The 144,179-nt window shown below is 39.9% G+C and overlaps 5 protein-coding genes across 14 annotated transcripts; 2 read left to right on the top strand and 3 right to left on the bottom strand.

The window, feature by feature from the left end:
- Positions 1 to 19,509: 19,509 nt before the first annotated feature.
- ENC1 (ectodermal-neural cortex 1) lies at positions 19,510 to 32,754 on the bottom strand. 2 transcript variants are annotated; one of them, XM_032676236.1, is made up of 3 exons: positions 32,550 to 32,754; positions 26,129 to 27,941; positions 19,510 to 22,607 (listed from the first exon to the last, which is right to left on the bottom strand). In XM_032676236.1, exon 2 carries the CDS (start codon positions 27,927 to 27,929, stop codon positions 26,160 to 26,162), a length of 1,770 nt encoding a protein of 589 aa, XP_032532127.1. In that variant the 5' UTR covers positions 27,930 to 27,941; positions 32,550 to 32,754; the 3' UTR covers positions 19,510 to 22,607; positions 26,129 to 26,159. The 2 variants fall into 2 exon arrangements, with proteins under 2 accessions (XP_032532127.1, XP_032532129.1); XM_032676238.1 differs by lacking the exon at positions 32,550 to 32,754 and adding an exon at positions 32,305 to 32,377.
- A 29,133-nt stretch (positions 32,755 to 61,887) lies between these two features.
- HEXB (hexosaminidase subunit beta) lies at positions 61,888 to 79,131 on the top strand. 3 transcript variants are annotated; one of them, XM_032674791.1, is made up of 14 exons: positions 61,888 to 62,242; positions 62,332 to 62,489; positions 65,754 to 65,819; positions 66,498 to 66,544; positions 66,756 to 66,866; positions 69,241 to 69,342; positions 70,932 to 71,061; positions 72,813 to 72,993; positions 73,931 to 74,017; positions 74,582 to 74,654; positions 75,316 to 75,490; positions 76,294 to 76,384; positions 76,564 to 76,668; positions 78,958 to 79,131. In XM_032674791.1, exons 1-14 carry the CDS (start codon positions 61,950 to 61,952, stop codon positions 79,019 to 79,021), a joined length of 1,683 nt encoding a protein of 560 aa, XP_032530682.1. In that variant the 5' UTR covers positions 61,888 to 61,949; the 3' UTR covers positions 79,022 to 79,131. The 3 variants fall into 3 exon arrangements, with proteins under 3 accessions (XP_032530682.1, XP_032530684.1, XP_032530683.1); XM_032674793.1 differs by lacking the exons at positions 61,888 to 62,242; positions 62,332 to 62,489; positions 65,754 to 65,819; positions 66,498 to 66,544; positions 66,756 to 66,866 and adding an exon at positions 66,999 to 67,017; XM_032674792.1 differs by lacking the exons at positions 61,888 to 62,242; positions 62,332 to 62,489; positions 65,754 to 65,819; positions 66,498 to 66,544; positions 66,756 to 66,866 and adding an exon at positions 67,058 to 68,583.
- A 342-nt stretch (positions 79,132 to 79,473) lies between these two features.
- Positions 79,474 to 97,879, bottom strand: GFM2 (GTP dependent ribosome recycling factor mitochondrial 2). Of its 6 annotated transcripts, none has more exons than XM_032674786.1 (22): positions 97,641 to 97,879; positions 96,491 to 96,589; positions 96,138 to 96,227; positions 95,524 to 95,608; positions 95,133 to 95,178; positions 94,090 to 94,187; positions 92,933 to 93,058; positions 92,459 to 92,547; positions 90,165 to 90,253; positions 89,859 to 89,919; positions 89,601 to 89,786; positions 87,259 to 87,339; positions 86,360 to 86,508; positions 85,713 to 85,853; positions 85,531 to 85,630; positions 84,777 to 84,966; positions 83,501 to 83,577; positions 82,881 to 83,019; positions 82,549 to 82,734; positions 81,088 to 81,203; positions 80,641 to 80,823; positions 79,474 to 80,197 (listed from the first exon to the last, which is right to left on the bottom strand). In XM_032674786.1, the coding sequence occupies exons 3-22, from the start codon at positions 96,198 to 96,200 to the stop codon at positions 80,069 to 80,071; spliced, it is 2,334 nt and encodes a 777-aa protein (XP_032530677.1). In that variant the 5' UTR covers positions 96,201 to 96,227; positions 96,491 to 96,589; positions 97,641 to 97,879; the 3' UTR covers positions 79,474 to 80,068. The 6 variants fall into 6 exon arrangements, with proteins under 6 accessions (XP_032530677.1, XP_032530676.1, XP_032530680.1 ...); XM_032674785.1 differs by lacking the exon at positions 97,641 to 97,879 and adding an exon at positions 96,990 to 97,128; XM_032674789.1 differs by lacking the exon at positions 97,641 to 97,879 and adding an exon at positions 96,990 to 97,128 and having other exon boundaries at positions 95,524 to 95,605.
- On the top strand, positions 97,189 to 102,416 carry NSA2 (NSA2 ribosome biogenesis factor). Its single transcript, XM_032674794.1, has 6 exons — positions 97,189 to 97,416; positions 97,663 to 97,850; positions 98,892 to 99,042; positions 99,378 to 99,557; positions 100,597 to 100,789; positions 102,145 to 102,416. The coding sequence occupies exons 1-6, from the start codon at positions 97,414 to 97,416 to the stop codon at positions 102,210 to 102,212; spliced, it is 783 nt and encodes a 260-aa protein (XP_032530685.1). The 5' UTR covers positions 97,189 to 97,413; the 3' UTR covers positions 102,213 to 102,416.
- A 1,432-nt stretch (positions 102,417 to 103,848) lies between these two features.
- FAM169A (family with sequence similarity 169 member A) lies at positions 103,849 to 143,088 on the bottom strand. Of its 2 annotated transcripts, none has more exons than XM_032676076.1 (13): positions 142,879 to 143,088; positions 128,493 to 128,630; positions 127,032 to 127,131; positions 125,912 to 125,997; positions 124,341 to 124,512; positions 122,211 to 122,390; positions 120,701 to 120,829; positions 117,167 to 117,282; positions 114,908 to 114,962; positions 114,398 to 114,536; positions 111,725 to 111,890; positions 110,683 to 110,889; positions 103,849 to 109,921 (listed from the first exon to the last, which is right to left on the bottom strand). In XM_032676076.1, the coding sequence occupies exons 2-13, from the start codon at positions 128,625 to 128,627 to the stop codon at positions 109,388 to 109,390; spliced, it is 2,019 nt and encodes a 672-aa protein (XP_032531967.1). In that variant the 5' UTR covers positions 128,628 to 128,630; positions 142,879 to 143,088; the 3' UTR covers positions 103,849 to 109,387. The 2 variants fall into 2 exon arrangements, with proteins under 2 accessions (XP_032531967.1, XP_032531966.1); XM_032676075.1 differs by having other exon boundaries at positions 117,167 to 117,285; positions 142,879 to 143,087.
- Between the last annotated feature and the right edge of the window lie 1,091 nt (positions 143,089 to 144,179).

The following is a 144,179-nucleotide window of genomic DNA, read 5'->3' as shown; positions in this document are numbered from 1 at the left end:
TTCTCTCCACTAGTAGAGTGGCTGCACACTGGTGCTGTTGAACAAAATTGGAGTTTCACCCTCAGTCCCTCAAAGTCAACATATCTTGAAGTTATCTTCAAAATGACCCTTAGGCAATTTATAACATTTTGGAAGCCTGCAAAATAGAAATTAATAGAACAGTGAGGAGAAAAGATGATTGATTTTAGCATAATTAAACAAGTCATTCTTAGAAAGAAAGGAAAAGATAGAATGGCTAAAAGAAAATAGTGGCGTTTATAAAGGAGAACACAGCAGAGTGGGAGAGAAGCTTCTCTGTGACCAATGGATTGATTGGCCTCATCCAGATAAAACACATGAGGAATCTGCATCCCTATTCTTCTCCCTGGAAAGGACTGGTTAGGTGAGACATAGCAGTGAGTCACTCTTGGGTAGAAGAGCAATTCCTGAGCTACATGACTGCGTGGAATTCCTTGTGTAGCACTAGCTGCACAGCCCTGGATGTCCCAAATCTTCCCACTCACATATGGCTGCGAGTTGCTTTTACAATATCAGTGATCTGTATATATGAGAGCAAAACTCTCAGAGAGAATTAGATTCAGGAGGCTTGAAACTTCACAGGAATCTGAAAGACCTGGCATTTAGGTCTTCATGACCCACTAGAGCCAGTTAAAAGGTCATAAATAAAAGGTTATTGACCTGTAGATTTTCTTGAGACTCAGAGGGCATCATGACTTCAGCCTTTGAGTTCTTCTAACAACACAAGGATCGTAAAGGGTTTGCAGGTCACTGACCCACAGCATATGAAATCAGCAAAATAGGTGGTAGATTTACTCTGCATTTTATATGATTGTAATTGAGTTTAAATAAATTACTGAGCAAATATCACAAACTGAGAAAGCTTATGAAGAGCAAAAGTAATTCTCACTTTAAGAAACACTAAATGACAATCTGCAGCCTAAATTATATAGCCAGTCAAGCTAAGGATCATAAGGTCCTCTCTGATCTCACAGTTCATGAATCTCTGTTGTTTTCCTATAGCAAAGCTAAGTCTTTTTCTGTCCAATTTTAGTTTTTCTTGTATTCCTTCAATGATATTTCTCATGACCTTCCCCAAATCTATGCAGTTACCATTTCTTCAAACACATATATCCATGCAACAAACCATATTTTATATATTACCCACAAGAAGGGGTTGTTCTTGGTATGTTGCCAAGAAAGCTTGAGAACACAAGCCTCTCTATCACTTTGATCATGAAAGACAAGTGGCTCCAGTTACTTGAAACTTTATTTGACAGGATGGAAGTAAGATAGGAAGTGAAATGTTAAACTGCACCATAAATATCAGTGCTTGAGAAACATATAAACAAAACAGAACAGAAGAAATGGTTTTTCAAAAGGCAGCACGAGGAGGGAAAGTCTCTGGTATACATTTTATCAAATATCCCTTTAAAAGCATTGCTCTCTTGCAAGTGCAGGTCTTGATTGTTGCTGTGTTCAGAGCACCCTCACTAATTCTAGAGAGTCACTCATTGGTAACAGCAGATTGCTGGTGTTTAACAGTGCTAATCAGCAAAATGCTGCTGCAGCTTTATGAGCACCTTTTCACCCACATTCTTCCCTCACTGCGACTAAATCCTTGAAGTCAATAGAATTAGTCCTGATCCAGGCTGGTGGAAACGAGAGCAGAATATGCACCTTGTCCCTTTAAGTGATAATCCTTGTAATAGTCTTCTCCTAACAGAAGAGCAAAAGGCACTGCCTGAAGAAGTTACTGCAACTTTCAGCTAGACTGAATATTTTACACACAAAGGAAAGTCTGAGAAATTACATCAGAAGTGGATGTTTCTTTTAGTTTGGTTTTCCGGACATTACTGAGCAACCATGTTTTGGCTTCAGGCCAAAAGCATATTATATAGATGAAAGACCTGGCTTATCTAGCCAGCCTGATTACTATTAGGATAGGACTGAGAAAGAACAAATTTTTGAAATGGAAATAGTTGCCATATTTTAAAGGATTCAAAGAGCTGAGGAATTCTCTGTGCTTTCCTTTGTATGGAGTATATGTTTAAAGACCATTGGCAGCCAATATACTAAATGAGACAGCAGCAGGCACTGTGGTGACTGTCCTTTTTATGATATTCTCAAAGTCAGCTGGATAATAGCCCCAGAACTACCCATCTTTCCTCTAGTCAAGAGAAGATATATCTGAACCAGTAACCATTACTATGGACCACATCGCATGAGATGCAACACAACACAGCTGCCATAGGCATTTTCTGCACTCTGCTCGTATTCCGGAGGATAATCCTGTGTAGAAGGACAGCAAGCCAGTAGTCACCAATTTTTTCCCACAGAGACTTCCCGTTCATGGGAGTTTTCATCTCACAGTACCACTTGAAAAATGCAAACTAGTTTATCCATTTTTCATCAAGGGGCACACAATTTCTCACTACCTCACCCTTACTATGGAGAAGGAGCAGGCGTGGGAACCTGCAGACCAGCTGATGCAGAGTAATCTGTTATCTTCTATGACTTCTTCACATACCCATGAGAACTCTCATGCAGTTCTGGAATACTGACACCAGCCTACTGGGAAATCCATTTTCAGCTCACATATGGGAAACAAGAATTCAGTCAATTCTAACCAGAGATCTGTGAGCCCAGAGACTAAGCCACCAACCTTCCTGCTATTGTTTTATCTAAGAAAATCACTTTCAGCTGTTAGTCTTTTTTCTTCCTCTAGTGAAAACCTGATCATAATTCCTTTGAGACCAAAGTGCACATCAGTATTTGCAGTATGAAGTCTAGAATAATATATTAGAAACTCCAAGAGCTGTTGTAGAAATCTGTGATACAAAATCAGTGATAGACACTGTTGCCAAAATCTGGCTGGTTCACCAAATAAGAGGCTGATGCATTTCCCTGATCTGTTTACAGTCTATGTGGTTCTGAGAAGATTTTGGACAGGCAAGGAAAATAGAATATTCCCATCACGTTCTTGTGAGGAGAATAAAAGAACTGGAAATGCATCAATAGGCATCACAATGAGCATTTAAGAATCAACAACCCTAGCCTGATGTCTGTAGTTCCTCCACACCAGTATAACGGAGAGCCCCAAAAATGTATCTCCACTTGATCTTTCCACTGTTTCTTATGCTCTGACATCTGACAACACTTCTTGTTTGTTTCTTTCTCATGCTGGACATCTCACTCGGGGCATAGGAATTTTCATTGGCAAATCTGCATGCACCAGACAGACCTCATTGTGTAAGGTGAGAAATACTGATATATGTTATTACAACGGTAAGAAATTACATCTTGCTTTTATTGTATTTAATAATAGCTAGAGATACTGTAACCATTAATCCTAGCAGGCCTGGATGTTTTCTGTTTGTGTTGTTCTCCACTACCTACAATGAAATACCTCCACTCTGTTCCCTTTCCAGTTCAGCAATTGATCCTCTCACTTCCTTCTATAACTTGGCCATTACTAAAAGCTGAAAGCCTTCGCCTCCACAGTTCATTATTTACTAACCGTTTTCAAATTGCATCCAAAAGCAGAGCCAACTGACATACACTCCGAAACAACAGAGACAGAAAGAGCAGGAGAGCATTCCCCTGAAGAAAGAGCCACAGGATTTCATTGTGTTCTTCCATAGCTGTTCCAGTTAAACACTTTCCTGACACTCCCTTAGTTCTTCTCAATGCCAGGCTTGTAGAGTTGGGAATTTGGGTACTACTGCTGCTGATGCAGTGTTTGGGTTAAACCCAGGCATCAGTGCTGCTTAGTAACTCCTGAAGAGGTAAAGGTTCATCCTAGTGTATTGTGGTGGTGACTGGAGCAATAGGGGTATTTTCAGACAGATTAATCCAACAACACTAGAATATAACTATTTAAACTGTTCTCTGAATTGAAGTAACTGGTCAAACCTGTTCTAAGAACAGCTTCTGGCTTTAAGAGTAAGCAACGCAGTGAAGCTGCTGCTGGAGGGGATCAGACATTTCAAATGGAAGTATTTTACACAAGTTTGGACTTTCTCCAGGAAACTATAAATGATTTTTGGGACAGAGTAAAGTCCTTCAGCTATCTCCCTCGGTCATCATCATTCTTAGTTTGCAGCACGCAATACATTTTTTCCCCACCTTAGCAAAACATATCACTGTAGGCAGATTGCATATTCCCACCAGGTACTTAAACATAAGCTGTTAATGACTTGTGAATTCCTTATGCAGTCAGGCAGAGAAGACTTGTTTCACACTAAGCAGGTAAGCAAAATTTAAACCCAATTCCGAAAAGGAGGGGCATTGAGAGAAGTTAAATTAGCATAATTTTATATACCTAAGCAGGGAAGAGAAAGCATGGGAAGAAAACAGCAATACATTGACAGCCTTCAGTGCTTACTTGGAAGACTTATTTTCAAGAAACAACCAGATGTGGAATTTATTGTCATGGTCTAGTTGACAACGTGGTGATCAGTCAAAGGCTGGACTCAATGATCTCAGAGGTCTTTTCCAATCTAAATCATTCTGTGACTCTGTAAGACAAGAAAACCAGCTCAAACTAGGAGTCCTAGAAAGAGGTTGTCAGTTAGGAAGTTCTTGGAACTACTTATAAACCTTGACCTAGGACATCCATTTAATATAACAAGGTTCTTGGCCAATTTCTGACTTGTTCAGTTGGTCTGCCAAGACACACTGCAAGACTTTAATCGCATAACAAAATATCAGCCATGAGAATACCACTTTAAATTTCATAAGCCATCATGTGAATCCAATTTCACCCTGCATTTCCAGTTCAAACAACAGAACAACATGGATATGTGGATTTAAACAAGTCCTCTCTTTATGTAATAGCAAATTCTGTTGGAGTAGAGGGATGATGCAAATGAAAGGTTTTTGTAATACTTTACCAGAACCTCACTTCACTGGAACAGGGAGCAAACTGCTATTTGCAATCAACCTGGTTCCAGTAATTAAAGGCATCTTCTAAGTCTCCTCCTTAGTGGCAAGAGACTCTATTTACTGGATAATTAAAGACTGTTTCTTAAGCCCTTTCAGAATAGACATTAAAAAAAAAGAGTGAGAAGGCAAGGCTGAAATTATTGGTTAGGCTCTAAGCAAAAGCAAAGATTTACCTTTATCTACTAGCTCATGTGTGCCTCTGTTTTGAAATATCTTGTTTCCTTTGATAGAGCTGAGGGTGAGAAGGACACAACTGAACTTAGCAAAGTCCCATGCCCTAGCTGGAGTGAGCAGTGGACTGTAGTGCTGGCACAACTGGGCTGCATGTGCTGGCTGCATGGCAGGTCACTCCATTATCAATGCTACAGGAGACCCTGAGCATACTCCAGGTACTGTACGAGAGGTGAAAGGACAGTAAGGGATTCATTAGTACAGTTGGAATATTAGCATAACTTTATAACAGTCAGACTGATCAAGGAAAAAGTATTTATATGGTATATTTAGATGTCAAGATTATTTCACTTAGAACAAATTTTCCTGTGTTTCATTCTAGCCACTCTGCTCATTAGTTGTCAGAGTAAGGGTGGTCCAGAAATCTGGATTCTATTTAACGCTCTGGAAAATCAGGATTTGTTTCTGTCCCACACCACAAACTTCTTTTGTAACCCCTTGTTATCACAGTGTAAGACAGAAAAAAAATACAGCTTGCATGGTTACACCCCTGTGACTCCCTCTTCTGAAGTGATTGCTCAGGAAAACCACCTATACAAGATTCTCTATCCCTGTTTGCCAATGCACAGCACAGAGCCTTCCCCTATGGACTTGTAATACCAAATGTACTAGGAACCATCTGGTTTCTGGCATCCATGTCAGGGGGCACAAAATCAGTATATCAGCTAGGAGTGCATGTTTGGACTGTTCTTAAATCCTAATGTTAAACTGCAAAATCAGTCTTTCCAAAGAAAGATTTTAAAAGCATTTTGCTAATGCATCTAACCAGTTATGGTAAGTTCTTGTAGATTCAGTGCTGAATTGTCTGCTGGATATTGTTCAGTCAGGCAGAACTGAGTCTTCTTCCTGCTCCAAGCCAACAAGTAGTATCGTGCACAGGTCAGTAGAGTCCTAGCACAAATTGCTACTGCTTCAGCTAATACAGCTTGGCCCTCTACCAGGCTTACTTCATCAGATTTAGAATAATGTTATCTATTCCCACACAACTTTCTGTCAGTCCAGGCCACGAACAGAAAATTGTAGGGCCTTGTGAATTATTTCCAGTTTGTTGTTAAAAAAATTCTCCAGCACTCCTCTTCATATACGTAGTATTCTGAACATTTGCAGTAGTTTACTGCATAATATAATATTTAATTTGATAATAATTCTCTACCTCACAGCTGGATTTGAAGGATTTATTCAAGTCCAATGCAGATGTCTATTCTGTCCTGTGCAGCTTCTTATACTATCCTTGTCAGCATACAATCAGCACCCACAGGTGCTGCAAAGGAGACCTGGATATGAGGGAAAGGGGTGCTTTCTAGGTGTACACCTGTAATTCTGTATGCACATGCTAATAAGCTTTGGTTTAGAGAAGTTGATGAAATGTGAGCATAAAGGCAATTTATTGGGTCTTTGATTCAAAGAAGTTAATTTTAGAGTTTTCTAAAAATCCTGTTCTTATTCCTTCTTGCATACCAGTTTTTCCTTCCCACAAAAGTCTCGTTTCCTCCCCAGGTGGTCCTAACCTTTCTGTGGAAGGGCTGGGTAAGCGATGCAGGCTCCAGTCAGGTACCTGCGGTGCTAGGTGACTTGACAGAACACCACACTGCAAGAGTCACATACCACAATGCAACTCCAAGAAGAAAGCCTTCAACTACTGTAATAGTTTAGCAGATAGGCATGAAACCAGATTAAAATTCTGATACAAAAGCATCTTAACTGCATGCATTGTGTACCAAATCAGCTGCCTTTTTTCCAAATGATTAAATCTTGCTGAGTATTTTCAAATAGAGGCTGCATAAAAGACCTCAAGAGACAAAGGCAGTTGCATGGCAGTGCTCCCTATGCTGATTGTGTACACAGTCCTGAATTCAGCTGAAAACTATACTCTTGGTCTTCAGAGGACTGTGTCTTGTTCCTGCCTCTTGCTATCTCACAGTTATTTGCTTTTCCAGCCCAAGTAGTCTCCCATCTCTGCTGGCTTGAACTTCTCCCTGTCATCTGTACAGTTGTCACTTTTAGGAAGTTTCTTTCTCCACCAGCTAAGTTAGCTTTTGAAAAGCTCTACATCAGCTTACTCTGCCCTTCCATATATCTCCCCTAAGTAATTCTGCTTATTTAATCCTCCCTTTGATTTCCTTCCTCATCCATAGGAGGGAAATGTGACAGATAAGTAAATCTGCATCTGTCGTCACTTCGCCCCTGGCAAGAAGAAGAACCAACAACCAAGGTTTTTCCCTCAGCTGAGCAAACAAGAACCCATGGGCTACACAATTGCCAGTAAACTAAACCATTTACCTGTTGTGCTTAATTAGTCTAGGCATACTTTCTTCTGGCGTAAATTTACATTCTCCTAAATATTACTGCCTTATAGACATTACTGATTGATTAGCAGGTTCTGTTCTTGTAACGGAATGTTTTTACCTCTTCACTGCATACTTTTCAACAGGAGTGATATGTCTCAATTCACTGATCAAAAACTGATCACAACCTGCAAAGGGCAACCACTGTTGTGATTAAAGTCAGCAAAGTGCAATGCCATGCAGCTTGCTCCATTTGTGTAAGTCACTCCAATGCCCAGCATCAACCAAGAGGTGAAAGTTGCTGACAAAAGCCAGCTTTCATGAACATTTCCTCAACCCACTACTTTCTTGGCCCTTTCTTTCTCCCCTGGGAAACAAGCAGTTTTTTTGCTTTGCTCCCAAATTCTCCAAAAGAGTATGTTTCCCAGCAGTGTCTAACAAAGTCCCTTTGGAGAACATCACAGTGCCTCATCACCTTTCAGTGATAAAAGAGTTATGAAATCCCATCCTTCCATTATTCACAGGGCAGAGCATAGAAAGGTCACAGAGCATCCTCTCTGCACAAGCCTGTAATGTCCTCAGAGCAGTCACATACAGCCTGATCTTCTCCTTGCTGACAGTTGGTACAGTCATGCAGTAACAACAACTTTTAGCCCAGGTTTTTCAATACTTCATCATGAACTGGACTCAAAACATGAGTCTATTCAAAGCACACCTTCAGCATTTAGGAAGAACAGGTATGAGGCATCAGGTAGAGAAAAATTTCCTGTCATGGAAAAAGGGGGAAATTTATGAAGGTTATTTCAGAAATTGCCTCCAAAACATAAAGAAATCCAAAGAAAAGGAAAAGGTTTCTTTCAGCTTTTGTGAAAGCTTTTTAAGCTGTGCATCTAACTAGTTGTATAGCCTTGGGAGGGTCTCTTAAACCACACTCACCTATCACAATGTTTCTCAAGTAACTCTATCTCCCCAGAAACAGGCAAAAACACCTGAGGTGTAACATTGTCAGCAACTAACATTTAAAGACAATTATATGACACAAACAAGATAATTTAATTAAATTATATAGAGTTATGATTGCCTCCAGATGGGAGAGACAACTTCTTATTCTTCAGAGACTATATGGTAGAATAGTTGGTTGCTTTCACCCATTTAATCTTCATAACCAAAATCAAAGTTTTCACTTGACTCTATCAGATGTACACGTAAGACTTCTAGCAATAACAATTAGACCTTGAATCTCACTGGCTTTGCACTCAGGAACAAGTCCTGATTGGAGAACACGGATTTATATAACAGTATACTTTCACAGGAGTGTGCAGACATTCCTCTAGATTTAAAAATGTATGAATTTTGCATAGAAATAGTAGTGTTATTGGGTTTTGTGTTTCTCAACCTAATTAATACCAAGTTTTGAATTAATTTGGTTTGATATTGTTTCACTGAAGACAGAGAGATTCCAGCTCCTGAACACTTCTAGCAGGGCTTTTTTAACAAAAGGCACCCTGTTGGGAAGGCTGCAGAGAGGTTGTGTTTGATCAGAGGAGAGCAGTATTGAATGTGCACCGACCAGGTAGACCTAGCAACTCTCTACATCTCATGAATCCTTTTGTAGTTAAGGCCTATATAACTATCATCACAGTTTTTTAATGCAAAGACAAAAAAGTGAACATCTATTTTAAGCATTTTCTTGAATAGTGAATATCTTGAAGAGATAACATTCAACTTTTGACTGAAAATAATTAATTTGTAAACTGGAGGGGGGACAAAAACAAAGTTGTAGCTGCAATGCATAGAAAAGGGAAGGAAAGATAAATCTGAGTGTTGAATTCTCAAAGACTGTTCACTAGAAAATTCTCCCTGTTCTGAAGATCTTCTTGCCCACATAGACCTGTTTGAGAGAATGTTTGTGAACAATGGACACAGTCAAGGCAACCTCCACCTTTTTTTTTTTCAGGAGTAGTGTTGGAAGTGTCAAGACAAAACATAAGCAACTAATTCTCTCTTTCTGATCTATAATGCAGGTTAATTAATACCTTTTTTAATTTACTAGTACACCAGCAGTTAATCATTTGCTAGACTGTCCTGCCTTCACAGCATACTCTTTTTACAGCTTTGGTATGATGATTTAGGTAATAACATGTGGAGGCTGAGCAGTACTTTCTTCTTTCAGATCCTTACAGAAATATAAGGTATTTGGCTACAACTATCAAGTCAAATAAAAACAATCTTTTGATCTTAGAAATCCCAAGAGCACCACTGTTTTCACTGTCCAGCTGCACAACAATGTGCACGTGATTTTTTGAAAGTGAGCCCAAAGTAGAGGTATGGACATCTGAAACACAACAGGAAGGTTGAGGCCTGAAATAATTATTTTCATAAGGGCTGATGCCTGTCTTGATGATTTGCATTTCATCTCTATACACTGAGCGGTGAACAAACCATGTCTTCTACTCTCTGTGTCCAACACAATACACTATTTACTCACTTGCTAACAAACATATGCCTCCTAAAAAGCCTCTCATACATCATTTTAGAATTTTCAGCAACAACTTCCCTGCCTAAAAGTGCCAAAAAAATGCACTATTAGCAAGATTTGCACTTTGCTGGCTATAGGCCTATATAACAGCTCCTGCTCCATTTCATGAACCCATTTCCTACTAATTTCTTTGTGAGCACTACATTACCAAAAAGATTCAGAATCAAGATCTTAGCTACTGGCACAAAGTGTTACTTACTGGATAAGAACAGGAAATATTTTCTTGCCAAACCTCACATATTTTAATGTGTTTGCCAGTCAACCACCTGCCCCAGAGACAACCTACCTTGTCCGTTGGAAAGACGTAGTCTGTCTATAAAATAACACTGATTTTTAGGTGTTTGCCTTATTATAAAAAGACTGATCCTTACTTTAATATATTATGAAAGTACATATTACATGGTGGAGCAGCAGACTGTTATTTCTGAAACTCATGTATGTATATGGCCAATATATTCAGGGTTCCTAAAGTAAAAGTCCTTGTGAAAGTATTATAGAATCATTAAGGTTTGAAAAGACCTCTAAGATCATTAAGTCCAACATGGACTTTGTAATTTGATAGATACTGCCTGTTCCACGGGAGACTCTAAATTCAGTAGGTATATGATAATACATTATTCTTAATTTAGTACCAAATCTTGGTTGTATGGGTCAGAGCCAGCCTCTACTGGCTTATGTGAATCATACACATGGACTGTAAACTGCACTAAAACCTCCCTTCTACTATAATGCCATTTCAGCAGATAATTTAAAAAAAAAAAAAAAGAAACATTTGTCTATTTTTAAATCATAGCTAAATTGAAGAGATGCAGACAATGACCTGATGGGAAAGCATGGAGATGTATTCAGACTCCAGAGCAGGGCCCAGTGACAGCACAAGAGGCAACAGGCAGAAACTGATAAATAACAAATTCCACATAAACAAAAATGTTTTACTGTAAGGGTGGTGAACACTGGCACAGGTTGTCCAGAAAGGTTATAACATCTCCATACTTGGCGATACGCAACCCTGACTGGACATGGCCCTGACCAACCCACTGCGGCTGACAGTGCTGGAAGCCAGGGCAGAGGTTGGACTGCACCATCTCCAAAGGCCCCTTCCAATCTCAGCCCATCTGAGATATGGTGACTGTGTGATGCTTGAACAGGCTGGATAGGCAGTCATTTTCAGCTCTTCATACCAATAAATTATTATATGCACCATTTCCCAGGCCCTGCATGCATGCAGGTCATGGGTTGAGATCATCTGTCTCTTGCTGCAGGCTCAGGTGAAAAATGAGGTGGAGGCAGAGCATTTCCCTGAGCCATGGCTGAGGCACACATAGTAACTCTGAGGCTGGTCACAGACTAGTCTGGGAAAGGCAGTACTCAAGGAAACCCTCTCATATCCAGGAAAGCAAAGAGAAGCTCCTCAGGTAGGTTAGTTATGCCACGCATGCCTGCTGCAGGGTTTCTTGCAACTGCTCTGACACATTTTATAAGGTGATTAATCCATCCAGGATGCTGAGCTAGAGTAACAACTAGCCTGATTGTAGCCCTGGTCCATGCACCTGATCCCTAGATATACTCAGTGCTAAAAGCATATTCGTTGAGCATGTCTCCATCAGAGGTGCTGCTGGTGTTCAACAGCCCCAGAGGATGGGTGGATCATTAGTTCTTGTGGCCATAAGAACAGAAAGATATAAATTTAAGATTTTTGCATCTAATTCTTCACAAGCATTATGAATCCTCAGACTGGGCTGTCAAGATCACTAAGTAGCTAGTCTCTTCCTATTTTTGCAGAGAACAAAAAAGAAATGTCATTTTCCTCTCTGCCAATACAGTTCTTTGCAACTTGCTGGAAAGTATTTTATACATTTTTTAAAATGCAAACATTACCGTTTAGACAGTGGAAAATTCAGTGAACACTTATATTTCTTCTTTTTATCCTACAGAGAAACTAATACAGCATAATGAGAAAAGAACGCTAAATAAATTCTAACAATGACAATTTAAAACTATTAAAGTTGCATTGTTTATATGTGTGGTATTAGGATTTTCAAGTCATCTTAGTTGATTTCTGCCTATCGTGTTGTTCAAGCACCCTTAAGAGAAAGTAAACTGTTTGTCCATGAACCAATACTTTTGATGGCTTCAGTAAAAGTTACAATTTTGGCCCTTTATTTCAGTACTCTGCAGTGCTCCATCATGAAATTGCTTCCTTTCAGCATGTGCCTCAATCCTGCAAGTGATGCATGCTAACATTATGGTCTCTGAATGAATCCACTGAACTCAACAGAAGTACTCAGGCTGTGTGAAATTAAGCACAGAGACATGCTTGCAGGATAAAGGTTGTATCTGAGATGACGGGGGGAAAGCTAAGGCATTTTACAGGTCAGTTTTTAACCACATTAGCTCAACAAACATAGGGAAAAAATAGGTTTTGCCTGTTTTAGAGATCAAAATTAATCCACTGTTTGCCATTCCAACCAAGTTAAAAAATTACTGTTACACCTTTTAATTTAAATATTTGTGTTATGAGGCTTCATTGTACAATTGTCTAAACAGCCAGCTAGTTTGCCTCTGAATTTACAAAGCCTGTAGCACAGTCTTTAATGGTTTGGAGGGGTTTTTTACCACAAATATTTTTCTCCTCCTTGTAACTTTGAAATTAATTAAAGCAGGAGAAAGAAATTGCTTGTTCTTCCAAGGACCACAGTAGCTGCAAAGAGTGAGCAAATGTGCCTTAGCTTATTGGCAGCTCCATCTGTAGTTAACTGTAGCTGAGCCTTGGTGTAGTGAAAGGATCCAGAGCCACATCCTCAGTTTCTGGGGCTGCAAACAGTTCTGAGCCATCTGTCCACCAGAGCAAGCAATTACAGTAAGGTCATTTCTCCCCATTTTCTGCCTGTGATCTCTGGCAAGAAACTCCAAGCAGAAGCTCGACGTGACTCTCCATGAGAAAGAGACGAGGTAAGTATGCCCTACCCTTTCCTGAAAGCAAGATGGACTGTACATGTCCCCAGGCTTTTGAGCAATAAGTTCATATTTTTCATAGCATCAGATAAAATAACTTTTAAATAGAACCCAAATGCACTGCAAGAGGTTAACAAAGCAGAGTTGTTTGGCCACAAATACCGTGTTTTCTTGGAGGAAGACTGTGAGACAGAAAAACGTCTAGTTTTTTCCTGCAGCCTTGACCAAATCCAGTAACTGTGGGCACTGAAGAAATCCCACAAAATCTCCTCTGGTCTCTGAGGAAACTCTTCCTCAAGCCTTGGAGACTTTGCATTAGGTCTGCTCCAACTAGAAAAAAGCTCCTATGTTTCTCGAGGTGCCAAACTCACCACTTGTGTTATCAGTGGCTCCATTCCTGCACATGACCAGAGCATCTCCCACAAGTAGCTGCTTTTAAGCCATGCAGATTTCCCTTCATCCCACAGTGCCCAGCTCATTGCAGTGCTGTAGCCAGGACACAAGCAGGTGGGTTTCCTGACCATTGCCAAGTCATTTTGCTTTGAAAAAAAAGTTCCACTTTTGTATAGAAAATCAAGCAAACCCAATGTCCATCACAAGAAGACTGGCAGAAAAATCCATCAGGTGAGGAAAGACAGACTTCTCTACTCTGTGACCAAAGAGGTAGTATGTTCACTTGGGTGGGAGGTGGGGAGAAGGGAAATATTTCTACAATCTCAAATCGATTTGCTGAAAATGCAAAGTAGCCAATAAATCCAGACATAAAATACCCCCGGTAACAGGAAGAGTGTTGGGACACCCACAAGCAAGGCAAGGCTGTCCCTTGTGACAATAATGCCATTTGCAGGATCAAAGATGAAAAGCATGTTTCTGCTAGAAGAGCACATATGTCAGCACTGATGACTAACCCTTTCACAGTTAACAAAGCCCTAGCTAACACAAAACATCAAGTCTTACCTTACGACATGAGTATTTTCCAGGGTTTTGCCAAGTTAACCAGAAAGAGATAAACACAGGAGTGTGCCACTCAGGGTTGCAATCAGCTAATAGCCACAACTTGTGTGAGAAGGGGCTAAAGCTCATCTGTACAGGACAAAGGCATATACTCTGCAGGATTATCAGGCCATGGTATATAGCTCCTGGACCATATTCAGCAGCAATAGGTAAGCAAATGCCTTTAAAAGTTTTTCACTTTCTTTCTTCCTAACTCTGCAAGATTCACTGCTCCCCTTCTAACTGTAAGGGCTGGGGCAACAGGCCTAGACAGATATGGATGGCAAGAGCAAAGATGGGCTGAGGGAAAGTAAGGGGTACGTTGGCATGAAAGTGAAAGCTGGACCACTATCCTGTGGTCCAGGATAGTGGTCCAGGTTGGTGGAGGGACACCTCCACCAACCCATTGATCTCCTCTCACACAGCTGCTTCCCAAACCTCAAGCCAGGTCACTCCAGCCAGCCCCTTTATAGAGATCCCCAGGCTTTAAAACTCTTCCCAGTATTTGTAAGACAAGATGTTTCTGTTCTTGGAGTGGAAAAGAAAGCCTTTTGCCTGTAAGATAAAAAAATCCAATATGCATCTTTCCTTTGTTCAGTACCTCTCCATACTGGGAGGGATGCCAAGGAGCAGGAAAGCATTTTGAATCTGTGTAAATACTCTGCTACCAGCAGTTCCCTAAATCTGTCTGCTTCCTATCAGCACTCTTTAGCTGAAGAGTAACCAATTGCCTAAAAACTTATTGTCCCTCACTGCTATGTAAAAAGCCAATTTCCTTGTGTTTACCTTAGGCAAGTCCTTCCCCCATCCTTTAGACCTAGTTCTGTCAGACTTGGGAGACAATATCTCTGTAAATAGTTTAACCCATTCTCAAGCCAATTAACAAAATGAATGAGACAACAAGTTTTCACAGCCAGTCTCACAAAGCAGCCTGACATCTTGTTGACTGGCGCAGTGTGAGCAGTGCCTCCAGGAGAAAGTGTTGGGAGACCTGAGAAGGCTCTGCTGGGACTCCTGTTGCATCCTTCAACAAATCCCCCATGTCCCAGCTTCCTAGATTGAAGCTGGGACTAAATATTTTTGCTCCCTAATGAACCTGTTGTTGGGATGAAATGTGACAAGGCATGTTGAAATCTCCTGGAAAGAGCTGCAGGTTTGTAAAGTCTTAGTTTGTATTTGTGACTCTGGCTCATATAACTATATAATTGCAATTAAGTAACACAGTCAACCATAAACTTTACCTCTGAATCAGAGCACAGACTATGACCCACAAATTCCAGAGTGATTACAAAATATCTACTGAACTTCATCTAATACCAAGCGTTAAGTAATTTACTAAATGTCTGATAACATAAGAGAAGGATTAGGAGGGGTCCTGGCAGAAACTCCTGTGGCTTTGCCTGCTTCACAGCTTCCCATTGCTTCAGAGATAAAGATTATGGTTTCTAGGGTAACTAGACACACACACACAAGAAAAGGACACATTGTCTAGTTTGGTTTCCTGAGACTGTCAGAGTAGTGTCAGGCCAGCATTGCCTACACATGATTACGAAAGAGATTTTTAATATATTTAACCACTCATTTTAATTCACACCTTATGTACAGTTTTTTGTTTTAAGGGCAATTCTTATATTTCAATGTACAGTTTCTAACAAATAGTGACACTTTAAAAGTCATAGACTGTAATTAAAGTCACATAGAGGACAGATGGTCCCGTTGCTCATGTGCGTGTGTTACCACCAAGGGACTTTGTATTTGGCTTCATGCCACACATACACATAAATGTAAAAATTTGAATAAACATAATTTTCCTGTGATATTTATGTTTCTGTATGGTTTATGAGCATACACACATGCAGATGATAGACCAGATTACCGTTTCAAGCACAGCCTTTCACGCTGTGGAACGGAGTAAATTATGCAGGTGAAAGAGGTGTAAGGGCCAAAAGTGAGGCCATGCTGGTAAAGCTAGGGACTAGTGATCTTTTATAACAAAAGTGACTTGTCTCATTCAGTGTTTGCCAACCAGGGTTATGAGCACACATAAGCATTCCCATGTGCATACTTGTGCTGTGTCTCTGACAGAGCCCTGCTCCGTCTTCTTTTTTTGAAACCAGAAGACACCATGCAGCTGCTGCAAAGCCCACAGGACGCTGCCACCTCCTGTCTTCAGGCACACCAAACATTGTTCACTTAACTGTGGACACTCCTGCCCTTTTCTCTCCACACTTCCAAAGCTTCATGCCATTGCATCTGAAGCAGCAGCATGACTCCACCTCTTTGGGACCCATTTTCCCACTTACCAATGTCCAGGTTACTCAGAGACAGCATTTCTTCCTCCATCTTCAACAGTATTTAGGTGATTGATGCTGGGTCAGACAATATCCCCCCAGTTATCAAGGACCTAAACACAATGTTACTCATATGTCCCAGCTGGAACAATGGCAAATATATCAAACTGTACTCAGGAGTGTTCCCAGGTACAGAACAAACTGTCAGTTCTGCTAAATCATTTGAGCAGCCCTAACATGGTTTTGGCCTATGCAAACGTGAGCTCCTCTGGAGTGTTCCTAAGCAGAATTCAAAGGCCAGAGCACTCCAGAAGCCACCCCAAGCAGCTTGCATGCACTCACCCTGTCTTGTCATGACAAGGGGCTGCTCAAAGAGACCAGGGTTGTTTCATGCCAGCTGGCCTCCCTGCCAGAGACTGTTTCTGGGCATGTTCAATTCACTAGCATAGACAGACCCTTTGAGACGTTCCTAGGTCAAGACTGATCACCCCAGTATGCTTGATGAAGCCATACTCAGTGCTTAATGAACTGATTCCTTTCTAATCATTCAAGGCATTTAGTTTTTATACTTACCATGAATAGAGCCAGTGCCTTGCAGATGCATTTTTCAGATTATCAGTTGTTTTAAATCTAATTGTATTTATCCTTTTTACATTCTTACCATAAATATCAGACCTTCCGTATGAGAAGACTTCAAAGACTTCCAAGCAAAGGTGTTTGAATCCATGACCAGATAGAAAAACTAACCCAGTGCCCTAAAATGACACCAGTGAGTCACTCTGGAGCAGTTTGTTCATGCCCAGTGCTGCTGTAAGCATCCCAGGCCCTGGTGAAATCCAAATCAAAAACCCAACCCAGGTTACTGTCTAGAAAAGAGCTTGTAATAAGCAAAGAAACTGATTTAACCTTCCCACAGGGGAAGGCTGATTTCTTCCATAATCCTTCATATTTAGAGATTCTCTAAGTGCCCCTCCCTCCCAGACAAAACTGGTGGCAAACATCTCAAACACAAGTCATCCAAGCAGTGCCAAGGCCTGAAAGTCACTTACTGCCCCAATTCCTTTGGGCAAATAAACACCACAAAGAAAACTGTGATTTTCATGGGTGTCATAGGTTGAGATTGGCCCCCCTGAGAGGCTGGGGGGGCTCAGAGGTGATTGGGTGCCAGGACTGTTCCCTGGAGAGCCAATCACCGTCCATGTTGTTTGCTTCTGTTCAAAATCATATATCACGGCACCGGAAGCTGTTGGCAGTTCTGTCTTGGTTGTTCTGCTCATAGTGTCTGCTGTGTGTAGGTAGAGAAGGCCAGGGGGTGGCTGGGCTCCTTCTCTTCCCCTCTGTGGGGGAGAGGGGAGCCCTGCGACCCCCCAACTCAACCTTTGGCTAGAGTTAGAGTCAGCATTTGGAGTGTGTGTTGTGAAGGAAGAGATTCACAGCACCTGAGGTAAGAGGAGAGAGGCAGGCTTTGCAGCCAAGCCTTCTTCCCCCTCCTTTTCTGCAGTGAAGCTGTAGAGGGGGGCTTTTTCTTTCCCTCCACTGTAAGTGGAGGAGAGGCTCAACTTGAAGCTGAGCCAAGAGACTGGGCCATGGAGGTAGGCCCAGCACTCGGGGGAAGAGTCCCAGGCAAAACTGGAGACGAGCCAAGAGCTCGGGAGCTGCCTGCCGAAGCTGACCGGGAGCAGTTGAGAACTGATGTAGAGGAACGAAGATTCCGGGATGTGGACGCTTGATAAGCTACACTGCAGCTGCCTACGAACCAAGGTGAGACACCGAGAGGGAGAAATCACCAGCAGCAGAAGAGCAAGGACTCAAAGCTATCTTCTCGGACTTCATGAGATGGAGGAGAGACTACAACAAACAACTAGAACTTGGTGAGGGGGGAGCATTCAGGAGCCCAGAACACTCCCACAGCAAAAGACTGTGTTACGTATCAGCCTTAAAGGCTGATATGGACTAAAGTTAAAGGAGGGGCTTGAAAGGACTGACCGATAGTAATGTAATATATATATATATATATATATATAGATAGATAGATAGATAGATAGTTGCCTTTAGTTTGTATAGTATTTATTTGTGTAAATAAATGTACAGACTTCCCCCTTTCCCTACAGAAGCCTCTGGTCTGAAAGTTTCTCTCCGGTGTTAGGATAAATTGTGGGAAGTGGTGGGGAGAAGCTTAAAAATTGGATTTTAGATTTCTAATGTGGCTCAAACTGCCACAAGGGGGCAGTTGAAGGAATTTTAATAGATTAGATTCAAGATTAGAAGATGTCGGAAAATTTAATTCTTGTAGAAAGCACTATTTCCTGCTACCACCTTGCATTTCTCTCTCTGTTAAACAAGCACTACAATGTCATTTCCAGGGTCAGGAATTCAGGTGCTCCATTACACAAGTCATGTTGTACAGGCTGGTGATAGCAACCAAAGCATCAGCATCCTCAGATCACTGTGCTATGACCTGTGGACACCCCTTTCTCCTTTACTTCCTCTTTAGAGCTGTAGAGGCAATGGGATGAGATGGCAGGTAGAGAAACAACACAAGCAAGGAAGAACAGCCCTGTTCCTTTCCCCCAAAGCAACAGATGCACACTTGAGGAAAATCCTCTTCTAGGCAGGACAGCAGGTCAGTACTTAGCAGACCAGAGCAGAACTGAACCTCCAGGATGTCTGCATAAATGTCCCTGCATGACATTATTTTATATCTGGACAAAGTGTTCAGCAATGCTGTAAGGCCAGACATGTGCTAATTCAATGTAGAAAATCACTAGGATTAAAAACAAACAAAACAAAACCACACACAGACACACACACAAAAAAAAGCCCCACCACCCTGCATAAAAACATAAGATGAAAAGTTCAAAGAGCTTGGCTGTATGTGTGCATTATACAGAACTACTAGAATGTCTTATACACAGCCAGCATTTTCTATCTTAAGAATAATTAGGAAGGATTCAAGATGCCTAATTCAGCTTCCAAGTGGTATCAGGCACTAACTAAACTGTACTGCAAGCACCAACAAACTTGCATTTCCTGTTCTTAAACGTTTTGAGGCTCTCAGAGTTTTAACTGCTGAACTTTGAGATAAAGATCATAGTAACAGCAGCAGGACAGAACAAAGGGAAGGAAAGCACAACTGAAGCAGAAGCCTAAACCAAACCATTTAATTGCATGTTGTCGATGTGCTTTTCTTAAGAGGACATAAAAAGGACATTATAAGGGATTCAGAGCATTTAGGGGTGAGAAAGAGACAACACTTGAAATAAACATTCTATGGAGAGGAAATCTCTAATAATTTATTGACCTTCAGTTTCACATTGTGAAAAAAACGTGAGTTGTACAAAATCTTAAGATGTAGTAGCAAACAACAGATAATTTTATTTCTTCACTTGCACAGTTTTCTTTTAGCACATGAACCACATCTTCAATGGCCAGGAATGGGAACATTATTCTGTTCTAATCACTCTTATTCCGACAAGTGTCAGACGTATAGAAAAGGGGCTGCATAATTATACCAGAAGAGGAAGGCTGTCCTTTGTTAAATGTTTCTATAGCAACCAGCCTGCAAAATAAGAGGAACCTTCCCATCTTATGCCAGGGGTTTTGTGTGCACTCCCCTGTGACCTGCATTTGCTTCCAAGTGTGTGGTGTTTTACAGGACTGGAATGGTCAAGCAGTTAGCCAGGATTCCCACATCAATTCAAAGAGCAAGAGCCTAGTGTATTCCCTGCAGAGCTAGAGGCCCACCCTGACTTCAGCTTCCTTCAGCCTACACACAGGAATTAACTGAGGACTTGAAAGCAGACCACAACTTTGGAAACAGCTGCAGAAAATTCATCCCACTTTTGGAAGTTCCATGGCACTACAAAACACATTTCATAAGCTAAATAGATAGATGAAGGGCAGCTTCACCTCTGGACTCTAATCAGCTTGACAGAGAATACAGGTCTCAAAGCTATATGCCCTTATTCAAACAAGGAAGCCCCTGGGGACCTGGTTCTTTACTTCCTTGTACCTCATGTAGCTGCTAGTGCCTGGGGAGCGGACATGCAAAGCACAGGAAGTCTGATTTTATGGCTCCCTTCGCACTCCTGACAGTGATCCACAAGATGAAAGGCAACAAAAATTCAAGGCTGTTTGCTTCAACATGGCAACCTGTGCAAGTACAGGGATATAGAAAGGAATCCTACTCTATCTAAGATGTTTTCCTATTGCTTAAAGGCCATCTAAGGGGGGTGGAGAGGTTGTGGGTTTAAACACTTTTTTAATCTATCATCTCAAGGAATCAGTCTAACCAGCAGAACTAGAATTTTATCACATCTAGCTGGACCTCACCTTTTTTAAAATCTGCTAATGCCTTCACTAACTAATCAATGTTCTGTCAGCATTCACAGAACTCCAAATACTTTATTTCTGAAACGTAAGTCTACTCCAAACAGCAAATCAAATGCAAGGCAACACAGAGAAACTTCCAGTGACCAATGTAAACACTTTCAGATGACAAAGCTTTCACAAACACAGCAACATCACTGTCACGGAGAAAAAGGCAAGCATCACCAGTGTGACTATTTTTGTTTTGCATGCACGCATGCAGCTGTTTACTTATACCACAGCACACACCAACCATGTTACTGAATGTGCCAGTTAAGTTAGGCTTCAAAAACATTCAAGAAAAAAAACACAATACAATACATGCTTCATTAGAGGATCTGGCAAAGAAAGTGCCTGTGAAACACAAGCTTCTGAAATTCCAAAGAAAAAGAGTAGCTTCATCTCTGTCTAAAGACCAGAATGATAAGAAACAATTTTATTTAAAAATCAGAGTTTGGTTTCTCAGGATTGCATCTGACACTTCTGAGCAACTGACTAATGACACACTAGGATAAGGAAAATAAAAAGCAGCAGAGTTTGAGGGCCTTTTTTTTTTTTTTCAAGATTAAGAGGTTTGAAATTCATCTTCTATCCCCATAAGAATTTTTCTAGAGCACTTGCATCTATGACATCTGGCCACTCAGATATCATCTGAAATCCAGATGGATGAGGCAATTCAGTCAGTGCAAAACTGCTGCTCTTTCTTCTTTTTTTTAAGACTTCATCACTAACCTATCTTGAGGTTTTTTTGTTTTTATTCTTGAATCACCATTCTCCACTCCTTCAGGACAATGTGACTATATTGTAACCCTTCTCCAACCCAATAAATAAATAAATAAGTTTGGACAATGACTTCATCTGGGCTTGGTATCCAGAAGCTCTTCCACAGTATTTGCGTTGCAATCGGGAAGCTGCACAAAGAGAGAGCTGCAAGAGACTTTGGCTATTCCCAGATTAGAAATTGAAAGGCATGACCAACAAATGAAATGTTGCAAGGACACCATCTACAAGACACACCACATGCAACCTGGGGAGCTGGTGGCCTGAGAAAGTGACTTCCATGGCTTCTTCCCTTAGTACATGTGTAATTCAAGACCCTGTCTTTTAATCCTTCCATTTCCAACTGGGAAGCCACTCCTTCCTCCCACCTCCAACTGTTACCCAACAGTTTTCTTCCTTCGTGCAGCAGCGCAAGTCAGCAATCACAATATGTGCAAAACATACAATTCACACAAGCCCTTGCAACATGAAGACAATTGCAGGCATTGTTTCAGCATGCAAGCACTGAACAATAAATAACTATATCTACAAGTAACATAATTGGAATAGGACAGTTTGAACTACTCATAAATACAAGGAGGAACGGGAACAAGGAGTATCGGAGGGATGTTTTGTTCCCCACTGTTGCAAAAACATTTCACCATTGGACTGTTCCTTACAAAGCAGGTCACTTACTGCACACAGGACAATGCAACACAGGGTCTAGAAGATGCTGTAGGCACTGCCCACAGACAAGCACTCTCCAGTCAGCAGAGTTCAGCAGCAATACTGCTATATCTTCATTCACAGCAGCATCACGCTGTTTCAGACCTGGCCTGCTTCCCCTGCAGCTGGCACTTCAAACCACCACAAAGAGAGGTGATGACCATTTCAAATTTCACATAAAAACAGTGGAGTCCGTGGAAATTGAGTGCTGCGCGATGCACAGCTCAGAGATGTTCTGTCTCTTCTTTTTTGCCTTTGAAGGACTGATTAATATTGGCGTTAATCCACAATTACTAACACAAGGACCAGAGCACAGGTTTGTCCATTCATATTTAAACCATGTGTTGAAGCACTGAAGACAGGTGGGTTTTTTCTCCCATTCCTTCATGTCAAGGTTGTACACTTTACAAGGTGCAGAGGATTTTCTTCAAATGCAAGAGATGCCAAACGATTCTTCATTAAAACCACTTCTCCAGATTTGAGGTTCCAGTTTTCTTCTCCAAATAAAGAAGCAAACTAAAAGCATGGGAAGAGGTGGGGGGAAAGAAGAGAGAAATGACTTAAAGGGTTTTGCTCCAACAATGTACAACAAAGTTTTTGTTACATGTCAAAGAAAATCTAAAAGTGAGGCTTAGGATACAATCCAGTTGATGGGCTTCCCTGCCCACCCCCAACCTCGATGTTCCTTTGCAATACCCAACTACTGGTCAAGAACATAGTTCTTTAGGGTCAGATTCGGACTTTATTATTCTACTAGCCTTACTCTGCAAACCATTCTGTTGACCCCAGGAAGACTGTTTTATTCTTTGGGTATAAATTCAGACATTTGAAACCTAAATCAAACTGGCTAAATACAGTTCAATACAATGGGCTCTGCATTCTACACACTCCAACATTTTTATGTTCTCCCAAAATCTTAAAAGTTTCTGGATTTGTTTTAAGCAAACATAATGTTTTCAAACTTCTCTTCTACAATATCCACATGAGTACATATTGCAAACAGGTTTTTTTCTATCTCTGGGCCAAAACAAACCTGGCTGGAGTAAAGCAGAAGGGAAGGTGAAGATGTCTCACCCCAATACCTCCATTCACCTTAACAAATTCTGAACTGAATTTATTCACAATATAGAAAGGGCCATACAATTCCCTTACTTAAAATGTATCTACTATTCATTAGAGCAGAATTCTGCCTCATTTCTTTTTACATAGCAATGCACCATGCATCAATAAGCCCATCCTAGAGTACTTTATAAACTTGATTATTCAATGAGAAATTCAGCCTTTGGATGCTGAGACTGTGCTTTGCTTTTTCACTGTGAAGCTGTATTGAAATGCCAGCTTCTAAACCATCATCAGTACATCACAGTAATTTCTGACAGCACTGCTAGAATTTTAGGGGGCAAATCCTACTTCATTACAATGGAAATGAGCTCCACTGCACTCACAGATCCTTTGAACACACCACATTTCTCTCAGGCTCTGATGTCTAAGAACAACAGAGCACACTCACAGGAAATAACACAGCCTACATAACAGCCCAGAGCATCCAGCGTTTTTGCAACTGTGGGCTATTTTTTACATCTAAAAAAAGTCTCCACACTTAGCAATGATTAGTCTTTTCTAGAAATTCTTCAGCATAGCATGCAACTCTTCCCACTGAAAGAGACTATCAATACTGAAGTCAAAACAGTGTTCCTTGTCCTAAAATGAACTTTGAAATATTATAAACGATTCCAAAACAGAGAGGAAAAAAAACCTACTCAAAACTCCCAAGATTGAGGAACTAGAGAAAGTACACTGAAGTCTTCCTAAAAGCTGTCAGATTGGGGTCACACAGCACCATGAAAACAGAGAGTAATCAGTAGTAATTTCCTTTCTGTCCCTCCCACCCACTGACAAAGCAGCAGGAGCCAGTAGGAAAAAAAAAACCTACTTGGTGGATGGCACACAGCATTGGAGAGATTTCAGTCACTGGCTACATTCGGACAGTTATCTCCTGTGCTAGTTAAGGCAGTTATCTTGTGTGTTAGTGAAGCTAAAATAATGGCTTTTAACAAGGTACTGCAGAGTAAAGGAAAGCTTTTTGCACCGTTATATCCTAAGAACTCTTTTTCAAAATAAAACACTCCCTCTCATGTACTGTAAACTTCAGAACAATTAAGTCAGTCTCAGAAGAGTAAGTCAATATTTTTCTTGGCACAGACCTGAGTCCAGGCATTCAATACTGCTGCTCTGATAACACTGAGCACTGCATAAAATCAGTAATAATACAAAGTATCTGAAGACATCCAGACATTATTCCCAGCTAGGGAGGAAGCTGCCACACAGAAATCAGGGCTCCCATTTGCTGGCTTTCAGGGGGCAATTACTGCCAGCACCCAGGACCTGGTAAGTCTCAAGGGTTTGCCCTGCTTTCCCAAGAGAAGTCTGGGAAAAACAAAGCAAGTTCTGGAGAGGAGAGAAGAGAGGGTAGTGTTTTCAAGACAAATAACGACTTGAGACAAAAGCATCTGGTGGCACAACACAGCTCTAGATTTCCAAGCTGAGCTGCTGCTTTGCATAGGCCCAACCTTGTATGCTTTACTGAGTCAAAGCTCCCAGTCAACTGAAACACAACTACAAGATGAATCTTCAGTGTACCATAGAGAAAGCAATTTCATGACTATCCTACATTTCTTGGTATATACTTCTATCTATACTGCTTTAAAGACTTCAGGGGTTTGCATTTACTGTAAGAGTCAGGTAAATGTCTACTGCTGCAAAAAATACCAAAAAAACCCCAAACCCCAATTATCTGTCCCAAGCAGAAGACCTTAGAGAAGTCTTTATAAGCAAGCTCTTCTTCCTGTCTTCTGAAGAACTTCTGTAAGTCTGAACTTTTAGGTAAAACAGAGGCATATGCACAGCTTGTTCAATTACTGCAACCGTATTTATTTGCCTTTTCCTTCTAACACGCCTGCCTTCATCAGTACAATATACACTGTTCAAATCCAAAATGAAATTACCATTCATGGGGCATTGATTATTTAGGATCAAGCACACACTATATTTGTTTGACTGGTGGTAACTGATTTTGTACTAAAGCCTCGGTGGAAGAGCGAGGGATAAAAGAAACACAACACAAATGGGAGTTTGCCAGATTTGTTGCAAAATACACAAATTAAAATCTGAAATTTTTCTCCCCTCCTCCTAAAAATAAGAAATGCATAACAACCAACCAAGCAAGACCAAATTCAGACTTGCTTGTGAGAAGATACAATGCTGAAGTTGCATCTGGTAAGAGCTTGGCCCATTATGTATAATTAAATTGTTTGGGAACAGTGTGCACTATAGACTGGTAATTATTTCAGCCAGCATTAATTATAAGTCTTCCTGACACTATATCTAGTTCAACATATATGACCATAAGTATTTTGAAAAAATCTCTATTTTAAAGGATAACAATGGAACAATTGCAACCTTAGTCCATGCAGATGCAACCATGCTGCCCAGGTGAGATGGAAAATTAGTCCTGAACTGCCTGTAAAACACCTCATAAAACAGCAACTTTCCCCAAAGCCTGTCTGCCTGGAAATTTAAGTGAATTCACTATCAGGCTTCAGATTAATATTCACAGTATCTTTTTTGGGTACTATTGCTAGGTACAGAGTGACTTAGCCTTAGACTTAGAGGAAAAAAAGTACTGAAACTTTGTTTAGTATGCATGCATCATTTAAAAGCACAGCAAGAGTCAGTTTCCAAAAGATTATCTGCATTTCCCCACAAGTTGAAAATGTTATTTTTGCTCAGTCTTTTACACCTAAATCATGCAGGAAAAGGCCTCGCAAAAAAAGTGGGTGCAAGATACGTGGCAAACTACTTTCAGCATCTGGCTTTGTCACAGACATGGTGTCTGGCTTACAACAGCCCATGAATGTACGTCTTAGTTGCTCCAGCTGTAAAACTGGATTGAACATACCCACCTCTTCTCCGAGCTGCTGCTGAAAAACTTTGTGAAAAGCATTATTACAGTGAAATTCAAAAGTGCTATTTCTCACCTGATATTCTGTAATTGCAACATATACACAATTAGGAGGGGAGGTGCTTCCATGTGCTGACAAATGCCGTGGGAATTAGTGAATAGGGCACAGTTGTTATGCTGTTCCATACATCTAACGTGGGATCGTAGCAGTCCAATGTTTTGCACCTCTGAATGCCAAAGTAGCCTCCAACCACATACAATTTGTTTCCAGATGCCACTGCATGGCAGCTCATTCGCTTAGCTGTCACATCTCCCACCTTAGTCCATTGGTATGCCTCACTGTTGAATTTGTAAGCAGAGCATGCAGAGAATTCAGTATCTCCACCCATTATAAAAATTTGGTTACCCAGAACAGCTGCAGCTGTGTAGCGCCAGGGCTGAGGGCAGGTGGCTGGTACTGTCCATCTGTTTTCACACTGATCATAGCACTGAACTTTGGGCAACTTGTCATGGCTAACGCTGGTACCTCCAAAAGCAAACAGCTTCAGCTTTGCACTGACTACAGCTGCATTGCTTACTCCCTCTCGCAGTGGGGCAACCATGGTCCATTTGTTGGTCACAGGGTCATATTGTTCTACTTGCTTTAAGGATACTGAAGGGGAAGCTGGAAGGCAACCAGTTGCTGCAGTGTGTCCTCCTACTACATACAAACAGTGCTTAAGTTCAGCAGAGCCATGCCCAAACCTAGCTACCAGCATGGGAGCAGCCTTCGACCACTCCTCATGAAGGGTGTCATACACCCACACATCTTTGGAGACTCCATTTTCTGATCCTCGTCCCCCAGTGATATACACTTTGCAGCCTATGGCACAAGCACTGAACTCTTTCCGTGGACTTGGTATGTCAGCCTTTGGAATGATCTCTTTTGCCTTTTGATCCACTAGATACAGCTTGTCACACATAAAAGTTTGGCCACCCAAAAGAAAAAGTGAATGGCCTGTTTTACGGGGTCTGGCACACAAGCTAGTGACCACTCCATCATTCTGTAAGATCTTTAACTTGCATCTTATTGATTCTTCTACAATCTCCTTGCTTTTCCGTTGCTTGGTGATAAGTTCTTCCATGGCCACATTCTCCATAAGGTATATGGCTGGCAAGAGGGCCAGTCTCACTGTCTGCAATAGCTCCGGCAGGTAACAGTGACGCTTACTCAGGTCATAGTTGACCCAGTTGATAGCTGATTCATATACCAGTCTTTCGTCTTCAGTCTCTAATTCTTCACTGGAAAGGAGCTGCACTACCATGTCTTTTGGCAGCTGGAGGAAGTCTTCACTTTTACTGATACTCTGGAAGTTGCTAAGGCACATCCTCCAAGAGAGCTCATACAGCTTGGTACACTGGTGAGCATCCGACAGCAGCAGCATACCAAGACAGTTGGTGGGGTGAAGGTTTTTCTCCAGAAATTCTGCACAAGCATCCCGAATGTCCTGAAACTCCAGCATGTCGCCAGCCTCCAGCAGTGACTCTGCATTCTCCTCATTGATGATAACCCTGGAGGAATACGCATAGTCCAGAAGAAGCTCCAAGACTTCTGGGTGAATCGAATTATGAAAGTTGACTTCACTGTCCTGGCTCTCTTTCAGTCCTCCGCTGAACATTGCTTCAAAATAGCGGCTACAAGCAGCTAGAACTGCTCTATGGCAGGGGAATGATTTGTTCCCAGCATGGAGAAGTACATCTGTAAAGAGACGCTGCTGGCGCAGAAGGTTCAGGTGAGTAAGGACACTATCAGCATAGGATGACTTGTGGAACAAGTATATGTTTATGGAGCCAGTACTGGCCCTAGACTTGCGATTTTCATGCATGCTGACTGACATTTTCTTTCAGACCTACAAAGAAAGGAAAAAACCATAAGATAAATAAGCGTTAAATTCATCATTACTTTTACATATCAAAGAGTGTATCTATTATTCACTATAAGATGGGGGAGAAAAAGCCTTAATTTATAGCTGAGTGGACAGAGAATTACATCTACCTTTGGCATGTGTTTATTTTTTTGTAAGACGAGATTCATAAATGACATAGTCTAAATTTGTTGCCTAAGAGCAGGTTTATCTTGGGAAACCTGATCTCCAACTTTCATAGTGAGCAAGTCAGAGAAAGAAAAGGAACCAGGACTGATTTTCTCACCCTTCCCCAACCTAGACCAGCTGATTCATTACATACATACACATGCACATGCTTGCAACATTCTCCTGTACTGAATCATAGCAGGAAGAGCTACCAGACAGAATACCTAAGGAATGTCAAAAGCTGCAAAGGGAACAAAAACCTACTAATCCCATTAGGAAGCTTCCCTTTGGTATAATCATTCCATATGCAACAGCACAAAATGGGGAAAAAAAACTCAACCCAACTCTAAAAGAAAAACCTAGTATCAATCACAAATTTAGACTTGCATAATCATAAAAAAATATGACAAGTAAATTTTACATATTCCATCCTGAACTCTGCCAGTGGCTGCCTGCTATAGTGATACAGCATTCATAGGCAGAGTCAGCAGAAAAACGTGTTTTGACTACCAGGTGAAGTCACTGAGACGCTGCCTCTGAAGCCACCTGGAGAGTTCAGGTACTCAGCACACAAGCCATTAGTTCATTCTGAGGTTTGGAGGAGGCATAAAACCGAAGACATATCCTATCCTGCTCTATTCGTAACAAACGCAATGCTGTTCACTTCCTATTTAGAGGTGAACGTTACCTGTCATGATATGCAGGTCTGTGTATGATTATGACAGCAAGTTTCCAGATTTAACTAAAAATCAAGCCAAAGGGAGGAATACTGGCAGCAATGTAAAGCTAGTGGCCAAAAAGCCACAAGGCAAATAATAGGAGATGAAGCACACAGAGCCAAGTGCAAGCTGTGGCTGTGACCACTACTGTAATAATCTCACCTCTCTCTTCAAATTGTGGAAAAAGCTCAGAGAGAGACAAGAACCAAACTCGACTAATTACTATTATATTTGCATGCCCCTTTTACTGCACCTTCAAATAAAGAACTGGGCAAAAGTCTACCTGGAAAGCGCGCAATGCCCAAAGTCATTGCATGACCTGGGGCCACTTGTGAAGGTTTTTAATGTGGATATACTTCGCTCTCACACGGACATTTTTATATTCCTGAGCATCTTTAAGCAGCACAAAATAGTAAAATTCCATTCCCACATTTCATGCTTCTAGGTGATACAAGAGCTTTACAAGCGTCAAAGCATTTTTAATACATATATTTTTCTAGATTCATATGACCAGAAACATCAATAAAATCAAAACCACATGTGATTAATTTGGGCAGCAGACTCCATTTCAGAACAAGCAATCTGTGTATATGGAACATATAACACCTGCAGATTAACTGTAGCATAGCCCATACCATCCTCCTTGCTATCTCTGCTAATGTGCAGAACAATTGATTCGTCATATTGAACAGCAAGTTTGCGATACACCTTTTCCTTCAGTTACAGCAAAAAAAAAAAAAAAAAAAGCCCCTAAAACCAACATAAATTAAGGAATAAAGATATACCTTACTGTAAAACTACCATAGCCCACCTCCTTTAATCTGAAACACAACTTGTCTGATGAAACTTAACTGGGATTGAAAAGAACAAGCAAGAGTGAGCAATCCAAAATCCTCCACAACAGAAAGGAATCACATCAGAGCCACAAGGCAGAGTATCTGTCTTACTCTACCACGCAAAAGTCTAGAAAGGCATTTTACCAATGCTCCCTAGACAAACCTATCAAATGCACTAACACTAAACACAGAACAACTCAAGGCAGGTGGTATATCTTCATAAAACAAACCCTTTTACTAGGAAAATTAAATTACTTTTAATGCAATTCTATTGTCTGGCAAAAAAAAAAATCAAAACACTTAGATGGCATTCAAGGATCCTGAGCACCAATCTCAGACTAATATTACCCACTTAATCTATAGCCAAAAATATGATACTGACTATATACTGGTTAAAATCTGCTGGAACTGAAGGATTACAGAAAGGGTCATGGCCTGAAATACTAGTATACAAACACTTTGAAGACACAGATAGGAAGGTGAACCTTTTAATGTCAACTTTTTGAAACTTTTCCAGGCACTTTACTATTTTAAATGTTATTATGATGCAATGCAAAGCATTCACTGGATCTCTCTAGATGGGTTTTTCTCACACTGACAATCTACTCCTGCAAGGTTTCCTCACCAGGGAGCAGGATGGGAGCTAAACACCCCACTGATCAGGGACAACAGAGAAACCAGGATCTGAAGATGCTCATTGCCCCCCACACTCTATTCCAATTAAGTGAATGTGTAGACACCACAGTCTAGGCATGTGAGCATCTCAGTGAAAACACAAGTCGTCTTCTTTCCCCCACATATTGGGGGAATTCAGAGTATACTGAAAACTTTCTTTCATCATGCACACAGGGTTCAGAAATAGGGCAGGTAAAGTTCACATCAGAAGCAGTAAATATAGGCATTCATATCTTTCACCAGGCTGTGTACTCCTGTGAGTACCACTTGTTAAGCACCATTCAGAATGAACCCATAACCACAACAAAAAAGAGGTAAACATAAAAAAAACCCCACCCCAGAGTTCTACAGACCATACACACACAGGAGAAACAGACCACTGTGTGCTACTCAAGCCCACCCACGGCCATAGAAACAAATACTGCTGTAAAAAAATAATTTAAAAATATATATATGAACCACTCTCTAACAGCTACTGAATAAGGCACCCAGCGTTTCACCCCACTAAAATAGAAGACTTGGTCTCTCAGTGAGAAGCACTTGCAGATTTCATATATGCTGGTCTTGAACTGTTCTGTAAGACTGCCTTTATCATCACAATGTCATCTATTCGGAGGAATTCAAAGTATTCCAATTCACATTTAAGATAAGCTAACATATTTCCCCAAACAGAACAAAGATACATATCTATATATATATCTTTTTCCTCCACTGTGGTGCTGATATGACTTCACACATGGACTAGTCAAACAAACGCCCTTACAAGCGATTATCATCATTCACTAACAGGCAGTGTTTCTGTAAATGTCCTTTTGCAGTTTCTGGCAATTAGCTAAGTCCAGAATCTTATAAGAACATTAAAACGTATAAATGACATCTCCAATTTCTCTATTTTGTGTTGGAAATTATGCAAGCCTCAAATAGTTCAGCAGAGGTAATTTACCTTGTGAGCAAATGTTCATCTTGAATAATATGAGTCAGTTCCCTTCAGGCACTTTTTTCCTTAGAAATAATAATATTTGTATGTAAAAGACAAGAAGTGGTCAGGAAATTACAGATATAGATTTTTATCTAGGAACAGAGGTTGAACCAAGACTTTGATTTATAATTACACTTCAACAGGCTACTTGTCACAGCAGCCCAGTAGTAAACACTACTTTAAGACTAAACAACAAGCTCCTTGTCCTACTTAACAGCTCTACAGCACGCAGGTCGCAGCCTAAATCAAATGAAAAATTAAGTATTTTCAAATTACTGACACCTCCCTGATGCAGGCTCATTTTAATATGACCCTACAGTTACATAGTGGTTTTTCTTTAGAATCAGTGAAACTGCTGAAAGAGAGGAAATCTGCTAATCATCCCATCCATGTAACTAACACCGCTTTCAATTGCTAAATCTTCACCGATACTTATCAGTTTTGCAGAGCCAAATCGTGACCTGCCGAAAGTCTTCAAACTCAGTGGCTTCCTAGAACCTGCAGCGAGACAGAAAGCAGAACACGCTGCTTCTGCTAGGAATGCACTACAGCTCACCACATGCAGACAAAGAAAGGCAAATCTAAATTCCCCCCAGTTCGCTCCATCAGAACGCCTAAACCACTCTGTCTCTGAAAAGAAACTTGTAGGGTTTCTTCCCAACCTGATAAAAAAAATAATCAGTGCGAGAAGTTAGAACGCATTTAGTTTCCTTTATAGAGCAATAACCACGTGCAAAAGTTTCTGTGCCGGCGCAGGGAGAGCAGCGCCGCAGCCAGCTCAGGGAGCAGCGAGGCGCTCGCTAATTCCCTTGTCCTGCCTCACGCCCGCTGAGGGATGCTCCGGATCTCCCGGGGACCCAAGCAGGAAGGTGGAGCCCACCGGGGAGGCTACCAGTCTTCTCAACAGGACCCGACACTTTCCGAGGGCAGCCGCATACCGGAGACAGCAACTCCCGCGGATGCCCACCCACCGGCTGCCCAGTGCCCCACTGCCTACGAACGGGGCGATGGTGCCTGGCGTTCCGGTCGGGGCGGAGAAGGGCCGGGCTCCGGCTCTGCCGGAGGCCGGCATGGCAGCCCGGCTCCAGCCGGAGCAGCACGGCCGGCAGCGCAGCGGCAGCGCCGGCCCCGAGCACGCGTTGGTTCTGCCCCTCCCCAGCGCCGCGCTGCCCACCCGCCTCCCCTGCGCTGCACTCGGTCGGCGGGCACCACTTACAGCGGCGGCTCCCGGGCGAGCGCGGAGGTCCCTGGGCGGCGCAGCGCCGCGCATGGGACGGGAGCGTGGCTGTGCCGGCTCGGCGGGACCGCGGAGGGCAAGCGGCAGGGCCGGGAGCCGCGGAGCGCCGGGCGGAGCTGGTGCCGCTGGCGGGAGGCGGGACGCGACAGGAGGGCGGGAGGTAGGGAAGAGGGACGGAAGGAAGCGAAGAAGGGGCTGCTGCTCCTGCTGGCACAGCTGGCCGCAGCTCTGCCCCGGCGGCGGAGCGGAGAAGCGGTATATGGGCTGGGGGCGGGGGGAGCGTTTATGCAAAGGGTGTGAGTGACAGGCAGGGGAGGGACGGCAGGACGAGGGCAGCGCAGGAGTTGTCCCGGCTAGCGGCGAAGGATGGTGCAGCCGTGCACGGGGCTCCAGGACGGCCTTCCCACCCTAAGCCGTCCCTGTCCCGGCCGGGGCGGCGAGGAGGCTGCGCGGAGCCGATCTGACCAGCCGGGCGCTGTGCGAGCTCCGCGGTCTCGGCGCCGGCACTGCGCGGGGCGGGCAGGGGAGCAGCGCTCGGGGGAAACGGGGGGGGCAGACACTGGAATGGCTGCGCAGGGTGCGGAGACTCGCGCGGACGGGAGGACTCGGAGCGCTGCGGATGCCGCCAGGTCCTCGTGGCGTGTCTTTGGGAAACCCCTCCTAAGCGTCCTGGGGAGCGGCCGGCAGGGCGCGGAGGACCCTGGGCATCGCAGTCGCCAAGCGCCGCTCCCGGCTCTGCTCCTCCCCGCGGTGCCGCGGAGCTGCCGCCGCCGCGCTGTCGTGAGGCCGTCACGAAGCTTCTGTTCCGCAGATGCCCACTGGAGAGCTACCGCAACACAAAGCGAAGTCTGGCTTTAATTATTTCCCAATTAACAAAGTACGTGAAAAACGCACTTGTGCAAAAGGCCAATTTCAATACTAAACATATTCTAGACATAACAACAGTGTTTACATAATTGTATTGTGGGGCTCTGTACAAGAAAAACACAAGTTATCATACTAAACATTGCACATATTGCTAGTTTATTATTTGCTATTTGTTAATACCACTTAAAGAAAGGGTATTAGTTTTAAGAGGCTTTAAGGAAAATAAGAACAATTACTCCCACCAGCAGGAAACTCCTTGTTGAATACAATAGTTTGGAGAACTTGTTCTTTCCTCATAATGAAATGTCACCCAAACTTCTCTTGTTAAAAAAAAAAACAAAAACAAAAACAAACAACAAACAACCAAACAAAACACCAAAAAACCCCCAATAAAAACAAAAACAAAAAAGCTCTGCAAGCAATTTGCTAACATGCAGGAAGTTATTTATATTCCTGTTGCTGGACTCTAGAGTCTGCAGATAAGTGCACACTTAGTGTACAGCAGGACACATCTGTAATTCTAGACAGCCTACAGGCATATGCAAGCTTGGAGTGCATGGCTGAACAGGGAGCAGATGAAAGAGTAATTTGTTTCATAGATTATTTCTTTTTACGATATTTTTTTATTATGACATGAAGTATTGCAGATTGCATGGTCTAAAAATGCCACACACCTGTATGTAATAAAGTATGTTTCAAAGTTGTTTAGGTGTGAAAAGCTGTTGTAAACAACCTTGCACAAGGGGTATTCACGGACACCACTGCTCACTTGAATCATGTATCTCTAGAGGATTTCGGATTAGACTGTGAATATTCAACCTGTGTTGCACATTGTATTGTCCATGTTATGAGTCTACGTTTTTCCTTTCATTAACCATAAAATGCCTTGATCCTATTTTCCCATATTTTCCCCCAACTAAACCTGCAGAGATTCCACCCAAATCCTGTCCATTATGGTGAATCTTTCATAATCTGGTGTCAGGAAGTCAGATTATCTCATTTTATGCAACTAAAAACACAGGGATGCATTACTTCATACAGTGTCAGGGCAAACTTAAAACAGGCAGAGTTATCACCATGAGTGAAAAACCGAAATAGTAGAATAATGTTATCTAATCTATTGCTTAGCAACATCTGAACTATGGCTATAAGGAATGGTCAGTGAAAAATGAGATCCACAAAGAGGACAACATACATGATGCCCACAGCATGCAGATTTGGGCAATACTCCACATGAACAAAATGGGGCAATAATCCTGTAAGCAGGTGTCCGGATGAAGTACTGATCTTCCTTGTCCTCCATGAAATGAGGAACCTGTTGAAGTTAATCAGGGCAGAATGATTGGATGAAGCTACAAGTCATCTGTTGGGGAAAAATGTACACAGCCAGACAGACCCTTCTGTGTGTGTAACTCAGTGCATATGCACTGTGTAAAGCAGTGGGAATGGTGAGAGCAAGAGAGGGAAGAAAAAGTAACTCCATAGTCTGTGCTAACAAACCACAACAGTTGTTCTCCTCTTTGTGCTCAAGTGACAAAGAGAACCCAAAGTGTCTCTCCTGCTTTCTGCACAGGAGGTAGAACTAGATAGCTTTGGCTGAATACAGCTTAAAGCACATTTAGAATAAGAATGCTTCTGTGGCTACCATGGAAAAAACACTCAAGAAATTAACTTGGTCCAACGTAAATCTTTGGCCTGGTTTATGTTGGTCTGAGAACTAAGTCAGATCGCAGTTAAACACTTTTCTAGTTAAGCCAGTTTTGTAGATGGGCCAATCTGTATTTTGACAATGCTGAAAACAAAGCTGGTCTAGCCTATCTCAGGACATAGTTTAACATGCCCGCTGAACTAGTTGAAACATGTTTCTCCTAGTATTTGTATGCCAAGATAGATAGGATCTTTGGAGTGTTGCTAAATATCATGATTTTATCACAAATCACAAGATAATTGGCCCTTTTCTCAAAGCCTCAGCTTCTAGAGTCATGTGAAATTGATAATCTCTTGGGGTTGGTTTTGTTGCTTGTTTGTTTTTAATAAAAAGTCTGAAAGAATGACTGTGGAATTAAAGTATAGCCTTGAAAACCAAAAAGCATATAAACCTCCAAATAGTTTAATTTTAATCTCTAGAATTGTAAGTGCCACATATGACTCTGAAAACATTGGGGTAGCAAAAACTTCTTTGTTCAGTTGAAATCCAGCTTGCTATGCAGGGAGCACTGCTGTTTAAAATAAATGAGTTTCACCTCGCACTTTATTTAAATTGGTTTGGCTTCTGTGTTGAGACAAGTTCTTTGAACCCTGAATGTATAGCAAACTTTATAATATGGCTTTATGGACACTTAAGTGTTTTGCAGGCATACCTGTTCAGCTAAAACATCTTCCAGATTACCCCAACAGCACCAGCAACAGTTCTAGGCTGGCAGAGCTGTACCAGTAAAATAATCCATTTACCAGTGCAGGTTATTTCATCTGGGAGATGGAAATATGTATTTTGTTTTGTTTTGTTAGTATCAGCTGAATCTACACTAGCAGGGTTTGCCAATACAGCTATCTTGGCAAGCCTTTTAAGTGCAAACAAGCAGTATGTGCCCAAAGCACAGTCTGAGATCTCGTTTTTAATGCTATTAAACAGCTGTGTCTTGGGCTTTTGCCTTGTTAGACTCTTTTTAACCACATTATTTTGTTCAACTGCTAAATAAACAGCATGGGGTTAAATGTATTAGTGTAATTTATCTTCTTTCCTTCCTAATTTACACTTTGAATGAATTAATTAGAATGATCTAATTAACAATGTACCATAGCAGTACCAGTGCCAGAGCTCTCCCAGGGGGATGGGGCTGGGAACACCCCTCAGTGACCCACACCTGCCTTTCTTATCATTTGCCTTTGATGGGTTTCTCCAGGCTGGTCTGCAAACAGAGATTTGGATGGATACAGCACAATGTGTTATAATGCTTGTTTAGTACCAGAAATGTACTAAAACTGTTTGGTGGGAGGTCAATATTCAGTATTTCTCAGCAACAACTACACCAGTTTGTCCATTAGTTCTGGGGGTGAGAAATCCCTCTTTGCCCTGTTCACCTTTTCTCACCTCTGTGTGTGTTCATTTTTCAAAAGGGCCAGACAGGCTGCCCCTTAGATGTCATTCCTTCATGGCCTGACAGCTCAGACTGAAATACATGCTGCTGTCTAAACCACAGCACTAAGGGGCAAATATTGGTGTATGTGACATGTAACTGCTCCTCTCCAAAATATCAGTGTGATAAATGGTTGTGAGGTGTGAGTCCCTTGTCACTTTTAAAGTATTTGAACACTAGCCCATTTGAAGTCATCATCTTACATAAAAGAGATAGGAAAAGTCAGGCCTCAGTTTCCATTTAAAGGTGAATATGTTTTGCACGAAAGATTTTCAGAAGGGTCAATTTGTCTCGAAATAATGCTATAAATGCTCCAGACATTTATATATGTCTGGAGTCAGAAAGATTTTCACTTGAGGCTTCTTGATCCTTAGGAGAAACTCTTGTAAAGCCTGACTATTGCATCTAGTCCAGATTCCACTGTTCCAGCAGTATGTACTTACAAAGAAAAGTAGTATTGAGAAAAAAAATATGTTTCAGATTGTAAGGAGAAGCCATCTGCTTCTCTTTTGTATGTAATTCCTCTGTCCATCTTACCATTTTCCATTTTGTCTTACCCTCTAATTACTGCTCAAAAAGTCTCTGCTACCTGACATTATTTTTTACCTATTCGATATTGCCTGTTCTCCCTCTTAGCAAGAAAATGATTCCTGGTCGTGGAAGACAACGATGATGAACCACTTTTGAGCAGGTTTGATTAGCAAGGGGTCCCAGTTATTACTGATAGGCAAGCCACTTTCCAAAGATTTGTGGATCAGCACACGACTGGGAGTACCACTGCAAAGAGTGAGTGACTGGTGCCATTTCTGCCATCACTTACGGTGACATTCAGCAAAAGTCTTAGCACCTCATTCATATGTTCGTTGTCAGGAGATTTCAGTTTCCTGTGTATAACTTTTCTGGCTATTTCCATCCCTTAACAGTGACTCCACACAGGGTCAGTGTTTTGCCTCTTTACAGGAGCTATCTCCAGACAGTGCAAGGTCTGAGCCTTGCAGCAGCTTCTCTTCTCTCTTGCTAAGTAGCAGTGGCCCCCAGTGGTGACAGCTAAGCTGGCTTCTTATTTCAGGTTTTACCACTCAGCACTGAAAAGCCTCCATGCTGTAACAGAAGGTTGGCATAAGGACTTGTGTGAGTTTCCCACATCTTCCACTTCTGCGGGGACCATGGGCCAGTCTCTCCTGACCCCCACCCTGAACTGACCAATGCCAATGAGGCTTTGAGACTAGAGCTATGCCTTATATCGTTCATTAAAATGATATAAGAAGGAACTAGGTAATTTTAATGATATAAGAAGGAACTAGGTAATTTTAATGAAACAGCATGTCATCTAGGAAGACCCCTAAATGATGGAGACATTTTGCTTGTCTTCATCTTTTATGTTAGTATTAAAAGCAGAAATATAAAAATGTATTCATGCAAACAATTGCATTGTAAGGACAGTAGTGCACATCTAAATAGCTATTCTTACATTCATGGCTAGCATTACACAGTTAAACACAAGGTATTTGAGGACTTTCAATACCTAAGGAGTTTTTAAGGACTTTATTGAATGTATTTAAGAGCAAAGATTTCTGACATTAGATGGGAATATGTACCCTTTTTGGATGTGCAACACTGAATCACTGAAGTCTGCAAACACAGACATGTATGTATCAAAAAAAAAAATACCCTGGGGACTTGTTTCACTGTTCCACTCACTTAGATGCTATTTTGCCCTCAAGTCAGAATGGAACAAGCTTTTCACTTTTTCAGCCTGCTGAAGAACTCAAGCCATACATAGACAGATGCCAGAAAAAAAGAAGGCAATGCATAGGGGCTGAAATGCCCTTACTCTGTCACATACTTAGCAGAGAGTTTATCAGATTTCTTCAGGTAAATAAGAGCAAACATGAGAGAAAAACTTTCTGCTCCTTCTGTTTTTCAGCACCCAGGAGATCTTGAGTTAATTTGTCCTTACGGATATATATAGAATGATCAGGACCTTAGGTATAAGTCCAGGTTGCTCACCTGTCAAAAGTCTATGTCTCAATGCTACTATCATTCACTGTCTTAAAAGGAGAATCAACAAAGCTCTTCTGGTCATGCTTTCCATTATCATATAGGTAGTGGATTAGTTTTCAAATTACAGGCTTTGAGTGGGAAGTGGTCCACAGAACCAAAAGAACTCTAAAGTGTATATTGTTTCCAATTTAAAAAGGTTGATGATAAGAATACATTAGAAATTTGGAACCTTAACATGGTTTGTTGGAGATCGCTGCTTTAAGGAGAAAGAGAGTACAGAATTGTCTGATTTTTATGGGTTTAGGACAGATCCAGACAAGTATTTTAAAGCAAGCTTGTTTGTGTAAGTATGACTTTATTAATTTTCCTGCTCAGCAATTCACCACAAACATCTGGAACAGCATTATTGGTAGTTTTGAGGCCATATAAATTCTGGATGTTCTTAAACAGCATTTTTACAGATACTTCAGATCACTTAAGAAAGGAACACTTTTGAAGGCTCTTGGCAGAAGATGAGAAGGTTAAAACAGACTCAGTTACCTAGTCTTAATCTGTGAAGTTTGATAGTTATGAAGACTAAGTAATCTGATTCCAAACTTATTAACAAAATTAAATGTGTCCTATGGAGTTGGTATTTCTGTGGTTTAGATCAAACTTTTGAACGTGTTGCCTACAGCAGGGGTTGTTTCCCAGGCATTATGTGCACAAGTAGCCTCAGTATCCTCATCAGTCTGTGTCTGTTTAATGAGAAGGACTTAAAAGGACACATTTGCTTGTTTTAAAAGACTTGTTTATGTGCTCTCTCAAAGCCTTTATTTGAGACTTTATTCTTCTTGTGTACAAAGGAAACCAGTGAATTGGATCCTGCCACAGAGCCCATGTTATTATACAAAGGTTTAAAATCCTTCATGGTGTTGGTTTGAATTTTATCTTTTTTTTATGAGCAAGCCTTTGTAGAAGACTAATTCACCGTTGGTGCAGTGTGATGCACTTAGGTCTGCAGGAAAATCTTTTTTTTTTTAAATGAAAACGAGCTTTTGAGTGAAGAAATGTCACATTTTAGTAAAGAAAGCCTTGCAAGTTACACATTCAACAGTGTGAGGAAACCAGATTTCTTAGGTGAACTGTATTCCAAAGAGGCCTATTTCTTCTCTGCCTTAAATGTTAATTTGAATGGTCTAGTTAAGCCCAAGTTAAGTCAAAGGGCTTAAACTTGGAAGAATGTGTAGACTGGGCAAAGCTTCAGAAGTTTCTTAATACAGTCAGTGTGGCATTTACTCTGGTTATTGATTTGTGTCTTCAAAGCTCTGCTTTATTTTAGGCTAATGGAGTTTAATTATATATTTGATTGCTGCTGAAGGGAGTAGAAAGGAAACTGTTGATTCTTTATTTGAGCTAAACATTTTCTGGCAGCTTTCCCAACCTCCAGGGCATGTCTGAACATGTTTTTACTTTCCTACCTGAAGAAGTAGCCGCTTGGCATGTCAACATTTGTATATTTTGGCTTAAAGAAAAGACAGTAGTTTGGAAATACAAAAGACAACTTCTGTCCTTTGTAACAAGTTGGGTGTGTTAAGATGTAAAAGAGGTAATACGTTATATTAGAATTTGAATTGCATAGTTAGAAGGTGGCTGACTGATCATTTGGGCTTTCCTAAAGAAAGCTAAGTTTTTAGTTAACAGGCAATTTCCTTTTTAGAATCTACTTTCATCTGTATTTGAACTTACAATTTTGTTCAAATAGAATAACAAAGCCTGGTGACTCATCACATCCAAATAATTGATTGGAAGAATCATCAGATTTTCCTTAAAGGAATAATGCAAATTCAGCTGTGGAAGCAATCCTATCCTGTGATGGCTAAAATAATAGAAGATTCCCACTAGTACATTCTCTAGACATGTTTGAAATTCATTCCTTATTTTGAGAAATTGCACATATCATAAGTATTCTGGATAGAAAAATATTTGGAAGGCTTTGTCATATCACAGTAAACAGATGGGAGGAGAGGCTGACAGCCTTACGACAGTGGCCCACACACAGCAGTTGTCAAGTAGAGATAGACGGCTTTTGTAGTCCAAAAGTAATAGTTCACCAAAATATCTAGGAGGTAACTCTAAGTGTTCAGTAACTTGTGTGACCTGCCCATACACTCACAGCACAAATGTACATACATACATACGCAGAGCCTATGGCATGCACAAGCCCAGCCAGAACTTGTGTCTATACACGTGTACTCACATTTTCTCATCTAGAAACATGAAAATTAAATTTATGGATGACCAACAATGTGAAATTTCATCAGATTTGGAAATCTGACATCAAATATATGTCAAGCAAATTTTACATGTTCGTTGTTCATCTGAAGATTAGAAATATGTGAAAATCTCAATAAACATTAATACAACTGCCAGAATTTCATGCAAATGAAAGCTTCATTCATATGCAAACAGAATGCTAAGATTTGTCTAGAGTATTACCTGAGCTCTTATGACTAAGATACTTTAGAAAAACCTTTGGCTTCTTTTCTGCCCAAGAACATTTCAAGAAGCTTTTCGTCTGCTAGGGGTCTTTGAGATTCCATTATATTAAATGGGGAAAAAAATCTTAGAGGTATAAAATGTCTTCACAAAAATCTTAAATGATTTCATCAGATGCCATTGATTTTCCCAGATCACTGTCAGATCGAAAGAAAAAAACAGAAATATTTCAGACAAATGAAAAACCCAAATGAAAAAAAAAACAAACCCAACCAACTTAGAATTCTCCTTTATGGTTGACATAGCAGATTTCATTCAGATTTTATAAAATAAAATTAATTTATGCTGCCTCTGAGCAGTGTAGTGAAGATGTGTTTCTTGTGTTATCTGAGAGCAAAACAGTTTTAAGTTTTTAAATAGTATTGACATGTGAACTTCTAAAACATGCATTAGGTAATGTGATGTGGTTTAGCTTTTTCATGCTAATGCATCTCAGTAAACAGACTGTAGAAATGAAAACACATTTAAAACACAGGACTCCCAGCTCATCCAAATGCAAAGCACAAAATCTTATCCATGATCTTTAGAATAAATTTAAACAAGGACCAGTCTTTAGACTCCTAAATTTTTCCTTTTAGTATAATCTAAATGTTTTCATATTTCAACATACCCCAGTATACTCTTGTACGAGAAATAAGCTCAAAAAAAAATCCAGTCCATTGTTTTAAGAAACCAAAAGAAAAAGATACTTTCATAATTTATTACTTCAACAAGGCTTCTAAGAAGAGGAAATCTCTTCAAACCTTCATTCTTCTCCCACTGTTATAGTTACAGCACCTACTACTGTGGAACAACCATCACTTTCAACTACGTACTTGCTAGGTGTAATGATTTAGACACCTCTTTTTAAACTGTGACAGTTGTAAACTGCGGCGGATGTCTGCAGCCATCTCTCCCCATTTTCCCTGCAATGAGGTGGCAGATACCTGATCCAAGGCACCACCTGTGCAGGCAGGGCAGGAGAGGCACATCCTCCCGGCCTGAGTAGGAGACAAGCACATGGCACCAGGCAAGGCAAGAAATTTCCCAAATCTCATGAGAAATTATGATAAACTCACAGTTTAGAGAGTCCCTTATCACAAACAAACATGAGACATCTGAAAAAGGAACGAGTACATCCTGGCTTCATTGAAGACAGTAGACAGATGATTGGAGATGTGGTTTTCTCTCCCTAATTATTACAGAGTTAGGCAATTATGTTTAGTGAAACAGACATGCATTTATATTATGAGGCTCACAAATATAAAACAGTCTCCACCCTTCCCTCTTTAAATACATCCCTTCCCTCTCTTTTATTATTACTTATGGTACAATTACTTATTCTTTATAGATAAACACATTCTTAAGGAACTCATGACAGTAATATTTTTTTCCTTTCTTGTTTTCTGCATATATTTATTTCTCTTTGCACGTTCTTGTCTTGTTCCATCTTTGCATAGTGCATTCAGGCTATGTCTTAACAGCATACATACATCAGCCCATATGTTAACAACATACATTTCTCTTAGCTGCCCTCCTATCTTAGCAAGCATTGTCCATAAAGGTAGAAGGAGCTGCAGAGAGAGAAGCCTGCCAATTGCACAATCACAGCCTGGTAATGGACTGATTCTAAAAGGATTGCACAGATTTCACCCTGATAAGGTTTTGGTATCACGTGCCCTATCTGATCCACTTACTTCAGAAAATCCCATAGCCATGAAAAGATAGGTCGGATCTGTTAATGCCTGCAGTCATAGTTATCCACTCTACCCTGATCTGAACCAACAGATTAAGTTTCTGAAGCACATTTTTTCAACATTTTTCATTTAAGACTAAAACCCAGCTCCTGGAAAGTCAATGGGAGTTTACCAGTGAACATCAATGCCTCTGCTAGTTTATTCTTTTTCTTCCTAACCAGGAACTGCCAATCATTCTGCATTACAGAGTCCTTTTATTAGGCATCTAGTCATGCTTTGAGTGAAGTAGAGACAAGTTACCGTTTGCCTTTGTCAGCAAGAGAATTGGGCGCCTTCAGCAAACCACCAAATTCTCCACATGTTTCTTTTCTTAGAAGACACAACTCTAAACAACTTCAAACCATTTTGACTTCTGAACTGAAAAAACCCCAAAACATTATGCCACCTCGTATATGTAGTATCTGAAAGCCTACTTCCTGACTTTTTTCCCCTCTTTCAGGACCTAAGTGTTTTCCCATTTCCTTCTAAATAGCAAAGCCCTTAAAATAGATATTGTTACATTCAAAGTTAGATAATTCTGCACAACTAGAATGAAGCATCGAGGAAACTTAACATAATATAAAAATTAAAATCTCATTTTTCATCAGAAAATCAACTTGAGCTTTATAAAAATGTGTAGTTATAACTTCAGACTCTTTGCCTGGAACTATGTATTTTTGACTGAGATGTCTTTTTTGTGATTATTCTTCAAAAATAATAAATCTACATATGACAAAACATATGCCTAATGATATTAGGCAATCTTCTTAAAATATTGGCACCTTGGCACAACAGCTCTTGGCAGAACTGAAAGGAGTAGACAGATGGCTTCAACTGTCTTCCTCTCTTTGTTTTTCTTTCTCCAGTTGCAGCTACAGCCAAGGCAGAAAGTCACCTACTTGCTTCTTTTCATAGTGTTTACATTCAATAACCCTCAGGGAAGGAAAGCAGGAAAATGGCAGAATGTGTGTCCTACTTAAAAAACAAAATGTGAGTTACACAAAATGTGAGTAACACGAGTCTCCTCCATCCAGGGGTGTGTGTTAAAGTCATTTTGCACTGTCAGCATCAATAGAGGCAGCTCTAAGCACCATGTGCTATTTGACTGCACATTCCCCCTATCTACACAGTTGATTTGAACAAAGATAGCTTTCTAAGCACTCTTCAGCTGATCAAACAAAGTGTTGGAAATGATAATGGTAAAAGGCATTATAGATTAGTATAGTCTATTTTTGATACCATTTATTCACAGCAGTACTGTGAAGAACATTTACACAAAGCATCCAGGTCATATGAATACTAAGGACCAAAAGAAACAGGATCTAAATAACATGATCCAACCACTTCTGACAAATTAAACTGCCAATACACAAGCCTTAGAGCTCACTGAACAAAAGAAATTACTTAAGACTGCCAAAAAAAGAAAGCAACATCTGTTACCAGGGTCTATACAAAGAAAATATCGCTGTTTAACTGCAACTAAAACCATTCTGTTCAATTTAAAAGTATTGTCTGGGGTGTTTTTTTTTAAATTTGATATTTTGTAAGGTTTTCTTTATCATTTAAAAAAAACTTTTCTCCAAAATATTTCATGATACGTTTTGAAATTCTTTTCAACAGGTCTTAGTGTACTGAGCAATACTGACTAGAAAAACCCATTAGTTATATTGTGGTAGTTCTTTGGATCGTAAATCAGTGCTTAGACATATTTTTGTTTCAGACTTTCCATAGTCATATTTTTCAGAGCACAACTCTCAGGCTCCACACTATACTTCTAAACGAAGTTGTCATAATTAATTAAATATTCACAGTAAAGATAAGGGACTTGGGGAGATGTATGTATCAATACTTACATTGATTATGTATTAAATGATTGATCATTCATTTTATGAATACACAGAAAGTTAAAAATATTTCAAATCCAAAGTCTTTCTTATATACAAAGCACTTTTAAATATAAACTCCATAAATTCCACAGAATTTACTTTGCGCTTACCCATTAAGTGATTAAATTAATTTTGAGAGCTGAGATTCCTCAGCTGAATGAAGTGTATCAGATCATCATCTCTGTTATGGCAAAATCATAGACTATTGGTTGGAAAGGGTCTTTTGAGGTCTGTAGTCCAACCTCTTGCTCAAAGGAGGGTTACTTCTGCAGTTAGGTTGTTTACGGCCCTCTTGAAAATCTGCAGGCAAATTTTGAAAAATCTTCAAGAATGGAGTCATTAACTTCCCTCAACCCATTGATGATCTTGCTTATACCACCCAGGATGCTCTTCACCATCAGTGAGGTCACACTGCTGATAAGGTTCAACCTGCTGTTCACCAAGAGGCCCAGACCTTTTCTGCAAAGTTGCCCAGCCAGTGCCCAGCTTGTACCAACGCATAGGGTTTTTCTGCCTCAAGTGCAAGACTTCACACTTGTTGAATTTGTTCCTGCTTGTTCCATGCTTGCAAGGTTCCATGGGTTTTTATATGTCCAGCTTATTTAAGTATTCTCTAATTTGATCCTCTTCTGAGCTTTATTAGAATAGAACAGAACAGAATAGAACAGACTAGTTCAGTTGGAAGAGACTTACAATGATCATCTACTCCAACTGCCTGACCACTCTGGGGCCAACCAGAAGTCAAAGCATGTTATTAAGAGCATTGTTCAAATGCCTCTTAAAGACTTCAACAGTCTAGGTGCATTGACCACCTCTCCAGAAAGCCCATTCCAGTGTTTGATCACCCTCTCAGCAAAAAAAAAATGCTTCCTAATGTCTAGTTTGACCCTCCCCTGGCACAGCTTTGAACTATTCCCGCACATCCTATCACTGGATCCCTGGGAGAAGAGATAGGCATCTTTCTCCCCACTTCCCCTGCTCAGTATGCTGTAGAGAGCAATGAGGACACCCGTCAGCTTCCTTTTCTCCAAACCAGACAAGCCCACAGTCTTTACTGGCTCCTTGCAGGACTTGCCTTCCAGCCCTCTAACCAGCCTTGTTGCCCTCCTCCAGGAACATTCAAGGACCTTCACATTCTTCTCCGCTGGTTCTACGGTTCCTAAATCATGGGGCCCAGAACTGTACACGACACTTCAGGAGAGGCTGCACCAATGCAGAATATGGAGGGATAATCAGCTCTCTTGACCAGCTGGCAGCGCTGTGTTTGATGCACCCTGGGTTGCGGTTTGCCCTCCAGGCTGCCAGGGAGCACTGCTGACTCACACTGAGCTGCTGCTGACCAGCACCCCAGATCCCTCTCCACAGGGCTGCTCTCCAGCCTCTCCTCTTCCAATTTATACCTGTGTCCAGCCTTACCCTGTCCCAGGTATAGAATCCAGCATTTGTTCTTAAATTTCATGCCATTGATGATTTCCTAATGCTCTAATTAGATCCCTCTGCAAGGCCTCTTGTTCCTCAAGAGAATCAACATCACCTCCCAGTTTAGTATCATCGACAAACTTACTAATGGTGCATTCATCTCCTGCATCCAGGTCACTGACAAAAAGATGGAACAAAACTGGCAGAACCTGGAAAGCTCAGCAGATGATGCTGCTAGTAAAGATGAAATATATAAAGCATTGGGTACCTCAGCATCCTTCACATCCTTCGTTAGTAGACAACCTCCCTGATTCTCCACCAGATTTGTGTTTTCCCTGGTCTCCCTTTTGGTGCCAACATACCTGCAGAAGCCCTTCTTGTTGCTCTTCACATGCCTGATATATTTCAATAACAGCCAAGCTCTGGTCTTGCTAATTTCATCCCTGCATCCCGAAGTGGTCTTTCTATTCTTGGTAGTATATCCCATCTTCCACTTCCCACACACTTCTTTCTTGTGTTTGAACTCAGTCAGATTGTCTCTGTTTGACCACATTGGTTTCCTGTGGTGTCTGCTGTATGTCTTGCATATTGGAATGATGGCCAATAAAGATGTCACACATAAGCAGGTTGAGTCTACTTGAAAACAGGAATGGACAAATTTAAAAAAAAAAAAAAAGTTCCAGTTTGGACTTTGAAAGCATTCTAATATTTCAGCTTCAAATTATTATTTTTTTCCTAATGAAACCACTTCATGTTGTCCCTCATATCTGAATTATACATTAAGGCTGAGACACACTAGTGCCTCAGTCTCTCTCTGTCAGGGCTATAGATTATGACAGTTTATATGTTACTCTAATGAAAGGGTTGACAGAAACACTGGATCTTGGTCTTGAATGTCAGGCCTCTTTCTCTACACCATGGTTTTCTTTTGTCTTCATCAATCTTGTTACAGAATGAAGCATGTATACCCATTCTGCTCATTACGGATTCAAAATTAGAAAAAGAGTTACAATTCCAGTGAGAGTTCTGAAAAGGAGAAGCTTGATGTTGAACCTGAATTCAAAGATACCTGACTGGAGGGATGGATGAAGCATATACATGAAAAAGTAATCTAAGCACAGTATCCGGTGTCTCCTGAAACTTAAGAGTATAGGGATTTAGAAGAACTATAAAAGAAAGAGCTGAAAAAGTTGAGACAGGAAACGATACCAGAATGAATAGAATTTCAACAGAGCTAGACCTGAATTAAGGAAGAAGCCTGGCAATGCTGTAGGGATTGTGAAAGGTCAGTAACACACAAGCAAACTGTAAGAAGGGTAGCAGGTTTAGAAATCAGTTCAGGCTCAATAATGACTTCAAGATTTCTGTCTTTCACTACTGCAGTAGATAATTAAGCAAATTGCTGCATTAGTTGGGGTCCTCTTACGAAGTTTTTTTTTAAAAATATTTCACAGATGCCAAAACAGCATCCCTTCAGGCTTTTCCTCCCTTTCAATAGAAGTTAAGAGAAGAAGGGATGCACTAGAAGAACTACAGTGATGTTCTGCTACTGACATCTGTCAAGGCTGGCCTCACTTGCTTTAAAACAACCCATACATATTTGGAAATAGACATGGAGAGGATTTGCTTTTTTAGGAGATATTGGAGAGTAAAAAGAAAAAAAAAAAAAAACAACTAAAAAAACTGTAAGAGATTGACTATGACAGCTCTTGTACTAGTAATAATCATGTAAAAGGACATGGAACAAAATACTGTAGCAAATGCAAAATGTCATGTGAACAAAGCTCAAGGTGCTCAACAGAAATGGGAATGCTAAATGAAAGAAGGGTCCAAGTGCCATTCTTGAAAAAGCAATGATGATTCAGGCTGAAAATAATAAAAACCTTAGACAAATAAAAGGCATAGAGGAGAGAACAGCACAGTTACCTGCTTTTCAGGGTTGTTTGGAAATTAACAATGGCAAAAACAAGGTGGATGTGATTCAGTGGAACCCCTTTTCCACTCAGTAGAAGTTCAGCTCACCTTATTTAAAAATGCCATGGAAGACTGTAAAAATGGAGACTTTGCAGCTGGCTTTTATGCAAAGCTGTTGTCTTAATGAGAAAATGTGAAAGACTGAAGAATAGTCATAAAAGAATAATTATTTCATAGACCTGCAATTCTAACAGAACACAGTTCTAGAAAAGAAATAAACAACTCTTAGATTAAAGGCTTCATAGATGACCTTCACTGGAGGAATAAGTAGAAATTTATTAATTGCCTTTTTCTTTTCCTTCTTTCTCTTTTTTTTTTTTGGAGCCAGCTCACAATAAGTATACAGCTTAATGTCAGCTTAAATTTCATCTACAGTTTTCTGACAGATTCATTTGCTTTTTCAGGTTTATGTCTAACACACTGACAGTTTCTAATCAATAGGAGACAATTCCCTCTGAGAGTTATTAAAATATACCTTGCATTTAAATGCAATAAAAAAGCATGACTGAACATGCCTCTGTTCCTCATAACACATAAATACCACATCTGGTCCATAAAAACATGCATTATACGAAGGTTGTATGAATGCCAGATACATATTATTATATGGAACTGTTTTATCCATCTAGCCTAATTTCCAGATGTTTTATTACTTGAAGACAAAAGTATTGTCAAAACTCTTGCTGGAAGTCCATTTATTTCAAGAGGGCAAGGGACAGGAATAGCAAGTTAAGCTACAGCAAATGTTTGAGATACAGTTAATGGTAAATCATGTGACTGAATCATCAGTGCTATCATGTTTAAAGAGATGTACTTAAAACCTAAATTTCAGACTAAAATTTCACATGACTCTATTTTAAATATGCACTTACTTATTTTTCCAGGAGTAAATGGCACATAATTGTCGATAATATTTACAAAAAACAGAGCAAGCAACTAATGGAAATAAATGGAAACCATTAGTACAAAAGTTGCTGGTAACTGTAACCATACCCAAAAACATATCAAGCAGTTAGCTAAAAATTCTGAAGACATTGAAAACTAATATCCTTTAATTCCTCCAATTTGTAATTGGGCTGTGGCATTTTTCTTGTTTGGTTTGGTTTGGTTTTTTTCCTCTCTGTAAGGACCAGAAATGTGTTTTAAAACATTATTTGAAATGAAAGTCCCAGTTCTCAGAGGACCACATGACATCTGAAAAACTTGTTTAGGTCCCTCACAAAAGCCAGGTTTCTAGTGCAATAGTAAAAGTATGAGTGAGATAAAGGAGGGAATGAAAAGGCATGTAGGTGAGCACAGAAAGGAAAGGGAAAGCAGCAGACACTATGTCATAAAAATGGTGTTTCACCAAGATGTCAGAAGAGACAGGACACAGAAGACTTTGAGCAAGATAGAAACGAAGAATTGTAAGAATGGCACTAAAAAATAGGCAGTAACATAGGAGTTGGACAGTCACCACTAGTTTTCCTTGTGATTAAAGTACATTTCATTAAATGTGGGATTTGGTTTAAGGAAATACAAGATACACAGAGATATGAGGATTACCAAGTGAAAACACACATGTTTAGGATAATTGGTGTATCAGTGTGACTTTTCTGATTTCATCCCTGAAAAGAAAAAGAAATAAGAAAAAAGCAACAATAGCCTTTTTACTTTATAATCCATTTCAAAATGGCATCATAATTGGATCTCACAACTTTTGTTTCTAAAAAGTAACATTAACCTCAATTCATTCCTCAATTCATTTTGAGTCCTGTTTCAAATTACATACTACTTCTCATACCATACCTTCTTTTTCAGTAAATCCAAGCAGGAGCCCAGCCATTTGAAAAAAAGCCCAGACATCTCAATGATCAGGTAAAGGGAGGCAGTCCTAATAGTGTCTCAGAAAGACCTGGGGGCTACAATCTAAGGTCTATTGCATGGTTACATGCTTAATTTGTCTAGCTCTCTTCAAACTTATTAAACATCAACATTTAAAACAGATTTACAATATATCCACTAAAAACCTAGAAAATATTTCCAAATATTTTGAGATACATAATGGCTGGAAGAATAAAATTAAATGCAGTACTATGAACAGCAAGACTCTGTAACTTGTATTTATCCTGAAACCCGGCATAGACTATAAACATGACCCAAGGCTTAGACAAGATTCAAAACATGGGAAAACATTCATCATTCTGTCCATGAAAAATATGATGGTTGATCCACCATCACTGATAGTTCCTCAGAAGTCAAGTTAAAATAATCATCAATAGCACAGCACAGGAGATTATCCCTGGTAAACATAAACATGGCTATTCACTTCCCTTGGTGAAGGGAAGCAATAGCCAGCTGAATTGCTCCATAATGTGTTTTGTGCCCAAAGCCAGAAGAGTTCCCACATCCCATGTCTAAAAGCTTATGTATAATGATTGAGAGAGCTGTGACAAGATTAAGGAGGTAATTAATATCTCTCAGTGTATGTATCAGCCTAATTGCCAATATATTCTCTCCCTTTTCTCTTAGAAACTCTTTGTTCTCTTATAGCAAACAGAAAGCAATCTGGACCAAAAGATTTTTCTTATACAATGGATTGCTCAAGGAGGACAGAGTACACAGAAATATTCTGTGTATAAGCACTACCAAGAAGAGAGAGACAATGCACTTGTGCAGTACTAGAAGAGAAATATCCTGTACATTCCCTGCAATGTTTATGTGTTGGAAACATAAGTGATTTTTTCCTTTTTTGGATCGCACAAAGAAGGCCTGGTTAAATCAGTCTCGAGACTCTGCATGACTCCTGCTATTGAAAGTAAAAACAACTCAGCTTCTCTGCACTGCTAAATATCCTGACACCTCTAGGGATCAAATCTGTCACTTAGAATATGTCTATAGTGTATCTAACAGAATGAAATTAAACTTGACTGACTACAGCATTATAAATATATAACAAAGGAAAATTCGAAACAAGAAGCTTGTTACACACATCACAAGACTAACACATTTTTGCTCAAAATTATTTTTTTCCAAAGCTAAGAACATAAAGACTACAAATATTAATAATAGTGTTATGTTAGGAGGTCTCCAAATACTTTACAAAGGAGACACAGCTCTCCAAATGTAACATGCCAGCCAAAACCATGCTAACCAAGTCAAAAACAGAACAATCCCAAGCTAAATCAGAACAGCTGCAAATTATATGGAAGGTAGAACTCAGTCTTTAGAGTAATTCATTCACCTGTGTCCCACTATCAATTTTAATTGAAAGCATCTGCAAGCTCTCACTGCAACATTCTATTCTCTAAGAGAAAGACAAGTGTTGTTAAAAACAAAACAATATCATCAAAGTTTTCCTCTCTCTCAATTTTTTAATATACTGTTACCTATATTATTGCCTAAAACATAGGGTATTCTTCTCACTGTTCTCCTAAAGTCCAAGGGAAAAAGGATATACATTTATCTTTGATTTTCTGGTCTAGAAAATGCATCTGCCTTGTATGTGCTCTGGGTCCTGTTTGCATACATGCTGTAATCCTAACACATGTTCCTGTTTCATTTTATAAGGACCAGTGGAAGAGTTTGTATGCACTGGCTTCTTTACTGCTTCCTAAAGCATACCTCTTCTGTAATCAAAGTTGGTGTTAAAAATGAAATGAGCCTAAGGGGGCGAATTCATATCTCCTTCCTCCATATTCCCCCATCCTGGATCAAGAAGTCTGTATTTGACACTGCAGAAAAAAAAGGTTTTAGATTATTTTCTCCTTAACAGACTACTCTCTATGCACCTTGTTGCTTTTTGGGATCATAGTCCTGCTTTTAAAAAATGAAAAATCAGTAACAATTTGCCAGCAGTGAACAATACACCAGATCTAATTTGGCAATAAACTAGAACACATTAGTAGCTAGCAACACTATCTGACCTTTTGGACCTACAGATACCAAATAGATCACTGAATCATGGAATGGTTTCATCTGGAAAGGATCTCAAAGATCACGTAGTTCTAGCCACCCCACCATGGGCAGGGACACCTTCCATCAGACCAGGTTGCTCAAAGCCCCGTCTGACCTGGCCTTGAACAATTCCAGGGATGGAGCATCCACAACGTCTCTGGGCAGCCTATTCCAGTGCCTCACTATCCTCTTAGTGATGGATTTATTTCTAATATCTAATATTATCCTACCCTCTTCCAGCTCACAGCCTTTCCCTCTGGTCCTATCACTACATACCTTTATAAAATGTCCCTCTCCAGCTCTCTTGCAGAGAGAGCTCCCTTTAGGTAATGGTAGGTGCTATAAGTTCTCCCAAGAGCCTTCTCTTCTCCAGGCTGAATAACCCCAACTATCTCAGACTGTCTTCATAGGAGAGGTGTTGCGTCCTTGTGATCATTTCCATGGCCTTCCTCTGGACTAATTCCAACAGGCCCAAGTCTTTTTATATTGGACACCCCAGAGGTGGATGCAGTGCTACAAGTGAGGTCTCACGAGACCAGAGGGACAAAATCACCTCCCTCGACCTGCTGGACATGTTTCTTTTGATGCAGCCCAGGATACAGTTGGCTTTCTGGGCTGCAAGTGCACATTGCTGAGTCACACTGAGCTTCTTATCCATCAACACCTCCAAGTCTTTTGACTCAAAGCTACTCTCAATCCATTCTCTGCCCAGTTTGTGCTTGGGACTGCCCTGACCCAGATGTAGGACCTTCCACTTGACCTCAATGAACTTTATGAGGGTCACATGGGCCCAGCTCTCAAGACTATCAGGGTTCCTCTGGATGACATCCTTTCCCTCCAGTACAATTGCACAACACAGCTTGGTGTTGTCAGCAACTTTGCTGAGTTCACTCGATCCTACTGTCCATGTCATCAACAAAGATGTTAAAATAGGGACAGTCACAATACTGAGGAACTCCACACATCACTGGTCTCCACTTGGACATTGAGCCACTGACTACAACTCTTTGAGTTGCAGTGACCATCCAACCAATTCTTTATTCACCGAGTGGTCCACCCATCAAATCCATGTCTCTCCAATTTAGAGACAAGGATGTCATGCAGGATGGTATCATTTATGACAGAAAGCATAACACCGGCATCCTGAACCCTTTAGGAGCATCTTTGCCTTTCATCTTTTGCTAACCCCTTTCTTGCTAGGTCATCTGACTGCCCTTGAGCCAGAACTTGACATATGGGACTTTACCTCAGTGGAAAAACTGGAGCACATGCACCTTTTTATCTTCTTCTCCTCTGATCTCCCTACCAGACTTACTTCCCTTACAGGACCATATAAATGCAGTGATAGATTCGCTCCATGTCCAAGTCAATTTTACTATACCCTACCTACACCAGCACACCCAGGCACAACGACAGTGAAGCTGTGGGGTCTCTCTGTTCAGCTGCAGCAGAGAGAGGCACAGCATGGCCAGGTGGCATAGAGCAGCTGAACTTGTTTTAGGGTATCCAAGGCGAACAAACAACAATATCATTAGGGTACTGGGCCTAATAACTTCTGTGGCACATACATTTAGGTCATTAATCAGTGCATATCCTTAATTTGAGTGTAGTGTACAATATAGATCTACTGCAGCTGGCAATAAGCTACAGCAACACTGATAAAAGAGTATTGGCAGGAAAGGACTTCTGCACAGAGTAGATTAACACCAACACCAGATGAGGTCACCTTCATCTTTACCTGGCCAAGTTCAAAGGCCCTATGGATGAAACACTGTGGCCTCTCCAGATAGCTTGTTCCAGTGCTGCACTGAAGAAGTTACCAGCTCTTCTAATGCACAGAGCATTGAAGTTCATGAACTTTCTGACAGTCCAATCCTTAAGTTTCTCAAAGTGTCTCTGAAGGTCTACCTGATGGCCTGTCATCCTCTCTGACTAAACTGTACTGTCCACAAATCAGACATCTCATCACAACAGACATAGCATAACCCTCCATAGAGAACTGAAACTTGAAACCACTGTTTGTTTAGTGGAGACTTAGTGCAGTAAAATTAGGAGAAAGAGATGAAAACTTTTCCAAGGCCCCATCAATGGAATACATCCTAAGTTTAGCATTTTCAGTGACAGCAAGGAAGGAGGCAGAAACAAAACAAGATCTACTCAGGTCATGAGAAATAATAATTTTATTTCCTGCCTTTCTAAACATAGCTGGTTTAACTTTTTTTGCCACTGGAAAATTCTTTTAGTGTCCTTAAAGATGACACAGGATTACCCCTATGCACTGAAAGCTGTAACAATCACACAATTTACTATTATCCTGCAATCTGTAATCAGTAAATTTGAATGTTAACTACACAGAATACAAGTAATCATTAAGTAGGCATCTGATTTGCATGGATTTATTCAGGGATGAAATGCAATAACATTTATTTTGCCATATATGCACAGCATGGAGGAACTCAGCAAAAACATAAGCGCATGGATTACAAAGGATGGTTTGTAATCAGCTAACAAAAGACGCAAACGAGACAAGTTGTTCCCATTGCTTTCCGTTACGCCTGTACTACCACTTTCAGGGTGGAGCCCCGAGGAACCGGAGACAAACGGTGATTCAGTGAGAACATAGCACCACCTGCTGCCAAAGACGTGGCTTCAGAAGGGGAGGAAAAATTTTCCCATCTTTCTCCGTAACACTGTTAGGTTTAATTAAATTTAAGAAAAAAAAAAAAAGAATGAAAAAAGTACCTCTATATAGACTTCGTCCTCTTTGATTTTTAAAGAAGTCTCCAACATATAAAATATACAAGGGTTCTGCACCTCAGATGTTGTGTGCAGACTCCTACTAGATGTTTCTTGGCCATTTCTATTATTCTGTCACATTCATATTCAGTGCTGACAAGGCACTTCTCTAGAAAACACCCTGTTTAGAGCTTTTACACGTGGGCAGTTAGTCTAGTGTAAACAAAGGGATAGAGAAGGATCTGTGGGTTTGATGTGTAATTTATTACAATGATGCAACAGATAATGAGTTAGATGCTGTGACAGCAATTTAACCTCAAACACAACCTTCACTTGTGTCCATGTGGATCTGCCTTTGGTTCATAATACATTAAAAGGTGCCTTTCCGTACTACTCCTCTTCCTGATTCACTGGCCTGCTAATCTGGATGTTCTCTGCTCTCCTCAGATCTTAGAATTCTGATGTCACCTCAAAAAATGCTGCTGTACAGTCAGGCACATTGAGGTTTTGTAGTCAGCTTTTGGTAGCAGAGGGGCTGCAGGGGTAGCCCCTGCCAGAAGCTCCTCCCATGTCTAACAGAGTCAATGCCAGCCAGCTCCATGACGGACCCATCGCTGACCATGGTAGCACCTCTCGCATAATGTTCTTAAGATGGGGGAAAAAAGTCCCTTGTGCAACTGCAGCCCGAGAAAGAAGTGAGACTATGTGAAAGAAACAGTTCTGCAGACACCAAGGTTAGTGAAGAAAAGTTCCATGAAGAAGGAGAGGGAGGAGGTGCTCCTGGCACTGGAGCAGAGATTCCCCTGCCCATGCTGGTCCATGGTGGATCAGATCTTCACCTGCATTCTGTGAAGGACTCCATGCTGGAGCAGGTGGATGCCAGAAGGAGGCTGTGACTGTGTGGGAAGCCCATGCTCCTGGCAGGCTCTGTGGACATACGGAGAGGAGCCCACTCTGGAACAAGTGTGCTGTCAGGACTTGTGACCCCATAGGGCACCCATGCTGAAGCAGTCCATGAAGGACTGCACCCCATGGGAGGGACCCACAGTGAAGCAATTTGTGAAGAACTGCAGCCTGTGGAAAGGGCTCACATAGGAGAAGTTAATGGAGGACTATCTCCTGTAGGAGGGAACTACATTGCAGCAGTGAAAGAGTGTGAGGAGCACTCTTCCTGAGGAAGAAGAAGTGGCACAGACAGATGTTGAACTGACCACAGCCCCTATTCTCTGAGCCCCTGCACTGCCTGGGGGGAACAGGTAGAGAAAATTGTGAGTGAAGTTGAGTCCAGGGAGAAGGGAGGGGTGGAGGAAGATGCTTCTAAGATCTGGTTTTATTTCTCATTATCCTACTCTGAGTAGATTGGTAAGAAATAAATTTTTCCCAAAGTCAAGTTTGTTTTCCCCATGACAGTGATTGATGAGTGATCTCTCTCTGTCCCTATCTTGATCCACGAGCCTTTCATCATATATTCATCATAGTCTCTCATCCGTCTTCTAGGTGTCCCTGCTTGTGGCAGAGGCATTGGAACTGGATGATCTTTAAGGTCCCTTCCAACACAAACCATTCTATGATTCTTCAATATTCTCTATGTTCTGTCCAGCTGAGGAGGGAGTGACAGAGCAGCTTTGGTGGGCACCTGGCATCAAGCCAGGGTCAACCCACTACACAGAGCTTAGTCCACTTCCAGAAGACAGAGCATCTAACAAGCAGGCTCAGTATCTGGTCTATTTGCTATGCTGCCTTATCATATTATCAGCTGGAGCTACGCTGCGATTCTGGATTTTAATTTCCCCAGGAAGCAGCAAAGAGGCAGGATGCCCTGAATGGTTAACATCAGAAAACTTTCAAGGAAATTACTGTTTTGCACTGCTATCATAGCTATCTTGCACAGACAAACCAGTGGTCCAGTCTAGGTCCCCTCTCACCATATGAGTTGTACTCTTTCTCTATATATAATGAAGCACTAACACGATTAGAAGTTTTGCACTTAGTAGCACATGCTTCCAGGACTGAGGGAATGCAGTTGAAAGAAGTTCAGACAGATAACGCTGATTATAGTCCATAATTGTGAAGAAGCCTCCCCAGAAGAAAGTCAAGAACAACTGGAGCTATTTTTAAGGACAACTGTATTTGGCTAGAACTACTTGAATGTTTTGGCTGTTGTGGTAAAAGATTTAGTGATCTTCATGGAAGTAGTCCAGAAGTGTAAGAAATCCTCCTTCTGCTTGAATAGTCCTTATTCCTCTGTGCTCAAAATAGTTATTGTTTTGCTAACTACCTTGCTTCTAATCCAGGACAGCTCTACCATGTCATACCTGACAAACTGTGTGGGCAGTGATGGATAGTGGTTTGAGAAAATAGCAGGTAACTAATCAGGCACAAAGGAAATTATCAGGCATAAATCATTACTCAAAACAGACTGTATAAGAGGCCTCAGCCTTTTTCTCCCTCTGATAGCTCCTTGCAATTGCTACAGACCAAAGAACCAGGGCTGATGAAACCAAAGACCCCACAGCAACCTATTTGGGAGTAGCATTTTTCTCTAAGAGTAGGAGACTCCATGAATCTGAAGTCCCCAAACCCAGAGGTAGCACTGCTCCAGACCTTACTTTCATAGAGTTCCCAGACAGCTGTGAAACAAAAAAGACAAATTAACAAAAGACCATGAGGGGTTTTATAGCCAGTCAGTAGACTAGAACATTTCTGCATCTGGCATATGCTAGCACTTTCTCCAAACATGTTTTTCACACCTTCTAGGGGCTTAAACACTGAATCCACTACCTAACTCAGTATCAGAATCACTCAGATTTCCTTGTATCCAAACAACATAACAAATACTAAAACACTAGTCAGCTTCACATACTGTGAAGCTGGCAGCCACAATTCCCTTTACAAAACAACATGAATGTATTATATATGCTGTGTCCACAGATTAGTTTACACTAATCATGCATCTGGCATGTGCATCCATTCATAAACTGTCCTTGCTATTGTTTGAAACATTTCTAGCCTGTGAGTTTCCTTGAAGTTACATCAGTTAAACATCCTGTTTTGGTTAGTTCTTATCCCTAATTATGTATGTCAACATCAGTACCAAGATTCTCAGCGTGTAACTCACACACAGCTCCTGTATAATCTTCCGTTTTGAAATTCTCTTCTGCCAAAAAACATACTTGAAGTCAGTCCTAAACCCATAATTCAAGCACTCTTTGGTCATATACAGGATTTCTAGGCTGTCGGGGTTTCCAGCCTACTGGATCTAATGGGTACCTGGATAATCCTCATAATTAAAGGATGTCCTTAAAAGTAGATCTGTACAAAGTGACCAGGATGAAAAAGAACATATATCTGGAAAAATCTGGACATACAATCATCATACAGAAGACCATGTATAAGGTAGGTTAAGAATATACACTGCAGCGACTCCCTGCTCAATTTTATTACATATACAAACTTCAGTGCCTACTAGGAGTTTATTCCATTTCCAAAGTGCAGAATCTTCATAGTCTTTCCCTACAGGTAATTAACGTAAGCAGCTACTTGTAGGATGAAATTATCATCCTACCTTATTAAGTCACAGCACTCCCTTGTAGGCAAGACCTTCAGCTGAGGTACCCTATGCCACTTAGAGAGTAAGCAACTGTATGTAAAGATTCAGTCCCACCTGCAAAGGATATGTACTGTTTATACTTAAAAGATATGTTCCACTCAGAACAGGAGACCTTCTTACAACCACGGTGAAAACATTTACTTATGATTTGTCAGTTTCAGTTAACTTAGTAATTTAGCTTAGCTTGGAAATGCAGCAAGTAAAATATCACCTGGTTTCCACATAATGGGAAACTCATACTTCTTGGTAACCGTGATAAATTTCTTTCAAAAATTAATGGATGACTCTTTAAAGTACTCAAAAAATGTTTTCAAGAGACACTGATGTGCAATTCCCAGTCTGATCTCAATTCACACTCTAATTTACGAGGTAGTAACACTCCCATATGTTTACCAGACTGCAGTGGCCATAAAATATTAATCAGTTATAGTAAGTCACTGTTTCCTCTCTGCCGCTTTGTTATTTTTCAAATAAGAAGTGGAGTCAACCAGAGAAACTATATTGTATATTTCTTTGCACACCTGGAAACACTGCTGAGAGGTCTCCTGTCACTTTGAAGTGACTGCTGTAGCCACAGAACAATTGGAAGAACTGAGAGCTAAAAAACTGGAAGAACTTCCTCCTGTAAAAGTTAGTGCTGTGCAGCCCTGTTCCATCATTTTGGTTAGCAAGGTGAACTTTTGAGATTCCTTAATGTCCAAAACTGCTTTTGTTTTTGTTCTTATTTAACACAGTGTGTGTGTGAAGGAATCTGTACAATTCTGTTGTAGATGTCAAGCTCAGCTACATTTATAATGTTTTTTTCACTGTAGCATTTTTCTTCCCCTTTTCAGACCTACTAGAAGAAAGGGTTAGACTGTAACTAAATGAAATTTAACTTTTACCTTAGAGAATGGAAAAGTCATCTCTAACAGAATCAGAGGCAGCAAGTTCCTTATCTGAATGACTCATGATTGCACTTCTGTTTTAAAAATTTTGTCTTTATAAGCATAGATAAGAGTACATTCCCATTCCAACACAGTTTACAATCTAGGCAAAAAGTCTACAATAAGGGAGGATCAAAATCCATTCCTCTCAGGAGCACAACATCAAAATTATAGAATAGGCTAGGGATAAAAAGCATGGTAGATTTCCACATCCAAGACTTTGAATTGTTATTGGACCTGTTTTTTCAAAAGATCACAAAGCACACTGATGTCTTCTTTCATTGTGCTCATGCTGGAAACAATTACAGACCCAGTTCTGCAGTTTCAACATTCTGCTGTGTTCACTGGAAAACCCACTGAAATCAGCTAGCTCCTGAAGACAACAACTAGAACACTGCAGCCCGCACTCAGATACCCTTTAATGCTATGGTTCCTTGCTTATCCTCTTCTTCTTCCCCGTGAGCTTAGAACCAGTCTCCGGATGCAATATAAAACTGGGTTAAATCACAGCACTAAATAACATCTAAAAATGCCAATGCAAGCTCAGATTGTTTTTGGTTATTAAAGACACTACAGTCAGGTTTCTTTAGAAAATGAGTTAGGCAACACAAACAGTTGAGTCACTACAGTTGAGGAGACAACTACGCCAGGCAAAGGGAAGGTAAGGTGTATGTAACAGGCAATTTGAAGCCTCTGACACCACTTGAATAGCAAAGAGTAAAAATTGCCTCTGAAAGAGCCAGAAAAGAAAGCACTGACATTTGCACATATGTCATGGATGCAGGGGGCAGGAGGGTAGATGTACAGGCATTATGTCCTCTGTGTCTCTTCAATATCATATAATAAGAATTGCTTTTTACTTATAGCATGAGAAGGTTAAATAACATTCTGGTATGGATAGACTGCATCAAACACTTTCCATCAAGCATTGGTGCTCCAATTGCATAAATGGATACAGCAAATGACAAAACCAGGATGTTTTGTGATTCATTCCCTTCAGGAGCAGCTCATAGTCCAAACAGGCCAGGCAAAGCCTCAATCTTCCCCTTATCCTGCTGTTTTTTCCCTCTCTTACCAGTGTGCCATCCCCTCTTTTTTTTTTTTTTGGACAGGGATGAGATTAGATCAGCTCCCTGGACCTGCTGAGTGTGTCAGATCACAGAAATCTGACTTTGTGACCAGGGAGCAGTTGTGGGGTCATCTGGCAACCATGACTCACCTCCTCATTAACTGCTGTGCAGCCCAGCCCTGCAATAGTTCTCAAGGTGGGTGAGGCACCTGCACCTTCCGGGGAGCCTTCCAGACAGTGGAAAGAGCTGCTCCTCTAAACTTGCAAAGACACAGCCTTAAAGAGGAGGACAAACCCTACTGGAGAAGATAGTGTTTGCTTCTTAGTAATTCCATTGCAAGACGTCTGTGTTCTTTGCAAACAGACATTCGCTATGGAGACTTTTTTTTTTAGACTTACTTTATTAAAACTCAGGAGTCTACACCACTACTGGGAGCATGTGACTACAGAGCTAACATTCCACACAAGGAGGATCTCCGAAGGACAATGGCTGACTCCTCAGTTACTCTGCAGCAGCAGCATGCAGGTGTCCTTGCAGTGGGCTTAAGTGGTGCATCAGCTGAATCCACAGCAATGACACTTCAGTGTTCATATTAACCATTCAATTAGAGGTGGCTTGAAGCCCGAATTCCTCCCCACTGTGACTTCCAGCCTTGAAATGCTTTATTTGCCTTGTGAACACTTCACAACAACTTTCCAAAATTTGCAAAATTTCCAAGACTGGCAAAAACCCTGGTCTGTTTAGTTAAAGCTTGATACACTTCACCTCAACTTGGACTCCTCCTTATTCACAATATTGCTTGTAACACAGTCTGCAGAAAACCTGTGAAAAAGTAATTTCTTCTGAGACTGAAATTGTTTCGTAGCAGTACAAGAGATGCAGTGCTTATTATTATACTTATAAATCTGTAATCTGCATCACATCTTTCCATACAGAAATTAAGCTGGCCCAGCCATGCTCCCTCATTACTCTGCAAAGTGGTTCCATATGCAGGACCACACAGTGCTGCATGACAGAAAATCATGGAATCACAGAATACGCAGAGTTGGAAGGGACCCACTAGGATCATTGAGTCCAAGTCCTGGCCCTGCACAGGACATCCCAAGAGTCACACCATGTGCCTCAGAGCGCTGTCCAAACACTTCTTGAACTCAGACAGGCTTCGTGCTCCATTTCCCCTCGTGAGGATGTTGAAGACTCCAACGAGGTCTCCCCTCAGCGTCCTCTTCTCCAGGCTGAACAGACCAAGTGACCTCAGCTGCTCCTCATAAGGCTTCCTCCTCCAGACCCTTCACCATCCTCATGGCCTCCATGGACGCTCTCCAACAGCTTAATGTCTTTTTTATATAAGAAAAACCGTCAGAGGAGCGCTGAGAATCACCTCCCTCCAACAACGTGCCACCACCCCGCCGCCTTCCCCGACCAGGGGGGCCCGGACAGGCAGTGCCGCGGGCGGGCTCTGAGGCGCCCGAGCCCGCCCTGACCTACCCCGTGATGGCGGAGGCGGGGCCGGGTTGCCCTGGGAGTGGGACTCGGCGGGCTGAAGGGGTTGCTCCGCGGTATGGGCAGAGCCATGGGGCTAGTAGGGCTGCTGCTCGGGCTCGTCCTGGTGCCCGCCGTGCTGGTGAACACCAGCCTCCGCCACGGCGCCCCGCGGACCGAGGCCGGGCCGGCGCCGGCCGACTGGGAGCTGGCGGCGGACGCCGTCTCTGAGGACTCGCTGTGGCCGCTGCCGCAGTGGCTCCGCACGTCCCCCCGCCAGCTGCAGCTGGCGCCCGGCCGCTTCCAGCTGGTGCACGGCGCCGGCTCCTCGGCGGGGCCGGGCTGCGGGCTGCTGCAGGACGCCTTCCGCAGGTGAGCGGCGGCGGGGCCGCGGGCCGGGGGGCTGCAGCGGCGGGAGCAGCCGCCTCAGGGCCCCGGCGGCGCCTATGCTTCCCCGGCAGGTACTACGAGTATATGTTCGGGCATTCCCGGCGGCGGAGGTGGGGCCGAAGGCCGCTGGCTGCCCGAGCGGAGCCCGAGCTGTCTGAGCTGCAGGTGGTGATCGAGGCGCCGGACCCCGGCTGTGACAGCTTCCCGCACCTCGGCTCCAGCGAGGCCTGTGAGTACTCGCACGGCCGCCCACCGCGCTGCTCCTTCCACGGCCCAGGCGGCACCGTTAAGCGCTGGTTTTCCCATCACGTGTCCAGTGTAAAAGTCAGCACAGTTTTGTTTTTGGGGAACTGGAAAGCACGGGCTCACTGAGGTGGTCAAGAACGTTTTAGAACAGAAGATAATTCCTGCCCTTGATGCTGTGGGAAATCTCAGCTCACAGGGAATCATGAAGCTCATTAGACATGTCGCCTGTGATTTCTGCAGTTTAGCTACCGTACAGGTCATTTAGCTGCTACTGTCCTTTCTAGCAAATAGCATTAGGAATCAGAGCTACTAGCTATGCAATATCCAGTTATGTTTGGTGAGATCTGTGTGTAGTCAAAGAGACCATCCCTTTTAATACAGGGTGTTGAGTGAAGGCTGTCTTTGTTTACCGTATGTTCTTCTTAGAAATTACTACATTTGAATTGAAGCTACTTATACTGAGATATGCACATGGTATTTCCTGTTTTTCCAGGAAAAGCAGAAAGTGTGTGTTGAACTTGTTATTTATCTTGCAGTGTTATAAATCTACTTTCTATCGGTAGGTACCAGAAAGGATTTAAAAACATGGTGTTTATACTGGATTTTTCTGTGCTTCTTTAGTTCTGTGGTTGAAGTCCAGATTGGAGAAGTACTTTAAATAAAGAACTAATTACCAGAGAATTTTCTTAACAGAAATAAGGATGAGTGATAGGATTGCTTTTTGTCTGGGCAGGCTAGCACAGGAATCAACATATTCAATTCATCTAGTTCTGTTTTGAGGTAATCTTCTGTACTAGGGAAGGCAGTTGTTTGGTATCCAGGATACAGATCCTTAGAAAAAGATCCTTCTAATCTTAAGTCACACATCAGCAGCAGGATTAATTCCACTTGACTTGTGATAGAATGTACTGATATTAAATGTACTCAGTGTTTTTGGCACATATAGCTAAATAGTTTTGTGTGCAAGCTTATAATACATTTCAATGCAAATAAAATATAGCAGCAAAAATACTAATGCTTTAGCATTTTTCTGCCACAGTCAGGTTATTGTGCTGCCATACTGTTAATTTGAACTTTGAACTGGTTTGTGAACTACAGATTTTTACCAAAGCTGGTTCTTCTCTTCTGTCACGCAATCTGTCAGATCATATGATCTTTAGGTTGCGTTCTTTAGAACAGGCACAGTTTTTTCCCTCTGTTTTAAGAAATGAGTTTCCTGTTAAAAATAACATGTTTTCCTCATGTAGTAAGCTGAGCTTTCCAGACTTCAGTGAGTTTTTAATTTTCTGGGTTTTTGAAGCTTTTTGAAGGAACAAATTCTGAAAAGTGCTGGTCACTTGATGGTTTGGATGGTGTGGCTCCTTAGTAGAGATAGTATTTATCAGTCAGTGACTATCCTATAAAAAGAGTATTGAATATGTAATAAAAGTACCTACTCTTCTCCCTGCTGAGTTCTTACCTGCTTGTATAAAAGGTTCCAAATAGCTTGTTCTGTATTCAGTTAAGGTATGATATCTGTTCAGAAAAAAAAGCCTGCTCTCTTGGAAATAAATCCGTGACAATTGATCACAATTTACCACAGAAAGACTTGCAGTAGTCTATTAAGTTCTCTTTCTTACCCAGACCTTGCAGTAAGTGCAATCTGTGCTTAGTTTAACATGGAAGACTGAGGTACTTTCTTTGTGTCGCTGAATGGCTTTTTCCTGCTAGTTTGGGTAAATGTTTGAACTGTGTATTATATGACAAACCATTCTTTGATACATACATAGATCAAATAAATCTTTGTACAGCAGTTCACCTCTTTTTTTTTCTCTGCTGTGTCAGATGTGCAATCCTGGTCAGCTTATTATTGCTTTGTTGTTTAAATAATAATATAAATCTATAGATTTATAGAAATAGTGTGTTTTTATACATATATATGTACATGGTTAAAAAAATATTTAAAATATATTAGTTTCTTCTCTAAAATTTACTGAATCACCTTAAATGCAAAACCAAAATTATTTTACCTTTTTTTTTAGCAGTACTTTGTTACACAAAGTTAAGGGACAATTGTTATGAAGTCCTTCAGATACCATTCTCCATTTTACTTACCTTACTTCATCTCCCTGCTCCCATACACATGTCCATTAGATGTGGGGTCGGTAGAGTGACCTGGCATCCTATTTGTGCATCAGGCACAGCATCACCAGCCAGTCACTCTGTGTGGTGCAGCCTCACCTTGAATATTGTGCTCAGTGTGGAGTGCCATAATATAAGAAAGATATAAAGCTATTAGAGAGTGTCCAAAGGAGGGCTGCAAAGATGGGGAAGAGCCTTGAGGGGAAGCTGTATGAGAAGCAGCTGAGGTCATTTGGTCTGTTCAGCCTGGAGAAGAGACTGTGGGAAGGCCTCATCATTGTCTACAGCTTCCTCATGAGGCAAAGAGGAGGGGCAGGCACTGGTCTTTTCTCTGTGGTGACCAGTGACAGGATCCAATGGAATGGCACGAAGCTGTGTTAGGACAGGTTTAGGTTGGATATTAGGAAAAGGTTTTTCGTCCAGGTGATGGTTGGTCACTGGAACAGGCTCCCCAGGGAAATGGTCACAGCATCTAGCCTGACAGAGTTCAAGAAGCGTTTGGACAATGCTTTCAGGCACGTGGTGTGATTGGAGTGTTCTGTGCAGGGCCAGGAGTTGAACTTAATAATCCTAGTAGGTTCCTTCCAATTCAGAATATTCTATGATTCTATGGTCTGATTATTAGCTTTTTTCCTTTGTCATTATACCTTTATAGTTAGTACCTGGCAATATTATATGACAAGTTATATCTCTAATAAAAGTATGTAAGCATAATCTATATGAAAGGAAGGTGAAAGGAGAAGTGAAATTTTTGTGGTTAAGTCTGGCATAGTTACTCAACCCTTATCACCATGCCTTAAAAGTGGAAATATAATCTGTTATGTTTTAAATCAATTGTGTTAAACTTGACTGGAATTTTGGCCCATGTACAATATTTTAACATTGCCATTATTAAGGACCTCACTTGTTTTGTCTTCTTATTTATTAACTGTTGAGTCTCTGAGCAGTAGCTCGCATTATATCAGAAAAACATAAATGAAAAATAATTGCGCACTGCGACCGTTAAAAACAGTCATTTAAAAAACAAAGGGAGACATGGCACTTGAAGAATCTCTAATGCCTGTTAGCATTGGCCTGTCAACTCATGGTTTCTTGAGGAATAACCTTTTTCTTTTCTTTTCCTTAGATCATTTAACTGTAACTGAGCCTGTGGCTATACTGAAAGCTTATGAGGTATGGGGTGCTTTAAGAGGTAAGCTGCTACTTTTCATATAGAGCTGTTTGCTTAGGTCTTACACAAACTTCGTGGCAGACTAAGAACCAGCTGATCACTGAGCTGTGCCCTCATTCAGTATGTCATTGGAAGTAAGCTTGGTCAGGCCAGAAGGATACTCAGATGTTGTTGGTTCGATGTTCCGCATCTCCGATCCAGTGGTGCACCGTAAGTGCACTCTCGCTTGCCTGAAATCAGCCAGGCCAAGCAAACCCTGGGTGCTACAAAGCTCTCTGATCTATAGTGTAAACAGATTATTCTCTGACTGCACCTAATAACTTGACATACTGAACACATTATCATAAAGATCATAATGCTGAAGTTTCAGTCTGCTGTTCTTACTGCAATGTTACATCAACAGATTTTACTCTCAGTAACTTTCTTACTATTCAAGGATTAATTTGCTACCGCTAAGCTGTCGTGATAGTATTCAATATCTGTGTGTAATGGAGAATTTGAATGGTTCTGTCTTCAGAATTTTTAAAACAGTGGTGCTTGAGCAATTAAGGAAACTGCTGAAAAGAAGGAAACTCAGCTACAAAGCATTCTTTCTCACTGTGTGAATGCCTGTAAATAGTTGTGGTCCTGTTTTTAACTAAAACTTTAAGGCCAAGTACTGGGTTTTATTCCACATCCCTTTCTTGGATATTTTTCCAGGTTTGGAAACCTTCAGCCAGTTGGTTCATGAAGATGACTATGGAAGTGTAAGTATTAACTAAAACCACTGTCCTGATTACAGACAAACAGATTCTTTACTGGAGCTTTTCTAGAAACGGCAGATTTACCCGTTTCATTCAGTAACTTTTCAGTTTGTTAACAGATTTCCTAGAAACATTTTCTGAAAAAAAATGTATTTCCTGTTTGAAATGATGAATATTAAAAGGGAGTTCTGATTTTTAAATTTTGTTCTCATAGTTTCTTGTCAATGAATCTGAAATCAATGACTTCCCAAGATTTGCTCATAGAGGAATCTTACTAGACACTTCAAGGCATTATTTACCATTGAAATCTATTCTTACAAACCTGGTAAGTGGGCAGTTTTATATCATTATAATGAAGGCTCTTTGTTGTTGTGTTTTGTCCCCTGAAGTAGGTAGCAACTGGAGCTGATAAGAAAGAAAAACCCACCTCCTCTGGCTGACTTCTAAAAGGACAGAGTGAACTTTGTTAAGCAAAGGTCAGAACAGACTGGAGAGGAATCAAGTAGGCAGACACAATGATTAGTGAATCTGTAAAAGGGGCTGGGATTTGTGGTGCCTTGGATTCTCTGTATTTTTTGTTGCCCAAGCCAGCTAATGTGTTACTTCTTGGAAGCATATTCTGAGACATCTGACTGTCACCAAGCAATACATAGGAGACCTTGCAAGTTCTAGCTTCAGTGCCAGTGATTTCAGGAAAATTCCCATCTTTTCAGTAGCCAGGCTTTGGTAGTCCTTTTCTTAGGCCGCTAAGAGCAAGCCAGTGATTAAGTATTACAGAGCAAGAGAGAAATTTGGAAATGTTCACTGGAAGCTCCTGAAAAGAAAACCCCAGACAAACAGAACAAACAAACAACAACAAAACACAAAACTAATAAAACTTTCTCCAAAAAGCTTATGTAAGCACACTAAGAGTTTTATACTCCCACCTTCATGGAAAGGTAGTGAATTTTTATAAGCACAGCAGCCAAAGCTGTGGGGTTTTCTGTCTTGCTCTCCTTTTTTTTGTTGTTGAAATCCTTTTAGAAGGGATTATTTAGTGAGTTGAAGTGGAGGAACAGGCATTTTCCTGTTTTGTCTGTCTTGCTTCTCCAAAATGAAATAATACTTGAAATTTCCCCTCCGTATTGCAGAACTTTGCAAAACAGGTTTAAGATGGGCAGGAAGAGTACAGGTAAAACCAGTCTTCGTTTCTGAGGTCATCCTTGAACTATGCTCAGAACTTGTCCAATTTTTACTACTTGTTTTATCTTCAAGGTCAGTGCCTGTTCAACAAGTGGTGCTTGTGTGTAGTGTTTCATTTGCAATGGAGGGTGCTTCTCAAGTAGATACTCGTGCTGTTGTTTGTCGTCTTGTCTAAAAAAGATATCGAAAGAGACTTGCATTTCTACCAGTTTTGTGTTTCTGTGACTGTTGCTGTTCTGTTTTCTTTCCTTAAATTGCATCTGTGTCTCTCCAACACATTACTAGAGCTATCTTTTATGCAATTTTGTTGGTTTAAGAACAAGTGTACTTTTCCTCCCACCTCCATGCCTGCTTGAATCCAGGGTAATAAAAAGCATCAATAATCTCTTCACTGACATGTGGTAATAAGATGCTTAGGGCAGCAGTTCACATACCTTTCTTACTCGTGTTCAGCTGCTGTACTGTATTTCCAGGAAGGGCATTGTTCTTTGAGAGAAGAGTGGCTGAGGTAAAAGTCAGGAGATGTAATTTTCTGTGTGGAAGGATGGTATTTGATAGAAATGAATGAAGACGTGGCAATTAAAACTTCTGCAGTGTAATGAAACAGATGAGATAATTTTGGGGAATGGACAAGGTATAAATATCCTTTTGGATTTGGTGGGAGTTCCTGAAAAGATTTTATCACTTCTTTAAACACAGATTGGTGAAAAAAAGAATGGGAGAAATGTGAGAATAATTGTATTGTGGCAAGGGATTAGAAACAGCTGTGTTGCAATCAGTCATGAACAATGTAGAGAATGCTTATTTGGCCTGCTCACAGCACATGTCTTCTACCGACTGTCAAGCTAGCATAACTCAGGGTACATATGTAACTGTCCAACTGGAGTCATAATTCTAAAGTAAGTGTGTGAACGTTGATCTTATCTTCAGTTTCAAAAAAAAGGGAAGTAACGACTGTAATAATTGAACACATAAAGGAAGCACTGTCTTTTGTGGGGAAAAAGCATGGTTTATTTTGTGTGCATTTCAAATGGATTCTTCAGAAATCAGTAACAAGCAAGAATGGATGTACTAAATAGGAATTACAGGAAACTCCCTTATGCTGTTAAGTTTTTGAGTCCAAAGTAGTTATAAAAGTATAAGCCTTTCTGTAAGCTGGAATATGTGATGGTGTATACAGAATTACCCAGAAATGTTCTGAAGTGGAAGAAATTAATGAGTGTTTATAGCAGTTCTTACTACATAGGCGAGTAGAAGAGGGTTAGATCAAGAGCTTGTTGCCAGCAGAGGTGCAAATAGATGGAGAGGAATGAACCAGTAGAGGTGTGTGCTTCTAGGATTCAGTGAAACACACTATGCTTTTTTTGCTTGGTTTGGGGTTTTTTGGTTTGTTTGGTTTTTTCTTTTTTAGCTGTTGCTTTAGGTATGCAGGATATGCTCAGGCATGGACTTTTTTCCCATAGGTTTTCTATGAGAGTGAAGTGTTTGACTAAAGTCTTTTGCATTATTTCTTACAGGATGCCATGGCTTTTAACAAGTTCAATGTTTTCCACTGGCATATAGTAGATGATCAGTCATTCCCTTACCAGAGCATTTATTTCCCTGAATTAAGTGATAAGGTGAGTGAACATCATTGGAGTGGGGTGGGAGGGCTGAAATCCAGTACATATTTAATGAATATAAAATGCAGAGTTTACCAATGATTGAGTACATCTGCTTTGGCTTATTGTGAAACAGTACCACATGACCAGTAATCAGCAAGTCTGCATTTAGGATTCTACCTGAGTGTCTATGTGGACTATTTTCAAATCTTCCTTGGTGGATACATGGTATATGGCCTTCCTAACTCTTCTGTGCAGATTTTCTTAATGATCCTCAGTGTTTGCAGGACTTCAAACAGTAATGATATGCACATAAGTAGTGAACACTGCTTGAATTTCTGGTGGTGGGTTTTTTTAACTGTTAGGCTTTCTGCCACTCAGATGTAAGAGAGTTTCTTGCCAGATTTAGGTCTGGAACCACTGCAATAATACTTTTGCCTTGTCTGAGATCTAGTTAACTTTACAAAACACAGCACGCCTATAAAGAGGTACGAAAGTGAGAAGTTGTTTTTTAAAACAAATGCAGTGCAATGTGTCTCTTTATTTCTAGATTCATATCAGGCTTTGTTAAATTAGTTGAAAGTCATGGGGTTCTTGCTCAGTCATGGTACATAGAAACCAAATCAAACATGAATACTTAAGTAGACTAAGCCTAAGTACGAGATTACTGGTTCTGTTTTAAAACGCTTGCTGGATTCTGACCCTTATGAAGATTGTGTAGGCAGTGCTTGAGCAGATGCCATGAAGAATTTTATAATTCAAAAATTGCAGATGTTACACAGTGCAGTCAGATTATTTTTCCTAGTAATGGCTATGGAATTCTGTCCTATGCTCCACTGACAGCTGGGGAGAGGAAGATGGCTTTTGTCTCAATAGCCTCCTCTTTGAAAATCTTCTTGTTTGCTATTACGTTTTTTGAGTAACTCAGCTGTGGAAACCATTTCCAGATAAATGAAAGCTTAAGGTGCTACTAGTCATGAAGAGTCATGACTTCTTACATAGTTTGGGTCTTTAGCAAGCATCTGTTTCACCAAACTGTAGTTGTCTGGGTCATTTGTCACATTTTTTGGGTGTGAGGGAATAACACTCAAATTCAGTGTCATAAAACAAACACTCCCCGATACTAAATTGGTCACTATATAAAAACTGAAAAGCAGAGGTGTTGGAAGAAGACACCATTCTTTCTGACTTGGCAGAATTTTTCCATTAGTCTTGCATGTTATGTAGCTCTGTGTTTCAGAGGTAATGGGAAAAAATAACTTGCCTCTGTACAGAAGAGTTGAAAACTGTATCTTTCAGAAATCTGACAGAATAGAAACTAGCTTTTCTGTTTTCTTCAGTAACTGTGAGCTAAGGAGGAAAGAGTGGTCTTCTCAAGGAGGTCTGTCTCAGTGTTGTGAAGTTGTTGGTTTGTTTTTTGATTGGTTTTTTCTTCTCTCCACTAGTCAGCCAAAAAGTTCCATCAGTGCAGTTGCACATGTGATAAACCAGAAAAGGCTAACTTATAATGTAGACTGTAGAGCAGTTTTACAACACTTTAGTCCAGATTTTGTGAGCTGCTGGTATAGCGTTTTGTAAACTGTCTCTAAATGTGAGTTATTTTACAGGGAGCGTACTCCTGTAATCTCATCTATACTCCTGCTGATGTCCGTCTGGTGATTGAGTATGCCCGATTAAGAGGCATTAGAGTTATCCCAGAGTTTGATACCCCAGGACACACGCAGTCTTGGGGAAAAGGTATGTCCAAGAAAGTATTGTTAAGAAAGAAATTGTTAAGAGATTGTGGTGAGTAGTAGCAAGCAAATGGATTTTTTAAAAAGTAGTCAATAAAGTGCTTTGGAAGGCCCCTGATAAGAGGTAAGGAAGGGGCAGACTCTGTGATGTCATGACCTTTACTTTTTACAGGAACTAAAATGAACGAAGAAAGTTGACATGTCCTGTGCTGGATGTGTGTGCAAAAGTACAGATCTATTCTGCCTTAGACTTTATGTTGTTGATATCTCCTGACTCAGTACTCTAGTTTAGAATAATAAGGCAGTAGCTAGAAATAATGAGTTGCTGTCTGGTGTAGAGTAGATATTTCTGCTTTGGGAAGGTTCTTTCAAAGTGATTGACGTTTATCTCTTAGTAGAGTGGTAATCTGCCAGTGTACAAAACACAGCTAAGTTGGATACTTCTTCACTCTCTTACCTTCTTGGTCTCACAGTAATAATTCTCTTGATGCAGAATGCTGGTGTTTACATGTACTCAAGGACCAGGAAACCTTGTGCCTTAATTCAATGTGCACTGAATGCAATTTCACTGCAATTAACTTAAGATGGTCTTGGCCAAAAGTAAAGATGTTTTTAGTGCCTCATAACTTTAGCTTTAGCAACGGAACAAGTCTTGTATTCGTCCTGTAGGGCTGTGGCTATAATGTTGAAAGATGTCTTACGCTCTTTCTCAGTAATTCAAAATGAGAAGGAAAGGAACAAGGCAAACCCCAAATTTGCTAAACACACTCTTTCTGAATCCTTTATCTCAAGTGGTCTTTGCACTTACAGCAAACTATTAAATCACTGGCTTGCCTGGCGATATGTGGGGGTTCTACATTCATTTGAAGAGCAAGTTGATCTCCCTTGCCTAAAATCAAGTGTTCTTGATAGCTTCCTGTACAGTTTTTTTTTATGTGATGCACAGAAGCTAGTCCTGGCTTTGCTTATGAACTTGGGTGGCTATGCTTTGCTTGCATTCAAATTTGGGATATTGGAGAGAAGTCTTAATGCTTGTGAGTAGGGTAGTAGAAGCAATTTAGCACTAGGGCCTCATTTGGGGGAAATATGCTCAGACTAGGAAACACACAGGCAGGAAGGTGCTGCTGCTGCAACTATGGTGTACTAAATAAGCTGGATTTAGGTATCTCCAACCCACATACAATAACTCATTCCTATTTAGTTATCATGGCTCATGTTGCTTCAGATATCTTGACTTGAGAACCACTGCGTAGTTTTGATCTCTGTTCAGCCTTCCTTTCTTGTGTAAAGGTAAATTCCTAGGAGAGTGAGGTAGGACATCTACCTTGAGCTATATACCTCACACCTACTTAGATGTTAGCAAAGCAGAGTAATAAAAAGAGGAAAGAGGCCTCTGAAGCATACTCATTATGCTTGGCTTTCTTCTAATTGGATTCCTTCCTAAATCCATTAAAGTTTTTTTTATTCAAATAGTCATCCAAATGCTGTTTTTCAGATATAGTGTTACATGTTACATAAATTAGTGTGTGTTAAATCACAAATCTGAAAGTCCGAGTCCTAATTGCCAGTTAGAGGGTTCTTCAACCTTGTCCAAGTTGTTTTATTTCATTCTGTCTCTATTTGATTATACTTGGAATAGGTAAGCACTTAAGTCATGAATATTAACCTTTTTAATATGGGTAACTGCTTCTTCCTGCTAGTAAAGCTAGCATAGCAACATGGAACTGCATGTCCTCTATTAATTGTTTTTACTAGGTCAAAAAGATCTTCTCACTCCTTGTTACAATGGAGGACAGCCAACTGGGTCCTTTGGACCTGTAAATCCTATTTTGAATACAACTTATGACTTCATGACTAAATTCTTCAAAGAGATCAGCAGTGTGTTTCCAGATGCATACATTCATTTGGGAGGAGATGAAGTGGACTTCAGTTGCTGGTATGGTGACAATTCAAAGAACAAGTATCTAGTGCTTTTTAAACTTATCCACATCCATTTATTATGGAACTCAGTTGCATGAGGCAGTTTTCACTGCATGACCAAAAGATCTCCACTCCTATCTCTATGATTATCTATAAGCAGAGCATTTGTGATTCTCAACAAGCAAGAGATGTTGTGCGGAATTTTGCTTTGTCTAGTAGTTTCACAAATGGTCAAGTACTCTAAAGGATTTCTTTGTGAAAATTAACCTGGCAGGAAAAAGAACTAATATGATAGAAAAGTACTAGATAAGATAATTAACATTTAAATACTGATTCTTTTGTGTTTGTATTTAAAGTGTGACATGTATCAATAGAGCTCTTTAATTTGTTTGTGGATTTTGAATATTTTGGAGTCTCTTTGCTGGAGTAGCTGATAGTACAGAATTTGAACATTTTGATGATTCTCTTTAAACATCAAGGATTCCCTTTAAACATCAAATCCAAACGCTCAGGACTTGATTTAATTTTTATAGAGAAAGAAAACTTCTGACAAATGCTTTACCACAGAAGTGCTGGTTTGCTCTTGTGGTAAAAGCACAAAATTGATGAGTTCCCAGACCCGCTGACAGCCTTCCCACTAAGTCACAGAGATGCCAGGAACCCCAGAGCTCTTAAGAGTTTGAGGCAATCTGCCAGAGACCGCTTCAGAACAGGGACTCCACTAGTTTTACCAGAGAATTAGGACTATTGGCTTTACTTCAAATCAGGATGAAACTGTTTCAAAATATCGAAGTTGTGTTAGCCTGCTGCTTCTGCTCTATTTTGCATTCCAGGCTATGGCATGCCAAAGGCACCATCTAATGCTGTGCGTAGGTGGAAATGTTTGGGAAATCTGGTTTAAAACATAACAAAAATAATCTTTTCTTTAACTTGTTTCCTTGTTATTATTTAAGGAAATCTAACCCTGAAGTGAAAGAGTTCATGAAGAAGCAAGGTTTTGGCAGTGACTATGCTAAACTGGAATCTTACTATATTCAGAAGTATGTTAGTTTTTTTTATTCCTGCTTGCTTTTTCACAGTCACTATCTGAGGGTGGCATTGAGGTGCAGATACTAAAGCTGATGTAATATCTATATTGTTTTCAAAAATCGGCACATGGGGGTCTACCCACTTTAATACATCAAATGTAAAGTTCATAGCTTTAAAATGTGGGATACATCAAGGATATCTAGGCTAGTTCTACACACACTATGAATGTATTGGATATCTTAAACTACATATCTGCAGTAATGGCAACACACAGGGTGTGGAGGAAAAGGTTTTGCAGCCATTTATTTGGCTCCTTCTTAAATAACATGGATTTAGTCACTGTGTACAAGTTGCTGGTAGTTCTGAACATCAGTTTGTGTTACTGCACACACACACACATGTTATATGCATGGACTTCAAGAGCACTGAAGGCCAAAACCAGAACAACATGCTTTTTCGTGGTACCCTATGCAGTGATGGGAAATGTCAGATGTGCCGTAGGGTAGAAAACGTTGCTACTTCAAGTGCCGGTACTTATTGAAGTTCACAAACCCGATCTTATTTCTAAATTACAGCATTTTGGACATTGTTTCCTCCTATAACAAAGGACAGATCGTCTGGCAAGAAGTGTTTGATCACAAAGCACAGGTAAGATGGGAAAATTAATAAGATACTTTTGTATAACAGCACAATATTGTGGGAGGCTTCCAAAGTAGGCTACTAAGTAGGTCTGTTTGTGTTTCTTAAAAGTTAAAGCAAGTCTTCTGACATAAGCAAGTCTCCCCAGGTGTGAGGCCTCCCTTGAAATTACCATTTGTTAACCATGTAAAATAGGTGGGACAGGAACACCAGCATTGAAGTTCTTTCTGAAGGTAAACACAGTTAATATAATATGTTTTAAAGCGTTAGAGTAAAGGGTAGGGAAGTTTCTAGGAGTTTCCTTTTTCCCCCCCCCCTCACACAACTGTGTGTCTGATCTAGTAACACCAGATGCTTGGCTTTTAAGAGCTGGTCAGATATGGGGTGCATGTAGGAATCCTCTTAGAGCATTAACTGTCTGTAGTATAACCTAGGCTTCACTCAAAAGAGCTGTGTTTAAAACCAGCAAAGAGATAGTTAGCTTTAGACTTCAGGGGAGATGACCACAGGTAGCTTCCAAAATGTTCCTCTTCAAAACGAAATAGCCAGTTTTGAAATTCATGATCCTTTTTTCCTGATAACAGCAATTAGGATTGTCATTAATGGCTTTGTTTTTTTGGGGGGGGGGGGGGGCGATCGGGGTTGTTTGTTCTGTCTTACCCCCTTTTAGCTGAAACCAGACACTGTAGTTCAAGTGTGGATGGCAAACAGCTATGCTCATGAACTGAGCAGAGTCACTGGAGCTGGGTTCCCCGCTGTCCTGGCTGCACCCTGGTACTTGGACTACATCAGTTATGGGCAAGACTGGAAGAAATACTACAGTGTTGAACCACTTGACTTCCTTGGTTTGTTACTTTTTTTATATGCATGTTCTGTGCATGAAATTTTTTGGTTTATAGTAAGATGTAAATGGAAAGAATAAGGCTGTTTAGAGGGGTCATTCCATCACTGTGATTGTAGTGTAATCAAAGGAATTTAATGTCAACTAGAACTCTGGGAAGTTCTTAAATTTAAAAAAAAAAGGGAACTTTGCATTTCTCACAGGGAAAGGTGTTACCTTCCTCAAGATCTGATACTGGTGCTTGTGTGAGACAGGATGATGGACAAGGTGGGCAGGTGCCTCATACTTTAGGTGCAGAGTTGTGCAGAATGGCTGCTGGTAGACATATGTTAGCAAGCTTCTAGAGTGTGAAACTGTTTTATAGAAGACATGTTCTCTCCTTCTGTCTAAAGGAAGGTTATGCTTTCCATGGGGCTTTTATTTTGGGCAAGGTAGGTCTCAGAGCTGATTAGGGAGAACACCTGACTAAGTGGTTTTTTCAAGGAATGTTCTGCATGTGATAGAATGAACAGTTTCCATCAGGACTGATATCCCTGAGGAATGTCAGGAGGCTGAGGAATGTCTTCAGGGGATAAAAGGTAAAATACTTTCTGAAAGAGAGAAGAAGTGGCTTCTCTGGGCAAACAGCCTGGTGGTTCTCACATTCAGTAACAAGACTACTAAAATGTTAAGTTAGTGCTCAGAATAGTTTTATATGACCAAACAAACAACTGAACATCAATCCTCTCTACGTATTAGAAAATTAAATTGTTGATATATTCTCATCTTCTGGAAAAATAAAAATTCTGACCTTTGCTTTGAATTCAGGCTCTGAAGAACAGAAGAAACTTTTAATAGGTGGAGAAGCCTGCCTGTGGGGGGAATTTGTGGATGCAACTAACCTGACACCAAGATTATGGTATGAACTGCTTTATCATTAGGTTTTCAAAAGCCAGCTACAAGGATCTTAATTAATCCAAGAAGACTGTATGATAGTGGTGACAGTGCTCTGTGCTAAACCTGAGCAGCTATAAAAAAAATTTTATCTATTCTTGGTTATAGACCACACCTACTCTAAAACTTAGTATACCTTTACAGGCCTCGAGCAAGTGCTGTAGGAGAAAGACTCTGGAGCAGCAGGAATGTGACCGACTTGCAAGATGCCTATAGAAGGCTGAGGAATCATCGCTGCCGCATGCTCAGGTAAGATTTAGTGGCTACAGTGTATCTTGGTTCTCATGTCTTATACCCAGTGGAAGAGAAATACAGACCTGAAGTGCTGACCTGGAAATGAAGGGAAGAGAGGTAGTGTGCTTTGTATCCACAGAAGAGGAAGAAAGATGCATTAAGATAGGAGTTCTAGACAGTTTCACAACTAACATTTAGGTTTTCCCAAATGCTGGTGCATAGTTGGACTGCAGCAAGAATGAAACATGCCATTTTATTTCTCTACAAAAGTTTATGACAATTATTGAAAATCTCGACACTGTGTGGAAGTATTTCAAGGTAGAAAGAAATCAGCCTTTTAGAGAACAGGATACAAAAGCAGTTATAGTCAGCACTTAAAACTGAAGCACTCTGCTTGTATTCCTGTAGGTGTCTTAAAATGATTATCTGTTTGAATCACTGGCATTTAGCTTACAGTACACACTAGCTCCTTAAGAGCTAGTGAGTGACTGAAGGACTTGTAAGTTTTGATTTGTTGGGTTTATTTCAAGCTGGCTTAACATAATGCTTAGGAAACAAGCTATGTGTAAATTGTGCTATCTTTCTCGGTCATGAGAAAAATAGATACATTGAGGGAGTTAACAAATACATGTTAAAAACAAGATTAAAGGGCTTTAAAAACTTATGCCCTATTACTTAACAGGATGGTGCATCTCTTGATGGGGCTCAGGGAAAACACGAATACAACTGAACAGTGACATGAACAGTGGCTGTACCACTAAGATTTGGGGTTTACAGTGAACTAAGCCATGTTAGTCCTGGACCTGGTAAACTCTAGTGCTGCATCTCCATCTTCTTCCTTAACACTGGTACTTGTATTGCTGTATAGGGAGCTGGCTGGCTGATGACAGCTGCTCTCGTGGTGCTGGCATGAGAGATGCAGGGGCAGACTAAGCACTACTCCCTGTACTTACTGCACATTTTAGCACCAGAAACTAGCTTAAAGAAAAACTGCTTTGCTGCCTTAGGGTGAACTATTCCTGTTAGAAACTGACTACCTTAATAAAAGGACATGTCCTCCTGAAAATTATTCTTTTGATACAGGTTTTGAACAAGAAATACACTAGAGAAACCATCCCCTTTCCAGTGATCAAATGAGCATTCCTTAGAGCTGCAGTTCTGTTGCCTTTCATGTATACAGAGCCTCTTTAGAATTGTGCAGACTCAAAGAGATGATTTAATATCAGGCTACTGTAGTCTTAGTGTGTGGGAAAAGGATGGTGTTCCTACTTATGTTTTTATATATGGTGTATACATAGACCATGGCAATTGTAGAAGGCCAAGGAGACTTTACAAGCAGAATGAACAGCTCTGGCTTGCTCTGCAGCTGGTTATGAGGGAGTGAGGGAATGGGTGGGTAGCACTTTGTAACAGCTCGGTTGTGGTCACTGGAAGAATAACTCTGCCTATTGAAGGTTGAGGCCACTGCTCTTGAAATAATACAGTGAAAGCAGTAGCTACTATTCAGATCTAAATTCAACCTCCCCTAGGACACAGCAGCCCAAACTGAAATGATAATGGGAGAAAGGATACAAAAAGGTGGGCATCTATTTTAGAGGCCTAGACCCCAGCCCTGTCTTTACTAAGTAGAGTAGGACTTGCTTAGGTGCAGCAATAGTTCAACTGAGGTAATCCATTATTCAGTTTCTTCCACTGCAGCACTTTTAAACACTAGTAGCAGTAGTATCTAGTCCTTAAATATTCAAGAAGCAGAATTTTGACTACAACTTCTTTAACTCTGAAAATTCTTTTTATCCTATCATACTGTACCATCATAAACTACGAGGGCTTGGTAAGTTTGTTTTTAAAGCCACATGAGAACAGACTAATTTATGATCATGTAAGCTGGAAGAAATCCTGGCTCCCCCCAAATATGAATGAAAATTACATAATTAGAGCTGCATATGGAGGAAGCATGAGGGTTGGGAGCAGGGGGAGTGTGCAAATGTCAGTTGATTTATATTTGCATGTTCTTATAACTTCTTTTCAATAAAAGCTGTAAATTTTGCATAACATCAAGACAACTGGGTCCTGAATTTATGCTTGTCAACACGTTTGCTAATAGCTCAGTAGCTCTGATTGAAACAGAGAACTGAAGTACAATTAGAAGTAGAACAGGGCCCCTTTTCACTCCCTACAGAGGCCATCTGTTATTTCTTGGACATAGTTTTGTTTATAGAATGGAGTGCTAGTATCTCTCTTCCTGCCTATACAAACAGCCAGTTGTTTGATTATAGTCATACACACTCCACTTTATTTTAACAGCCGTGGCATAGCAGCCGAACCGGTGTTTGTTGGATACTGCGCCCATGAAGCGAGACGGCCGTAACTGCTGCAAAGACTTCTCCTCAACAACCTGAAGTGCCTCTGGGGTATGAATATGTATTTGAATCAAGATTTAAAATTTTCACTTTTAAAATAAAATTGTTTGATAACCTTGCTGGAGTAAAAATGGTTGTTTTTAGGGTTTTAGAAACTGGGATTCTTCACTGTGAAATCCTGAAACTTGATACCATAGTTATTAATTCCAATTTCTTTACATTCTAAAGTTGAGAAAATAAAGCTAAGACACCATTTAAATAAAGAGCAAACTATCTTTTTTATTTCAGAGTATTTTATCATTTGCCAGTTTTCTAGGTAACCAGATAATTGCAACTCATAGCAAATCAGGACTCTTATAGCTTAATTCATTCGTTCCTAAAGGTAAAAAAAAAAATCCTCTGTCATCATATTGCAGGGTGGTAGGTAGGGATTACCATCCTGGAAGAACTCTCTCCTTTATTTTTTTTGCACGGATCTTACTCAATTTGCAGAAGTATCCATTTCACTTACTTGCTAAAGCACACTCAGAAGTTACACCCAGTCCTGAACTCTCTCTCATAAGTATTACTTCTTGTACTGGTAGCAACTAGTTAAGTTGTACTGTTTAAAGTGCATATTAACCATATACTTTCGTTCAGCTGAAAACAAATGATGACACAGACTGCCAAAACTGTAAAGTTATTTCACTGATAGACATAAACTTCACAAACTTTATTTACTAAATTAAGAATCAGTTCTCGTGGCACACTAAGGTGCACTTAGTCCTCATTTCTATGAAAAGGATGTGCATCAATTCTCCTTACAGATCTTATCTGTAAGATAAAAATTTGCAAAGCAACACCTTGTGGTTCCATCCCTGCTTTGCAATTACAAGGCTGTGCCATTAGAACAGGCTCTTGAACTTTCCCCCGCGGACAGTTAAGAGCCCAGTCTGTTCATATGGCTGCTGACTCGTCATTTACCACCACCAGCTGGTCCCAGGTGAACGTACTGGTGTACATATGGAAATATTTAACATGGAGGATAGAAAACACCGTTCTACAGAGTAAAGTGATCACACCAACCCCATCCTCCTCTGAAGAAGTGCACTTTGCTCTTGACTGTTCAGGGCTTGATAACTGGCAAGCTCCAATGTGAAGGTTGCTGAGCCTGATGTTAAAGAACGCAGAACTGTTGAGTAGCCCTGGACAAAAGGGAGATGATATGTCACTCAGTTTAGGATAAAGGGAAGATGAGTTAGCACAGAAGGCTGCTTAGACCACAGAGAGAGAGAGAGTGTCAGAAGTATACTGCAACATACTAGTAAGTTAATTTTTTAACATTACTCTATTAAAAGTGCAAAACATGCATGAGTCAATAATAATATTTTTAAAAAACTATTCCCTGTAAAACGTGTTCCAGTAGTACTTACTACTTCTTTGACTTACACTTGAGTATGTGCTGGTTTAACAATCTGAATTGGGCAAAAGAACACTACTAGATTTGTGGGTGCTTCCTTTGGACCTTCAGTAATTAAAATACAGTAAAAAACCCCATCCATTCTAAACTTATCTGTAACAAAAAGTGAAGCCATTTTTTTAAGCATATAAAAAAATTAGTTTTACCATTATTAAGGTAATCACATACCATCATTTCTGCTAGTGGAACAGCAGCAACCACAACTCTGTTATCTTGACGACTCTGGATTTCCTGAATACTACCTCTCCGCTGTGCAAGATCAGAAAGTGCTGCACTGAGATGATCTTCACTTACTGTGATTTCTAGGTTCATCACAGGCTCCAGTATTTGTATACCAGCTTTTTTCAAGGCCTACACAGAAAGGAAGGAAGGGACATTACGTCAGTGTATTTTTGGGGGTTTGTTTGTTTGTTTAAAATAAAATTGACATTATAGGTACTTCTATCGTGAAGCTAACACCATCTCTCAAATTCTCTACTTTCAAAAGCTGTAGAATTCTCAGGGAGGGCATTACACTGACAGAGCAGATCAAGTATCAGATACGGATACACATAGATTTTCCCAGCAGTATATCATGCTGCTGTATTCTTCAGCAGCTTACAGTTTTCAGTGTACCTTTTGCATGCAACGGGAGACACAGGCTGATACCATTGTGTGGGAGGTGTCCGGATGCACTGTCAGTGATTGCACTGTCACATCTATATCCTGAACTGGGAATCCAAGCAGAGGTCCTGGGTGGGCCAGTGTAGAAGAGCAGAAAGAAAAAAGCAGATTTGTTTTTCAGAATATTAAGAGATATGCAAAAAATATTTCAGGATTAATTTAAAGCTTCTCACTTTCCTCTTTGCTCTCTCCGTCCCTGTCCACCCCTGAAAGAATGTGACTACTGGTTGTGTTCCTCATTTTGTGACATTTTGTGACAAAGCTCTCTTATCAAAAACATAGATAATTCTGAGAACAGTAAGTTCCTGAGTGTGCTCATCCATACAACTGTTCCCGAAAATGAAGCTTTTAAAATACACTGTAGTATCTAAAACTTGTCTATTGAAACAAGATCTCACTTGAAAAAGTAGTGAAACCTTTTGTTAAACCAGAAGCCAGAGTATTTTCTACATCTTCCTTTTCAACACAGTATGATCACAGCAAAGCCTGATACTAACCCACCACCACAACTCCAGGGTTAACTCAATTCCATAAAGGATTAATGAATGACATCTAGCATCTCAGACAGATTACCTCCCTCCAACCCAGGACTCTCAACCAAACAAAACTATTAGACTAGATGTGAGGCCATCTGAGAAAAAACACCTTGCTTTTTTCTTACAGAGAACATGGCTAGATCTTTTGGGGTTTTTTTAAACACTTAATGGCATCAATTTTAGGCCAGAGACAGCACAATTCTGAAGTGTCTTCAAGGAGCATGAAGAAAGCGCACAGCTAAGAGTTATTCCACAGCCAGAGACGGGAGATGCTTTCCAATTCCACACAGCAACATGGAAAAACCACTTCGTACAGAGTAATTCTCATTTGTCAATCCACTACATGTTAATTTTATTGTAAGACAGCTCTTTGGCCACACATAATTAAATACTTCCTATTTTTAGTCAAAAGTCAAGGACACTTTTAGTCCTTGAGAAAGCCCTCACTTTGCAATTAGGTAAGGCTTTACTGAAAACTCATGGATTTTATGTATTTGCAAAAAATGCATCAGTAACACTAATAGAGTGCGGTGTGTACATGTTGGCCTCTGAAACCACTTGTCATGAAGTAAACACCTTCTCTCTTAACAGCAGATTAAAAAATAAACCAGAACTCCAAGCTCACTTTAGAGTGACTGAAATGAAATCAACCTGAAAACCAAACCAAAGGATGCTGACTTCCATTCCTGAAATAGGGAAGAGTGTTCAGCAATTTTGGTAGTTAAGGAAATTTCATAATTTTCCTTTCCATCTTACATGTTAGTATGTACTACTTTTTAGTTTTCAAGCTACCAAGGAGTGTTTCCTTCTAGAAACTTGTTAAATTGCTTCTTATAAAAATATTAGACTAGTATAGCTGTCATAGCACTTCCTTTACCTTGAATGCATGAATTCATGATTCCATTTTCTATAGCTCCTTGGAGTTCTTTGGGTAGTTCTCCAATAACACTCTCAGCATAGTCAATGATGGGTTTTGTCATTGCTCTGTCCCCTGACCTGGGTCTCACCTCTAACTCTGCAGTAACAAAGTGTCGTTTATCTCCTACTGTTTTGTCCAATATATCTGCAAGGAGGAGGGAAAAAAAAGTGAAACAGCCATTTGGAAAAAAAATGCTAATACATGAAATTAATCTGAAAGTCATATATCATTTAAAGTACATCAAGTTACAAATCCAGAAACAAGATGTTCCTTCCATTTACTCATTTTACCTGTAACTTGGGCAGCACTTAAGATGGTTTCTCGGTATGCTATTTGAAGAGGTCCCAAATAAGTCTCAATTCCATATTCACGTTTGATTCGGTCATGAATGATCTCTATGTGTAGTTCTCCCATGCCACAGAGGATAGTCTGGTGAGAAGACAGTTGAGAGAAAGTGGAAAAACATGCAAAACTCAGAGGTTTTATTACAAATGCTTTAAGCAAAGACTTGCATGCTTTGAACTGTCAAAAACCGTCAATACTTCAAATTCTAAGGACCCTAGAGAGAAAACACTGCTATATAAGTCATCTGACAGTAACGCATGTGAAAGTGTAGTCACCACTACTGTGACTGCTAAAAACAGGTAATCTTACATTATCTTAAAGACTATGTAATTCAAACTTTTTTAAATACAGAACTGTCAAAAACATGCAGAGCACAGGGTGACTTCCTCTATTCTGTAAAGCAAAACTGCACAAGGCTCCATTTTAGTTTCACACACTGAACTTTGCATATACAACATTTAGAGAGTCCTTTTTATTAAAGAAAATCTCAATATGCAGATGAACTAACTTGACAGTTCTAAAACAAAACTTGGTTATAAGGGGAGTAGTAGAAGATTCATCTTACTTGTCCTGTGTCAGGATCTGTCTTCACTTTTAAACTTGGATCTTCACGCTGAAGGCAGCTCAATGCATTATCCAAGTCTGTACATAAATATCAAACATTATATGTTTGATATAAAGTGATTCAGTAGTCTGAGAATTACAGAAAGTGCCTAAGTATCACTTTCCTCATAAGGTCAAATCTTATTCTCAGAGCAAGCAAAAGGACCCTAGAGAAGCACAGGTTTTGGCAAACAAAGTCAGGTCAAATTACAAGTAACCTGTAACTTCTGATTTTTTCGCACAAATTACCTGCACTACAGAGTGCTTTAATTTAATTATTTAATGTACTATTTTCAGAGTGCTATTTTGTGTTTGTATGGAGACAGACTGGAACCTATAAATGATTCATAAAGTCAATAAAAAGTATTGATCCTTTTGTACAGATAAGAGAAATTGTCAACTGTTACATGATTTACTTAAATATGAGTTCAACATGAGAAGTTCAAATGCAAATAGATACTATTTTTTTTTCTGATTCCCCATTATCTTAACTGCTGACGAAAGCAGCTACAGAATGATAAACTAAGAGCTGAGACTGCATTTATCTGCCTTTTTATCTTTGGGGAAAAAACAAACAAAAGCAAACTAAAACATCCAACCCCCCAAAATCAGTAATATTTTACAACCCAGCTGCTCAGCCTACAGACATGCTGCTCCCAGTCTGTGTTATACCTTGCTCCATTCCACTACACTGGTATTTATCCCTCCTCCCCTTCACTCCCAACCATGCTCAGCTTTGTTAGAATACAGATCCAGAGTTTAAAGGGTTATTTCCAAAAAGAGTCAAATAATCAAGTCCTCTGGTACAGACAGCTGGGAAGACAGTAAGATTACAGCTCAGACTGCATGAATTAACCCTAACTAGACACAGAGAAGTCTTGCTAAGTGAAGACATTACACGCAGAGTAATAAAACTGCAAATGCCAACTGAAAAAACCCCCCACATTTCAAGGCTATTCATAGTCATGACATATGTACAGCACATCAGTGTGACTGCAGCAAAACTCAGCATGAGTGCCTCTATCTCCTACTTCTAAATGAAGAACCACTATTTTTCTAGACACAAAAACAAGAAAAGTACTAATACTAGTACTGCTTGATGTAGTAATAGCAAAGGATATCAACAAACATGATCTAAAATACAGCATCAGTGCAAAACACCAAAAAGAGCCTTATTACATCACTGACTGATAAATTTGTGCAAAATCATTCATGTTAGCCAAGTGGCTGCATTGTACCTTGTTGTTTGGCCATTGAAGGAGGTTCAATTGTACAGAAGAAGACAGGGTCAGGGATCTCAACACCTGCCAGCAGAAGGCTGTCTACATCACTCACAGACCTCTTCTTCTCCCTGGCATCCCTTCCAGCTCGGCGTGCTGCAGCAACTGCTGAAGCCTTTGATGACACTATGGTATCTCCAGTGGCACTCTACAGATCAGCACCAGTGAGCCACAAGACACAGGAGGGGGAGAGAAGGTGATGTGAAAAAAAACCAACAAAAACCTAACAAAAATCCCAAAACCCAAATGCATCCCAAAGCTGGTTACATTTTAGAAAACAAATGAGATTCATGCAGCCTGTTTAGGCAATAAAACACTGAATTATTAAACTAATAGAAGCAGGCATGAAACAAATTTATTTCAACTTGAACTGTTGCTTTTGGGTAACTTATTTGGAACATCCTTCTCCATCCCCACAGGAGGTCTCTTTGTGGCATTAACATTGTATTTTAAGACTTACAGTATAAATGTATGCTCATACCCTAATAAAATACACCTTCAGCCTGCAGTCCTTTCCAATCAGCACTGCAGCTTCCAGTTCAATTATTGACATTTGTACATTGTGATATTTCATTTTAGGAAGAGGTACTTCAAATAAAGCAAGTTTACATATTGACAACATTATCAAGAACACATCTGAGATATAATACTATAGAAGTAGAAAGCACATTAGTGAAACAAGCTCCCTTACAGAGTCAGTATTTTTTATTACCTGTTTTAACCCAACAGTAAGAGCAATATTGCCAGGCATCAGTGATGGTATTTCAATGTGCTGATCAGCAAAAGGCAGGAGCAGCCGGCTCATTCTCTCTCTAAAAATTAAATTCTTGTATTACTTGGGACTTCAACAGACATTCCATTTCTACATTAAAACCAGGCCTCTATCTTACTTACGTGCAACTTTTGTTAATATTATATACAGCTGACTGAGGTTTCAGTGAACCTGAGTAAACACGAACAAAAACCAGTGGTCCACGACATTTATCATGGAGAACTTTAAATGCTAGGGCACACAGGTCATCCTTGTACCATTGTCTGCAAAATAAAAAGAACAAAATGCATACCTGTAGAATTAAGCCACTCAATCTCGCAGTTACCTAAACTTCCATTCATTTAAGGACTGATATGTTTCTTATTGTAATACTAATATAGAGGCAGATTTTAAAAATCATAATTTATACCAAAAAATAATAATCTAAGCAGTTCCAGCTCCAGTAGGACATGTAAGATGTCATGTGATTCAGTCAACACTAAATAGGATCCCTAGACCACATTTTTGTAAAACAAGATTATTCTCAGATAATACAAAGACTCTGAAGTGCTAGTTTGACAACTGAAGATAAATGCATACAATTCCTGTACGCTGACCAAAGCAGGTTCAGTACTCAAGTGTATTTTTCTGTCCACACATCTCTAATGTTATTTAATACCTAAAAAGAGTAAACATTTTTAAAGGATAAGAATGCTTTGTTATTTTCTCCTTTTATGCTTTCCTATTTATTTTTCCTTTTTCCTGAACCTCCTTTTCTACCTGTACTTACAGAAACTCATATGAACGTTCATTAGGTGCAGGCAAGTACATAGTAATGGCATCCAGTAGTGGCTGCACTCCTTTGTTCTTCAGTGCACTGCCACAGAGTACAGGGACAGCTTTGTGAGCCAGAGTGACTCTCCGGATAGCACACTGTAACTGCAAAAAAGAAACTATTTTCAGTTAACAACTGAACTACAATTTAGCCTTACATTGCACTCCAGCTATCAGATATTGCTAATTAATCCCCAATAAGTTTAAAAAATATATGTTTTTAAATACAACATCAGTCATCCAAACTCGTTTCGCTGCTTTTAATGAGCTCCAAACCATAAACCCAAATGTTTAGATGCTAAAACAGGAGACACTGGTTTTAAGATTTCTAAACATTTCATACACACCTGCAGCTGTTCTTTTTCTAACAGTACCTTTAATTCAGAATTTTGTACCTCGACACTTTCAACATGCAGTGCGTGAAGATCCAACCAATTCAAAATGGTTAAAATGCTACTTTTGTTAATAAGAAACAGCAGCTCAGTCACAAAGTGCACTGAGTCTACCTGGAAGTTCCACTCACCTTCCCCTAAGCTCTTTTGCAGCAGTCTAACTTTCAAAACAAAAAACAAACCCACCTTCCTGAACAAATGTACCCTACTTTTAAAACTGTACCTAGCATGCCCAAGAATCATAGGGCATTTGTATAAAATTCATACTAAACTCAAACACATTCTGCTCTAAATTCACAGTACTGTTAATTCACTGCAAAAGCTGGTGTGATTTCTTTCTGTTGATAAATCTGCAAAATCATTATCTGCACATGCCAAAGGAATAATCTCCATGTGCCAACCCAGCCCCTTGGAATAACAGCTAGCAAACACCTGTTTATGAAAAATGAAGTGTAAAAATTACCTTCTCGGCTGATATTAAGTCAAAATTTTCACTGTGTTCTCCTAGAACCAGTTCAGCAAATTCATCATCCAGATCTGCAACCTTAAAGAGAATAGTTCTTTATTATTTGGCATACAGCAGTTTTACAGACAAGACACAAATCTTACGTAGGATAGATAGCTAAGCAGAGCAAGAACAAAGCCTTTAAAGACATCAGAGATCAAAAACTCAAACCACAGAAAATTATGTAAATTAAGGCTTCAAGAAAGGATGTGGGGAAAAAAACATTAAAATACACTTATAATGCTGCTGTCAGACAAAACATCAGTGGGAGAGAGAAAGCTTGTATTCCTCCTTGAAATGGAAAAAACATCCAGCCATACAGTGATGGCCATGGGGGGTAATAAATGACTGTACTTTAAACCTGCAAATATGGCAAGGTCTGAAGTAAGCAGAAGTAACCTTTGCAAGCCAACAGACACTCAGCTGGAAAAACCAGAGAAGCATCAGGACATTTTGACCTTCTTCATGTCAAAGGTTTGTATGTCCAAGAGTATATCTGTGTTTTCAAACTGTACCGCTTAGCATGACCTGTAACTTAACTACTCTGTAAACCTTGTCTCACATACACCCTTGCACTGTCACAGTCTCCTGCTCCATGTGCAGGAAGGCACTTGCCCCCTCTTAACGGCTACGAACCAATTGACCAAATTCTGAAATAAACCCTTGATAAACAATTAGAAGTCTAATTGGGCTAATAGTTAAAACATTACAGGAACCAGTTTATTTAATTAAGTGAAAGTAAAGTGTGCAAAATGGCTGGTATTCAAAATACTAAATTTGACAGTGTTTCTGATAACGAGTGTTAACAGGATAAAAAGCATTCCAAAAAAGATTTTATGAACATAAGGTTATCTCAATTATCCCACTACTGGTCCACCCCTTCCTCCTTCAGGAAAGGTCCAGAAAACAAAGGGGGGAAAAAACCATCAGTGTTCTTATAAAGCTTTTTATCTGACAATACATTTCTTAAGATAAAAGGCTGAGTAATAATACCCCCATTTAAATCCTGGTAAGTTTGAAAAGCAGATTGTGTATGAAGTCTACTGAACTCAGAGCAATATAAAACAGATCTCCCTGATTCTGATGTTTCAAAGGAAACTGAAAGCCTACCATCACCTGTTTATGCACTTGCACAATGTTATTCAAAGCTTTATGAAAGGCACCATTTCCAACAAAATAGATCAATTTATGATTGGATTGAGCTGCCTCTAATACAGTATTTACTGCCATTTTGACCAGCCTGCAAAAACCTATCCACCTTATAGCTGCCACTCCAGAAGAGTATGGACACCCTTCAGGTACGTAGGTCAGGACTTGTGTGAATGTACCAAATATCCTTTAGCATTTAAGACTACAAGATATCATATTAGCCAACTGCATGGCAAATTTAGTGTCTGCTTTCTTCAGTTCCCTGTCTATAAAGCAGGGAGTCTTCCATTTTGTACAGCAAGGGACTTCAACTCTCTATAATCAGCATGTTTTGCCATCACATATTAACATTTCCAACGTGCGTTAAGCAACTTTGACAGATGGAAGTGAAAAAAATTTGCAGTTCAGCAAAGACAAATGCAGAATCTTGCCCCTAAAACAGAACAAATCCAAGCACTGATACAAAGTGGGGATCAACTAGCTAGGACACAGCTCTGCAGAAGTCACGCAGAGGGTCCTGCTGGACCCTATGAGTCAGTAGTGTCACCTTGCAGTGACAAAGGCTAACTGCATACTGGGCTACATCCACAAGAGCATAGCCAGTGGATCAGGGAAAGCAGTTAGTACCGTCTACCCTGCACTTGTTAAGCTGCATCTGAAGTTCTGTTTTTAGCTTCCCCAGCACAAAAAGGAACTGACAAAACTGTAGGAAGTCCAGTGGCAAACCACTAACAGGGCTGAAGCAGAGAGATGTATTTGTTCTAACTCGGAGAGGCAAATGCTGGCTCTTAATACTTGAAATGGTGGTGGTGGGCCCGCTTCAGGGAAAACAGAGCTAGATTCTTCTCAGAGAGAGGTACACAACAAAAGACCAGCATGGCTGCCACAGGTCATAATATGGTAAATTCCTACTGGACAAAAAGAAATAGTGATGGTCAAGCACTGGGACAGGCTGCCTAGAGAGACTGTAATCACCATCCTTATACTTGAAAACTCAACTGAACAAGGCCTGAACAATCCGATCTAATGCTGAAGTCAGCCCCGCTTTGAGCAGTTCTCTTAGCCAGAGTCAGTTAAGCTACAGAGCCTATTTTTGCTACTGTTCTAAGTAACAGTTTTAAATACCCTATGCATTTACTTTAGAACTTTACTTGTTCTATTAAGGTATTTCTGGCATCCTGGACTTCCTGGAACAGGTTTGGATCATCAGCCTCCAGCAGCAGCTTTCGTTCAAAATTTTTTCCATCATCCAAAACAGAAGTAGGTTTCCAAATTATTTTTTCCTTAGTCACGATATCAACCAGTCCTCTGAAGGTCTTGGCTTCCCCAATGGGCAACTGCAAAAACAGTAGAAACTTTAGACAGCTGCAAAAAATTATGAAAGGAGTTCCATTTGAAAGAAAGCTTACCTGTAATAGCAAAGGTTTTGTCTTCAACTTTTGTTTGATGCTCTCAACGGCATATGTAAAACTACATAAAAAACCCAGACACTAAGTTACACAAACTTAATGACATTAGTAAAATACATCTACCACTCCTTATTTACTGCAAAAATTACTCCAACAATTACATAAAAATATGTATTTGCATATGCATTTGCATAGCACATAGTAAGTACTAACATAATTGCGTTGCTCTATGCTTAACAGGAAAACTTTATTAGAGACATTCTCTTACAAAGTTTTTAGCAATGATTAAAATATCTGTCTAAATACCTTGCCCTGCTTTTGTCCATCTTATTTAAAAAGCAAATTCGTGGTATCTGATGTTTGTCTGCTTGTCTCCAGACCGTCAGAGTTTGTGCCTAAAGCAAAAGACAAAACGGAAACATTAGTGCCAACAGATGAACTGTGTACTCCCCAATACCACTGAGGTTCTGAGTTCAGAGTATAGAAGGGAACTGTGCCGAGTGTGTTCTAACGATTCCATATGTAGCAGCACAGATGAATTTCACAAGCAGTTTTGCCTCTCAGCTGTTGTCATTTCCCTTCCTTCACTAAGAACATGCAGGAATACGAGCAAGAGAACATGGAGATAAACTAAGTATTATAGGGGACATACATAAATAAACCTTTAGAATTTATTGTCAAAGTACTTCAAGCACACACAGGCAAGCATTTCTGTGGCTACACACACAACACTAAAACTACTGCAGTTTTGCTAGTAATTTGTGCACTGCTGAGCCATTTATCATACATATATTTATTTGAAAGTTAAAACAAGTTTATATAAAAATCAGTTAAGATTCCAAAATAGTCCATTTCAATACATAGAATAATGCAAGAATTTGCTACAAAGTTGTCAAAAAAACACAAGCAGATCTAATTGTTTTGCTCTTGAGGTTGGGGCTGTGTCTCAGTTCAGGTTCACATTTGATGGCGCCTAAATGTTTTCCAACAGCAAGTTAAATAATGTGACTTACAGTGATTAAGAGTTCTCTCATCCCTTATCTGGGAAAAAGGTATGTTCCATGAAAGACAATGATTTCGCATATAACTTTTCTACAGAACTGGACTACTGAAACACTTCATGCCATATAAAATCTAATTTCACCCTGCCACCACTTTTTCTGCACTACAACCCAAAGGCCATGTTAAAAAGGCCACTGGGCAAGGAGAAATTCTGGCTGAAAATTCTAATTTTCTACATGAAATCTGAAAATGAGAAATTGACAGACATTCATTTCTTTCCACTTGTGTAGCTAGCCAGAAGCATTCACGTCAATCAATGTTTGTAAAAGACAGCCACAAACCAACAAAACCACCCCAAAATTTATTGGTAATCCCACTTATTTGCTGCTTGTTACCATAGAAATGTGCATTATAGAACATGAAATTAAGTGCTCAGCTTCTTGAAGCCAACAAAGCATCAAGAGATATAATAGAGTGCAACATCTCTGTACAGTACTTCAGTCTGATTTAAGTCATCAGACGCTGCAGGAAAATGAATGAGAGTGGCTGGGGGTAAAATTAGAGAAAACTGGGAAGTTATATTCACACTCTTAACGGAAGTTGTAACAGTGTGGAAATCATAGGGGCACATGCCGTTGCCACTCCCTGGATGGGATGTGGTCAGCACGCCTGACTTCCCACACACAGTACATGCTAAGGGGAACTAAACAGAGGGTGGAACTGAGCAGAGACACTGAGGCCAGGCTCTGTTGAAATCCTCGCACGAGGAGAACTTGGTGGTGGGGGAAGAAAGAGTTCTTACTGTTGAACAAGCAAATGTGACAAGATCACACATGTATGCCTCCATCCTAAAAGGTACCTCAGATGTAATATTGACCTCCCAAAGTACAACCACCCCCCACTGTACATGAGGTATGACTAGAATCACTCAACCTCCACCTAAACATAAAAATAGTAATAAACTAAATTAAAACTGGGGAGAAATTAGGGAAGACTCCATTGTAACTTCTAGGATCAGTCCATGGGCTGAACCTGTCTTCCCCCCATAGAGATGCCTATTGGGTAAGAACCATACTCTAACGTGCACTGAATGGAGCCAGTTTTTGTTAGGGACTAAGCCTGTTAGTACATTGCTTTGAATACATTTTTGCAGCCACATACTATCACTGGCAATCTTCGAATCTTAATCCATCATGATTTTCTGTTATATTAATAAAGAGTGTTATTCCATAAACTGTTAAGTCTGAGTCTTTCAAGGGTGCTAACAGCTGCTGCCAGCAGGTAACATACTGGCCTGTGGAGGCCTGGGATGCTGTTGGTTTGTATCCCTGAATCTTTTCTGAGGCACTGACAGACCAATTATGGAACCCCCCAAGGAGGGGGTATTTCCACTTGCATGTGACCCTGAACCAGTCAGTTGATCCACCCTCTGATCAAGTGGACTGTTCAGTAATGGGACACTGAAACTGGTCAGGGACAAGGGTCTTTACTTTCCTGGGGCACTGAGACACTAACCAAACAAAGAGGGTTTGAGAAAATCTCTCCCCTTTCATGTGACAGATGCACATACAAAAGAAAAATCTACTCGTTGTTTTTACCTCAACACCAGCTGAAGCATCAAACACTGCTACTGCTCCATCCAGGACTCTTAAGCAACGCTCAACTTCCACTGTGAAATCCACATGACCTAAGAAAATCTTCATTTTATACCATCATAATTCAAACAGGCAACATCAACAGGTTATTACAAATTTAAACTATTTTTTTTTAAGTCATGTCAAAACAACTCTTTCTTTACTTGCAGGGAACTACACCCATCAGTCTTTGAAATACACAAGATTGTTACAATGCGATCCTAGAACTGAGTACAATTTAGTGTGGAAATATCTGAGCTCACCTTACACAAGCTAGGTTAGGCATCAGCAAACAATAATTATCCAAAGCTGAACAGAGTTCAGTATAGGTTTTTTTACTGATGCAATTAAACTAACTAAATTTTGCACCATATTTAAAACTAAGACATTCTACAACACTCCACTTCACCCACTCTCCCTTAGTAATAACAGCAGTACCTGGGGTGTCAATCAGATTGATTCTGTAGTCCTTCCAGTCAAATGTAACTGCAGCAGACTGAATGGTAATACCACGTTCTCGCTCTTGTACCATAAAATCTGTCACCGTGTCTCCATCATCAACATCTGTAAACAGGAAGCAGAATTGGGTAGGTAAACAATTCAAAATCTGAAACTGTCCTTGAATACAGTTGTCAAGAGAGAGTTGGAAATACTGTCCCTTTTATATATATGTATAAGCTATGAAAATTAGCCTTTTTCAAAACAGTATAATGTCAGGTAATTTACCCAAGCTCCCCTTCCAAGGAACAAATGGTCTGCAAGTCAAAGACTAGCAACTCCAACAACCTTTTTACTGTTCTTAATCCTAGTAACACCATGAGAATCTTAAAAACTAAAGCAAAGTCGAAAATCATGAACAAACTACAGCTTTAAAAAACCTGGCTGCACTGACTGCATGGAACACGACTGACATTTAAAAATTTGGTAATCAGAAGATAATTAAGTTAAAGTCAAAGTAAAAACAAACAAACAAAAACCAGTGACTAAGAGGTTGGGTTTTGCTTATGGATTTTGTTTTTAATTTTTAATAAAAAGAGAAGTAGTTCCACATTTTTAAACAAGCAAGACACCAAGTTCAAACATTCCACAAGCTTAACATTTTCTATCACTGTCATACATAGTCAAGAACAGGGATTGAAATTTAAAATGTCAAAAATCACAGAGGCTGCTGTGACCCTTTCAATCTTGAAAAATTCTGCAAAAGTTCTTGTAGCAAGGAATTTTTTCTGAGCTATGGCTTTCAAAAGAAATGGATACTTTTTCTCAGTCTAGTTTCTTTACAGGTCAAAAGAAAACTGAAGAAACAGCTTTACCAGAACGGCCAATGAGCAACAACTAAACTAAGGAGATGCTCTAATTAAATGTTAAACAAAACATAATGCACTAAAAGAAAAATATGAACCTATGATCTCTCAAAGTGCAACTGCCTTAGAACATAATGGAATGTGCATTTAAAATTCCATTAAACGACAGCACAACTTCGGAACAACTGGCTTCTACATCAGGTATTCCACCAGCAACCTCTAACTGCATTGCATGTTACTGTACATTATTAAATTTCTCAAAGCTACTGAAATACAAAAAGCATTTCTAACCTCCAAGTGTTCTTATATATCCAGAATAATACAGCATTCTCTCTGTTGTCGTAGTTTTGCCTGCATCAATGTGGGCCATAATGCCAATGTTTCGGATTCTACATAAAGTGAAAACATCGGGTTTAGTGCAATAATTTTTTTATTCTGTGATATTCTTATTTGCATAAACAATTAATACTCACTGAGAATAACATCTCGGATTAATAACACCTTTCCTCTACTGCATATGTGATACAGCATACATTCCAATACTGAAAGACGCTAGTATTGAAACAGTGGAAAATCAGCAGTATTGAACAGTTTTGCAACAAGTTTCCATGCTCCACTTCAGGGAATGCCTCTTTTTGGGCTCATCCTCACCCATCTGCCCTCCCCACAGACAGAAGCACCCTCTCGTCCATCCCAGTCCCTGACACCTGGTGCCCCAAACAATCCATTGCATATATTTCCTTTATGCTCCAAATACAGAATCCATTGTTCCCGTGATGCTGTCTTTGATTCTGTTCAACTCTTCCTTTCTAAAGTACCTCAGCAGCAGCTTCCAGAACTGCTTCACTTTTTCTGTGCAGCACCATTAACATGCACCATTAACATTCACCATTAATGCCAGCTGACCTCACCCTCAGGACAAAAGTAGCCTTCTAAGGGAACTTCACCCCTAAGATATTTCTTTGGCAGCTCAGTCCCCAGTTACCTTGCCCTGGTCTAATGTGGCTGAGTGCTCCCATGAACACAAAGCACACAACAGCAGAGGTCTAGTTGCCAACACACCCCTTCTCCCTTTTTCAACTCCCAACAACACCATGGATTTGGAGCTTCCCTACAAGCCCAGTTTTGGCTATGATGATGTAAACGAGACAATCCAGACCTTTCTGACACCAACAAGTGTTCTATATTGAAATGTCACAAGGGTAAAAGTAAACAAGTACTAAATTTAAATTAAACATGCACATGTGACAGGTACAGCAACAACTTATAACTCTTCATCACATCAATTGCCCTGACTACCAGTTACATCCAAACAATAAGCCAGCATGACGTACCTGGATATATCAGGATTAATGACAGAACGCAGAGACTTAACATCTCCTGGAGACAAACAAAATTAAACAATTTTTTAAGACTGAACCCAACATAGAAAATATATTTAAGAAAACTTATAAAAAACCTACTAAAAAAAAAAAGATTCAGAGGCACAACTCGTGACAATCTGTAATCACTACCATCTCAAATTTCTAAAGATATGTACTTAGTTTTCAATAAACCTCTCTCTCAAAAACAAAAAAAGAGAAAATCTTTAGAAACAAGAGGAAAAAGCCAACACAGAAAAGTATCATCAGCACAGTAACATCTTACTCTGCAGACACATCTCAGTTCAAGACAACTGTAATGTTGATGTTCATCTGGACTGATGATTAGATAATTAACTTATACCTGGTGGAGCACTGTACTTTCTCAGACTGCAGTTTTGCTGTGTCACACTCACAACTCTCATTTTTGTCTTCCTGAAATACACCTGCTTGAAAGAAAAAAGAATCATATAGAATATTTATCATTATAATTAATTATTTAGTTACATCTTTGCCAATTATACAAAAATAAACTAAAAAATTATATCTATATGAACAGATACCATTGTTATGTATTTATATAAGCTCAAAACACAAGCTATTTGTAAGTAGGTGCTTGAAGATGATGCCCACACTGAGGTTTAAACCAAGTTCGATCCCAGTAATATTTGGGATGTCTAGTAAAAATCTATCAATATCTATCAAAGTATGTTGCCAATAGTCACATTGTTTTAAATATGTCTAATTATTTTTGTAAATAATACAAATTTAACAATTATAAATGTTAAATAGTCAAAAAAATTACATAAAATTACATCTTCCCATTCCAACATGAAAGTACCTGTTCTGTTTGGAAACCAACTTTTAAAGGAAAGGAAAAAAGAAAAAAACACCACCACAATCAAAAAAGTTTACTCAGAGTAACTCAAGTATTTCCTTTGCTCACAGAGAAAGTACCAAAATTTGGGGAAACTTTACCTTATTGCATAAACTTGATGACTCCAATAAATCCACTGAAACTCTCCTCATAACTTTCCACATTCTGGCTCCACTCTTTGATGCTGTTCCCTGACAAGGTAAGTAAACCACACAAAACATTTATGACGAGAAACAGGTTGGTTGTATTACTTTGACATAACTCAATCACAAGATTTTACTCTTGTTCCAGTCAAATCAGGTTAACACTTTGCAAGTTAAATCAGTATCATATCTGTAAAAACGATGTTATTAAGCCTTAACAATGCAGCACAAATACATACTCACAAACACTAAGTATATTTCTCAAAGCAATTTTTAAACAGTAAAGCAAAATAATGAACATAAGACCTTACACTAACTCAAAGAGAAGCTCTTTGAGCACCAATTACAGATCAGCGAAGTGCAAATAGATTTTCTGGTCTTGAAAGAGGACAGGTTGCACGGCAAAATATCTATTTAGGGCAGAAACAACAGAAAATATTAAGTACTACGACCTTTTAAGCATCGCCAAAAACTCTGCAACAGAAAGCACAAGTGCAGCAGCTTCCAAAGCAGCCCAAGCTGGCTGCTACTTATTTAAGGAGATGCCAGTGTTCAGCTCCAGTGATTTGATGCTCCGTGGTAGTTTCACAACGAGGAGTAAGAAGCTCTGCGCACAGGCTCATCTGCACACCCTCATCTTACGAGCCGCACCCTCGTCTCCCGAAGGTGCCGCCGCACTTCGCTGTCCGGGAGTGCGGGACGGGCGCTGCGTCCTCACACTACCCGTGACGAGCCCGCGAGAGGAGTCCCGCGGCCGAGCCCCGCTGACGCTCCACAAAACGACACCGCCCTGCCTGCCGCCCTACGAACCTCTGGAGCGGTTCTGCGCCGTCCCCGATCACCTCCTGCCCCCGCCGCAGCCTCAGCACGGCCCAGTCCAGGGGTGCGCGACGCACTCGACCCCCGTCTTGGCCTCTGCCCCCGCCTGCCCCGCCGCCATGCCGTCGGAAGGCGCCCTCCCTCTACCTTCCCCCGCTACCTCACCGCCTCCAGCGTTCCCCCCTCTCGCCACGACCTGACAGACCAGGCGGCAAAAAGCGCTCCTTCGGCCTCTCCTGCTCCTTTTTTCTCACTCTCTCGGCCTCGCCGAGCCCGGCGCAAAGCCCTCAGGGAGCGCGAACAGCCTGGCTCTCCGCCTGGAGGAACCAAAGCGCTCCAGGGAGAGTTTCCAGTCGGGGCCTGTTCGCGAGCGGCCCTCCCTTTTCGCCGTTGAGGAGTCTGCCGGGCTGCCGACATGGTGGGGACCGGGAGCCGGGAACTGGGAACTGGGAGCGGGGGAATGGGATGCGGGACCCAGGATGCTGCACGGGATGCTGGACGGGGACGGCGGGGTGCGGGCGGGCCGGGGAGGGTGCGGGCGGCTGGGTGGGCCCCGCAGTGAGGGAACCGCCGTCGGGCCGCGGCCTCCCCACGCGTGGCAGAGGCGCCCTCCCCGCCCCGCCGGCCCCGGTCCCCTCTTACCGCGCTGCCTCTGTGCCCACAGCCGCAGAACGAGCACATCGAGCTGCACCGCAAGCGCTATGGGTACCGGCTGGACTACCACGAGAGGCGCAGGAAGAAGGAGGGCCGGGAGGCGCACGAGCGGTCCCGCAAGGCCAAGAAGATGATCGGGCTGAAGGCCAAGCTCTACCACAAGCAGCGGCATGCCGAGAAGATACAGATGAAGAAGACGTGAGTGTCCGCCTCCTCTCTGGAGCCGTCCTGTAGTCCTGACGCTTCAGGGATGAGACAGGACGTTATAAAGAGCTAATCATTACTTGGGTCTCGCGTTGTACACTTAAATAACGCTCAGGCTGCAGGAGAAAAGGGGCTTTGCCACGACGAATACGTTTCGTTCTTTGTCTCTTCTCAATGAATGTTAACAATTCCGCCGTTAGAGGCATTCCTCAAGAGAAGTGTTGCTTAGCAATGACAGCGACTAATGTAATTACGACAAAAAAGTGAATCCATTTACTTAAGACTTTCACATCAACCACTGAGTTAATATGGCAAGAGGCACCAGGGTTTTTTAATGGTTAGGAGAAAAAAAATACAATAACGTACACAGTGTTTGAGCAGAGCATGAGGCCTGTCTTCAAGGATAAATTACAGCATCAAGCATAGACAAACACAAGCATTTTTCTGGAAATTTTATCTGTTGTCCAGAAATTGAAATCACAATTGTAAATAGTATGCTTCATTGCTAATGAACTTTAATACCTGTCCACCAGGTTGGTTTTGTTGTTTTCAAAGTGTAGACAGTTGTTTTTCTTTGCTACTTGTAAAGATAATGGGTCTATTAACTAGTTTGTGATCTTTTTTCCCCCCACTTTTACAAACACACATTCCTGACATTTGTAAGCATTGCCATCAAATCTCAGAAGAGGAGCGGCGTGTTATTTTTTGTCAGAGAGGAAGTACATCTCTCAATGTATTTGGTTGTTTGCTTTAAGTCATTCAGACAGTCCTTAAAAGAGATGCATGTTTTGTATTCCCATCTTGGCAGGAGATGGCAAGGTTTTATGCACTATGCAGTCTGTCAGTTGTTGGATTAAGTGAAATACTTGTTTACCTTGAAAATTATTTAGGATTATTTCTTATATATAAATATGCAGTTTTTTACAAATATCTCTTAAAAGTTTGAGCAGGCACAAGCTAAGTTGAAAGAGTATATCTAAAAATAAAAATAAACCTTTTTTTCCTGTTTCTAATACTGGTTTTCTTTCTTTGCAGCATTAAAATGCATGAGAAGAGAAATACAAAGCAAAAGAGTGATGAAAAAACACCCAAGGGAGCTGTACCAGCATACCTGCTGGACAGAGAGGGCCAGTCCCGGGCTAAGGTTCTCTCTAACATGATCAAACAGAAAAGAAAAGAAAAAGCTGTAAGTAACTGTATCAGAGTTCAGATACCTACAGTTACTTGTGACAACGATGTCAGCAACTTTGTGTTGCTGATTCTCAGTTTTCTTAACAGCCTACAAGCAAAGACTAATTAAAGCCTGAAACCTTTAGTAATTGAGCAGTTTAGGACAATGTGAGCATATGTGATATCTTGATTTTCAAAACTTTAAATGCTAATTAAGTAGCTATGAGTTGTATGACAAATATGGTCTACCACTATGATTTAGGGAAATTTTATTTTATGCTTTGGCTGTCCTCTTTCACTCAGCAATGTGACATGTAAGAATATTGACCTTTTTGTTTCCCCCTCTTCCAGGGGAAATGGGAGGTTCCTGTGCCAAAGGTCCGTGCACAAGGGGAAACAGAAGTTTTGAAAGTGATTCGTACAGGAAAGAGAAAGAAGAAGGCCTGGAAGAGAATGGTTACAAAAGTTTGTTTTGTTGGAGATGGCTTTACTAGGAAGCCTCCTAAATACGAGCGATTCATTCGACCTATGGTAATATTTTTGAGCCTTAAAGATCATTTAAATAATAATTCTTCAGATTTACTACTTTGTGAGTTTCTGTGGTAGGGGAACTTTTTTGTATGATAATGCATGGAATTACTGCTTACGTAGAACATTCCTATTGGTTTGCTTGCATAAATCTAAAGTTCTGATTGCATGAGGGTGGGGAGATGCCCCTGCAGTCACAGTCTGTGTCAAAATATCTGCTTTTATTCCCGTAACTCAGATGATGTCAGGAAGTTAAAACTATGAGATTTCAAATCTTTATCAGAGGTACTTTGAATAGCTTTTAATGTTGGAGGCTTCTTTTTCAAGCTGCTACGATCTCTCAGCTGTAGCAGCCAACTCTCTTCTAAGAGTCCAGGACTCCCTCCTGGCTAAAATAAGCTTGAAGCACAGTCATGACTGTATGCAAGGGAAGTGCTGTGCCTCCAGCCTGACCTTTACTTACACAGCTGCAGGAAAAGTGCCTGGGCTCTATCAGCCTGGCAGCACACAGGAGGAAAAGCTGGATTCAGTGATATAGTGAAGTTTTCAGATGAATACCTGCTCTTGTTCCCTCACAGGAGTCAATAATCACTGTGCAGGCTGCCTGTTGAATTGTACCTCATTACTAGTTTGATGGTATTACACAGAAGCCTTGGGTAGATTTTTATTGACACAGAATGATTTATGGTACTTAATGGTAAAGTACCCTTTACAAAGTGCAAGTCACTAGATAAAAACTGCTATAGAGATGAGTATTTAATATTTTACAATACTTTCTTTATGGAACAGTAACCATCCAAGGTAACAAGTATTGTTCTTGTGCTATTATTAAAAATTTATATCCTGAAAATATGCTTTATCTTGTCATTAATCAGGTTTTTAAATAAGTCTGACATTCTATAGTAGGTAGATAGCATTCTGTATTCTAATCCAGTCTCTCAGAACACATAAAGCTGAGGACATAATGCTGAAAGTGTTTACTAGATCAGACATGAGAGCTTAAAGCAAATATTAACTCATTCTAACACTTCTTATGCAACAGGGCTTACGTTTCAAGAAGGCACATGTGACACATCCCGAACTTAAAGCCACTTTTTGCCTACCTATCCTTGGTGTAAAAAAGAATCCATCTTCTCCTTTGTATACGACACTTGGTGTAATTACCAAGGGTACCGTCATTGAGGTTAACGTGAGTGAGCTTGGCCTTGTGACACAAGGGGGCAAAGTTATTTGGGGTAAGTAAGTTTACCTAGTTATACTGCAGAATTACTTTTAAAAGATTTGTCTTCTTCATTGCATCATGTATTGTTAAGACCTTGTCCTATAGTCATTGTTAAATGTTAGGTTTGTGCTGTAGCAGAAGCAACTACTAGCAGCTATAAAAATAAAAACTTCAAGTGTTAATCTTAGGCTTTCCATTCACTTAGATGAAGTTCAGAACAAAGATTCAGCTTGCATGCCTATGTGTCACATTAAGCAATATCACAAGTCTATAAAGACTAACTGTGTGAACAATCATATTATGTTTTCAGTGGAAGTTGTATAGGAGTATCATAGCCAGATTCTGCACCTGGGATGGGGCAACCCTGGTTTTGAGTATAGACTGGGGAATGAGAGGCTGGAGAGCAGCATTGTGGAAAACGATCTGGAGGTCCTGATTGATGTCAAGTTGAATATGAGTCAGCAGTGCCCTGGCAGCCAGGAGGGCCAACCCTGTCCTGGGTGGCATCAGGCAAAGCATCACCAACTGGTCAAGGGAGGGATTGTCCTGCTCTGCTCTGCACTGGGGCGGCCTCACCTTGAATATTGTGTGTGGTTTTGGGCACCACAATATAAGAAATTGAACTCTTAGAGAGTGTCCAAAGGAGGGCAGAGAAGATGGTGAAGGGCCTTGAGGGGAAGCTGTATGAGGAGCAGCTGAGGTTACTTTGTGTGTTCAGCCTGGAGGAGACTGAGGGGAGACTCGTCACAGTCTACAACTTCCTCATGAGGGCAAGAGGAGGGGCAGGCACTGATCTCTTCTCTGGGGTGACCACTGACAGGACCCGAGGGAACGACATGAAGCTGAGTCAGGAGAGGTTTAAGTTGGATATCAGGAAAAGGTTTTTCACCCAGAGGGTCACTGGGCATTGGAACAGGCTACCTGAGGAAGTGATCACAGCACCACGCTTGTCTGAGTTCAAGAAGTGTTTGGACAATGCTCTCAGACACATGGTGTGATTCTTGAGTCTGTCCTGTGCAGAGCCAGGAGTTGGACTCGATTCTGATGGGTCTGTTCCAAGTCAGCATATTCTGTGATCTTCATAAGATTGATTTCTTTTAATAGAGGGTTTCACTTGGACAGTAGCAAACCTAAGTATTTTTTTTATTCTACTCAGAACTCTAACTAATCTGTTCATAAAAAACAGCCTGAATATAATACTTTGAGAACATAAGGTTATAGCCCAGTAAAAGGTAGATCTAGATTTCAAAATGCATTTGAGTCCCTACTTTTTAGAGACTTGTAGATTGAACTTGCAAACATAGAAAAATCTAACCTATGTGATCTACTTCGAGCTTTTGTAGACATTTAATTCTCTTTTCTCCTTAGGGAAATATGCACAAGTAACAAACAATCCGGAAAACGATGGCTGTATTAATGCAGTTCTACTTGTTTAAGTTGGGTTTGATACCAAGCATTGGATGTGGGCTCCTATAAAATAAGTCTTGAGTTTCAACAAGTTTCCAAGATCTGTAGAACCTTCAACCATTCCAGAAGAAGCTGGTGAGAAACTTAAGCCAGAAACAATTGCTCACGTTTTTATATTTATTATGTTTGTTCAGCTGAACATTGTCCAAATAAAGAGATTTAATTTTCATGTTTTGCTCATATGGTTTATGCTCATCCAGTTTATGAGGGCACTCTTACCCTTCAACTCTATAAAAAGGAAACTTTCAAATGAAACTGTCAAGATATTTCAGAAGCCAGAATGTGAATAGGTTTGCTTTGGACTTTTTTGCATTAACAAAAGTTTAAAGCTACAAGTGGTCACACATGCAATAAGCAGGTTAAATAGCAGATAGAATCAGAGTAGTTAAGGTTGGATGGGACCTCTTGAGACCTTGTGAGACTTTTTAAAACAGTCACCTACAGCAGGTGTCAGAGGACAACATACAGTGAGGTTTTGAGTATATCTGAGGATGGAGACTTCACCACCTCTCTGAGCAACCTGAACCAGCATTCGACAACGCGTAGTTTAAACGGTTTTACGTTTAAATAGAATTTTCTATATTTCAGTTTGTGCTCAACTGGGCACCACTGAGTCTTGATCCACTTTTATACCATGTGGTGCCTTCTGCTGCCTCCTCAGGCTGCTCTATGATCACATTAGGTCTTGGCCTCCATTAGTGGCTCCTGCACAGTTAAGCTCCCCTTGAGCTTACCAGAAACAGTCCATAAACAGGAACTTCTGATGCCTAACCACACAGAGGGATAAGAGATGATCAGCCATACCCAACAGTCTGACCATAACTTACCTGAATCATAGCCAGTGTGGAACAATATTATTACTACTGGACTTGTGAAAAATTCCAGTAATTATTTATGGCCAGGATGAAGAGTGACAGATGACTGAAGCCAATCATCTTGCAATCCTATAAACAGTGGTCCTAAGTGAGGCCCTCTGAGCTCTCCTAGGCCACAGTGGGCTGACTGTTATCTCCCTGTGGGTGGAAAACTTGTTAGAGCTCACCAGTGTGAGAGTTCACAATACTCAGAGGACCACTGCTGTTGCCAAAAGCTGATGAAGGCTGATAGCCTTCCACACTCCTCAAGGCTCAACCCTCACCCCTTGAGAAATGTAAAGACATTCAGTATCAGCATTTCATTGAACTCAAGGGAAATCTTAGCAGGTAAATTTGTATGTATATATATATGCATGTGTATGCATACATACATACATACATATATATATATATATATATATATATATATATATATATGCACACATGTGTGCATGTGAGTTGATTTAAACACCCTATATAGCAAGTACAGTATAACTTGCAATGTCAAATCTGTAACTAAGTCACTGTTGAATAAATCCTATTGAATCACTTTGTAAATGGTTAAATAGTCAACAATTAAGTGCTGCCAAATTCTTAATACATAAACCATTGAACAAGTCTGGAACTAAGACTGGACTCAGTCACACTCCATAAGGAGTTTAGAAAGCTGTGGCATCCCACCCTTAAGGGGAGGGGAGCACCCAAGATTCATAGGTGCTTGTGGTTGAAAGGAACGACAAAAGTCAGAGTGTCCACAAAAGCTTATGAAGTTTTATTGGTAAATTACACAGTTAGCACGTTAGTCCCAGATCTAGTATAAGCACACACCAGTGGTTTTGGATAAAGGAAAAGTTGAAAACAGGGAGAGAGACACAGAGAGAGAGATGAATTAGGAAGGGAGGGAGGGATTGCAAGCATTGCTGCAGCTGACTGGGTGTCCACGTCCTGTGGCACATGTGCACCCAGGCTTTGTGGAGCCATGGGGGTAGGTCAGCCATATTCCTGCACCTGCTCTGTACTGTGTTGTGCTTATTCCCAGGAGCCAGAACAAGGACGTTTTTCCTGGAAAAGTGCTGCCCTACCTCGATATGCCCCCATCTCCAGCCACATCCTGTTCTTTCTCACAGTGTGCTATTACCAACAATCCTTACCTTCTATGCATATATAGAAGCAACGGAGTCCTCTCTGAACCTCATAACTCAACAGGAGCATTTCCCTTACTCATTGGCATCTTTCATCTCTGTAAATAATTTCAGATTGATTCTAATTCTATTTTCCTTTGTATGCTTCATCTATCTAGTAAGTAATAGAGCAAATCTCACCAACAAACTTTGTTAAATCATGCTTTTGCAAATTTATATTAAACCTGCTTTTGTTAATACCTTTGACAGTGATTCTTTAGGCAACCAAAAGAATCATTCATGACATACACCCCCCTCCCCACCAGGTATTTGTACACAATGTAAGACCTTCCTGAGCTTTCTCTTCTTCAGGCAGAACAATTGCAGCTCTCAGCCTCTTCTATCACAGATGCTCCTCAGTCATGTTTCAGATTTGGAACTCTGGTCAGGAAGTCAAGCTAGCTGCCTGTATATTGTCATCATAACTTCTCTTATATGATCTCACAGAGGCAGTAGTTTGACTATAGCACAGAGCCTTCTGTTACAAACTGTTTAATTAATTTAACACATTGCCCTCATCTAGACTTAGTAACTTACTATGATTTTTACTTTGTGCAAATGACAAGTGATTTGAAAATAAGAGAAAGTCACAAGCCAGTAAGTTATTTGCTTGAAGAGAGGGCATTTGTCAGAACAGATAACCCTCCATTTAAGTTCTTGTTGCTTTACCCTTTACTGGACATTAACAACATGAACAGAATAATTTTCTACAGCTGTCTTGAAAAACTTTACTACATTTTATGCTATAAATATATTTATATACTAAAAAAGTAACAGATCTTTCATAAGATTATAAACACAGTATCACTAGTTTAGGAAAACATCTAACACCACATTTGTGAAAATAGATTTAGAAGTATATCCCTTGGAAATAGCATTTTAGAATAGTCACTTAAAGCAGGGAAGCTTTGACCAATTTGTTGCCATGTGTAAAGTCGTGGTCAATGACATTGTAAATGACCAGTTTGATTAATGACACCTACACATGACTTGTTGGCTCAACAATTACTGCTCTTAAGGCATTTTAATGTACTACACTGTAGGAGTGCATTACAGCATTTCTAGCTGGTTGTCTATAGCAAACTCCATTAATAACTGCTAAGTTTACATCATCTTGCATAACTGATATAAACAGCAGAATCCACACTGTAACATACAGAAGAGCCTATTCTGCTACTTTAAAAAAAAAGTCTGTTGTATAAGCTAATTACAGAAAACTGGTTTAACGATGAAAGATTTTTCATTAATAACCTTTGATGTTTTAGAACTCTTTTGTAGCAGACAGATTGTAAAGTAATAGTTCTAGTGAACTGAACCACTTTAAAATGTGCTTCCTGTAGCAGAAAAGGACTCAATACTAAAAAACAAGCAGAAGTAAAAAAAATCACAAAATAATAGTTTAATTACTACTTCAAACATTTCAAAAGCAGCCAAGGCAGTACTAAAAAAAGGAAATATTAACACTAACAAGACTAAGGTACAATACTATGCAATAGTAAGATATCTTTCATAAGATTTATAAACACAGTATCACTAGTTAGAAAACATCTAACACCACATTTGTGAAAATAAATTTAGAAGTATATCCCCTTGGAAATAGTGTTTTAGAACAGTCACTTAGAGCAGGGAAGCTGAAACTTAGACCTATTTGTTGTGTAAGTCGTGTCAATGACATTGTAAATGATCAATTTGATTACTGAAATCTACACCTGAAATGGTACAAAAAAGCAGCAAACCGAGGTCACACATAATCTAAAATAAGTTAAAGCTCTTTTGAAGTAAGATGTATACATTTTCATGTAAAAGGTTATGGAACAGGAGAACAGCAAACAAGAATTCTGCATGAAATTAAAACTGACCAAGAGAGAATGTGCAAGAAGCAGTACAATACAGACATTTGAACAAATGTTGGATTCAAGTACAAAACCATTTAGCATTTAAGTGCAAGGCTGAAGTCACAAAATGTTCTTTAAGCTCCATTCCTAGCCTAAATAAAGCTCTAAAATAATACTGCTTGCTTTCACTATACCCACTTAGTTCTACAGCATGTTGTAATAACATTTGTTACAAATGTGTATAAAGTTGATGTTTTAATCATTTGTTGCTGGTGCAATAGGATCTTAAAATTATTTAAGAGTTTGATGGTAATAAGACAGTTAATAGACAAAAAAAATTTTCCAAGCTTAGAAACCATTTTTCCCAAGATAAAACGCTCCAATCAATACAGTAGTCAGACATGTTCCCTTTTATAAATTTAACAGAATGCATAGGCTATCGAACTACTGTTCCAGTGGGACAATCAGTACAGCCATAAAAACAATAAAGTCAGTATTTGATTTTCCTACTCCGTATTTACTGCAGAATGATTGATGCCAAAGAAGTTGTTATAAAATGTGGCCTTTGGTTCAAAGATCTGCTGTGATCACAATTAGAAACAGTGTCCATTTTTCAAGGACTGTGCTGGTTATCTGAATTTCCAATTGCACCCCAACTGCCTACATTCTGTATGTAAAAGTCTGGCCATCAGCTATTATCCCAGGTACACCAGATTTACAGAAGTATCCACTCAAGAGTATACTTTAAATATGTGAATTTAAGTTCAGTATTTAAAACTGACTCACTGAAATGAGATCAGAATTTGACTGTTCTCATTAGAAACCAAGACTGTCTTAATATCATAATGTTGTAATACTTATGGTTTTGTTTTTGGGGGTTTTTTTTTGGTTGTGGGGGTTTTTTTTCTGTACTCACTATGCAAATATCTAACTGAAATCATTCCAACTTAGCCATGTAAAGTAAAAGCCAGGTGAGCGAAATTACCTTCTCCTGAACAGTCTTCCAACCTCACTGCGAATATAAACAATAAACACAGATATCAAAAATTCACCTAGGAGTAACTGAAATAACTGGAGCTCACAGTTAAGGAAAAGAATCCTTAACTTCTTGAAAGTCGATATATTCGTATCAATTGAAGGATTCAGCAGATTCATCTTCAGTAAAGCTTGCCCTAAAAATGGAAGATGAATTGCAATATACTGTATACAACCACTGGTTTTTTAGGCCACCAGTCCTCACAAATCCCAAATTCTTAGCAATGCAAGAGATGTGTTTTCTAGCCACTTCTTTTTTAAAATATAATTAATCTCAGCAGTAAAAGAGAAACCATATAGAAGATAAGAAAAGTTTTGTCTTATATGTTTTATATAAAAAGTTTCATAAGTTTTAGAAATGCTTAATGTTCACCTGAATATGTTTGCACACAATCAGGAAATATCTTGAATATTTTTCAGTGATGGGGTTTGTAAGGAGTACCTGTATGCACTTGGCTAAGATATAGCTACATGCAATAGTTTAAGAAACTCAGACTTAACTCAGTAATCTCATGCACTCCAAGTTTAAAGTTTAGGTTTAAAGTTTAGTTTTAAAACATATTTTTTAATTTTTTTTTTCTATAAGCTGCTCTTAACAGATTCAAAAGGAGCATGGTATTTCATCAGCTAAAGGAAATAGCATGAATGTGTCTTATATAGTTAAAATATCTTATAAATAGAGTTAAACTCTGTACGCATAAAAGTCCAAAACCAGATTCTTATATTAGCTTATAAAGGATAGAAGTTAAGACAGCACTGCAACTATTCAGTGAACCTTGAATAGTTGTACCTCTATTTGAGACACTGTGAAAGACTATTCACTCACCTTGGAAAAGGCATAAAGCAGGACAAAAAGTGTGTGGTGATTTCCCATTCTTAGAATCATTGTTCTTTTATTTTTGAGTTTTTAACCCATTATTAGAGGAGCTTCATTTACTGGAAAGGAACACATAGCAAACTAAGGAGTAACTTAGGTATGTGTAACAAGTTAAACATATGGTTTGTCAGGAGAACCTCAGAAGGGAAATATGCATGGAAAGTCTGGTTTTATTTCTATCTGCAAACAGCAGAGTTTGGTTTCTGCTTTTAAGAAAAGTTGTGAACTGGGAAGCTATCATCCTAGGAATTACACTCTGGTTAGAAAAAGAAAGTGGGAATCAGAAATATTTGCAAGTTATCACCTGATCATGTAAAGGCATGGAAGTTTGGCAAACAAGCATTTGCTGAAACACCCACTAATAGTCACACTAATGAATGTCATAACCATCTGAAATGTCAGTGTTCTCAAGAGTCCCACGTCTGGCAGACACAACATTTTAATAGTTAACCCACAGCACTAGCAAAATATTTGGAAAAAACAAAGAACCACTTCCATTTAAACCAAAACAAGATCAAAGTTGTCATATCCTTTTCCTGTAATGCAACAAGTAATCAACTATCCACTCAACACATGCAAGTAGTTAGGAAGGCAGTTGAAATGATTCCATATGTAGTCTACACTCCATACACTCTGGAAAAACTTCGGCTTACCAAAATGCTTGCTTTGGAAGCCACAAATTGCTAACGGCATAGTCTCAATCTTCACACAAGAAATCCATTACCAGAATCAGCTGTGGCAGATACTGCACTGTTTCTACTGACTCAGCTGTTTCAAGGGATTCACATGAAAGATAAATGCTTATGTTGTGTTGATCTACTGAGCTACAGCTTGTATATTTGAGATCTAGAATGACGGAATTTCACATTCTTTTTAATCTCATATGAGAAAACCTTTGGGAAGAGACAAGAAGCAAGGAAGGATTTTTCTTGCTCTGCTTCTCTCCACAGTAGAGAACACAAGTTATTTAAAAAAACCCAGTATCTGGAGTGATGTCTGGTATCATGGCCATCTACGGGAATTTAAGGGACCTTGACAGGGCCAGGATTTCGCACATGCATTTTTCTTCCAAGACCACCACCTTAAATACACAAACTGTTCCCTTTGATAACATAACTGTATTTCTTCAGCATGCATCCTTTATGAAGGGAGGAGACTGGCTATTTACTTTCTTACTATGAAGGAAGTTCAATGTCTAGTGGTTAAAAATTAAATCTTGAGAAAAGGTGATGAACCCAAAAGGAAGTCCAACGCAGAGTTTTAAACACACATGTCCTGTGCCCGATATGGTTTAGTTCACCCTAAGTTTTACACAAAATAGCTTTCTTATAAATAGATGAATTAACAATCAATATTTCCTTTTTAAGCCGGCTTTCCTTTTTTCTTGGGTGGACCTTTATAGCCTTTGGCCTTTCTTCGCAAGTTTCTCCGATCTACAACAGGTACCTCAATTTCTGCTTCCTCAGAGCTGCTGTCAGCAGCCCGCTCTGCCACTGTCTGCGTGTAGTGATCCGTCTGTTCTGTAGACTCTTCTGAGGGCTCTTCCAACTGGTTCTTCTGTCCTTCCTGTCCAGCAGGCTGCTGAAAAGAAACACCCTCAAGTTCAACCACTATCAAAGAGCTCTGACTCAAGGCAACAGGGGCCTCCTGTGAGTTGTGCCCTGTTTCCTCATTTTGAACTTCCAATGAGGCAGGTAAGTTTTCAGAAAGAGATTCTTCAGCTGCTTCAGTTACCACAGAGTTAGGCAGGCTATTGTCAGAGAGCTCCTCCTTTGATGCTGAAGCAGATGCATTTTCAGTGGTGGTCTTTTCAGATTCTTGCTGTTCTCCAATGCCCTCCTTCTCTACTGACGTAACTTCTTCAGTCATCGCTTCTGAATCATTTTCATTTAAAACCTGCAGGTTGAGGGAAAGGGTGCCAAAACAACCAAAGGAAATTAACTGAAGATACAAGAGGCTGAACAACAATTGCCCTTAGCTGGCGACCTCAGAGGACACTTTGGCATTCAGCATTTTTTAATACTACACGCACATTCGATAAGTCAGTCCTTTCCTCCTTTTTGAAACAGACTATTTTGTGACTTGCATTTAGTAACCAGAGTTACTCTCCAATTTTCAAATTATTCAAAGGAGTACTCAGGCACAGTAAAAGCATTCTGAAATTAATCCCAAGGCGAAAAAAATATTTTAGATAAATACAGTTATTTTTGCTAGCATATAACAATCTGCATTTGCACTATAAACAAAACCCAGTAAAACCTGTGTTCTAGAAAGGTATTTTAGCAGTAGTTAATTACTTGTACACCTAATCAGGCAAGAATTGCTAGACAAATAAGGATGTGGCTTTTCACTCATACCCAACTAATATTTTAGTGAGAAATAGCAGTTTCATTACAGCCAAGGCAAACTGTAGCAAACATATCTTTCTTTTTGGTTATCACATGTATATATGTCCCCATTCTGCATACTGAAACATAAATGTTAGTATATTGCCCTTACGGATTTACATTATCTGGCCTAATAATTGCTTCTCCCAATAATTTCACATCATGTTAGGGGCTACTTTCTATCTGTTAACAAAAGAAAAAACCCTAAACCTGCAAGATACATACACTCTAAAGGAAAAATTACTTCACATTTTGTTTCATTTATCTCACCTTTTCTGATACACTGTCTTCTGAAGATTTTGCTGGAGACTCAAGGATTAATGGAACAAACAGTGTTAAGGGTTCTTTTCCTTGACTCTCAGACTGTAATTTTGACTCGCCACTCAGAACTTCATTTGCTGTTTCCTCTTCAGCCATAAGTGAGGTCTTACCAGTTTCTTCTGCTACCTCACCATTAAGAGGTTCTGATGGAGTTTCCTAAAAAAATAAATCACATTTTTAAGTCAAGATTGTGTCCAGCTATTGCTCCCCAGCACTAGTGGGTGTATCCTGTGACCTAAATTTGCAGTTTAATGTGAGAAGCAGATAGCTCGGATACCTAGAAATGTGTACTAAGAAGGCAGAACTTAATGCATTGTAGCTATCTTAACCAGACTAGTAGCTTGGTGTTGTAACCTGCACGAAATTTCTACATAGCTTACACTGTTAGGTGCCAAGCCAATCAGTTTTTATGCATCTTGCATGCATGCTGAAGTCATCCTTTGAACCCAACATAAGATTGACTTTCTCACCCATGAGTAAGAACATAAAACCTTGGAGGCATTGCTAGGCACAAAGGGTACTCAGAGATTTAAATTCAAGCTATTAACAAGTTGAAGATAAAAGAACCGGCAAGTTTTAAGGGGACAACTAGAAAGAGCCAAGAGAAGTCACTGAAGCAGACTAGCTATTGGCTTCTTCACATAGACTTTTTTTTTTTTTTAATTAGTGATATTGGATCAGATCTTGACCTTACTCCAGTTCTCTGGAATTTCTGATTAGGAGAAATCAATGAAGAAAACTAGGTTGCTAGACAAGCTAGAAATTCACCTTATTGAAGATTCTATGAACTCTATTGTTCCAAATAGATACAGTGGAATATTCCCTGAAACTAATTCTATATTAGTGTAAGCTTCTCAGATATATTTCTTAATGAAGCATTAGTGCAAAAAATCAAAGAGTTGATAGTCACATGGATCAAGGCAGCAAGGACCATATTTAAAAGAAATTGTAGCTGTATTCCAAACTCTTATTGCTATCACATCCAGCTCACCTCCTTCTCATTCTGTTTCTCGGGGGGTGATGTATGTAGCTCCGCTTCTAACACAGACTGGTCCTCGTTTTCAACAATTATTTCCTCATCCTTCTCAACAGTATCCACCTTAGGTACTTCTACCAAGTCTTCAGAGCTTTCAGATGTGTGGGCAAGAAGTTCTGGCCTGCAGCAGGTATTAAGATACATCTTTTAATCTTTTAGATTAATACATAATTTTAGTGATCTCAGCAGGGAAATTCTTTCACAACCAGTGTATTGGGTTTCTGTGGCCAGGTTTTGGTAGCGGGGGATCTACAGAGGTGGCTTCTGTGATAAGCTGCCAGAAGCTTCCCCCATGTCCAGCAGAGCCAATGCCAAGTGGCTCCAAGTGGCTCCACTGCTGGCCAAGGCTGAGCCAATCAGGAATGATAGTAACACCTCTGTGATAAGATATTTAAGAAGGGGAAAAGAAGTTATTGTATAGATGAAAATTGCAGCCAGGTAAGAGCAGAGTGAGAGGGGTGAGGGGAGGGTGTTTTTAAGATTATTTTACTTCTCACTCTCCTGCTCTGATCCTGTTAGTAACAAATTTAATTCATGTCCCCATTTTGAGTCTGTTTTGCCCATGATGGTAATCAGTGAGTGATCTCTCCTGGTCCTTATCTCAGCTCATGAACCCTTTGTTGTATTTTCTCTCCTCTATCCAGTTGCAGAGAGGAGTGAGAGAGCGGCTTTAGTGAGTACCTGGCATTCAGCCAGGGTCAACCCACTACAATCATTTATAAAGTGCAGTATCACATGCTTGCCATAGGACATGAGAATCAAGAAAACTAAAGGCATCTAAAAATGGCTAACTCCTCATTAAGAAAAAAACCCCACATCAGAAGGAAAATTGCTTTGGCAATTATAAAATGATAATATCTATCTCACTTCCATTTTATGGGAAAGAAGTCAGAAATTTCTTTAAGTTTATTATTTTAAATTTAGAAAGTAGCAATACATTAGATATTTGAAAGTCACAAAGGGGTAAGAAAAGCAGCAGCTGCTTCTACCCCTCCTACACACACTGTAGAAATGGTTTAAAATTATGGAATTATAAAAGCTAAAGATGAAATGCTGATGCACCTGATGGGTAGTAACACTAACTCAAATATTCAGTTCTCACTTTTGAGATGATAAAGTTTAGATGAACTGAAACTACCACATACAAACAAAGAAAAAATCACATGCATAGATTTGCAGGAGTCTGCTTGTGATCTCATAGTAAAGGCAGTATTGGAGGGTTTTATGCCCACATGCTAGTCTTGAGATGAGGACACTCCATAGGAAGTCCCCAATAGAAGACCCTGTTCACTTGCTGAGGTGCATGGAAAGAAAGAACCAAGCTGAAATCCCATTCTGTTGCCTTTACGATATCCCTTAGCTCTGCTCAAAACCTCCATATTACACCATCTGTTCAAAGGAGCAGCAGCACCTCACGGCTTAATTTGTAAGGCCCAAGAATATTAACATATTGAATATAAGGCTAATCCTCCCACATACCACTACCAAATATTAGTGTTAACAAGGGCAAAGCATTACTCAAGCTGTGGCAGCATTGAACAGTGTCATTTAGCCTCTTTGAACCAGCTTAGGGCAGCCCAGTGACAATGCAGCACAGCAATACAGCATCTGTAGTCCCACAGAGTAGTTAAAACACAAAATAAGGCTGTGTCTAGCTGAAGACCTTTCAACTTCACATAAAAAAACCCCACAACTAATTTTGTTTGAAGAAACCTAATGGAACAAGTTTAAGTGATTTCCTAGAAAATAATCAGGTTGTCTTCAGGTTCTTCAAAGAGGTTTCCAGGGTTGCAGTGGGTTTCTCTGGAAAAGAAATGACAGGGAGAGACCATGGAGCAGGCTGGGGTGGGCAGTGTGCCTGTAAGGGAAGAGGAGGCTATTTATTTACTCAAATAGACACAGTTTTGCTTTCCAGATGGAAGCCAGTGCAAATTAGTACTCCAAGCCCTGTCCTGTAAGAACTGTTACGGCACACAAGCCACACTACTCTTCACATCCACATTTGACAGTTATTCCACAGGATAACAACTTTAAAACTGGAGATGTTTTTTTTTCAGGATGTAAGATTAGATATAATGGTTTAAAATTTATATAAACAAAGAGCTTTATCTGAAGAAATACTGTTTCTTATAATCCTTGTTATTAAGTGACAAGCAATAATCAACTCCTAAAGTAAACAGTCAGACTTCATTGTACTGCAACATGCCACCATAACAAGAAGTCAGGAAGGGACACCTCTTCAAAGATCACACACAGCATTGTGGATACAAGTCCAGTTACATTATCACAAGAAACTGTGCTGTATGAATACAGATATTTTTACCATTGCGCAGACTCAGTTGTAACAGAACAGCCACAGCCCTCACTGTTTTCTTACTTCTATTTCTATACATCTTATTTCTAGTATCTGCTGAGCTTTCAGAGATACTACACTTTGCTGCTACTCTTTCAGATGATGCCTCACTTTTCTTTCTTACATCAGACTTTACTTTCAGTAATTTTAAAATCAAGCAAGTTACATAGGAAGTAAGCAGCAGAAATACCAGTAGGATACTCTGAGACACTGATGCAATTTGTGACTGCCCAAGCAACAAAATAAGAAATCAGTACAATCCAGGCTTCTGGTACCTGCTTTTGGACGCAGTAAGAGCATTTTCATCATCTCCTTTGGAAGTTTCAGATTCAGGTTGCTGTCTATGTTTATTTATACCCTGACGTTTTAATTGACCACTTCGCGTCCAGACAGGAACATGACTTGTGTAAGGCTCTTGGAAGAAAAACACCAAAAAAACCCCAAAATAAATTCAATTGAACAAATTCAGTTTAAGATCTGCATATAATTTCTCCACCCCCAATAGTTCATTAAAGAATTGAGTCCAACTAAAACAGCATTTCATTATGGTATTTTTTTTCTGAATAATACCTTTATCAAGCTGCCATAACAGTTTTTATCTGATTTCCTCTAGAGGGTTATGAGTTGAGCCTCAGCACCTTAGAGGAAAGCATTTTTTAAACACTTAGAGGAAAGTGTTTTTTTATACACTTTACAGATCATTATAGGATGATGGAAAGCTGTAAGAGCCTGTAAAACTACTGATCTACATTAACTGCAATAATGATAATGAAGGCTATTTTTACCTTCAGATGTGCTTGCATGGACAGCTGTTGATTCTTTACCTTTTTGCGAGTTAGCCTGTAAAGCAAAAGCAAAGTTAATGTTATTCTAAAATTTTCTGAATTGACTAAAATACCTTCATCTTCCTACCTATGGTTACATCTTTCTAGATCACTATTTCATTGTAATGATCCCATGGAACAGCAGCTACAGTAATTCTTAATTTATATCTAAGTGTCTTATCTCTCAACAAATCTTAATTTTTTTAGAATTATCTTTATGTCATGTATGACTAATTTTTCTGTGTTTTACTTGCGTTCTCGACATAGAAGATAAGACTTGAAAGTGACCTGTCATTATAAACAATACTGCCAAGTTTTTTTCTTTAACAATTCTGTTTATCATAAATGTACACATAATTAAATGCTAGAAGTCTTTTACTGTTTGTTCCCCCTTTCTTCATGAACCCAAGGGACTACAATACAGTAGGTGGCAAAATTTACCTGCAAAGTTTTATTTTTATACTACTATTATATTCTACAGTTTTATTTTTGTCATGACATGAAACAGAATATGGCAGCCTATGTAAAAAAAAAAAAAGAGATGTGACAAGAAAAAGAGAAATTAGTGATCAGCAGTAATGCAGGTTACATGCGTAGTCAGCCCAAGAGTCTGCTGAGGTCAGAGTTCCCTCTCCCTAGAGCTCTTTTGTCTCTCATTTTTCCACACCATCCCAACACTTGGATTTTTTTTCTGCAAGTTAGCTGAGGATTCAGCACTTAGTGAAGTGGGTACAAGCTGTCCACATTAAAATGTAGTTATGCACATTGCTCTTTCTTAGCTGCTGCAAATAATCTGGAACTGGCAATAACAGCATGCTGGTTCACTCTTCCAGCCTCACTTCCAGTACCACGCAAGAAGGCCAGCAAAAAGTGGACAAGTCTATATTCTGCTATTTGAAATAGTTTCAAGTGAGTTTTAAATACATAAGAATTTGTAAGCTACTAACAAATTATTCTAGCATCAAAACACACAAAATAGGGAGCACTAAGTGAAAGGTGAAAGTGAAAGTTGGGGTATGTTTTTCATGGTTTGGGGGAAGGTGGGAAGTTTTATTTTCTTGGTGGTCCATCAGTTTTCAAATCACTGCAGAACTGCTTATAAATACTGCAGATGTCAACTATAGAGATGCCAGCAATTCTACCAAACTATGAGGATTTGGAGCCAAGAGACAAGGGCTAGTTCTTATCTCACAGTGATAAAAATCATAGGAACTACTATCGCTCTGTTATTTTCTCCAAGTATATCCATATAACTCTACAACCAAATCATGCATTTTATTAGATCATTTTGCTGATATGATTATTATTGGAATCTGACTCTAGAACTCAGAGGTGATGCTTCAGAAACTGTTACGAATGAAAGACAGCTTCTGATTATTGAGAGATTGAAAACATCAACACTTTCTGTCAGTTTTGCTTTGGAAAATATTAATTTTCTCAACTAGGAAAAGGGACATTTGACTTACATTCCAAATCTAACTTCAGATCTTAGTAGCTGAGAGTATTTATTTAGCCATTATTTCCCATTTTTAATTAAAGCATTGACTTCCATGAAAGCATGGTCATGTCACTACTACAGACAGTCCTGAAGCACATCCATGCCCATGGTATTTGGAGCTACAGATTCTTGTCATTCACATTCTGTGTGGCCTCAGAACACATGAGATAGAGGAGTAGCTTCATAATGTTCAAACCCACAAATATACTCATGACCACATGTGTAGCTGAAATCTGGCTGATATATCAAGCACATACAAAGAAATCTGTAGTCCTTTTGTATGGATGAAGTATAACTGTATGCAAACTTAACACTTTCCATTGTATTGAACTACATCGTGAATGTGCACCTTTACACATAGCCTTTCTAGACAGTTTAATCTCACAGACCGTTGAAATAATCTCCTTTATGTAATCTGCTATTAAACAGCTCAAATTACAGACCCTGACAGCTGTAGGCACAGACTTTCTACATTCATGGGGAAACCCCACCTGCCCACACACACATAAAAAAGGTATTTTTAATCCCAGCTTAGTCATTGATGTTACATCAATGGGAAACACTACACCCACACACAAAGTAATAAAAGCATTTGTCTTTTCTATATGTAGTATGGACTTGAGCCAATTCAGTTATAATGAGATGGACAAAAACAATTTCTCACAATTTGTTTTTCAGTAACAACACAATCAAAAAAAAGAGGTAACAGATTGTGTACCTACATTTAGCTGTGTTTCTAGCTCAGTCCTCTCAGTCCTCTGTCCACTTGCTTCAGATACTGCAGACTGACTAAGCTTATCCTCTGTTTGCAAACTGTTATTTTCCTTCTTTGAGGCCTCTGCTGTAAAGATTTAAAAGAGGAAATGGGGAAACAGAAAAGTATAGTACCTTTACATAAAAATTAACCATCTGTCCTGCATTCAGCTGGGGTTTTTCTTCATAGCAGCTGTCACAGTGCTGTGTTTTGAATTTAGCATGAGAATAATGTTGATAATACACCGATGCTTTGGTTGCTGCTAAACGTAGTTACCCTAAGTCAAGAACTTTTCAGAACTTTTTCTCATGCTCTCCCAGTGAGCAGGTGCACAAGAAGCTGGAGAGGGGACAAAGCCAGGACACCTGACCTGAACTGGCCAAAAGGATATTTCATACCACAGAATGTCATGCCCAGTATATAAACTGGGAGGGTCTAATTACTGCAACTGGACGGTGCACCAATTCTCTTTCTTGGGTTTTAATTCTCTGGTTTTGTTGTTCATTACAGTTATTATTATATCATGCTTATATTTAATTTTATTTCAATTACTGAACTGTTCTTGTCTCAACTCAGATGTTTTATATTTTTTGCAGATGCTCCTCCCCACCCTACTGAGGTGGGACAAGCAGGCATGGCACTTAGTTGCCTGACAAGCATGAAGAAAGGGTTATCTCTTCATGGAAGACATTCTATGTCACCACGGCAACTGGACCACTACGGAGAGAGAAAGATGGTTTTGCCATAAAACAAAGTAAGGTCAAGGAACCTGCACAGGTGATCCAGTTTTTGGGAACAAAACAGCAAGACGGATGCCATTAGATCGCAACAGATGTGATTAACAAAATAACAGAAATGTATCCACCAACTAGTAAAAAGGAAATGTAAGCTTTCTTAGGCATTGTGCATTTTTGGAGAACACACATTCTAAATGACAGTCTGATTGTCAGCCCTCTCTATCAAGTGATCCAGAAGAAGAACTATTTTAAATGGGGCCCTGGGCAATGACAAGCCCTTGAACCAACCAAACAGTTCATGCTGTAGCCCTTGGGCCAGCTACGCCAGGGCAAGATATAAAAACTGTGCTCTACTCTACAGCCAGGGAGAATGGTCCTGCCTGGAGCTTCTGGGAGAAAGCATCAGGAGAGACTTGAGGTTGACCCCTAAGTTTTTGGAGTTAGGGACACAGAAGATCAGAAGCCCACCATATTCCAACTGAAGAAGAGACACTGGCAGCATACAAACGGTTTCAAGCTGCTTCAGAAGGGACTGGTACTTAGGCACAGCTCCTCCTGGCACCCTGGTTGCCTATGCTCAGTGGAATGTTTAAAGGAAGGGTCTCTTCTACACACATCATGCAACTGATGCTGCATGGAGTGGGTCAATCAATGATCAAACAATAAGCCCAAATAGGAAACTGTAGTTATCCAAGAATTTTGAAAGTGGTCATGGATTGTCCAGAAAAGATTTCAGAATGTCACCAGAGGAGAAGGTGACACATACTGAAGAGGCCCCACTGTATATGAAATTGCCAGAAAATGAGAAGCAATATGCCTTGTTTATTGATAGACTGTGCCACATTTGTAGGAAAGGATTAGTGATGGAATCCACCACAACAAGTCACAGAAACTGCTGAAGGAGAAGGTAAATAGTTGGCAGAGGCAAAGGCAATCCGGCTGACTTGAGTCATTTCTGAATGAGAAAAATGGCCAATACTTTAGCTCTATACTGCCTCATGGGTAGTGTCAAATGCCCTGTGGAGGTGGTTGCAGCAACTAGCAGCAACTGGCAGCACATCTGAGCTGCCACACTGCAGGAAGATAATGCTGTCTAGGCGGACAGCATTGTGGTTGTGAAAGCAGAGGCTCATATACCCAAGAGTCAGGCCACTGAAGAACATCAGAACAATCAGCAGATGCATCAGGCTGCTAAGACTGAAGTGGCTCACGTGGATCAGGACTGGCAACATAATTATTTCCAGCCTGGTGGGTCCATAACACCTCAGGTAATCAAGGAAGAGATGCAAATTACAGATGGGCACATGACCCAGGGGCAGACTTGACCATGAACACTATTGCACAGGTTACCCATAAATGTGAAACATGCACTGCAGTTAAGCACACCAAGTGATTAAAACCCCTCTAGCACAGAGAATGATGTTAGAAATATAAATATGGAGGGGCTGGGTAAATTGACTATATCGCACTTTCCCAAACCAGTCAGGATAAGTGTTTATAATGGTGGAACCACTAGAAGGGTGAGAACGTATCCTCCGCTCCATACCACCACCTGGAACACTGGGCCAGAAAGAACAGAATCAGACAGGAGGATTCATTTCCTAAACAACCCCATAGACAACTGGGCCAAAGTCCCATGAGTGGGAATATCACACTCCCTACCATGCACCAGCCTTCAGAAAAATGAAATGATACAATGAATTGTTATCAATTTATCCAGGAGAAATGAGTAGCAGGACCTTCAAACATCAGGACATACATGTAGCAAAAGACACCTGGTAAGGGGATCTGCCAGTCAGTCTGGCCCTGCTTGATCAAAATTTTACACACTGTAGAAAGGGATAAAGTTCCTGTAGTGCACATAAATAATGTGGGCTATTCCTATCTCAGGCAAAGGCAAATATATTCGTGGAATTATACAAGGACATGGGTGCACTTAGGTGGGTAAGTCCACTGCATACCTCAAGGGAATTTGATTTTGGGTGAGAGTAGCCAATAAATTCTATAATGTTGCTTGCTACATAACACTGTATATTGTCTCTTCTATGGTGGTTATATGCCCATCACTGCACTGGGCACCTCACAGTGCCTGTCTTCACTGCTCTGAATTTGGGGATCTGAAACTGATTGCCTTTCAATTGTCATATCAAGGGCATTACAGTAAAAATCAGCCAGATCAATGAAGAATGAACTACAGTAAAACCAGACAAGTGTAGTGGTGATGGAACTGGCTTCAGCATGCAACAATCCAACATGACACACACCATCTTTTCTGCCCTGAAAGACTGTTATAACAGGTGGACCCCAAAATCATGGACTAAATTAACTCAATGGACATTTTATAGGGATTGCCCCTAGACTAAAGGAATGATAGAGGTGTGTGATGTGTATTTATATATCAAAAGATAGGAAAGGTGACGGTGTATTGGAAAGCGTGGAACCTGGGCATGATGTAAATGATACAAAAAGTAAGGAGTGCATGCTATCCTGCTTTCAGGTCAGACAGAGTTAATTTTCTTCTTAGTAGCTGGTACGGTGCTGTGTTTTAAATTTACTATGAGAATAATGTTGATAAAACACTGTTTTAGTTGTTGCTAAGTAATGTTCACCCTGTGTCAAGGACATAATCTCACAGGTCTCAGGACAAATAAAAATCTTTCTGCTAGTTTCCACAGGCAGTGTTCACAGAAGTCACTCTTGTACTTGTAGAGTGTTTGTCCAACTTTTAAAAAGTGTCAGAGAATGAAAAAACAAAGTATCCATACCTGCAATTTTGAGATTTTCCTTTTGCACTATAGACATAATAGACTTTCTTTGGAACCAACCTCCTGCTCCCTCCACTTGCCACAAAAGGTTTTTATCTGCAGGGTACTTCTCAAGATACTGCTTACAAGCTGAGCAAACATAAGAAAAACCACTATATTATAGACATTACATACTCAGTTCTGGCTCAGTTTTTAAATTTTACTGAAATCAAATTATTTTGCAATCTACTGTCATACACATAAACAAATACAGAAAGAACTGCTTAACAAAACAGTCAAGTCTGAAATAAACATAATATTGCTTTACCCTACTGATCCTTCTCAACTTATCCTTTCTTCATGTTTAAATATTTCCATTATTATCTGCAAACAAAGATGAATGGGTTTTTCTTCTTCTCTACGTACCCACTCGAGAGTTTTGCAACTTCACTGGTCACTGTTCCTGCCAATCACAAGACTCAACTCAGGATGGAAGAGTTCTTAAGCACATGATGTAGTCGAGTTATTTTTGTTACCCCACTTTATTATAGGCACTGGTGAAAAGCACTCTCTGGGAATGTTAACATATTACCATTGCATAGTTAACCATCCACTCATTGTTCACTTCTAGAATATTTTCCATTCTGCTCTCCTTCCCCCTCTTTTCTCGCTATACATGTATTAAACATAGAGCTGAAGTTGCATACTTTGTCATTATTCTGTAGCAGTTGCCAGGAAAATTACCACTTTTCACCTATTTCCCTACTGATGCGTACTCTCAGCACACAAGATCCCCACTGTATAATTTCTTGACTATGGAAAAGAATTAGTCATCGAATTCTGCTCAAATCATTTTCCTGTTTGAAGCCTAACAAACCAGGTCTTACCAGATCCAGCAACAGACAGTGGTAGTTGGAAAATCAGAAAATTTCCAGTAGTTAAGAAAGCCAGATAAAAATAGGGCAAAAGAAATGTACTTCTTGCCTTAACACAGTCCCAAGAACATAGTTTCCACAATCCATGTCATTTCCTACATGACACAGCTCTCTTAGGTTGCTAATGGAAGAACCTTAAGAGGTTTTTTTTTATTTTAGAACTGTGCCTTCTGATACATAAGTTAAAAAGTAGCCTAGTATGTCCTTTTGACCAGAAGTTCAGAGAAAGCATAAATTAAATGACCTCATGAGGCTTAGGTGCGTGCAAGAAAAAGATGCTAAAAAGAAGATATACATTAGATCACGCACAGAAACGCCTCAGCCCATTCTTCAGGCTTGGTGGGGGGAAGATGACAGCGGTAAACTTCACAGTAGCAGAAAGCCAACAGAGTCTGAATAGCTTAGTCTCATGCAGAGGATTAAAAATCTAATCAAGAACTACTTCATCTTAAATAAATCAGGATTTTTAGCCCTCTCTAAAGCACAGAACATTTAATATAGAACCTGAGGATGAGACCACAAATACGGAACTTGAATGACACGACTCACCTGGACATGTGAAGAAACCACAAAGAAAAATAAATTAAAGAGCTCACCTGTATACACAAAGGATGACAGTGGGTATCGTAGGCCAAGAGGCCCTTCAGTAAAGGAATCCACAAAGTCTTCCAACATGATTAGCCCAGAGTCTTTCCCACGATGTTTCTTTCTCACAAACATTGTGTCTAGCACGGTCAGTTTATACTTCTGATGAAAAAATGAGTTACAAACACTTCCTGAAATAATCAAGAGGAAAAAAATATCCATCAGTATGGGTTACATACTGGATGTTGACTGACATGCTGCAGCATGGATTTTAGCATATTCAAATAAAAAGTTTTCTAGGTTATAAAAATACCGAACTATTTAATAGTAAGTAGTATAAAGTTATAAAAATAATTTACAACTTTATTAAAAATAAATAATTTTTATCAGTAATTTATTGTCTCTTTTGGGCAAGCTTCATAGTGTTGCCAAGATATATCAATAGATTAATACAATAGAAAAAGTCTGTAGTACCAGAAAAGAATAGATAAGACAGAAAGGAAAGGCTCACTTTGAAATCTCACTATACAACTCCATAGGAAAATTGTTCTAAAAGTGAAGCTGAAAGATGGAGGAGGGAGTAGGAGAAAACAAAATTTTTGAATTGCACCTTTATGTTGATTACATTACTTAGGACAAATCTGAAGACTAATTCAGTTCTTATTTAAAGACTGAAACAATAATTCTGATATTTTAAATGAAGACACAAAAAAACCTAGGAGACTTTACATTGAAATTCTCCCCAAAACAACATATTATCCATAATTTAATAAAGATGGAATAGACTGTCACAACACATAGGTACTCCAGTTAGAGCCTGGAGCTAATAATGCCAAGGATGTGGCATTTGATTCCTCTATGGTCCATTCACTCAGGAGCTGGACTTAATGAACCTTGTCGGTCCCTTCCAACTCAGAATATTCTGTGATTCCAAGGGTAGCTATGAACTCAGTGGTGATAAAGGGGTGGCATACAATGGCATTAAGATAGTCCACTAACTATCCAATCCATTTTCAGGCCCTTTTTCTGTGAATCAATGTGAACCACGCCAAAAAGTTTCCCTCTTCTCTAACAAGGCCAATGAGAAGCATACAGCTTGTCTATACAATATAGTCTTTGCAACCTTGTATTTTTAAGGTCAATGACCCTTATCTCTGGGCCAGGAAGATGATCAGAAAGCTGGAGGACCTTTCCTATGAAGAAAGGTTAAGACAGTTGGGGTTGTTCAGCCTGGAGAAGAGAAGGCTCTAGTGTGACCTATTTGCAGCCTTTCAGTACCTGAACGCGGCCTACAAGAGAGCTGGAGAGGGACTTTCCACAGGAGCTTGTAGTGATAGGACAACGGGTAAGGGCTGTAAGCTGAAGGAGTGTAGGTTTAGACTGGATATTAGGAAGAAATGTGAGGGTGGTGAGGCACTGGAACAGGTTGCCCAAAGAAGTTGTGGATGCCCCATCCCTGAAGTGTTCAAGGCCATGCTGGATAAGCCCCTGAGCAACCTGGTCTGGTAGAAAGTGTCCCTGCCATGACAGAGGGGTTGGAACTAAATGGTCTTTGAGATTCCTTCAAACCCAACGCAAGCCATTGTATGATTATCTTCATTTTTCAAGCAAGGAAAACCTGAGCAAAGAGGTTACATTACTTGGGTACCCTCTGGGATACCAGAAGAGCTTCACCTCTTCCTAATCATGTGTTTCCAGAACAATACTCTTCCATGTAGACTACACATTTGAAGAACACAGCACACACTCAAACATGGGTGAAATATTGATAATGTCTAGAAAGAAAAGCCTTCAGCTTTTGCTAACTCAAGATAAGCACAGTCCAACCCAACTGTAAATAACTGTTCTACAGAAAAAATGAAAAAGAAAAAGAAAGAAAAAAGCTTTGGGGTATATCAAATTTTTACAGTTTCAAACATGTTTTGTAGAATATGAAGAAATCCAAGAACTTTCTTAAATTGCTAATGCATATAAGCATTTAAGTTACAGATCTTAACAGCAATCTGACCTCTTACAATTGCAGGAAAACACCAACTCATTAGTCCTGCAAGGCTTGTAAAACCTATATACAATATTCTTCAAATAAGCTCCTTATCTCCACAACTTAACCCCCCAAATCCCACAGTCTTCAAGTGTCCTACCTGCAGGTTTAACAGAATAGAACCCAATAGCCTCTCCTTTTTTCCACATGATCTTAGCATAGTGACTGCTTCCATGACAGAGAAATGGGATCTCATTTTCTTCCATTTCTTGCGTTCGATAGATAATTCGATTCAGAACATAGAGAACAATTCTCTCTCCAACAGACTGCACCTAAGGGAACACAGAAAAAACATTTTAGAAGATCGGTCAGATTTGTTAATATCCACACATCAAAGACCTTATTTTTCAAAGTTGACAGTTAACACAGCTGCAGACGGAGTCAAAGAACGCTGTAAGTGCTAAAGCAGGATGACTCTCTGGGGTTTGTTTGAGGGGAAGGAGATGCTCAGAAGACATAGCAATAAGTCAAGTATAAATCATTACCATAGAGGATATTTCATTACTTCAATGTTACTCTTTATGTAATGCATAAAGGCTGAGAGAAGTGCTGGGAGAAGGGCAGCGGAGTGGGAATGTTATGATTTAACTCAATTTTGGACTTAAGAAACATTCACCAAACACAGCAGCAGTACACCAGCCTCGGACCTCCTAGGCTAGCAGGTAATTAAAGTCTTACAAAGGAGACATGATGAGCCTCACAGGGTAGCAGGACGTGGCACACTCAATCACTGCTGACAGAGTGGCAGGTAACAGGACATGATGCAGTGAAAAAACTAGTTACAACAGTTTCTGTGGAATGAAACAAGGAATTCAATATCCTTTTCTCTGACCTGCGGGGTTCCTTTTATATATGAAATTTAAGCTCACCATTATTCTACCCACTGTGAAGGAAGGAGCAATCTTGCTCTCTTCCCAGTGCTCAGTCTCAGCTACCCCACCTGTAAAAGATTCAGCTTTCCTGACTTTATCACCATCTTACCATTAAGAAACACATGGAAAGCAAGGCTGCAAGCCAAATTCTCTAGTGAAAATACAAAAATGCAAAAATCAAAGGTAAGTGTCCAGATTCCCTGGGCAGATATAAATTACAATCCTGGAAAAATATAGATTCCAATTTTGGAAAAAAACATAACTCCATGCTACACTGGTGTCAATAATGGTAAAAAAGGTCAGTGATGAGCAATAAAGCTGACACCAGGCAACTTACTTTTCCAGACCTCACATATAGCCAGCATGCCTCACCATAGCCTCATGCAAGCCACCAGCTTCAACTTGCTTCTGTAAAACAGGTTCCTGAAGATGTTTTTGGTTTACTAGTCTCCTGATAAGATCAGTAGGTACTGCTATGGTAAAATGCACCACTCTACTAAGATGTTTCAAAACAACCAGATAACAACGTTCTAAAGAGTAAAGAAAAAACTTGTAATGCTCTTAATATCTAAATAATCTACATATGAAGCTGCGGTACAAGAGTCACTCTTGCTCTAGGACACTATTTTCACTATCAGGTTCCTTTCCCGATTGTAGTACCTATTCCTCTATTTCCTTTGACTTGCAACAGCCATCTAATTTCTAAATGAAATGAAAACATATAGTATCTCGCACACTAGCTATTTGCCATATCTTGAAGTAGAAGATTAATTGCTAAGTGAACGTTGGAGTGCTTTACCTGATGAAGCCCCTGTCTAGCAGGGACAGATGTTTTCACAATGTCATCAATCGACCACCACTGGTCAGCAAGATACAGGGCTACAGCTTGAAAGAAACAAGGGAAATAAAAAGTTAGTGATTCTTACATTCCAAAAGAAACATAATCACTAAAGCTGTTACATAATCAGGAATAACACTGTAGTAACCAAGTTAAGCATCTTCTAGATGGCACTACATTAATGTAGCTCTTACTACCTTAGCACAACAAATGTGGTGCTATACACCCCACCCATGTGAAATGCTCCTTAGTCCAAATCTTTTTTGATAACTGAGAATAATAAACCAAAATGCATATGTCATGCAGTATAATATTAAGGAACTATTTTTCCAGACATAAGCACTGTCCTTCAACACTGTGCTCTAGCACCTCCTCCCACTAAAAACTGGGCCTGCCAAGGGGAGTCTCATTCATACATATATTTTAGGTTGCTAGTGGATATTGATACTGAAACTGTGCAAGTTTTAGGGAGCCAGATGAATGTAAAAAGGCTGGTGGCCACACATGTAACATTCAGGAAGAGTGTGATCCATAGGCATTTGTGGCAATCCTGTATATGCCATTAAACAGAAAGAGAAGGAAAGGAGGAGGGAGGGAGGGAGGGAACACAAAAAACCAGTGAGATGTCATCTTAGCCAGACCTGTGTTGGGACCTCAAACTAAAGATAATTTACAGTTGATGCTGATCAATCACTATCAAAAAAGAGCATCTAAATTCATGAGCAAATTAATGGATTCTAAGAATGTTCAATAAATTCCTTTTGGAGAGGTGAAGTGTACATAAAGAGATCAGGAGATACATGTACTACGATCCAGACAAGTGCCACGTTGTTTTGCCACATATCTTCTGAATTCAATGACTCCAGTTCTGCTCTAATTAGTGTGCAAAGTTCTATTATTTGTATATATGAATTCACAACAAAAAATAATAGTACGTGAACAAGAAGACAGCGAACAACAAATGCACAAGTGCCAAAATTATGAGCTACAGTAGCATGGAATGAGCAAGGGCCTGGTTACATGCATTTATCACAAAAAAAGAAGAAATAGCAACACAGAGATAAAAAACTTAAAATGAAACCTGTGAGCGAGTCCCATGGTGCAAACAGCGCAAGAACTTTGTGTGTCTGCTCTTCACCATAAAGAGGAACATAGCCCACAGTTGACAAGCTAATAGGAACCTGAAACAAGAATGTATAATAATTCAATAGACTCTTGCTAAAACAACCTTAGTAAAATACACAGAGAATGTTTAGTAAGGTAAACAAGATGAATGTTGAAAATCGACTCATTAACAGACAACTGTAAAGGACAAGCACCAGACCCCAGCCCTTACTTCAGATATTTCTTCCTAAAGAGACTACATTACAAAGAGCTTGACTCTCACACTGTGGCAGATTTAGCTACAGTAATGTGTACTGTTACTTCTCTGTTCTGTCAACAGTTTGCATTTGTGTGCATAACTGAAGTAAGGTGTGCAAGGAGCCAGCATTACGTTATTCAACTGTTGCAACTGCGCAAGCTGTCAAAGCCAACAGAAGAATGAAGCAGTCAAGCAGAGTAATAAACTGGCACAGCACAATTATTGTTTGTTAACAAGTTGTAAAACGCTACAGCGGGAAGGCTGGATTCAAAAAGGTTTTGTTCCCTTAAATTGCACACATTTTAGAAATTATGAACTTGGCTGCTTGATTTTCCCCTCACAAACAACATGAAAAGGATAAAAATAATCCTTCTTTAAGGAACTGAGTACCTTTCTGGAAATGCATTTTGATATTTAAATTCACATGTTTCCAATATTTAATTAATGCATAAAAAAATAGACATTAACAGTGTGGTAAATAAACTTGCTTAACCAATTTAAGAAGATTATTACAGGCTACTGCCACAAATGAGGACATTAATTCAAGCAACTATTTCAGCATACAGTACTTGCAGAAATGCAGGAAAGTAGTCAAGACTCTGCTTCTGCCAAGGCATCTGCAGCGCTGACCTTTAGGTCCCACAGAGAATCCTCTCAGCTTCACTTTTCATGAGGGCTATACACTATTGGTTTTATTGGTATTAATTCTAATAAAAATGTTCATCTGGACAGAACCAACACTAACCTATCATGCAAGAAACACAGAAGTGTCACAGCTAGCCTTTACTAGAGTTAAATAACAGCAGGGAATATTTCAGATAGAAAAGAATCATTTCTGAAATCAGTGAAACTTACTGATCAGAATCAAAACCAAGCATGAAGTACACTGAAGGACTGATATACGAAAAGAGTCAATCAGTTTCAATAAATCATGAACTCCTTAGTGATGATGATAGATTTTTGAGACTGCATGAGGTAGTCCTTTTTAGGAAAGGGTGTGAATAATCAGTTGAAGATTTAAGGTTATGATTTTGGGGTTTCTTTTAAAATACTTAATGCATACAGATCCACTGCCTAAAAGCAGCAGTCAGTGACACCCAGATTTTTTTTTTACATGATTTTTTAACTTTTTTTTTTATTATTAAGAACATTGGGACTATAGTATTTGCTAGTTCTTACTTTGCGGTGGTCTGGCAGAGAGAAGAATGTAGGACAGTTTAGCTTCCCCCACCGAAGATCAAAGAGGAAGTCCTCTGCTGAGCTCTCCAAGTCCTCATGACTGCAATTGTTCAATATATCCACAGGGAATGACATCCTCTGGAGAAATAAACAACATTATTAACATAGGTAGTTTGAGACATACAACGTCCATGTAAATAAGACCATTGAATGCCCATACTCTGCTCTTCACTACAGTCCCCTCTACCCATGACAGAAGGGAGAAATGCTCCAGACACTTAATTAGGATGGTGACTACGAACAGCCAGTCTCTAAAACAATACCTTAACCAAATCTATGTTCACAAGCAGAAAAGGATGAAATTGGCCTACAGGTCCCCCTAGACCCAGTTGTTGCAGTTTTGCAACATATACAATCCCCCTGTTTGCAGCACAGGCACATGCAGCCTTTAGGTGGTAAACTCAGTTATCTCTCTCCCAGATGATGTTTTTGATATCACAGGTTAAGACACAACTGGGTAGTAAAATATAAAGTAAACCACCCAGAAGATAACAACAGAAAGGATTAATCTATTTTTGAGCCTTTGCATTTAAATCCACCTCTGAAGAAACCAAAGCATTGCTGAGGACTTCTCTCAAAAACTAGCCAATTAGTATGTCTAACAGATGGTTGTTTCCAAAGCGTTTTGACTGTGAACAGAAAATGATACCAGCTCATTAAAAACAAGAGCCTACAACAGACTAAAGAGACACACTTTAAGGAGGTGACATGACAAAAACTAAAGTACTGAGCCAAACCATAGTGGCAATAACTCATTGAAAGCTCTTAGATTCAAATTTTCCTTGTCAAAGGAATGTCAAATTAAGACGAACGAGAGCTCCTGGAATCCCTGGTGTACTCTTCAGGTAAGGCTCTTCCAGGCCTATAAAACTATAAACAGAAATAGACCCCTCAGCTGCTTTCAAGCTATGTCACAAACTCTCAGAAGCATGAACTAACAGAAGTTCACGAGAACCTGTTCTGGTGGAACACAGGGGTCTTGATCTTGTCCCATAAACCCCTCACAACTCTCAAACACAAAGGTTTTCATATAAGTACAATTCCTAGTCTCCACTATGGAGTCTTTTTTTTCTTTAGTTTTATTTTAAATCCTAGTGTGCAGTGATTTTCTTTTCCACTTTCTCTTCAGTCCTCTCTATTTAATCCACCATTCAGTGTTTTACTGACACAGGTAAATCAAATGCAAAAGAACTTACTGTGACTCACCCAGCAGCAATTAAGTGTCTGCATTTTAAAAGCTTTTAAACAGCAATAATATACTACTGTTCAGTTGCTTGAATAGAAGAGGCCACTCCTTCTACAAAAGTGATTCTTTTTCCTGTTAAAATTGAACAACAAACTTGGACTTGACTTCATGGGCATCTACAACTGCCATCTTTAATGCTGTTGCTGATAAAAACACGAATGTTTTCCATGAATGCTATTGTTCAGATATACACACACATTCCTCACAGCCATTTCCTTTCAAATTCAGGTCATTCCTTCCCCTCAGCTGTTATTTGCGTTTTGTCTTGCATTCTCTTACAGTGTCTCACATTCCTCCTACTATTGCTCACTGCCCCTATGAAATACTTAGCTGCATCTCTTAATTCTCCACCTCTTTCTTCCCACATTTCAGGTGCTGCTCTTGCTAACAGGGTAGAAGCAGGTAAGAGACACCTGACACCAACTCCATTTGCTCCTCCTGTTTGCAAGCAAACTGACTCCAAGAGCCAAAGGTGATGTGTGCGAGCTTTTGAATGCAGCAGCAACCAGCAACGCACAGCAGACAGAGGAGCTGCTGTCAAGGATGAAATTCATCCACCACTGGTCTCCTCACCTCTAGCAGATATGGCTTACCTGCCCACATTACAGTCCTGAAGCACACCAGCAATACTGTAAGCAATGCACACAGACTACACTGACAAAAGTACATTGCAAGAAAAAGCCATGTAATCTCATACATGACACTATTTCTGTAAGAAGATGAGGCTTTAGTACCTGGTTAGCTGCAAGAGTCCAGGTGTTCTGCTGTAACGGAATACAGATCCATCAAAACCACAAAACAATTTTCTGTATGCTCATGGAAAGGGGAAACCCCTCTCCATTATTAAAGAAATACCTAAGTGCTTGGATAACTGATAATAACAAACAAATTGAGCTGAAATTTCATTACTACATGACAAACAGACAAACAAGCTGCAAACTCTAACCCTCTAGGTAATAATTCTTGACATTTTTTTAAGAATAAAATGATGCAGGACTAGAGCATGTAATAAGAAATTCAGTAGATTATCTGAGTTCCAACCACTACACCACTATGAAAATAAAAGCAGCAACCATATGTCTGCTTATAAGCAAAAAAGACAACCCCCCCCTTTTTTTGCTAATTAATAGATTAATTAAATTACCCTCAAAACCATTCACAGACCTTCTTTCTGTTTAGCTGTTTGGTTACCTTATTCCACATAGCACACTTCGATTTTATTCACTCCCAACTCAGTTATGGTAGTCACTTTCAACTTCTTTTACAGCATTTACAGAGAACATACTATGCAGAAGAAAACAGCACAGAGCAGTCTTCAAGACTGAACCAAATAAAACCTACGCAGCACCTCTCATATCATTTGTACCATGCAGCAGATCAGACATGCAATTACAAACTCTCATATACTCGCATGATGTACTTCCTCTCAGTGTGGATGAGATTAGAAATAGTTCACTACATTCCTGAAGAAATCAGTAACTGTTCACAAAGTTATACAGTTATATTAAAAGCTTTAAACTAGTAATGAAAGAACATTCTGTGCCAATCTACAGCAAAGCACAGGGCAGTAGTTCAACAGTCCAAAATGCAAACATCTTAATTCTGAAATGCAAAATAACAGGCTAAACACAAATGAAATGTCTTCCAACAGTAATGAAGGTCCCTCACAATGGATATGTCCCTCACAAAACCGAAGTTAGTTAGTCAGTGTTTCAAACAAAGTAAAAATACAAACGGCTCCACATCTTGACAGTCTCAAGTAAAACAGGATAGAGACAAAGGGCAGGAGAAAACAGCTTTTCAGGTTTCCTTGACAAAAGCATTAACACATTTTTTGCTGCAGAGGAAGCAAGAACATTGCAGGTCTCTGCTATGCAGTCCCTCATGCCCCTCTTTGTCGCTCTAAGCCTCCACACATTGCACAACTGTACAGCTGTCAGGTCAAGTCCTTGTCACATGTGCGACCATGCTCTGCTCACAGGGTACCACTCCAGTTTGCTGGCAAACAGCCAGGCGGACCAAGCACATACAATGCAGTCTTAAGCAATCAAACCCATCATGACCATTTGTACAAAAAAGCACATTAGAAGTGTGTGTTTAGAGGGGAGAGAAGAAAATATTATTTTTTAAATGAGACAACTTAACGCTTTTCATTTTTCAAGTAAAAGAAAATAAATCTTACACTCTTTAAAACCATATAATTTCACACAATAGTATTAAAAATTTTGTGCAATAAACTCATATGAGCCATATTTGTTTTAATGCAGAATCGTATGCCTTTCTCCCTTGTCAACATGATGCAAGCTACTAAACAAGAAATGGCATGTCCTTCTTTAGGAACAACTGCAGCACCAGAGGTTAACAGATCAATTCAGGAAACATATTTAACAGGATGAGTGAAGTCATTCCTGTGCAACACAGGCAGTTCTTTATTCACAAAACCTTTATTACTACAAGTTTTAAGGTTAAAAAAAAAAAAATCAAACATAGAATAAGTGGGTAATACTGCAAATGGGTTTCATTATAAGTTACATCTACAACCCCTATTTCATCTTTGAAGTGCATGAAGGAGAGATGGACAGTACATGCAGCTTCCAGCTCATATGTGGATTTCAGCAGAAATCTAGAGATCTATCTATCCCCTTGCAGTCCCTCAATAATGAGTATCACAAAACAGCAGAAAGGTAAGAAGTCAAAAGCTATATTATTTCTTACAGCATGTCAGAGGGCTTAAATACAGCTTAAAACTGTTTTGGGGTGGTGGCTTTATCTCAGCGGAAGTGAAGTTTAAGTGGTTAGGCTGACAGCCAAGGATTTTAGAGGAATCAGGATGAATTTCCAGCTGTAGCACAGACTAAATGTGAGCACAGACATGTTACCTGATCTGCTTGAATAACTCATCTACAAACACAAATAATCATTACCTTAGAGAGTAATATGAGAAATACTTTACTGAGATCATGAGATACTTGAACAAAAATTTTATTGAAACTTGACAAGTATTGGAATAGACAGTTATTTACACAGCAGAACTTAACTGCATATCTCATTTTCTTAAAAAAAAATAAATCACAAACAATCCTCCAAAGTCTTTTCAATATAAAATAATATTTGGGACAAATAATTATGCAGGCAAACAACCATCAGATTTAAATTTGTGTTTAACAATAAATAATTATTATTTAATTTGCTGGTATGGGTTGTTTTTCTCTTTTTAATTATGATTTCTGCTTTAGAGAAGACACAACAGGGTGCAGAACAGGGTGCTAAACCAGGACAACCATGCATTTCTTATGAATCATCAACACCTTAAAACAAGTTCTATCTTAAAAATATAATCCATGATCCTAGCATATCTCCCAGACTAGCTGAAAGCTACACCTGTGGTAGCATTGTGGGAAAAGAAAAATAACAAATTAAACATATATCTCCATATATACACCAGTTCCAGAGAAAGCCAAACCAGGACTGAGAAGTCTCAAGCCACACTCCAGGCCCAGACTGATGAAGCACAAAACCAGCAATCATCTTGATCCGAGCGCCAGGAGCATCCTTTCCATTTTGCTGTGATTGTTTCCCACCTTGCAACATCCAATTGCTGGTTTGGTGAAAGCTGTGAAACCATGCAGGAGATGGAAGAAAATTTAAATTTTTTAAAAAGTAGTATTTTCAGTCTTCTGACTTCAACCACAAAAAAAAAAACCAACACATCTGCTACTTCTAAAACTGTTAAAGCTCTCCAAGAACTAATTCTATTAACAGACAAATTACATAAATGTTTCTTTGCTTTTACTACCAGCTGTTACATATACAAAGCATTTTCATTTTATTTCTTCTTGCTTCAACATCCAGTAATTTAAATTGAGAGGGGTTGTTTTTAAATGCAGCTTTTTCCTGTTTCTATAAAAATACAGTCTGAAGTATTTAAATAAGTGAAAAGGCAGTTTATAATTTTCTAATATAAAATAAGTAAATTTTAAACCTATGCTAAGATGATTAATAATTTAAATATTTATACAGAGAGAAAGTGCTTAATTTATCATGATTCTTGTAAGTTGAAATAGATGGAGAAAACCTGTCCCACAATCAACAATTTCGACTATTGTTGTGACAAAGTTTTTATGTTTTACAAATATCCCCATCTCTTAAAACTATTAATTTTAGTTTGTAATGTAATGTACACTTACTGCAGGAAGAGGAAGACATTTTAAGAAAGAGAAGTTGTTTAAATTTTAAACAATAGAGTGTACATCTGAACTTCTTGAAAACCATACCAGCTTAAAGAAGCAACAATAATACACTATTTGATTCCACACTGAATAGACAACTCAAACCCAAAAAACTACTTAATTAGAGGTAGGTTTTCTTGGGTATAATTTAAAAAGCTTGGTTTTGTATAGTCCGAGTTGGTCTTCAAATCATTATCTGCACCCCAGCTCTAAGACATAAAAACGCTATTTCCCTGTAGTATGACTTTTGTTCACATTTTCCAAGCACAGGCACATCAGCCTGAAACACAAGTTCTTGCCAACTCAGGCAAATTTGCTCTGGTTTAGGTTTTATTTTTTTCCTAAAAGGAAAAATAAGTATGTTTGTTTATTTGTTTGTATTGGTTTTGTTTAAAGTAACACAAACCCCAAACAACAGAGTTTATAACCTACAAAATCACAAATAGAAAGTTCTTAAGGAAACACAGGGCAGTGGTCTAGAAATTGCTGTCAACATCAACCAAGATCTCTGGATTAATATGTCAACCACATTACCCATAATCTGCTTGAAGCAGCTTATGTAACTCTGGTTTTCTATCAGACACATAAATCAGAGCTGTTGATTTGAACGCAAATAAACAAACAAAAATAGCCAATCCTTTCCATTCATCAATTAGTCACCACAGTGTAACTTTAATTTACATGTATAGAACAGAATTATGAAATCAACATATAGGATCCAACTTCCCAGCAAGAATTATGGTCAAAAGTTCTAAATAACGGGTTTGAACACCCTCTTGTCCAATGAAACATGAACAAAGACGGAAAAAGAAAGAGTCCTCCACATTATAAAAAAAAGTATTTGCACATGATTTCTTTCAATTTAAAAAAAATTGAAAAAAGTATATGAATTTCAATAAAATAAAATAGTCTTAAAAGAGTATCTAAAAGTTCACTCTATAATTAAATCGATCCAGGATGTTCTCACATGTAATAAAAAAATAACATTTGGTAGTTCTAAAAGACTAAACTGCAACTAAAATGTGCTAATATAAAACAAGAGTTGATAATAGAGTGCAAAAGAAGGGGTTTAATCAAGTTGTAGATAGATTTGCAGAAAAAATTAACTCTGTTAACAATTACAAAATTATATTCCTCTAATGAAAACAGGACAGAAAACTTATCAGTTACCAAGACTGAGGTGGCAGGGTAGTATTAAAAGATATGCAACTTCACTCTCAAACCCACCTCAGGTAGGTAAGGTTCTTATGCATATGTTCAGTTAGGTACCTGTGTAACACCACTGGCATTTTGCTTAAGTAATTAAAATTAAATATTTAAATAGCCCATTTAATCAAAGACTAAGTTCTTATGTATACCAACTACTAACTTGTAGACATATTTTTCTACTGCCTCACATTTTAATGAGATTATCATCTGGTTTCTTGAAGAGCACATCCTTCAGTAGGAAGTTTTGGAAACTAACATGCACAAGTGTTTCCTACAATGAAAGCATGCCAGAGATATACTAAATCAAAATTCTCAGACTGCTCAAAATAACCCCAACTAATAAATCTGAAAAAATAGTTTTCTTAAAGAAACCTTTCAGCTTCTCAGATTCAAGGTGAATATATGCACATACAAAATGAAAACCACTCCAGTTATGTTTGAAAATAATTAACATGTAAAAGACAGAAAGATACAGCTAAGTGGGATAATTACTTTCTGGATCTGCCTCTCTCTGACATATATCTGATCTTTCAGTACTCAGTACTCACTCTTCTTTCTAATCTCTGATTTTCCTCTATCTTCCCTTCACTACACATGGCAAACTTGTCTAGGGATTAAGAAAATAATATCAAACCCCACACTGATATGCCTAACAACCCACTTTTCCTCTCTGGTCACTACTCTTTCCCCCTTCCACACCTCAGCAATTTAAAGTGGTTGGTGTGCAGTTCTATAGCTCCATCTTCAGTTCCCTGCAATTTTGCTCCTGCAGTTTAAACCCCACACCATCTGCTCCTAAAGATCTTAATGACCTTCTATAGCTCTGCACTTATAGCCCACACACAGCCACCCTCCTCAGGTGGCTGATGGGCCGCCTGGGACGCACACAGACATATTGCTCTTACCCCGCTCATCTTCCACAGCTTCCATAGGTTTGCTTCCTGCTTCTCCAGGCATCTAACAAGGGAATATTTTGCAGCTTTATTTGCTGCTTGCTATGAGAAGATCATCTCCTACTCCCACTTGGCACCTGTGTTTCTTGGCAACTTGTTCCCTTCTCAATCCTTCACACTTTCCTTTAACATTATCCCTCTGGTTTGCAAGGGCCATCTTATGAATACATCTAGGGATTTCAGAGATAAGAACAAAAAGAAAAGCTTCTCCTTTCACCATAATTAAAAAAAAAATTCAATGAATCTGGGTAGACAGCTGGGCGATTACCAAACCTAACACCACAGTGAGACTGCAAGTGCACTAACCCTATGTACGCATTTGCATCTATTTTTAAAATATTGGTTGTGCTGTCCTATCCCCTATCCCTACAACTGGACGTCAAAGCTGCACCGATTAGATTAGCCAAGCACAGATACATGTTAGCAGTCTAATGAGTTACTTCTCATCAGCCAAAGAACAGTAACTCTCCCGACGGCCACTTCAAGAATATTCAACACGCAAATTCAAGAAATGGTGACCATGGCTACTAGCAACGAGAAGCAGGTGATGATTAAGCTTTGCAATCATATTCTCCATACCTAAGGAATTACTTAAACAGTTGTCTGAGCTGCAACTATGCCACATGAAGTCTCTGGATGTCATGGCTTTCATCAGACGAGCTGTAGGAAATTCAGCAGTTAAGTAGTATCCCATCTTTTTTAAATTATCTGTAAGTGGTTTTGCTAGGTTTGCCTGCTTTTTGGCGTCATTTGCAGCAGGAGACCTACAACTAAGAAAGCAGCAACTAACTAAGAAAGCAGCAACTAACTAAGAAAGCAGCAACTAACTAAGAAAGCAGCAACTAACTAAGAAAGCAGCAACTAACTAAGAAAGCAGCAACTAACTAAGAAAGCAGCAACTAACTTGATTTTGTGGATGATTCAAATGAAAATGCAGAAAGGGGGATAGAAATTAATGAGATCTTTCTAGAAGTAGGAGTAAGGGAAGCAGGGAACAAAAATAAACAAGGCTGCAGCAAAAGATCTCTGTCAGCCAACCATAAAGCTTTCTTGCAAACCAGCAAGCACACAGAATTGAGATGTTTCAGTCTGACCATATGACCCTATACCTCACTTACAACAGCTTGAGGATCAGAATACTGAAAGCAGCAGTACAGTAAGTATAACACATTTAGAGCAGTGAGAATTTAAACCTCACCGTAGATTAAGAATTGCAATTTTTTCCATACAGGGAATAGGCAGCTATCTCCAAATTCTTGATCCAATTTCAGTATCTTGAAGATACTACAATTATTTTCAGAAGATGATAGATGGCTAAAAAGACAGTGTTTAATACGAGCTTCTGAATTTTACCTGCTATTTGTGCTCAGTGTTCTACTGTAGCAAATCCTTTCAGCTGCTTGACATAATAAATGATGAATTACAACAGAATGATAAACTTCTCAGACAATGTAGTTTATGGACTTACAAAAATAGTGTGGGATCAAAGAACTTCAAAAGAGCTAGGGACACTGATAACTAGAAGGAATTTTGCCTCGCCTTCCTCAAAGGAAATGTAAGGTGAAAGTCATATCACAAGAATATACCACAAATCACAAACAATGTTCAAAGGAAGTAATCGGGCTTTTAGGCAACATGCTTGGGCCACAAACAGGATAAGGAGTCATTACCGAGACTCTGTCTGAGCCCAGTCATTTTATGATGAGATATTTCAAGTTGCCATCCTAGGTGACACATCATTCTCACAAATACAGTACAGGTGTAAACAGTTCTATATGTCTACAGCAAACAGCACCAATACTTCCTCACCTTTACAAAGGCCACACAAACAGACCACCCTTGTCTAGCTCACAGTTGTACTCTGCAGTGCTCATCCCATCTTCAGAAGGATGGAAAAAAAGCATATAAACTAAAACTATAAAACTAGAACTAAACTCAATCCTCTGAAAAACAAGCACATAACACAACTTCAAACCTAGTATCAATATGACTGAGAAGCTAGGCAACAGTCAGGCATCTTGTAAGCTGCTCCAGCTGGTAAAAAATAAAGGTAGCAAGGTCCGGTATTTCTTGTTTGTGTACAAGTCCTGTTCCCAAAAGAAAAGGAGAATAAAACATCAAAAGGAGTATTTCATTGCTCAAAATCTGAATCAAGAATTTGTTCAGACATCAACTGGCTTATGTCCCTCTTCCCCAAAATGAATCTCTTCTTCCCACTGTTCATACTTGCTGTCATCCAAATCAAGATTTTCCAAAATCCCTAGCAGACAGAGCTCATTCCTGAGCAGCACTGTGTTTACCTTTTTTCTCAGCAATCTCGTAACTGCGGATAGCTAAGTTTTGTTTACCACAGTTGTCTGGGTATAGCCACTGCTGGTTTTGTTCAACTTACCACAGCTGTATGATAAAAAAAATACACTAACATGCATTCGCTAGGTATCAATAAACATGTTACTACAGGATTGAAGTTCTGTGTCTGAGAATTTTAGCAAAAATATCTCTAATAGCAGAAAGGAATTCACACACAACCTCCTCCCTGGTGTCATCCTATCCTTATCTCAGTCAACAAACATCCCGACATTCCAAGAACTTACACATTTCTGTCAATACGCTGCATTTCCCCTGCTTCTCACTGCAACATGTCTGTAAATTTCGAACTTCTAAGCTACACCTCCTAGTGCCTAGACTATCCTGTTACAGGCGCACTTGATTTTTTGAAAAAACAAACAAACAAACGAACAAAATGCTTGAAAAGTTTCAATAACCTCTCTGCACTAGAAATGTAGACATTACTTGATTATTAGGGGTGGGTTTGGAACAAGATAAGTAAGCTAATCAGACCTCTGAACATACCACCATATTGTACTTTGCTTAAAAAAAAAAAAGACCAGTATTAGCACTACTAACTGATTATACTAACCCTAAATCAATGTTCAGCTTAACACTAAGTTGTCAGGAATCAGTGCTCCTGATCCTGCTCCTTCAAAAAACTCCTCTAAACACACTTCAAAATTTAACACCTAGTGTGTATTAGACATATGAAGTCATTTAGGGTGAATGCAGCATTTCATACCTTTTGAACTTCATCAATACTTGGTGCTTGGGAAAGGCAGGTGTAGGAGCAGGCTCACAAACACTGCTATGTCACAACTTCTGAACAGGGTGTATTCTTCTTACACTGCCTCAGGGGCTACTGATTTGACAGAGACCACACCTTTACTGATTATTATTCCTCTTCAGTGATCCAGAGAATTAAAGAAACCTATTTAACCACCCTTTAACCACTCCTATTTAATCACATGTTTCAGTGAAGCCTAGAAGAAAGGGTAACAGTGAATTCAATTCATCCTGGTCCATAAACAATTTTTAACCATAAGCAAAAGCAAGAGATGCTGACCCTGTGAATATGGAGGTACCCTATCCTACAGCATTATAACATAAGATATTAATTTACTATAAAACAAAGTATAGGACCAAGAGGAACAACTCAGATTTGAAAACAAATCAAAAATGCTGCTTTGAATAGGCTGTACAACACACAGTTCAGTACACAAATCAGACAAACAGATTTTCCTAGATTTTCAATTCAATTAATCATTTAGTACATACAGATATATTATTTAAAACAATAGTAGATTTTCCAGGTAACTTTGAAAACAAAGAAACAGATATGTTAGTCCTGACAACTCTCACTAATTTTTGTGACATTTTAGGGAAAATTTGAAAGCTCATCACTCTTTTGGGAGAGGATTCCTTCACATATTTTAGCAAGCTACTTAAAGGCTTCTTCGCAATATCAGGCTCAGTGGAGAACACTGACTAAATTTAAAATGATTTAACAAATATATGCTGTCACATCCAATTGTTCAGAAAAAAAAAAAATCAGCAAAAGCAGACAAAACTCCAATAATGCCAGAGAATTGCTATCAAGTCACTGCATGATGCCATTTTGGTCATATTTAAAGCAATACAGTAGACACATTAGAGCAGGCTTTTCCACTCAGACTTGTTTAATGCACACTGCAACAGCTGGAAGCATAAGTCTGAGAGGCAGGTTGAATTCTGATACAATGATTTAGTTTTTAAACCCCATATCTACTGTAAGAAAAAGGTTTTTTGTTTTTCAACAGTTTACAAAATGATTACCCAAGAGACATACACTGATGAAAGTAGTTCCAACAAAAAGTGTACACCTCTACCACAGCTGCCCCAAACTTTCACAGGCCAAAGGATGACTGTAGTTTTCTGGAATGTATAGTTGATACAATGTCATGGCCAAAATACAACTCTGAGAATAGCAAGTAAGGTATTTCTGTGAGGAAATGAGAAGCTAGTAACTTGCACAGAATAAGTACTTAAGGAACGGCAATGCGAAAATAAGTGTAAGTAATATTCAGCGCTAATATTACTATTTGAATTTGAAATTCAGAAACATAATTCGTAACACCTTTAAATGATCACCACTACATGATGTTCATTGATTGGCACAAAATAAGAGACTGACACTAATTCTAAGAAATTAAAATGTAAGAAATGTAAAGCAAATGAATACCACCAAATCTCATGTTCTTCTTTTAATGATTTTGTCTGAAACATGAAAATAAAAGCATTAATAAGTGTCAGCCTTAATACTTAAGTGAACTTCCTCTGGTTTTCGCTGGCAAAGATTCTGCAGTGGAGTAGGTATGCAAATACAACTATTTAAACCAAACTGTGCTGATAGAATGTTTGGATAAGAAGAGTTTTAATATAATTTTGAGTTGTATTATCTTTACAACACTAATAGACAATAAAAAAAGAAAAAACCACATACATAGACACACATATAAAACCCCATAGTTTTGATCATTAAAGCAAAAAGAGATATTATCTACCTTAATGTGCATACTGAAGAAATTAAGAGTATTTTCCAAGTCATTTCTCAGAGTAATGCTCCTGTGTAAAGGGACTAGTTATGAAACACTCCAAAAAGATTTGGTACTGTGTGGCTGGATCACGTATTGTTGGAGAGAGTAAATTATAAAAGCACAGTAGAATCCCATCTTAATTACTCATCTTGCACAACAGTAAAGAAAGACACTGTAAAACATCTGATTCCACACAAAGATGATGATACATAAGATCAGACTGGGGAAAGGGGAACAGGGAAATAACTTAAAAACCTGCTGCTATATCAGAGTCCTCAGCAGTTCATACAACAGTGTTGAAATGGAGATGCTCACTGACAACACCTGAATTTAAACCCTGATCATATATAACACTCTCTGCCATAATGTTTTCCCCCTATGAAAATGGTGTGAAAATGTCTTCTCACTAGCCTCCATTAAGACAAAAAGCAAGATATTCTTCAGTAAATTAAGCAGAGGACAATTAAACAGTGTGTTTAAGGAAACAGAGAGAAGATACACTGAGTTCCTACAGGAAGAGTTTGATGGAAAAGGAAGACCATGATCACTCTGACCTGCAGCAGTGTTTTAAAGGACATCCAATGAGGCATCACCGATTTTATTATACTGATCACTCTGCCACAATGCTTATTCCCCATAAAAACTTGTGGGCTATAACATAAAGCTGTGACCAATGGTGCAGCCCAACACATAAAATTAGTATGTGCACTTACGCAGAAAGAGAAAAAAGTTCCCTCCTCTCTCCTGCATGGACATACACAAAAAGGCAAGTTTCAGCTGGACAGTGTCTCTATACCACAGGCTAGTTTTCCAAATTTCTGGTAATTAATAACGGAAAACTCCACAGCTCAGAAGAGCTTACAGATTATTCTTTCATGGTTTTCTCTGAATAGAACATTAATAAATATAAAAATTTGGTGAGTTAATATATTCTGTTTTCCATTAATGTTAGTAAAACCTTTTGCTCTAGCTCTTAGCGTAACCCACTTTCTCAGGCTGCATTTAGCACTCCATAAGCAGGATAGGAATGCACCATCAATGGGTATCTTAGGGAAGATGCTTTCTCAATGTTTTAAGCAGAATGAATCAACCCTACCTCAAAATAAAATTCAAAAAGACCCACAGATCACATGTAGGAAAACAGAAGGGGGGGTGTGGCTGTGCGTGTCCACATGTATTTGTGCACACACACACACACACAAACACACAAACACACACACACACACACACACACACACACAGCCATCTTTGTGGGAAATAGCTACTGTAGCATTACAATTATTATGTTAAAGGTATATGGATGTATAATAGATCCTACACGTTATAATACGTAAATTTCAAAGCCATAATAGAAGACCCCACAAAAGATGGTTGGTCCTGACCATCGTGGAGTGGCCTGGGCCAGAACTCACACCAAGCTCGGCATGGTGTAAGCCCCGCGGAGGCGGGGCGGCACAGCCATCTCCGCCCGTGGCCTGCGGCGGGCACGGCGCGGCCCTGCCCGGGCTGCAGTGGCAGCGGGGGGTAGCGGGGGCCGGGCACTGCCCCGCAGCGGGAGCGCGGTGCCCCCGGGGGGCGGCGGCGGGGATGCCGCGGGGATGCGGACGCGGCTGCTACGGCCACCCAGCACCTGCCGCGGGCGAGGGGCCGCGGCTCCACGGGCCCACCCACCCACCTCCCGCTGCGCCCCCTCCCTCTCAGCCGCTTGGCCGGGCCCGGCTGGGCTGCGCCGGGATGCGGGACGCCCCGGCAGGTTACCCCCGGCACCCTGCCGCGCTTTACCTCAGCCAGCCCGGCAGTCGGCGGCGGCGGGCGAGGGCGCAAGGATCAATGGAGATGGAGGCGGAGGCGCAGGTAGAACCGGAGGCGGCCGGGTTCCCTGGCAGCGTTCACGGCGAACCTCCGCGCACCTCCAGCTTCGCCTGGTCCTGCTGCCCGGCGCCTGATATCATCTCCCGCGGCGGCCTCCCCGCCCCTCGCCGCTGACGCACTCCCGCTGATACGCCCGGAGCCGCCGTTTGCTCCGCGCCGCCCGCCATGGCGGCTGCGGGGACCTGCATCGCCCTCCCCGCACACACGGCGCTAGGTGTGGTACCTGCTACCCGGCGGGCGGGGTGGTGGTACCTGCACCGCCGCCCCCGCCACTACGGTACATAATGCGGTATCTGTGCCATCGCTCACCACAGGGGCAGCCCTGGGACCTTCTTCGTAGCCAGCCTCCGTGGGGGAGGTGGTACCACATCACCGCTCACCGCCGTGGTGGCGCCTGTCCTGTGGTCCTGGCGCACAGAGGTAGCCCAGAGCTGCCTCAGAGGTCTGTGGTAGTCGCAAGGAGGAAGGAGCAAGGCCACAGGTAGTCTCTTGGTGCTGGGCAGCTCACCATGAGGCCAGGGATGAAACATGTCAAGAATGGTGGCCTCATGGATCCAGTCAGCAGGGGTTGCCTCCCCATCTCTAACAGATGCCCACACCATGGGCCAGCCTAGGTCTCACCGCTGCTCAAGTTTGCTGATTGAACTCAAGTGCTGGCAGAAGTCCTTTACCAAAGGAAAATATTCATCCTTGTTCCCTAGCACTGCCCACCACTGGCCACAGCACCTTGAGTGTCCACCTCCAGAAAGACCTGCGTGCCTTGGAGCTGATGAACACCAAAATAAAAAAAAAGTTTCTGTGAGAGGAAAGCATTTGCTCTTGACTCTGGCTATAAGGTGTACCCGTGTTTTATAGAGATCCTTTGCTCTGAACTGGGGAAACAGTAGGTGCACAGCCGTGGTGGCATCTGTTGAAAAAAGAAGGCTGGGCACAAATTGGGATCACAGCCTAATATGGGGGGCAGGAGCCATTCCGTGGGCTTCTCAGTGTTATGTACCAAAGACAGCTTTGTCACTCCAGGAACCAGAGGAACAGGTATTCAGTGCATTAAAAATTATTACGTGCATGTCCAAATGTATTGGATTTGCATGTCAAGGTTTTGCTAGTGGGGAGGCAATAGGGGTGACTTCTCTGAGAACCCACCAGAAACTTTGCCCGTGTCTGACACAGACGATGCCAAACAACTCCAAGACGGACCCGCAACTGGCCAA

The sequence above is a fragment of the Chiroxiphia lanceolata genome, chromosome Z, assembly GCF_009829145.1.
Source record: "Chiroxiphia lanceolata isolate bChiLan1 chromosome Z, bChiLan1.pri, whole genome shotgun sequence".
Taxonomy (NCBI): Eukaryota; Metazoa; Chordata; class Aves; order Passeriformes; family Pipridae; genus Chiroxiphia; species Chiroxiphia lanceolata.
This window is presented reverse-complemented; position numbering and strand designations above follow the sequence as displayed.

Excerpts from the sequence above, each read along its gene's own strand:
- NSA2 (XM_032674794.1), top strand. Across the intron at positions 99,043-99,377 it reads AGAAAAGAAAAGAAAAAGCT|GGGAAATGGGAGGTTCCTGT; the intron begins GTAAGTAACTGT and ends CCCCTCTTCCAG. Across the intron at positions 100,790-102,144 it reads AGGGGGCAAAGTTATTTGGG|GGAAATATGCACAAGTAACA; the intron begins GTAAGTAAGTTT and ends TTTTCTCCTTAG.
- GFM2 (XM_032674786.1), bottom strand. The coding sequence starts at position 96,200 with ATGTGGAAAGTTATGAGGAGAGTTTCAGTGGATTTATTGGAGTCATCA. Across the intron at positions 95,609-96,137 it reads CATCAAGTTTATGCAATAAG|CAGGTGTATTTCAGGAAGAC; the intron begins GTAAAGTTTCCC and ends TTTTCTTTCAAG. Across the intron at positions 90,254-92,458 it reads ATGCTTCAGCTGGTGTTGAG|GCACAAACTCTGACGGTCTG; the intron begins GTAAAAACAACG and ends CTTTTGCTTTAG.
- ENC1 (XM_032676236.1), bottom strand. The coding sequence starts at position 27,929 with ATGTCAGTCAGCATGCATGAAAATCGCAAGTCTAGGGCCAGTACTGGC.
- HEXB (XM_032674791.1), top strand. The coding sequence starts at position 61,950 with ATGGGCAGAGCCATGGGGCTAGTAGGGCTGCTGCTCGGGCTCGTCCTG. Across the intron at positions 65,820-66,497 it reads GGTATGGGGTGCTTTAAGAG|GTTTGGAAACCTTCAGCCAG; the intron begins GTAAGCTGCTAC and ends ATATTTTTCCAG. Across the intron at positions 66,867-69,240 it reads AATCTATTCTTACAAACCTG|GATGCCATGGCTTTTAACAA; the intron begins GTAAGTGGGCAG and ends TATTTCTTACAG.
- FAM169A (XM_032676075.1), bottom strand. The coding sequence starts at position 128,627 with ATGTCATTCCCTGTGGATATATTGAACAATTGCAGTCATGAGGACTTG. Across the intron at positions 114,963-117,166 it reads AGCTAGAAACACAGCTAAAT|GCTAACTCGCAAAAAGGTAA; the intron begins GTAGGTACACAA and ends TTTGCTTTACAG. Across the intron at positions 114,537-114,907 it reads CCATGCAAGCACATCTGAAG|AGCCTTACACAAGTCATGTT; the intron begins GTAAAAATAGCC and ends TTTTCTTCCAAG.